At 44.1% G+C, this 144,179-nt stretch overlaps 7 protein-coding genes and 1 pseudogene across 8 annotated transcripts; 6 read left to right on the top strand and 2 right to left on the bottom strand.

Annotated features, from left to right (window-relative positions):
• Positions 1-824: 824 nt before the first annotated feature.
• On the bottom strand, positions 825-5,558 carry LOC308157538 (homeobox protein SIX6-like; annotated as a pseudogene). The gene is made up of 3 exons: positions 5,148-5,558; positions 1,598-1,761; positions 825-1,047 (listed from the first exon to the last, which is right to left on the bottom strand). The product of its transcript is annotated as a homeobox protein SIX6-like (transcript).
• Positions 5,559-18,454: 12,896 nt separating this feature from the next.
• Positions 18,455-34,968, top strand: LOC308157178 (condensin complex subunit 2-like). The gene is made up of 18 exons (XM_080530681.1): positions 18,455-18,579; positions 19,087-19,304; positions 19,419-19,509; positions 19,625-19,717; positions 20,031-20,148; positions 22,236-22,378; positions 23,221-23,410; positions 24,352-24,437; positions 24,830-25,038; positions 26,948-27,093; positions 27,266-27,372; positions 27,674-27,790; positions 28,823-28,927; positions 30,454-30,588; positions 33,485-33,595; positions 33,753-33,829; positions 34,165-34,240; positions 34,651-34,968. The coding sequence occupies exons 2-18, from the start codon at positions 19,096-19,098 to the stop codon at positions 34,708-34,710; spliced, it is 2,073 nt and encodes a 690-aa protein (XP_080386807.1). The 5' UTR covers positions 18,455-18,579; positions 19,087-19,095; the 3' UTR covers positions 34,711-34,968.
• A 20,043-nt stretch (positions 34,969-55,011) lies between these two features.
• Positions 55,012-68,142, top strand: LOC308157973 (condensin complex subunit 2-like; the record flags this gene model as incomplete). The annotated part of the gene is made up of 14 exons (XM_080531566.1): positions 55,012-55,223; positions 55,338-55,428; positions 56,706-56,798; positions 57,112-57,240; positions 58,994-59,134; positions 59,973-60,162; positions 61,041-61,126; positions 61,455-61,663; positions 63,367-63,512; positions 63,685-63,791; positions 65,309-65,428; positions 67,232-67,284; positions 67,600-67,675; positions 68,083-68,142. The coding sequence occupies 14 exons, from the start codon at positions 55,012-55,014 to the stop codon at positions 68,140-68,142; spliced, it is 1,713 nt and encodes a 570-aa protein (XP_080387692.1).
• A 1,361-nt stretch (positions 68,143-69,503) lies between these two features.
• On the top strand, positions 69,504-76,249 carry vamp8 (vesicle-associated membrane protein 8 (endobrevin)). The gene is made up of 3 exons (XM_080530619.1): positions 69,504-69,664; positions 72,041-72,202; positions 74,111-76,249. The coding sequence occupies exons 1-3, from the start codon at positions 69,650-69,652 to the stop codon at positions 74,303-74,305; spliced, it is 372 nt and encodes a 123-aa protein (XP_080386745.1). The 5' UTR covers positions 69,504-69,649; the 3' UTR covers positions 74,306-76,249.
• Positions 76,250-78,878: 2,629 nt separating this feature from the next.
• On the top strand, positions 78,879-83,592 carry vamp5 (vesicle-associated membrane protein 5). The gene is made up of 3 exons (XM_080533112.1): positions 78,879-79,046; positions 81,232-81,375; positions 82,607-83,592. The coding sequence occupies exons 1-3, from the start codon at positions 79,044-79,046 to the stop codon at positions 82,808-82,810; spliced, it is 351 nt and encodes a 116-aa protein (XP_080389238.1). The 5' UTR covers positions 78,879-79,043; the 3' UTR covers positions 82,811-83,592.
• An 8,748-nt stretch (positions 83,593-92,340) lies between these two features.
• On the top strand, positions 92,341-96,401 carry rnf181 (ring finger protein 181). The gene is made up of 6 exons (XM_080530836.1): positions 92,341-92,379; positions 92,928-93,055; positions 93,213-93,346; positions 93,665-93,780; positions 93,974-94,048; positions 95,771-96,401. Exons 2-6 carry the CDS (start codon positions 92,970-92,972, stop codon positions 95,828-95,830), a joined length of 471 nt encoding a protein of 156 aa, XP_080386962.1. The 5' UTR covers positions 92,341-92,379; positions 92,928-92,969; the 3' UTR covers positions 95,831-96,401.
• A 4,439-nt stretch (positions 96,402-100,840) lies between these two features.
• tmem150aa (transmembrane protein 150Aa) lies at positions 100,841-108,358 on the bottom strand (the record flags this gene model as incomplete). Its single annotated transcript, XM_080531149.1, has 7 exons — positions 108,221-108,358; positions 106,313-106,360; positions 106,007-106,093; positions 105,494-105,561; positions 104,251-104,378; positions 103,762-103,939; positions 100,841-101,148 (listed from the first exon to the last, which is right to left on the bottom strand). Exons 1-7 carry the CDS (start codon positions 108,283-108,285, stop codon positions 100,841-100,843), a joined length of 882 nt encoding a protein of 293 aa, XP_080387275.1. The 5' UTR covers positions 108,286-108,358.
• Positions 108,359-111,825: 3,467 nt separating this feature from the next.
• On the top strand, positions 111,826-124,689 carry LOC308157972 (prominin-2-like; the record flags this gene model as incomplete). The annotated part of the gene is made up of 20 exons (XM_080531565.1): positions 111,826-112,012; positions 112,296-112,342; positions 113,111-113,325; positions 113,437-113,557; positions 113,784-113,847; positions 114,339-114,428; positions 114,855-115,042; positions 115,383-115,451; positions 115,680-115,743; positions 116,137-116,164; positions 118,409-118,567; positions 118,977-119,100; positions 119,248-119,351; positions 119,540-119,624; positions 119,803-119,949; positions 120,540-120,629; positions 120,951-121,031; positions 121,369-121,437; positions 122,012-122,101; positions 124,576-124,689. 20 exons carry the CDS (start codon positions 111,826-111,828, stop codon positions 124,687-124,689), a joined length of 2,136 nt encoding a protein of 711 aa, XP_080387691.1.
• Between the last annotated feature and the right edge of the window lie 19,490 nt (positions 124,690-144,179).

Below are 144,179 nucleotides of genomic sequence, written 5' to 3'. Positions count from 1 at the left end.
GTGTGTGTGTGTGTGTGTAGGTGTGTGTGTGTGTGTGTGTGTGTGTGTGTGTGTGTAGGTGTGTGTGTGTAGGTGTGTGTGTGTGTGTGTGTGTGTGTGTGTGTGTAAGTGTGTAAGTGTGTAAGTGTGTAAGTGTGTAAGTGTGTAAGTGTGAGGGGGAATGCAGGCCTCATGATGGCTCCGATCACTGTTAGTAAGCACTTCTGCATTCGTGACGACTTATCATTTGAGAACTCGACAGTGAGTCTACAGAAGGCTCATTGTAAGGGGCTTTTCATTGTCGATAACAAATGAATACATGGCCGAAACATATAACATTAAAAAGTTCTGGATTCACCCTACGACCATGCTTGTGTGTGTGTGTGTGTGTGTGTGTGTGCGTGTAGTTCTGTAAATAATGTGCCTGAGAATAGAGAGATTTTTGCTGACTTGCTGCCCACCTTCTGGTCTGTACCTACAGGACCGTAGTAGTGGCTAGCTCTACAGGTCAGCATTGTCATACTGACTAAACAGTGTACTTCACAGTCATATGTCGTGGTACATTCTAAGTGCATGTGTTTTTTGTGGATGTCCAATCACACCCCCCCCCCCTCCTCCCCCTCCCCTCCTCCCCGATGTCCTCTAACAAACTACATCAAGTCTTCTCAGTTTCAGTCTCCACCTCCTCTCATTTAGAGCACTTCCGTCCGGAGTGTCCAAACCAACAGATAGTTCTAGAATGTCTATGTCTCCTTTTTGTCTCTATTATTATCTGTGGTTATGCCTCTGAACTCTGGGTGACCCCCGAGTTGAGGAGGTCAGCGATAGTCTCTCTCAGTCTCTCTTCAGGACTCAAACTCGCTGTCACTGCTGACGGAGATCTCAGGGGTGGAGGCGCCCGTCCCCTGGTGCTCGGTGCCCGTGCTGTAGTCGCTGGCCTCGGGGCTGCCTGGGTAGCGGGAGGGGGAGGCGGCTCCCAGCAGGTGGCCGTGGCCGTGGTGGCGTTCCTGGATGGAACCCTCGGGGGAGCTTCCGGAGGGCCGGTGGGAGGAGGAGTCCTGCTGAAGTCTGGGTAGAGCAAGAGAGAGACAAGACGTGAGCTTAGAATGATAAGGTTCTATCTCCGTTTAGAATGATAAGGTTCTATCTCCGTTTAGAATGATGAGGTTCTATCTCCGTTTAGAATGATAAGGTTCTATCTCCGTTTAGAATGATAAGGTTCTATCTCCGTTTAGAATTATAAGGTTCTATCTCCGTTTAGGGCAGTTCAGAGATATTGAGCGTCAAAGGTTTGACATTCCATTATGTTTGGTGAGATGGAACCATTGTATTTTATGAATTACTAACTCAAAAATGTCAACATTTGAAAAAATAACACCACACAGGCATTAATAAACACTTAATGGATCAGATTATGTAAAAAACTCAATTTTGACAAAAATGGAGATAGAACCTTATAATTCTAACGTCACGAAGAGTCTGTGTTTGTTAAACCTTCAACAATTATTAAGCTATGAACAACATAATTTTGCTGTTTGTTTTATCCGCCCCCAAGGAGACAGGCGCAAACATTTAGGCTAAGTAAGCCTTCCCCTCTTGACCCCTCTTGACCTCGTACCTGTTCTTAGCTGATGCTGCCCAGTCTCTCTGCCGCCGGTTCTTGAACCAGTTCCCGACCTGCGTAGGCGTCAGGCCCGTGGCCTGGGCCAGGTGGCGTTTTCGGGATGGGTTTGGGTACGGGTCCTAGAGGTACCACTCTCTGAGCAGACTGCGAGTTCTCTCCTGTGAAACGAATGCACACGACAACACTTAGTTAGTCCCTTGTTTCTAGTAATCAACAGCTCTTATACAGCTATCACCCCTAAAGGGTCACCCTAATCAAATGTCAGATCTATGTGGGTGATGATGTCTCTCATTGCTCCATTGATATCAGTTAGATACCTTATATCAGAGGTGGTAAGGCTCTTTTAAAAGTAAGCCTTGCTGAAAGTAATCTTATTAATCTGGATTTATAGATAGGTCTAATGATAATCTACCTTATAATCATACATTTTTTATACTGTATATTGGATCAGGATAAGGGGCTTATAGTATTGGAGTGGATGGATGCATTAAGATTAGAAGTGGTTTAAAAACAGCCGTTGATTATTTGTCCTGTGATACCTAACTGTGCCACAGGAGGGTGATGAGAGGGACATCGTCCCTAAACTCCACAGACAAGACAAGGCATAGGTCACTGTTGAGACCCTTCTCTTTAATGGTCTTGTACTGACTCACCCTTCAACCTTGTAAAACCAGATTATGGGCTATTGAGACATCTTACTTAGTTGTGCCTCTATGGACTTTGTCTGTATCAATGCCACTTGGTCTCTGGAGGTTAAATTGTGGCTACTTGTGTGAGTCATTAGTCTGAAAAGACCTATCCTTCTGACTCAAGAGTTCTTGTATGCATTCAATGGGATTTACACCCTAATTAGGCAATCCATCAATTCGTGATCTGAAATGGCTAGGTGTGTTGATGTGGAACGTTTAAAAATGCCCAACACAGGACGGTTCTGCACGGTTAAAGATAACGTAAAAAGATAAAGTGTATAATGTATTGTGCATGTTGTTTTCTTGCACAGTATCATTTAAGTGGTTCGTTACCATATCCAGCCAAAACCTCTGACTGTGCAGTTATGCCTAGGTAAACTTGCATATACAGTACTACATTAGAAAGGAAATAGACATTTTAAAGATGTCCTTTGTCAAATGAAATTTGATTAATTCTCTGAGCTGTGAGTCTTAGAAAGATAACCGACCGCTGATGTAAAAAGACCACTGCCTTTGCTCATCACCACCACACACCTCTGAGGAGGCTAGTGTGTGTAGTAGGTGACTGCAATGAGAGATAACAACTCAAGAGTAGAATGGCAGCTTAGGTACTACAGGTGGTCTTGACAGGAGAGGCTTATCTGGCTAGGTGTACGGCTGCATGCCCTGTGGCTGCATGGTCCGCATGAGGAGGCATTTGGGGCAGCTGGTAGGAGGCAGGAGGTAGAGCCGCCGTCTAATGATCGCAAGGTTGGCAGATCGGCGGTTCGAGCCCCGGCTGGCCACATATCGAAGTGTCCTTGGGAAAGACACTGAACCCCAAATTGCTCCCAGTGGGCGGGCCGGCATCTTGCATGGTAACTTGCCGCCATTGGTGTGTGAATGTGTGTGTGAATGGGTGAATGAGAGGCCGTTGTAAAGCACTTTGGATAAAGGCGCTATATAAGTGCAGTCCATTTACAGGAGGCTCATGTGAGGCTTACAACCATAACCCGTCTGGGTAGGGAGCAGAGGAATACCTCTGAGTTGCCTTTTGAGTTAGTAATTCATAAAATACAAAGGTTCCATCTCACAAAACATAATGGAATGTAAAAACGTTCACACTCAATATCTCTGAACTACCCTAAACGGAGATAGAACCTTATCATTCTAAGCTCACGACATCTTACATTTAAATAGAGCTACTGTAAGTGTGGTCACTCTGCAACTCTCTCTTGAAAAGAATATGTTATCTCAATGATAGAATAAAAACTTCAAGAATGACTCACAGGCTGGGTGGGACTAATAATTATACTATAATTATACTATACTAGGACTAGATGCAAACTATACTAGGACTAGATGCAAAAGTTGAAAATTGTTTGGATTAAATAAATATGTTGTTTTTAATCAACCTTAGGTTCAATTGAATGGCATGTATGTCATCAAGATTCCGTTTAAGTATGTCTATGTATGTCAGTCAATGCAAAGTAAAAAGTTGTTTATAGTAGGTTTGTGATAGGCTACCCCTTTCATAGCGTATTGACTCCCTGTTTTGCTTTAGATTCAGTGGCATTTATGTTTTAATTTGCTGGTCGCTATTGCACACATTTACTCCTCTGACACGAAGTTGCCTCTGACCTTGTTACAGGACATTAATTGACCCTAAAAGTTGCTTTAACAGTGCTAGAAAAAACGTTAATGGGGGCTTTATGTCATTATAGACTTAAGTGTTCATATAGGGCAGGGTCGATCGACCGGTCGATCGCGAAGGTAGTGTGGGTAGATCACACGGCATTGAAAAAAAAGAAGGAAAAAAAAGTGGGGAAAAAAAAGTTTTTTTTTTTTTTTTCCCTGTGTGGTCCAGACGGGACGCCTCCCGTCTGGACCACACAGGAGAGGGCATCACTCAGCCCCGCGCCGCCTCACAACACACACACACACACACACACACACACACAGACACACACACACACACACACACACACACACAGACAAGCACACACACACACACACACACACACACACACACACACAGACAGACAGACAGACACAAGCACACACACACACATGCACACACAGACAGACAGACAGACACACACACACACACACACACACACACACACAGACAGACAGACACACACAGACAGACAGACAGACAGACACACACACACACTCCGCCGCCCGGAGACGTCGATGGCACCTGGCTTGGCACTGGCCAGTCTGGTGTAAACCACTCAGAGCTCCTGAGTTAATGTTAATGTTAATGGACTACCAGTGTGAATATTTGTTATATAGTTTAATAAATCTCTTCTTTGATTTTGAAACAGTGTAGCGTGGCCTTAATTTGTTATTATTACAGTACATTTTTGTGTTCGCAGCAATGGCAATATGTTTTATTTGGTTGGTAGATCTTGTTGAGCTGGTAATTTGAAAAGTAGCTCACAAGCCTAAAAAGTGTGAGCACCCCTGATATAGGGTATGCCTTTATAGACCACAGAGCCCTGGCTGGGTTGCCCCCTTTCAGATATGTGAGTGTCACCCAAATATTAAAGTGTAATTATTAAGATAAAGTCATTGTCTGAAGTCCTCCCGCATCAATATTATTATATTAACAATGGCCCCGGGCCTGAGCTGGATTACTCTTCCTGCTACGAATGGTGGACTGATGATTTACATGCTTAGTATTCAAATGTATTGATTGTAAGTCGCTTTGGAATAAGGCGTCTGCTAAATGCCAAAAATGTAAATGTAAATGTCAATAGCCAATTCATGCGTAAAATGTGTTGGGTGGGTCATGATGATCTAAATCATCACTAATAATGTGCAGAGCTAAGAAAATGATAATTATTTCACTCACTTACTTGGTGTCTCACCTTAAAGCAGTGCGTCTTCTGCTCCCCGTCCCAGATGGTGCGGGGCAGGGGGAACTTCTTGCGGATGCGGTACTTCTCCACCGGCCCCAGGGGCCGTCCCCGGAGCCGCTCCGCCTCCCGGTAGTGCGCGTCCAGCCACAGGTCCTGCAGTTTGGCGTGGGACTCGCGCGTAAAGCGGTGGCTCTGGAGGATCTGGTACAGGGCCTCGAAGTTCCCCCCGTGGAAGGCCACCAGCGCCCGCGCGCGCATCACCGACTCGTGCCGGTTGAGGGTCTCCCCGGCCGAGCCAGGCACCGAGCCGGCTGGCAGGGACCACAGAAAGCGACCCAAACGTTCAATGTCCCCGGTCTCCTCCAGGTTCTCGCACACTCGAGCCACCTGCTCCGGGGTGAACATCGGTAGTGGGAACATGTATGATGATGTCTCCTTGACCTTTCGGTCTCAGATTGCAGATTGTCAACGAAGAAAGTAGAGTAATCGAATCGTCCTAAAGACGCGTTATCCGTGCGCTAAATGTACGCATTTTAATGGTGCGTAATTCTATAACGGCAGTCAAACGCGAGCAGTTAAAGTTAGGTTTGCCTGAATAATCTGAAACCCAATTCAGTTTACAGACATTTTTGTGAGACAAAACAACAATATCTGATATCTCAGATTGCAGTCAACGAAGAAAGTAGTAGAGTAATCGAATTGTCCTAAAGAAGCGTTATCCGTGCGCTAAATGGATAGAACATCACGGTGGTCATACCATTAGGTACATGGTGAGTAATTCTATAACGGTAGTCAAACGCGCAGAAAAGTTAGGTTTGTTTGCCTGAATAATCTGAAACCCGAGTTCAGTTTACAGACATTGTTTGTACAAAACAACAATAATCTGATATCTAGCGAATTCCCTATGTAATTTTCTTTCTGTCTTTTTCCAGGTTGCGACCGGGCCAGGTTCTCCGAGTTTGTGCTATAATAAAGATAGACCGCACTGTAAAAAATTGGCCGTAAATTTTACAGTAAAATGCAGGCAGCAGTGCGACCAGTTGAATACTGTACTTTTACGGTATTTCTTATTCTTACTGTAATATTGAAATACAGTAAAATACAAATTTAATAGATTTTACGGTGAAATACAGGCAGCAGTGCGACCAGTTGAATACTGTACTTTTACAGGATTTCAACATCTTACTGTAATATCAAAATACAGTAACATACTGGGCTTTATCATTTTAGAGTAACTTACTGTCAGCGTCATGACTGTTATTTTACGGTATTTTGCTGCCCATAAATTACAGTAATTTTGGAGTTACAGTAACAATAAAAGACAGCTAAATGCTGTATCCACTTAGTACATTTACAGTGCATTACTGGCAGTAGGCTTGAATGAAAAACTTGTACTGAACAGCAGAGAAGAGTCAAGAGAAGCACAACTACATTTTAACCTATTTATTTTACATGTAATCAAATGTACACAAATAATTTGAACTTGACTGACAAATAACATAAATGCCATCACTTGCCACACCATGTGGTATATGCAAAACAAATAAGAAATGCTGGAGAGAATAGGCTAGGTGCACCAGCTCCTCTACTTCTTGAAAGGAAGTGGGCATCTTTACTTCCTGTCTCATACTATTGGATTAAGTGATTAATCAGGTGTGTGGCACACCCAGCGCACACCTGATTAATCACTACCAATACCAATAGTATAGGACAGGAAGTAAAGATGCCCACTTCCTTTCAGGAAATAGAGGAGCTGGTGCACCTAGCCTATTTGAAGGACATACAGCATTTTTTTTTTTTTTTTGAAATAAAATTAGGATTAAACCGAAAAAAATGTGCAGAGAAAGAATAGAGTAAATTATAACAATCGTATAGAGTGTAGAAGGTCTAGTTGCCTTAGATGGAGCACACATGTTGGCATGCAAGACTCACAGGTCAAAAGTCTCTCAGCAGGAGGTTCATGGAGGGGGGGTCTGCAGCGATGGGGGAGGGGTCTTGGAGCGATGGGGGAAGGGTCTTGGAGGGGGGGCCTGCAGCGATGGGGGAGGGGTCTTGGAGCGATGGGGGAAGGGTCTTGGAGGGGGGGCCTGCAGCGATGGGGGAGGGTCTTGGAGCGATGGGGGAAGGGTCTTGGAGGGGGGGCCTGCAGCGATGGGGGAGGGTCTTGGAGCGATGGGGGAAGGGTCTTGGAGGGGGGGCCTGCAGCGATGGGGGAGGGTCTTGGAACCTCTGGACATACAGTGGCGCACATTGGCATACGGGTCGAAAGTCTTTCTCAGCAGGACCCTACAGAGTAGAAAAATAGCTGTTAAGGCAAAGTGACATTTTGGCACCTAGGCCATTTCCACCAATTGATAAGAAATGCAACAGCATTACAGGCATAAGGCACTGGTCGGGTGAATACATGGTGATGGCTACAATCTTACAGAAAGGGAAGAGTTCTGTAATTCCCATCCATTAGTATAGTGGTCTGACATTGGGTGGATTGTGATGTGCATTCAGGTACCTTTTAAAGTAATCTTGCTCTTCTCCAGACTCCTTGGCATCTGGGGATAAAAAATCATTAGTTGTGGCACTTTTACGTCCCCTTCTGGTGAAAATGAGAACTACAGAATGCAAATAATAAAATACTGAGTGCATACTGTTTTCAATAAAAATAACAGGACAATATAAATAAAATATGAAATTACCTGATTTAGTCACCATTGTTCCCCAGGTTGTACTGGAAGTCTGTAAACCTCCTGAGAAGAGTGGACACGTGTGGGTTGACCATTACTGGCTTCTTATGCACTACTCGTCCGGTCCTCTTTGAAGTCACTTTCCCCTTGCTGGCCTTCGTACCCCTGTCAGGATTTATGCCAATGAAGCGCCTGAAAGATTAAACAAAGATAACACATTGCTTAGGAGAGAGACGCTAGCGGATGTTTAAATAAATAAACATCAGGTTTTGTTTACATCAGTTCCATAAACGCGTTTGAAAGAACAACCTCCTTTAATTGAAAAATGCCCAGTCACTGAAAAATGACCAGGCGTAGACACACGGCAATGACCAAAGTCAATGGTACTGTCACTTTGAAAATCTCACCCCTATTGGAATTAAGAGGTCACCATAAAAGTAAAACATTTGAGTGATGTAGTGTATTTGTTTTCAAGTTAGTGTGACTGACCTCTGAATGAATTCAAGAGTGGCTGCAGCCTCTTCTTGATAGGCAAGGTTGAAGACATAGTATGTTGAGAAGAGCGCTGCGAGGCCAGATAACAGGGTTGGTTGTTGGCCTTCGCAAATCACCTGTCCTTCGATGCTCAACAGCCACGGCCCATCCAGAGTGTCATCTAAAGGCATATGAGGGAAGTGAGTGAGCGAGTGAGTATGATTATGTGAATGAGAGTGAGCGAGCAAGCATGACACATACCTCGAATGATCAGCCGAGGACTCCCAGAGAGCGGAAGAGTTGACTCGACATCCACAGCAGTAGTAGACCTCTGCAGGACACACAAATGAGTGACTGAATGATTGACTGAGTGAGCACATGTGAGTGTAACTACACTGGCTGTGTTATAGAAATACTTACGTCTGCATGGAGTAGCAGTCCCTCCTCCCCCTCTCGAAAGTGGGCCATCAGTAGCCTGAGGACCATGGACACCATCCCATCTCCGGTCTTCCTAAGCACTTCTTTCACTTGGTTGTTGGTTGGTGAATTTTTGAAAAAGTCAATTAAGACTTGCCCGCTTTCTTGCAGCGCCTGTGCAAGGACATTGCCAACATGGATGTCGGTCAGCATTTGAAAGTGATCAATGATGCCTTTTTGAGTGCAAAGTAAAGGCCACTTGGCTTTGATTGTTCCAAAGGAAGGGGCTGGTGAGGTGTTCAAGCAGCAGCGCTGCAGGTAGTAAGTCTCCTTCATTAACTTGGACACTTCTTGTCGATCGATGGCTGAAGCTCCTTCTTGGTGGTAAAACTCTTCTATTTTGATTCGCTTTGCTTCTTGTTGGACCTCTGTCTCACCAATTGGGATCTCCGGCTGCCACTTTGTGCACCCGTACATATCTGTGGGGCCCCTCTTCCGTCCACCCTCTGCAGAGTTTGGCTCCTTCCGCTTCTCTGAGCGGCGTCGCACTAAGGTGTTATTTCTGTTCAGGTTTTCGATTCGTGATTTCAACTGTAGGAGTAGTGACTGCTCACCGGCTGACTGATCACCGTTTCCACTAACGTGGAAATCTGCAAAGCTCTGCGGGTAGTCCTGCACTATTCTATGGGCAATACAAAGACACTGTGCTCTTGTAGGATTTTTTTCGACTTTCCTTATTTCATCAGCTAGTATCCTGATCATCTGCCTGCGGTCAGCTGCTGCGGGCCTCTTGCCATTAGTAATGGCTTCCCTTAGGTCCTGTGGCATTTGCTCCCAGGGAATTTGAAATCGTTCAAGCCAAGTAGAAGATGATGGCAGACTCCTTGACCTCTGGGCTGTAGAGGGCGATGGCAGACTTCTTGGGCTGTGGGCTGTAGATGACGAGGACAGACTTCTTGGGCTGTGGGCTGTAGATGACGAGGACGATGCCCAACTACTTTGGCTGTGGGCTGTAGAGGACGAGGACAGACTTCTTGGGCTGTAAGCATCTGATGAGGCTGATGAAGGACTTCCAGGAGGACCAGGCTCTTGAACAACTAATAAACAGACAATACATGATAAACAAAGTATAATATCACTGCAACACATCACTTACAGTTATGAGTATGGAACGGACAGTATGAACATTGTTGGGATACTATTCACCGTACTGAGCAGTTGTCCATGAACTTTCCATAAAAGTTGTAGATTCATTAGTGTGGCATAGCAGAATCATACTAAATATTATAATTTGGATCCAATGCTATACAAAGTAAAAAATAAATATATATATATATGTACACTGTAGAATATGCATATATATATACCTTTCTTAAATCTGTCAAAGAGTTTTCTTATTTGGATGGGTGGCAACAAGTCAGACAGTGACACCCCGGGTGCTGTCTCAACATACTGGAGGTCTTCTTTGCTCTCTACGCCGAGTCCAACAAGCCTCTCAGTCAGCTGCTCCACTTTATCAAGGGCCAGATTGGGCAGTGCTTGGGTGATACATTGTTTGATGTCTTCTGCTAAGTGAGACATTATTCTAGACATGGGAAAGAATGGTGAAGGAGAATTACTGACAAGCCACATATTTCATATTCAGGCAAAGGGTAATAATCAGCAAGACTCTCTTGGTCAATACAACACAGTTGTCTCTGCACAGGTGTGGTTGCAAGGCAATAAATGCCTTGATCGGTGAGCCTCACCGATTGGAAATTTTGTGTGACAAAAAATACAGACTCTCCCTGAATTATAATAATTCTTATTTTACCAAATATGAGCCCCACATCATTGCTGTTCATTACAAGACACATGTTCTTTCTATATTTAGTACCCTTCACAATGATGTCATGTGCTACAACAGTGTCAATAGGCTGAAAGTTATGGTGAGAAACTGCTTGTCTAATCTCCTCATTATAGTCTCCAGAGACAAAATCAGTTGTCTTCTCAGCTACAACACGTGGTGGGAATAAGTTGCCAGCACTTAAGAAAGCTTGAAGAAGCTGATGCCTCTCTGCAAGAGTAGAACACAAATTCTTAAAATTGTGTAACTTTCTCGCACACTGCTTAAAATATGTGTGCTTACTCTCAAATCTTAGGGTCCACAGACGAATGAGAGGGCCAAAGCGAACAATCAGGTCTGGGTAATGAGTGATGTAGTGGTGCTTGGGTTTCAGGGGATGATTGGGAAATGCCTCCAATCGAAAATGCAAATACTCATCAATCAGAATGCTTAAATAGGCTATCTGACCAGGGGTAATAGTAGGTGCACAAATGAACTCAACGATCTGCCTAAGTTGCAACACTAGTTGCCACACTTTATTGTCAGTTGGGCTTTCGATCTTATCTCCAACCAAGACTGGTAGCAATCGCAGGAAACACCAGTTCTGCACAGCATGACCCCCAAGCTTCTCACTCCCAGGATTAATCTCACAAGGTTTGTCATGAGCATCATTACCAAGATACTTAAGCTGATTTATTCTTCTGTTCAACTCAGTATAGGTGAAGTGTTTGTCTTTAGTGACAAGATGTTTGATATATAATGCCAGATCATACGACACAACACCTTCAAATAGATCATGACCAAGGCATGGAGGTAAGCCTGGCTGACAAACGTGATAGTACTGGAGTTCGTTAAAGAGAGAGTCAAACTTAATACCTGTAGTATTACCCTGTGCATCATCGCCCTGAGTTTGTACAGCATTTTTGTAGGACTCCACGGTCCTGTTCAAACCTTTTGCTAGAGGGTCAGACTCAAATGCAGTCCTGTCAATGTCACAGTATCTGCAAAAGTGTTTACTTTTGCTAAAGTTCTCCACAAAGCCTCCTATGTTGTGAGAACCAAGATTATCTCCTGCGATAGCACACAGAGTTCCTTTCACAATCCGCCCATCAGGAAATGCAATACCATTGACTTCAAGTTCTTTGAGGTCCTTGACCAACTGGCCCATCACTAATTGTTGACCAAAATACTTAAAGTCAACCTCCCTACAAAGAAGAACAAGTTGCATCTGATCAATGCTAGACCGATTGTGCGGCAAAATGTCTGCGAGCGTTAGGTATACTGCAAGTATTTTGTGCTTCTTTTTCCCAGAACCCAAAGGATTTACAACTTCAAACGAATCCTGGTATAGGACCAAGCCTAGAGTTGAGGCCTCCGTCTTAAAGAGCGGGTTTTCTGCAGCATTCCTACCATCCCAAATGTCCTGAATGACATTTTTGTTTTGAGCACGTGAATGTGTTTCCTGGTGCTGCTTCCTGACTGAATCACATTTCAAAAGAGATTCAATTGTTTCCTTGATGGGAACATACTGCACAAAGTGCTCTTTACCTGCTTCATCCTGACCTAAGCAGATGGGCATAGGCTCTACAAAATTGAAACTCTTTTTAAACACAGTCTTCCTTCTATGATCTGTTTTCAATGTGTATGTGTTGCAAGCGTGAAAGAGGTCTTCTGATTTCACCACATCTATCACATTCTTTATGTCATCCTCTGAAACCCCCAGAGTAACCAATTTCTCCTTTAACTTATAAAGTAGATGCGATTGACTGATGTCATGTACAGACTGAAAATCTTCAATTATAGTTTGAATAACGGATGAAGGAAGCAATAGCTTTGCCTGCAACTTCAAGTAAAACAGGGCCAAGTTTCTCATGAACAAGGCTTCGTCTGCATCTTCAGGGCAAACCTCTGACTGCTCGCCACCCTCAGGGCAAACATCTAATTCCTCACCACCCTCACTGGAGGTCATAGCTTCAAACTGCTCATTTAAATGCAGCTCCCCTGCACCGATCTCACTGCTAGTTTCTAGATTAACAGCAGGTGTCTCTAGAATTGATTTGACCAGACTTGCCTCCGAACAACTTCTATGTGCTCTGGACAGGTGCGATGTGAACGTGGATATAACACGGAATGTCTTATCACACTGTCTGAATGGACACATAACTGTTCCACCTTCTTTAATGTGGGTTTTTAAATGGGAAAAGAACCCAGTCAGATCCTTACATCGGACATTGCACATCTCAACACTGCATATCAAGCTAAGATTGCCACTGCACAATCTAGGCTCCACCACATACTGACGTTTCTTGTGGTTCCTGTACATGTGTAATTTGAAGGCTTGGAATTTTGTAAAGGTTCTCTTACAATCAGAAATGCAACACCTGAAAGAGGAATTAGGAATGTTCCTATGTATTTTCATATGTCTTATATAAGCCAATATGGAGATGGATTCATGCGTGCAAAATTGACAAGGGAACATTTTGGGTGATAATGTGTTATGTTAACTGAAGAAAAGAAAAAAACACAACTGACAGACTACAGACAGGTGGCTCACAGACACTAGACAGGTGACTCACGTGATAACTTGACAAATAAGCTCAGCTCACACCCCTGGAAGGACTGGACACTCACCTGTGGACAGAAAAAAAGGTGTCTGACCAAACATGGCATCCCACTTGATATTCTATGTTATTGTAGTATTATAATTAGGCTATATTACAAATTATAATATGAGTAGGACCTTATGCGAGCACATTTGCTATCAATAAAAGCAAGACAGTGTGATTGCTTTGCAGCTAACTTAGCTGGTAGCTACTACTTATGTGCAGACATTTTGACATCAGATCAAACACACTGACTTAAGGTTATTATACCATAATTAGACAGTTCTAATAACTTACTAGCAATGTAGTTACAGTATAATAATTATCAATTAAAGCAAGACAAGATATTGCAATGCCACGTGGTAACACGTGCTAATGAGATTGTAAAAGCTAGCTGCTAAGTTGGCTAGCTCACACGCGACAGTGGACACACCACGTGCTGACAGTTCGGTGTCAGGACAAAGACAGTCTAATCTAGCTAATGTGATTATGTCACTATATTGTAATGTGACTATAATTGTTCTCACTTACTATCTGTATGATCTCATGAAAGGGGTTTTGCTACCAATAAATACTAGACCAGATTTCGCAATGAAACACCTTTGCAGCCACTGCTGGTATTAGCTAGTTGGTCCACATGTGCTGACATTAAAGCATTAGAGAAAATCTACTTAGTTATACCATGAATACGTTGTACTAGCAATTCGTATAATAGCTAAGTGTAATAACGGCTACCAATGAAAGCAAGACAAGATATAACGTTAGCAATAAGACACCAAATGAGCTGCTACTGGCTAGCTGACGTTACCTTTGTTCACGCACAGTGGACATGTAACGTTAAGTTAACATTACACGTGCGGACAGTTTTGGTGTCAGAGCAAACGTGGTATCCCACTCTGCAGTCTATATTTCTAGTACCAACTTACGTTATACTGCAAATATTAGACACATTACAGTTCTAGCTTTGGTGCTGCCGGTCCTGCGAACGAGGGAGCGGGCTGGTGCATACACTGGCGCTCCTATAGCTAACTGCTACCTCTCTTCCAACCTGCAAAGTGCGTTGCTCGAACGTTCCAGCTCCCAACTAACGTTACCGCGCTCAGCTCACTGTTCCTTCGATATCACTGCTCGACTGCACACGCACTTCTGACTACAAGTATCACTCCGCTGTAATGTTACGTTCTATGACTGTTAAATGAAATGGTTATGAACTTCACACCGCAAAGACGAATATATTTCCACAAATAAAGCTAGACTAACTAGCCAGCTAACATTGCGATGCTATGAGGTTATTGCTATGCAATTGTTCCCAATTAAATCAAACTAAACTACACAATTAGATACATTCAGTAAACATACAGTAGTGTGCAAAATGACATACCTGTTGACTCTTTTGCTCCTCTGGGATGCTGAGTGCTGTCAAAATTATGAAAATCCCGCTGAATTTCAAACGGCTGTAGAGCATGAATACGACCTAAATACCCACAATGCATAGCTTTCCACTGTATTTTACTGTAAGGTGAAGAAACGGTTAATTACAGTGAGATTCCGCTGTAAATTTACAGCAATTTTTTACAGTGCGGCTGAAGTCAACCTGTATTTAAAGCTCAATACAATTAGCATATTTGTGGTTGTTTTGAGAGGGATTATACGCCCCGGTCATTAGCCACTTAGCGGGGGGTAGTGTGTATAGAGGTGAGGGGCTGATCAGCTTGTTTGGCTTATATACCCGAGGGAAACATTGACTGCCAGCCCAGGATGATTGCTATTACAACAAGGATATTTAATTGGTCTGATCTGTTCCCAAATCCATTTCAGGGAAGGAGAGTGTCAAGAAAATAATGAAGCACATCGTGAGTTTAGAATTATAAGGTTCTTGTGTGGTGGGTAATCTCCGTTTAGGGCAGTTCAGAGATATTGAGCGTCAAAGTTTTTGCATTCCATTATGTTTTATGATATGGAACCTTTGTATTTTATGAATTACTAACTCAAAAATGTCAACATTTTAAAAATAACACCACACAGGCATTAATAAACACCTAATGGATCAGATCATGTTAAAAACTCAATTTTGACAAAAATGGAGATAGAACCTTATAATTCTAACGTCACGACATGACACGTTCTTGAAAGAGTAGCAGTTGAAACACTTTATGTGACACTAGGTGATACTTTGGGTAGTTTGAAGATATGTAAAGTTGGCTTTTTTTAATGATTTAAAGTTAATCAATTTCGCCATTATTATTGGCTGCAGATTAGGCACTAGTATCTACCATCTATTTAAGACATGCATACATGGATTCTCTTTGATAAGCCTACAGATGACAGACAGATCACTGCGCTCCGTTTTTAATCACTGTCAAGGGCTCCTGTGCTTAGGCCATGAAAACCTGTATGCATGTTAGGTGTAGGCTCAACAACAAACTAATACCCTGTTAATTAAACTGGACAAGGGTTAGGCTATGCCATATCCACCTGGACTTATTAGGGCATAACTTCCTCTTAAGCATCTGTGTCACCACTCAACCTGGTCTCACACGGCTCGTTCGTATCCAAACGTCGAATTCCGACGCGAATTCCGACGTGACATTGGGGAAGCTCGTTCTGAAAGCGCAGGGGTGCGCCTAATACCACTAGACCCTTATTATTATTGTTATTATTATTATTATTAATAATAATACTAATAAGAATAATACCTTTTTTTATTATGCTTGCATAATTTTCCAAAACGGTTGCTGTTTTTTAGTGAGGAAATGTGAGTTGAGTCCAGTAGTAGGCTGCATAATGTTATATTTATTTTATACTGTATATAATTATATATTATAAATATACAGTGGGGTGCAAAAATGTGGGCACCCCTAGTCAAAATGCCTTTTTACAATTAATATCGAAGTGAAAAGAAGCAAACACAACCTCTAAATGGTACAAAGTTAAACATGACACATTTCATCACATTTTAAAGCAAGATTACTTACTTACAGTATACCTTTTACACTTTATTTTTTACTTTTTATTATTTCAAAATAATAAAACAAGGTAAAAGGCCTTGAGGTGAAAGGTCACCGCCGGAAATGGGATATTCAAAAAAAAAAAAACGCCAGGAAGTGACTCTCGAGCAGAAGGTTCTCGCGCACATTCTCCGCGAAGCTTCTCTGCCGCAAGCCTGACGTCTCGCGGTGACAGAATTAACAGAATTAATTGAAAGTAAGTTCATCACACTGATTTTGGCGACATTCCCACTAGATACAATACAATATTAACTATAGTACAATAGTTAACAACAGTTACAACAGCCTGTCGAATTGTTCCTGTATGTTATAGGCACTTTTTTTTTTTGCTTTTCAACATGCTAGTTAGCTAACTACGTTAGTTTCGCTAGCTAGCGTTAGCACACTTCCCTACCTAGCTAGCTATGTTGAATGCACTTGTAAGTCACTTTGGATACAAGCTTCTGATAAATGACTGTGAAGTAATGCTAGCTGTCCATATATTTTCTGTTTTATGTGCAATAGCTAATGTTATAACAATGTATAAGCTAGCTAATGTGTGACTGAGGCTGTGTTCGATATTGCATACTAGCATACTGCATACTGCATACTAGCATACTCAATTAGTATATACTGCATACTAGCATACTCAATTAGTATATACTGCATACTAGCATACTCAATTAGTATATACTGCATACTAGCATACTCAATTAGTATATACTGCATACTAGCATACTCAATTAGTATATACTGCATACTAGCATACTCAATTAGTATATACTGCATATTAGCATACTCAATTAGTATATACTGCATACTAGCATACTCAATTAGTATATACTGCATACTAGCATACTCAATTAGTATATACTGCATACTAGCATACTAAATGAGTATATACTGCATACTAAATTCATAATAAGTATGCCAATATCAGCCGACCGAAAATCTAGTATACATTTCTTGCTTACTCAAATTTCACATAATCGACAGTGTGAACCCACTGCATACTCAAAATCTACGTCATGCCAATCCGAACACAGCCCAAGTTACTTCAACCTAGCTAACTCAAAATCGTCATACCACTTGTAGCCAAGTTGACTATCACCTTTGTGGCTTTCTGGTTAGCTGAATTAAGTCCAAGAGGAAGGTATGTAACCTAACTGTACAATGTAAAGTACAATTTGGCCATTCAAACACTCTTGGGGACTAATATAAGTGAATTAGGAAGGAAGACTCGTTATTGTAATGAGCTATTACCACCTCCTCTTTTCTCTCTCCCTCTCCTAAAACTATATTTTTTTTAAAGGCGCAACAGCCAATCCACTGGCTAGTGCGCCCAATCAACCAAACCCAGGGCAGCTGTGCTCACAAGCATGCCCGCGAACTACCCACGGCTAGTCCCGCTTTCATTCTCGTGACACAACCTCAGCACATATGTTCAAGTCAAGACTAAAAACCCATCTTTTTAATATTGCATTTAAATGACTAAATAATTAAATTAAGATGAAATGAACATATTTGCTGAGGTTGCATCCCTAATGTAAACTGGCAGTGCATTCCACAATTTGGGTGCATAAAATGAGAATGCAGCCACACCAAATCTCAAGATAGATCTCTCTCTCTCTCTCTCTCTCTCTCTCGATCTCTCTCGATCTCTCTCGATCTCTCTCGATCTCTCTCGATCTCTCGATCTCTCTCGATCTCTCTCTCTCTCTCTCTCTCTCTCTCTCTCTCTCTCTCTCTCTCTCTCTCTCTCTCTCTCTCTCTCTCTCTCTCTCTCTCTCTCTCTCTCTCTCTCTCTCTCTCTCTCTCTCTCATCCCGATCCCGACTGTGTGTGTGTGTGTGTGTGTGTCATATTATGTATATATATATATTTTATATATATATATATTTAAATACATTTATTTATATATAAATGAATACATATATAATGTGGGTACATTATATTTAAATTGACAAAAACATTCAAAAAAGAAAGCTGACATGAGTACCTTAAGCGCAACGTGATGACGCATTTCCTGTCTATCTCTGGGCGCGCACGATTTGCATCACGGGAAACCCGGCCGTTGAGTATACAAACCTCCATACCATGTGGAGACACACAGAGCCGTAGCCACACACAGACTAGCCATTAGATAGAGAAAATACTTTGTTGCCATATAGTTGACATTTTTTGCCGTATCTGACTCCTGACAGACACATTTTATTTCTGTAAACATTTAGACACCATAGTAGTAGTAGTGCTTCTCCGCAGGTTCGGCGTACACTGGGCTTGCAAAACGAGCGCACCCACTCTCCGATTCGAATCGTCGTTCGGCGCATAATTTCAAATGGTGATGAGAAGGAAGAACAACATCGTGTCGCGCTTTACGTTCCTCTAAATTAATCAATTTACATTTGATACACATTAACTGCACTCTGAATCCCGGAGGCCTTGGATACAAGTTGAGGTAAGAAAGCTAGCTACGAATTCAAGATACACTTTATTTATCCAGCAGCGTCAACTCTGACAAGAATAGCGTTCGTTGTTATGGCGCTAGCACGAGTTGGCTATCTAGCTAGTTAGTTGTTCAGTAGTTCCTGGTCCCCCAAATGTATATTCATGAAATGTAGCTAATCTACTTAGAGGCTAATTCGTTTTTCATTAGCTCAGTATTTCGTGTGTGTGTGTGCGTCCGTCCGTCCAACAACGTCACTGTGATCTGTGTTCCCCTCATTCCTCCATTTCAGCATTTGTCATTGTTTTTTTTCTTCAATGTAGACATCTGTTAGTTATGAGAGCTGTGATAAGGGTTGTTTCAAGTTTGGTATCTAGCTGTTAATGCCTTGGCCTAATGATAACAACAACACAGTTTTAGTCAACAACAACAGCCTGGCTATCCTGGTAGGTAAACAACATGTAGGCTATAACGCTCTAGTCTGCTGGGGAAAGGTCAATTACAACTGTGCTTTTCCAGGCAGTCAAGATGAGCGCATTGTCAACGCCCGTCTCCCGGGTACGTCAGCGGGCCTCGCATGGCCCGCACATGGGCACCTCTCCGACCACCAGCACCCCGCTACTGGCGTCTTTTCCCGGCAACGACGATGAGCTGGAGCGGCGGCAGAGGCGTAAATCCAAAGTCATTGACCTACAAAGTGCGCCTGAATCGCCGTTTAAGGAGTCTGCCTCTCATAGGTAGGGGATATCTGTAGCCCACCCCTCAGCACAAGTAATCCCCTCTACTGCATCTTGACAGGTGTGATATTGATTCAGACCTTTTTATAAGACATTCCTTTTGTTTGTATTCAGCACCACAGGGACCCCCGCTGCTGTGCCCAAGCTGTCAAACGCACAGATCTCAGAGCATTACTCCACCTGCATCAAGCTGTCCACGGAAAATGTATGTAGTCATTCATGCGTATACCTTGTAACTAACTGACATTCTGAAGAATGGGAAAGACTGAAGTAAATGTCAAGACAAGACAAGCCTTATATTCCTTCCCCTGTTTTCTCAGAAAATTACAACCAAGAACGCCTTTGGTCTCCACCTGATTGATTACATGGCTGACATCCTCAAGCAGAAGGATTCTGAGGCCACAAACTTCAAGGTATGGTTTTATACATTAATTATTCCATCTGTGTGCCTCTCTTGAAATCTCCCCATCACACAATACTTCAAGACCGAGATGCCTTTGCTACTGAGAGCAGGATGAAAAATTAATGCAGAAAGGAATGACATTTTCCTAAAACTAAGACATGTTCACTACCGGGTTAAGTCACTGCTCGCTGTCTCAACTTGACGTCCACATGCGGAACTCCGACATCAATGGGAAATGTGATTTAATTAGCCCACGTGCGGAGGAGTGGATTCCACCCTCGGTGACCGTCTGTTTAAAGTGCCTCTTGTTTGTGGCTGCCCAGGTGGCTGCTGGGACGCTGGACGCCAGTACAAAGATTTACGCCGTCAGAGTGGATGCTGTCCACGCCGACGCCTACAGAGTGCTGGGAGGTCTGGGTGCTGAGACTAAGCCTGCTGAAGGTAGGAGTCCTACAGAGTGCTGGGAGGTCTGGGTGCTGGGCCTGCTGAAGGTAGGAGTCCTACAGAGTACTGGGAGGTCTGGGTGCTGAGACTAAGCCTGCTGAAGGTAGGAGGTGGGCCATGAATTGATGCTTTTATCAATTAATTCGAATTTGTGGTTTAGGACGATGTTTGAAAAGGAAAATGGATTTTCACTTGAACTGGGTAATTATGGTACAGAACCACTACCTCTTCCCTGAGCCCCCCCACCCACCCCGGCAATTAATATCCAGCACCACTCATTTCTTCCAGCATCTAAAACAGGCACGCAGCCGACAGATTTTCTTTTAGGCCACATCACCCCAGCCCTACTGCCATCAACACATTCAGTGTTTCCCCTAGGTTTGCTGCCTTTGGCATGGACCCCCCCAGGGGGTAAGACCCTGCGACATACCAGCGTCATGTCCAGGGGGTGTACTTGTACATTAAGTCACCTTACGCTACGGAAACAGGAGATAGGCTCCTGCCCTATGGGCCATTTGGCTCGAGAACCATCGGTTCTCAAGGCTACTTACTTATGTGGTCTTGACTACCTGTACACTTTCTCACCTGGTTCTTGTTGTCTCTCTCTGGTGTGCCGACACCAGGGCTGGGCTGGGACAAAAATTAGGCCCTGCCATGTGGCTCAGACCGGCCCAACACAATCGGTCCGGCACCGCCGGTCAACATGCTGGCAGTCTGTTGAATATACCATTTGTAAAAACCCCTAACATGTCACTGCACTTGGGTTGTCGGCCGAGGGATCAGAGTGGGGGAGGGGGCCGATGGACAGCAGGGCCTAAGCATGTGATTGGGCCAGCCCATGTGTTAGTATAAACGGGGGCCGCCGCTTGAGTCAGCGCTAGTTGATGCCGCGCTATTTTGGGCCGCGCTAGTTTGGGGTCGGCCGCGCTAGTTTTATATATATATATATATATATATAATATATACTGTATATAGATGTATTTATTTTTTTGTTATTCTTTTTTTTGGGGGGGGGGGGGCCCACCAGCGGGCAAGTAGATTGTATGGCCAGTCCAGCAGTGGCCGACACCATCCTGCTCTCTTTCCTTCTCTCCCTCTTTTGCTGTCAACCAAAAGGCAAACATAACAACCAGAGTATTTATAATCTAATAAGAGGTATACATTGATCCATATCAATTTATAACATAATTATCATTGAATATTGGATTGCTGTGGGCAATGCAGTCAGATAATATCATTTTGACTTTACTCTCTCACCTGAAAAAATGTATGTCCAACTATAAAAAACTGACAATTCCAATGCTTCAATCCACTGTCCATGTACTGTAAATATACCATTATGGTATTACCATAAAGCCCAATTCTACCAGAATAAGAAAGATTGTATATCTACTTTAAGTAAAATAATAAAGTGCATCCAGTTAGCTCTTTAGCTGGTAAGTGTGCAAGCAGACTAGCTCATCTCATCACCTCTGAGCTAGCTTGCTAGTTCTTTTACACTATTTACACCATAAAACTATAGTCAGACACTTTCTAGTCACAATAATAACGACCAATTTTAACCAACTTTCTCTGTCAGAACACTCAGCAATTATATTTGCTAACGTTTTAACTTGCTTATTTTCCATCTGCAGACATCTCACCCTGCAAAAACTCTCTCGTCGCGCGCACACACTCGCGCAAAACCTTGTATTATTCTCCAGCGATGGCACAGCGCGAAGCGAAGTGTGGAGATAGGTCTGGTTATGCGAAGTGTTTAGATAGGTCTGGCTATGCGAGACTACGGCGGACTAACGTTACCAACGAGCCCATGGGCTTGCCACTGTCGCCAGATTCGGGTTGGGTGCGTTTAAAAAAGCGGATATTTTAGCCTGCTTGTCAGATGTTTGGTATCTACGTCTGTAATAAATCCTCCTTCTTGGGGAGGCAGGAGGTTCCGTTGGGGGGGCAGCCCGCCCTCCCAAGGCAATTGTAGGGGAAACACTGACATTATTATTATTATTATGATTATGAATTTAAAAATAATCATCTTCTGATCCATCCTTCCCCTTTCCTTGTTGCGGTTTGTGTGGCTCATGGTCCAGGGGGTGACGGAGACGGGGACGAGGGGGGCTCAGAGGGAGAACTGTCAGCCAGGCAGGTGGTGAAGAAGAAAAGGCCCCCGAAGAAGACGGTGGAGCAGAACCTGAGCAACATCAACATCTCTGAGACAGAGAGGAAGTGTGAGGTGAGGTGGAGCAGGCTGCTCCTCAGAGAACAGAGGGAACTGTCTGCTTGATAGAGGGAAATAGCTACAATCAATAAACAATGCAATGAAATGCTTACTTCCAAGCTAACAGTGCAGTGACTCATTGAACACTTTATTAGGGACCTGTACACCTTCTCATTCATCCATGTGGTGTAATGGTGTGGGGAATGTTTTCTTGCCAGACTTTGGCCCGTTAATACAAATAAATCATGGCTTGAATGTTACAGCCTATTTCAGTATCGTTGCTGACCATGTGCATCCCTTAATGGCCACAATAATAATGGCTAATGGATAGTTCCAGCATAATGCACCATGTCACAAGGCAAAAGTCGTCACAAACTGGTTTCATGAACATGACAAAAGAGTTCAGTGTTCTTCAGTGGCCTTCCCAGTCACCAGATCTGAATCCAAGAGAACACCTTTGGGACGTGGTAGAACGGGACATTCACAGTGGATGTACCATGATGGAACATCATCAGCATGGATGTATATACCATAGATTGGATGTATATACCATAGATTGGATGTAGATTGATTGGTATTAACGGGCCCAACGTGTGCCAAGAAAACATTCCCCACACCATTACACCACCTCCACCAGCTTGGCAGGTGTCGAGGTGTTCCTAATAAAGTGTTCGGTGGGTGTGTGTGTGTGTGTGTGTGTGTGTGTGTATATATTAATCAACAATTCACAATAAGTGAATGAATGAAGTGAGTGGGGGGGGGGGCGTGCATTTGTGACTTATCCTCGTAAACTCGATGACGGCATAATATTCTGTTTGAGTAGGATGACTGACTTGTCCTCCCCCCCCACCCTCCAGGTGGACCCCATGTTCCAGCGCATGGCGTGCTCCTTCGACGAGAGCAGCACGGCGGGCGTCTTCCTGCCCGTGCTGTTCAGCGAGGACAGCCGCTGCCAGCTGCTCTTCCCCTCCCACATGACCCTGCTGCACTCCAGGCCCTCCTGGTCCCCGCCTCCCCCGCAGCGGACGCCTTCGCAGCCCTTCGCAGGTAAACAAGGAGCAGTGCCACACACACTCCACCACCGTGTCACTGCACTGTGGTGTCACTGCACTGTGGTGTCACTGCACTGGGGTGTCACTGCACTGTGGTGTCACTGCACTGTGGTGTCACTGCACTGTGGTGTCACTGCACTGTGGTGTCACTGCACTGTGGTGTTACTGCACTGTGGTGTCACTGCACTGTGGTGTTACTGCACTGTGGTGTCACTGCACTGTGGTGTCACTGCACTGTGGTGTCACTGCACTGGGGTGTCACTGCACTGTGGTGTCACTGCACTGTGGTGTCACTGCACTGTGGTGTCACTGCACTGTGCACTTCGCTGTGTGCTGCCCCCCCCCCCCCTGGTGGTTTGGGCCTAGTAACTGGATGTACCGATCTGTGGCTGAATCGCCCAAAAAGTCTTTCCCTTGATATCCCCCTGGCATCCCTTCTCAAAACCCATTAGAGGAGGAAGGTCAGTCTTCTCCAAACCCATTAGAGGAGGAAGGTCAGTCTTCTCCAAACCCATTAGAGGAGGAAGGTCAGTCTTCCACAAACCCATTAGAGGAGGAAGAGGGAGGAACCTCAGTGAGTTTTGAGAAGGAGGGGCGGCTGTGGCGCAGGAGGTAGAGCCGCCGTCTAATGATCGCAAGGTTGGCAGATCGGCGGTTTGAGCCCCGGCTGGCCACATGTCGAAGTGTCCTTGGGCAAGACACTGAACCCCAAATTGCTCCCAGTGAGCGGGCCGGCGCCTTGCATGGTAGCTTGCCGCCATTGGTGTGTGAATGTCTGTGTGAATGGGTGAATGAGAGGCCGTTGTAAAGCGCTTTGGAATAAGGCGCTATATAAGTCAGTCCATTTACCATTTAGAAGGGAGGTGAGGAGAGAGGGATGTGAAGGAAAGAACAAAAAAAGAACAAAATCAACCCCGTTGACTGTGTTGGATACAGGTGGTCTCCAGAGGGCCCTGAAGAAGAGTCTGTCCATCTGCCCTTCCCTGGAGGACTTCTCCTTCACCAGCTGGAACCCCGATCAGGTCAGAGCCACACAACAACCACAGACCACCCCAACATTTTTTTACGTAATTATAGTAGATAAGTCACATTGCTTAACTTAACACAGTAACTTTACACATATTTCACAATATATAGTTTTGCTGTGCTGTGTTAGAGAAGGCAAGAGACCATCTAGTGCTCACACATTCAAGCCTCTCTTTTTAATTGTTGTCTGTGAGCGGATAGTTCCTATTATATGAATTCTCATCTAGTTCTGTCTCAAACTATGCCGTGTTGGGTCCTTGAATTTGAGGGAATTGAGTCTTGAAAGTCCTTGAAAGGTGCTTGAATTTGATGTTTCAGAAGGTGTGGGAACCCTGTATTATATATCCGCTAACCACTGTGTCTCTCTCTCTCTCTCCCTGACCTGCAGACCATGAACCAGCTGCTGGAGAAGATGAAGCAGGGGGAGCACGTGTTTGACGTGAACGCCGAGGCGGAGTCGGACGAGGAAGAGGGCGGCGGCGGGGGCCAGGACTTCGGGGACGACGTTGACGCCGATTACGAGGAGGGGGGCCCAGGGGACTGTGGGGAGGGCTCCAAGGAACACAAGGACCGCTGCGAGGAGACCCAGAGAGGACCGTGAGGACACAGAGGCGCTTCACTACCTTTTATATTTACATTCTTGGTGTTTATTATAATAATAATAATAATAATAATAATACATTAGACTTATATAGCGCTTTTCTAGACACTCAAAGACGCTTACAAACTGAAAAGATTGAGTAGTAATAATAGAAAGAAACAAAAAATAAATAAAAGAAAGTATAGGGGTCTAATTAATTTTTAGATGACTAAATCTAAGTCTAGGTGTCTTTGTAGGACAATCTACTCTGTAATACTGCAATTACACAATTAGATTTCGGGCGGAGAAGCAGCGTACAAGCAACGCCAGCGTCCTCTGTCAACCGGCATTTTTAGCGGACGCCTTCATCCAAAGGCGACTTACAACAAATCCATTTGACTGAAATAAGTGAGTCATGTCTATCAGTCATAGATGGAGAAAGTCCTGCTATGGGCCATTGCCAGTTATCGTGCTAGAAGCTAAACAATAGCGACACTGATTAAATGGCACAACTACACAATAGCATGCGGTATAAAGCGAGATTAAATTCACTTACAAGTCTAGTGGGAGATTCTTCTCTTTGCTTAGTCCAGAATGTACTACTACTACTACTACTATTACAACAACAACACACAACGATACTTTGCTCCTCAACGGACCGACGATCGAAAGCCTTTCCTGGATTCGCTCACATCCTCTCTCCTAGACTCCTTCTCAGGAGTACCTCAGACTCTCTCTGTTCTCCTCAGACTCTCTGTTCTCCTCAGACTCTCTGTTCTCCTCAGACTCTCTGTTCTCCTCAGACTCTCTCTGTTCTCCTCAGACTCTCTGTTCTCCTCAGACTCTCTGTTCTCCTCAGACTCTCTGTTCTTCTCAGACTCTCTCTGTTCTCCTCAGACTCTCTCAGACTCTCTCTGTTCTCCTCAGACTCTCTCAGACTCTCTCTGTTCTCCTCAGACTCTCTCAGACTCTCTCTGTTCTCCTCAGACTCTCTCAGACTCTCTCTGTTCTCCTCAGACTCTCTCAGACTCTCTCTGTTCTCCTCAGACTCTCTCAGACTCTCTCTGTTCTCCTCAGACTCTCTCAGACTCTCTCTGTTCTCCTCAGACTCTCTCTGTTCTCCTCAGACTCTCTGTTCTCCTCAGACTCTCTCAGACTCTCTGTTCTCCTCAGACTCTCTGTTCTCCTCAGACTCTCTCAGACTCTCTCTGTTCTCCTCAGATTCTCTGTTCTCCTCAGACTCTCTCAGACTCTCTCTGTTCTCCTCAGACTCTCTCTGTTCTCCTCAGACTCTCTCAGACTCTCTCTGTTCTCCTCAGACTCTCTCAGACTCTCTCTGTTCTCCTCAGACTCTCAGGTGGGGTAATTTGACCCCTGTGAGTAAAGACATTTTTTATATCTTTGCACTCGATCAAATTTCAGGACCCTCCTTTCATGACTTTTCCTAGATATGTGCGTTCTACCACCCAGTATCCTTACATTTTCAAAATCACTTCAGGATAAGGTTTTTCTGTGTAGGAAGCAGGCTAGTTTACAAGCGGCCAACTAGTGGTCGTTGTGTGTAAATAGCAGCTTGAGCATTGTAAAGAGGCGGCTCTCTTAGTAGGTAAAGAAGGCACGGCTGTTCTAGTGTTAAACACCCGGTTCCGTCTCGAGATCAAAGCAGTGAAACCGTTCTGGCTCTGTTTGAAGACCACCAGCTCTCACCCCACAGGTAAAGCGCCACTTCTAAGTGCTGCTGTTGGAGTTGGGTTACTCATCGGAGCCAGAATAATTGGGATTCAGTCCGGACGCGTCAGTGGTTAATCTCTCGGAAAACATGCTGAAATCCAACTTTCCTCTGCGGTTTTTTTCTAGGGGAACTTCACTCTGTTTTTTTTCATTGGTTTGAATGAGATTGTGAGTGTGGTTGTGTGTGATTGACAGGGATGTGATTCCCATCGGAGAGGGGGACATCGCCACCATGTGCCTGCAGCTGTCCTCCCAGCCCAGGGAGTACTCCTACTTCAGCCCCAAGACCATGGACACGTGGGCCGGCCCCGACTACTGGCAGTTTAAGCCCAAGCATAAACGTGAGTGTTTGTTGTCATACGAAAGAAGCCGCTCTGTGTGTGTGTGTTGGGAGGGAGGGTGGATGGGGGGTGTATGTGTTGTTTTTAACACTGTGTCGTCTGTGACATTGCCTTAACTACATCATTGATCATTGACCCTCCCCCCCCTCTCTCTGTTTTTCTCTCTGCTCAGAGGACCACGCGCCTGACAAGGAGACTCGCAAGAGGAAGCCCAAGAAGGTGTTTGAGCTCGACTTCAACGACGACGTCAACTTTGAGACCCACTTCCGCTGTACCAGAGTAAGCCCCGCGGTCGGTCGCCCCTCGAGTTCACCGACCATTTTTTTCTGAGCTGTTGTCATAGTTACAAAGAAGTGCTGTGACACTTTTTCCCGATGCTATTTTGACGCTATTTCAAGTGACTGACAAGTCTGTGTGTGGTGTGTGGTGTATGTGTGTGTGTGTGTGTGTGTGTGTGTGTGTTTGTGTGTGTGCGCGAGTGTCTATGTCTGTGTCTGTGTGTGTGTGTGTGTGTGTGTGTGTGTGTGTGTGTGTGTGTGTGTGTGTGTGTGTGTGTGCGTGTGCGTGTGCGTGCCCCCAGGCTGCTACCACTAACACCAAGTCAGCCCTCAACACCGGCAAGAAGACCACTCGACCTGCAGACTTCAAGTTCCCCCCGGAGACCCTGTCCCAACTCAGCCTCAAGCCCTCCATCGTGGTAAGCCCCCCCCACCCATTAAAGGGTTAGTTCACCCCCCAAAATCATAATTTCTTAATGTCTCTAGGGAGCGCCTGTCAGTCCACTTTGGGGATGAACTATCCTGTTTAATGTTCAGTCTTAAGCCCAATTTATACTTCTGCGTAAAATCGACGGCGGAGCCTACGCCGTAGGTTGACGCGCACCTCTCCAAAGATGTAACTACGCAACACACCTACGCAGACCGTAAGCACTGTGATTGGTCCGCTTGGTAGCACATGATTCCGACTCTCTCATAGGCCAAAATGCGGAACCCATGACAGAAATGTAATTTAGTTTTTCTGTAATTACTTATTAAAGATTTGACAAATTATGATAGCCATCTTATTATCTTAGTTTAATGTCATTTCAATGCATTATAGACATTTTGTTTACAACAAGCATAACAAAAAAAATCGCTATTATGCCGCTATGAGTACACCGTTCCAAAGGAGCGCCCCATGGAAGCGTCAAGCACAGCCTTCCCATAAGGAGCGCGATTCACATTTACGAGATGTACAATCCTGTTTATTTAGAAATAAATTATTACCTGTGGCGTTTGACAGCGGATGATGATAGACATATTTAATTAAAGTTATCTATAAGAACTGTGATTGGTCCGCTTGGTAGCGTCACATTCTCGTAAATGCGGAAGCCATGACAGAAATGTCATTTACTTTTTCTGTTATTACTTATTAATAAAGATTTGAAAAATGATGATAACCATCTTATTATCTTAGTTTACTGTCATTTCAATGCATTATAGACATTTTCTTTACAACAAGCATAACAAAAAAATCTATTATGCCGCTATGAGTACACCGACCAATGCGACGCAGACCGACCAACGCAGAACTATAAATTGGGAGAGCCCTTGCGTAGGCTACGGCGTAGCCGCGCGTAAATTCGACGCAGACGTATAAATTGGGCTTTAAACTCGCTCCTCTGTGTTGGAGCCGACTCCAGGCTATGGAAGCTGTCTGATCTTGACACTGTTCCGTCCATCTACGGCAGCTGTGTAAAGACGAAAAGCGTCTGTCCGGGGAGCTGGGGGAAGGCATCGGAGACTACAACTACAACAACGCCAACGACACGGCCAACTTCTGCCCAGGCCTGCAGGTGTGGTACCCCCCAGGGACGACTCCTCTGAGTCTACACACACAACACTGACTGACACACACACACACACACAACACTGACTGACCCAACCACACACACACACACACACACACACACACACACACACACACACAACACTGACTGACCCAACCACACACACACACACACACACACACACACACACACACACACACACACACACACACACACACAACACTGGAACACTGACTGACCCAACCACACACACACACACAACACTGGCTGACCCAACCAAACACACACACACAACACTAGAACTAGGGCTGTTACGATTTGTCGACGTCGTCGACGTAATCGACTACGTCAATACGTCGACTTGCGTAATGTGCGTCGGTGCGTCGTAAATAAACCAAATGGCTGCGGCCAGTTTTTTTTTTTTTTTTTTTTACCTTGATTTTATCAGGCGAGACAATTAAGAACAAAATTCTTATTTACAATGCCGGCCTGTGCAAACATGGAGGCAGAGCCGGCAGCTAAAAGACTTCGCCCACGATCGTCCAAAGTATGGGAGTACTTTACAAAAAAAGAAAACAAACAATGTGGTGGTCTGTAAACTGTGCAAAAATGAAATGGCCTATCACAGCAGTACGTCTGCAATGAACGAGCACCTCAAGCGAAAGCATCCTGGAGCTCTTTGTGAAGACAGCCGCAAGATAGCACCACCGTAAGTCACCGTTGTATTTCTGTTCACTTTTCCGGCCGTGTATGAGTGAAAAATGGATAGCTACTAGCTAATGTTACACAAGCAATGTAGCTCACCACAGTTCGTATGTCTTGTCTTCTGGTGTTAGTAACGTTAGCTATGTAGCTGGCTAGCTACGGTATTGTGGTGCTCGCACCTACTGTACGTTATCTAGCTCGTAGCTCGCATGCTACGTTAGCATCAATTTAGCTAATCATAACATAGCAGCGAGAGTAATGTTAGCTAGCTATGTAGCTACTAGCTAGCTATGTGTTGTGGTGATGGACAGACTTCTAAATGGCCATGTTGGCATTCAAGTTGGCTAAACATAGCAGTGAGGTGGAGGGGGGCCTACAAACGCTAGGATTTTTTTTTTTCTTTTTTCGAACAGTAAAAAAAAATATCGTTAGACTTATCGATAAATTATAACCGACTAATCGGAAAAATAATCGCTAGATTAATCGTTAGAAAAATAGTCGTTTGGGACAGCCCTAACTGGAACCCAACCCAACCCCCCCCCCCACACACACACACACACACACACACAACACTGGAACACTGACTGACTCTCCGTACGGATCCCTCTGTCTCTCTAGTGTAGCGTTGTGGGAACCATACAGATGTCACAACAAACAACGACTGTTCCGTGTCATTACTGTTGTTTTACTCTGTCCTTTTCCCTACCTTCCCCTCCTCCCTCCCTCACTCTCTCTCTTTCATTCACTCACTTTCACTCTTTCTTTCTTTCACTCACTCTTTCCTTCACTCACTCTCTCTTTCTTTCACTCACTCTCTCTCTCTGCAGGGCGGGGACAGTGATGATGACGGTGAGGGACTGGGCGGTCCAGATGACGTGGAGTCGTCTGCAGACGGTGCGCACGCCTCCTCCCAGGACCGCTCCTGCTACGGGGAGGACGACCTGGTGCCTCAGCCACAGAGGGTGAGGAGGAGGAGACCCGTCTGGTCAAACAGTAGCGTTCCGTTAGAACGCCCTTAGATGGAGTGTTAACCCTATAACGCCTGAACCATTCAATCATTTCAGGAAAATTCTACATTTTAAAAAAGGCTTTCAATTTGGACTATATTGAACCTCTAGAAACAACGTTCTGGGCTTGTTTACAATTTTCCCCCCAAAAAAATTTGAATCATGAAAATGCGGAGCTGATCCTGGAAACCATGTTGTATGCAATTAGATGGTGGATTTTCGCGGTACTGCGTTCAACTGTTCACCCATTTTGAGGTCCAAAAATTGTATCACGTGTGATACGTGCAGCGTTATGAGGTTAAGGGCCAATCCCAATTCACCCCTACGGCTTAGTTTTCACCCCTATGGCTTCGTTTTGCGCGTTCACGTTTAGGGTAGGGGTGTCCCAATTCATATTTCACAGAGGGGAAGGGGTACCGTATTTTCCAGACTATAAGTCGCTCCGGAGTATAAGTCGCATCAGTCAAAAAATGCGACATTAAGAGGAAAAACCATATATAAGTCGCACTGGACTAGTGGGTAGTGGGTAGTGGTGGTCTAGTGGATAGTGAGTTGGACTTGTGATCGGAAGGTTGTGAGTTCAAATCCCGCCTGAAACCACACCACTACTAGTGTGCCCTTGAGTAAGGCACTTAGCCCTCAGTTACTCCAGGGGGAATGTCCCTGTAATTCGTAATTGTAAGTCGCTTTGGATAAAGGCGTCTGCTAAATGGCTAAATTAAATTAAATTAAAATTAAATTAAAATTAAAATTAACTATAAGTCGCATTTATTTAGAAATATATTTCACAAAATCCAAGACCAAGAACAGACATTTAATCTGGAAAGGCAAGTTTATTCAACTACACAATAGCACACAGAACAACAGGCTGAATAGAAGTCAGGTATGTTAACATAACACATTAACAGTTATTCAGCAACACAATAGCATAAAGAACATACCTGGGAGGCTGAATAGGCTAAATTAACATAACAAGCCAGCGAGTCCAACAAGCAAGTTACCAGTAAGCAAGTTCACTAAGCTACCGTTTGCTTAGCTTCAACAAGCTAATGTTTTAGATAACTTCTTCAGGGGAATAGGAGCAGCATATAGTTGTCACAAGCCCAGAGCGGCCCAGAGCGCCCTCTGTCGGCTGTAGACGGTAATGTTTACTCCTTGGTTCATGGCAGTCAGTATGAAATTATATATATATTGACATATAAGCCGCACCTGACTATAAGTCGCAGGACCAGCCAAACTATGAAAAAAAGCGCGACTTATAGTCCGGAAAATACGGTAAGTTGGAGGGCTAGCCATGACTTCGTTTCGAGCAATTTCAGGACCAGACTAGCTTCGAAGCCGTACCCCTTGATTCCAGCATGCATTGCGAATCATCTACAGAAATGTTATGGTGCTCTATTCAATGCGGAAATGTCATTTTACTTTCTCTGTAATTACTTATTAATAAAGTTTTGAAAAATTATGATAACCATCTTATTATCTTAGTTTAATGTCATTACAATGCATTATAGACCTTTTCTTTATAACAAGCATAACAAAAACATCGCTTTTATGTCGGTGCTGTGTGTAACGTTAGGCTGATTTGTGGACAGTCGCGCATATGACATATTTCCATGTCTGATGTACTAATGTCATTTCAATGCATTATAGACCTTTTCTTTCAAACAAGCATAACAAAAAAAATCGCTGTTATGCCGAGGTGCCTATGCCTATGCTTAACATAGAAAGTTCCACAGTCCAGTGCGCTCGGGTTTAGCAGTAGAGGACTGGTAGCCTACCTGATCACTTCCATTCGACTACCAAAGCAGGACACCGGAGCACTCATATCTGTGCGTTTGTCACAGGGTAACCCTGTTCCTCACCCTGTTCCTCTGCCCCGGCGTCAGTCCAATGGAATCGTCAAGCACAGCCATCCCCATATAAATACATCGGTGCGCGTTTAACATTTCAGAGATGTACAATCATGTTTATTTAGAAATAAATTGTGGTGTTTGACAGCGGATGATGGTAGACATATTTAATGTAAAGTTATCTATCTAAAGTTATCTATCCACAGGCTGATATGTGCATGATAGGCGCGAATTCCCCCCCCCCCCTTGGTGGTATATGACGCTATAGTTGTATTGCGGGAGTTATTATATCAAAACAACTCGCAATCTGATCCGAGCAGTTGTTATGTAATATTATCGATGGATGTGCCATTTTTGATGGAGGGCAGTGAGCGGGAGACTCATCAAAGACATGTAGTTAATTAATGCAGTGGACAGCGGCTGTTTCTCCAGCGTTCCTGTCACTTCGGATTTCGGAACATCATAAAATTAAATCTGTAAGTCATGCATTTATCCATGTTTCCCATTGATGGTATATGACGCCGTAAATTTTACTTAAGTTCAGCCGCGAAGTTGTTGCACTGTTGTCCTAAATCAGTGCAGACTGGCAGGGTAGGAGCACAGGTTTCTTACAGGTTAGAGCGCCGTTATTCTGTCATGGTCTGATAATGAAGCATTGTTATTTTTTATTTGATGACTTGTTTGATCGATTGATAGCGTAAAAGTGAAGTTGTGAATGAGTCGCGAGCGTCAATGCTTTTCTACGATACTACTGATGACGTATCAGTCTTGAAGGGTTGTCCCATTTCATAGGGGTAGATTTCAACCCCGACGGCTTGTGGCTCTGTTCGAAGGCCTTGGCTCGAAATCGAGTCACACTCGAAAACGAGCCATAGGGGTAGAAAAGGGAATCGGGATTGGGCCTAAAAGTAGCCTGGGAGACGAGGTCTCACCAGTCTTGTTCAATAGAGAGAGGAGGAGGAAAGAAGCTAACCCTGGCTTTTGCTTTTGCCTCCCCTCAGGTGAACAAGGTGGAGATCAACTATGTGAAGACAACCAAGAGTATGGACATGAAGAGACTGAAGAACTCCATGTGGAACATTCTGACCGACACGCCAGAGAAAAAAGCCACGGTCAATTTCTCTTCCCAAATCTCTTGTCATCCCCAAGTCTCTGTAGATTCTGCGGCTTTGGCAAATAACGGGTTTCTGTTTTGTTTTTTTCTTCTGTTTGTGCTTCCTTCCCCCCCCCCCCCCTTCCGTGCTGGTTGACGGTGTGTTGTGTTCTCAGCAGGAGGAGCCAGCAGAAACATCAGAGGTGTCAGGAGACAAAGTCTTTAGTGAGACCACAAAGATCCTGCTTCAAAGGTACCACAGGGCCTCGCCACTGAGCTCCCTCCATGTTATGTCTTGTTTTGTCTAGCAGACTGTGTGTGTGTGTGCGTGTGCGTGTGCGTGTGTGTGTGTGTGTGTGTGGAGGATGGGGCTTGGCTGTTCCTTGAAAGCTTGTAGACATGCATCATTTAAAAGGCGCTCTCAACAGAGAGGTTTTGGAGGGTTCCAAACGTTGATTCAGTGCTTACAGGGGTGTGAAAATGATGTGCGTGCAGATGAATTAATGCAGTGTCTAAACCATGTTCTCTCTCTCTCTCTCTCTCTGTCTCTCTCTCACCTGTCTCTCTCTCTCTCTCCTGTCTCTTCAGTCTGCCCTCCAACATGGCTCAGAACCTGTCGGTGCCCCTGGCGTTTGTGGCCCTGCTGCACCTGGCCAATGAGAAGGTGAGTTACTACTGTAGTCCTCATGCCATTCCTACACCAGGGACCAGACCACCTGCTGTTGATGATAGGTGGAGCATGTGGTGGATAGGCTGCTCGTACATGAACCCAAAAAGCATATTTAAAATGATCTGTGTTGTTGAAATGTTCTTTCTTTTTAACTTCCAATTAAAATGTTACGTTTTTAACAGTCATGAGTATCATCATGACAATCTCTATCAATTCAAATCAAACTTTATTTATACACACATTGTACACTGCACATTTCATATACAGTACAGCTTAACAGGGAAAAATGAGTCAAAACAGAGAGAAAATGAGAAGATAATAAGATAAACCTAGCAAGTGAGTGTGGTGGGGGGAAAAAAAGTTGCCGGGTCATTCATTCTAATGCATTTTTGCCCTTTCAACAGAATTTGGAGCTGGTCAAGGTGGATGACATGTCTGATGTCATCATCAAGCAAGGCCACTGAGAGGGGATGGATGACAGGACTGATACAAGGATCATCTCTTCAATTTCCTGTCCTCTCTTTTTAACTTTCATTCATTCGTTCATTCATTCATTAATTCAACTGATTTTTAGACGATATGTCAACAATTTAAGATTCCATACGTTAGTGTAAGTGGATTTGTGTGATTTACGTAAAACGGTAAATTATACTTGTTTTGGTTAAATATAAGTTAAACGGTAAATGATAAGTGGTTAGTGTGGTGTTATGTATTAACGACATTAAGACTTCAGTTCCCAGCATGCACCAGCAGAGTTAAGCATGCGCAGCCGTGTTGACCCGGCCAGTTGATATCGTTAATTAAACAGAAGACTTCAACCCTCGCCTGGTTTGTTATACAATAAAACTTCAAACATAACACGGTGTCAGGAGCGGTCATTGGCAATAGGAATGAATGAATGAATGAATGAATGGTCTTTATTGTCATTGATATAGTACAGGTACCAAACAACGAAATTTGGGAGGGGGGGCTCCCCTGGTGCTAGGAAAGAAAGAAAAAAAAGAAGGGAAAGGAGCTGGTTTACATAAATAAAGGCTATGTACACTATCCACTATACTATACTGTACAAATAAAACGGGAAGACAGGACAAAGTGAAAAACTACTCTGCAATTTGCCACGAAAGAGCCGCGAATCAAAACGGAAAAAAGCCGTTAGACACGAGAGCCTACACATCGCGTGAGTAGCGGGAAGCTAAAAGAAATGAAACGATATGCTAGCTAATTATAAAAGAAATGAAACGATATGCTTGCTAGCTAATTCAATGTAACGATATGCTAGCTAGTTCAATGTAACGATATGCTAGCTAATTCAATGTAACGATATGCTAGCTAGTTCAATGTAACGATATGCTAGCTAGTTCAATGTAACGATATGCTAGCTAATTCAATGTAACGATATGCTAGCTAATTCAATGTAACGATATGCTAGCTAGTTCAATGTAACGATATGCTAGCTAGTTCAATGTAACGATATGCTAGCTAGTTCAATGTAACGATATGCTAGCTAATTCAATGTAACGATATGCTAGCTAATTCAATGTAACGATATGCTAGCTAGTTCAATGTAACGATATGCCATCTAGTTCAATGTAACAATATGCTAGCTAGTTCAAGGGATGTCTGCCGATAGTGCCAGACAGTGATAGTGAAACAGAGGAACAGTTAACACAAGCAGATGATAATATTGTTCCTGGCGACAACCAAGTTATTGAAGTAGTAGAAATCCCTGTTTTTTATTTATTTATTTGTATTCAACCTTTATTTATACAGGTAAAACACATTGAGTCCCAAGGGCTCATTTTCAAGTGTGACCTGTTCACAGGCATACAACATCCATCACAAACAAATACAATACCTGGCCTACATAGTCTAAAACTAAACTAAAACTACATAGTCTGAAACTAAAACTAGTCTAAAACAGTCTAAGATCATCTAAAACTTTCCGTCAATATAGTCTAAAACTACTACCTCAACCTGTCGTCATGGATAAGCTTACTCCACCCACCTGTATGCAGTTGACTGGTAATCTTGCTGATAACTGGAAACGTTTCAAGCAGAGAATCAACATTATACTTAGCTGCAAGTGGAGCTGGGGGTAATGATGGAAAACTGAAAGCGTCCATTTTTCTACATGTTATTGCCCAGCAAGCACAAAGACGTTATAAAGACGTCTTTCAGAGACGTCCAGGACTAGGCCAGATCACATGGCGTTTAGGGGATTTTTTTTTTACGTCTTTTCAGGACGTCAGTTCAACGACTTTTTGGTGACCTAAAACAGCCGGTTGTATTCTGGTCACCAAAAAGTCGTTTAAATGACGTCATGGAAAGACGTAAAAAAAAATCCCCTAAACGACATGTGATCTGGCCTAGTTCTGGACGTCTCTGAAAGGCGTCAACACAACGTCTTTATAACGTCATTTTTGGCTTGTTAATGGGTTTAAAGGGGTCAAATTTAATACATACAGTATATTTCCCTCAAATAATATATTCAGCTATATGTGTATACATGGATTTTGTTTTGCATAGAAAGCAGTCATAGAGTCTGGACATAGAGTCAACAATTCTAGATGTTGGTTAATTTACTTAGCTCAAAGTTATTATTAACATAGGTGACTGCTTAGGACGCCTGTAAGCATTCTCTAGATAATGAGAGAGGCTATATTCAATGGTGTTGTGTATGTTAAATAAAATGCCAGAGGTGTGCCAAAATGAGTCATTAAATTGAACATTCCTCTATATTGCAGGGCTTAAAGTTCTCCGGCACGGTGCCGGATTTCCGGCGCGGGGGAATTTTGAGCAAAAAAACAACAAAACTGTCATTTCTAACTGCAATTGCGGCATTGCGCCGACGTGGTGGCGGGGGCGCTGTTTCGCAAATAAGTTAGCCTTCGTGTTTGCTAGCGAAACAGCTGATAGTTGATGTTGACTGCTCAATGAGAATACATATTTGAAAGTACAGAATGCCTGAGAGCCTTATATTGCATTATATTACATAATATTTTGAATGGTCATCTGGTGCCTGAATATTGTTTTTTCCTTTACATATAGTATAATGAAATTTCCACCATAAATTGATGGAGAAAGGGCACAAATTGGTGCATATCAATTCACCAGAATGCAAGAAATTAAGTGTTTGATGCTCGTTTAAGGACCCCCAGACAGCCCTGCTTCATGGGTCCCCCCCGATGTCAAACACCACTGGTACCACCTCCGCCTCATTTTGAGCCAGGAAAAACCCTGAGTAGTGGCGGGAAGCCTTATGGGACGTGGTGCCAAGAAGGAGAATATAACAGGGTTCCCACGGTCATGAAATTCCTGGAAAAGTTATGGAATTTGAAAAACTATTTTCCAGTCTGGAAATGTTATGGAATTAACTTAACTGTTTTGGAAAAGTTTTGGAAATATACATTGTGTTTAAAATATGTTCACCAAGCATGTCGCCGGCGACATGGAACGAACACTGTTGTATAATAACTTCGCTCTCGTTCCGCATAGGAACAATACATTGTATGGTGAAACCTACATTGTAGCTACAAGTAGAGCCCACCCCCGCGTCTAGACCAACCAGAAGTCTCTATTCATAGCTTTCATGTGACGTCACAGCATAGTGGAAACGCCCACCTGACGGGCAAAAGGCACTTTTTGCGGGCAAAACCCACTTTTTGCGGGTTAATAACTTTGATTTCCCGTGGGTTAGGAAAATAATTCCAACGTGTCCGGAAAGAGGAGAAGCCAGGGAATCCAAAAGTTTTTGAATGGAGTCGATCCTCCACTCCTATCACCGTGGACACAGCAAGGAGCGAATTCCCGGATATAAATATTCCCTCGCCCCGCTAACAGCGGGAGTTGGGAGTTTCGTCCAGCAGCGGTAGAACTCCCGGTTGATCGAGTTTCATATTAAAAGTATATCTTCTCGGGGTGTCAGCGAGGTGGTTAAGGGCTCAAAATGACCGTATAATGATGGTGAATTTAGCAATAATAGTCTTGTGGTTGTACCACCTCCATAACCGGTGTTATTCACGGACAAAGCCGGTCAAGGAAGCACCTTTTGCGGGTTAATAACTTTGATTCTCCGGGGGTTAGGAAAATAATTCCAACGTGTCCGGATAGAGGAGAAGCCAGGGAATTCAAAACCATTTGAATGGTGTCAATCCTACTCTCCTATCACTGTCGTGTATCTTGATAGTTCTTCATGGGTGAGGTGGTCTAAATAGTAGGCAGCCGGTAAATTGCGTCCACTCGCCATTTTGAGCGATGTTGCTATGATACTTTTTGCCCGTCAGGTTGGTGGTTGCTAGGGAAGAAACCACGTGACTGAAAGCTATGAATATCGACGAGCCAATCGGAGGTAATGTTTTCATGTAGTGCGATGCCACCTAACTTGCTTGTTCGCTAATGCTACATAATAATGATCGGCAGTAGGTAGATCTTTTTGTATATCACAGCCTATCCATGTGATTTGCAGATTCGTCCTACTTGCTGGCTATCGTATAGCCTATAATAATTAGTTTGTATAGTTCGCGATGCAGTGGTGAGGAGAGAAGACAAGAGATGAAAAACACTGCTGGGGGTCAGTATAGTAATGTGGCCTGGAGAAGGGAGGAGGTTCATTAGTTTTGATGTTCTTATATTCTTATTATTGCTTAGTCCCTTAGCAGGAAATAAATCTGGGCCAGTTGGCTTCAAAAGGACCATTGTTTAGTTTCTGTCCACAGTCTAGCTGCACCTGCAGACCAGAACGCACCATGTCCTCCACAGGGCTTTCAGACACATACAAAGAAATGAATAAGAAACTGCTTTGAAATGTGAATTCTGTCCAAAAACGTCTGTGAACTGAGCTAACAGTTTTGTCTATAGTTATATACTTGTGTGGAGTGTTTTATTTTAGTGTATTTATACCTAAGGCCTCATAGAACAATTTTCAACATCCAAAAGTCTTCTATCTCATTCTGTACAGTTTGTAATCAATACATATTGTAAAGTTTTAGAACAGTTTTTTGTTTTATTTTGTATGTTGCTTTTGTGGTCATTTTGAAATACACATAGTCTCCTAAAATTATATATGATAACATACCACAAAAGAGCATTTTGCGCTGAATACAATGATATGCAACACTTGATAGTTCCATTTGGGATTACATAAGCTTATTACAAATTAAAATTATTAAAATTGGGAAAATAGAACAATAGACCCCTGGGGGTTAAAATTACTAAAAGATGTTTGGTAAAAAGTGTTACCGCAATCCTGCACCAATAGACCGTTCAAACTAATATGACGTGATATAACATATGTAATCAGCTAGTTGGCGGGAAAGCTAGTTCGTGGCAGAATTTAGAAAGTGCATGGACATAGTTACAAGTAGCTATCTATTGCTGCTGAAAAATGCCTGGAAAATGTTCCTTCAATAATTTATGGCTTTTGGACAACAAATATAAAACATGGCTCAAGAGAGAGGCAGACCCTGGCCGTGCTGCATGTAGAGTGTGTGTGAAAACGTTTGATGTTAGTAACATGGGAGAAGCGTATGTTCATTTGGTCGGGACTGGAGGAAGAGCGGAGAGGCACAGAATCCAAGTCATTTTCCACGATATTCTAATTTATTGCACTGCACCTGTATGGGTGCCATAGACTCCAACGCCATTGCGCAATGCCCCAGGATAGGTGGTAATGTTGGATAGACACAACTTCCCTTACATTAACCATGCTACATTTTTGCTACACTGCTGAGGCTCATTATTGCGCTCTATAAACTAAGTCATGGAAATTAGGTAAAATATTATGGAAAAGTTATGGAAAAGTTTTGGAAAATCAAAAAGTGTGGGAACCCTGATATAAGTGATAGTGGCTTAATAAGTAATCAGTTTGTTCTTTTAAAGACATGTATATATTTTATTCTGTATTGTTATAGTGATAGTGGCTTAATAAGTGATGCAATCAGTTTGGCCTTTTAACACTAGAGGCGCGACGTTTTTTCACCTACTTTAAGCGTGACGAGGTGTCGAATTACACGACCACTCTTCACAATGGGGGAGTGTGTACTGACGCACAAAAATCGCTGGATGGCGATGTCGCACAAGAAGAGAAAATGACAAGATCACCTCTAAAAATGCATAAAGTTCCTATGCGCAGAGAAGCAGGGAAAAACAATAGTAATAAATATTGCAATATTGTGTTATCATAGTTATGAGCTTCACAGTGATAAAGTCTGTTTATTTGTCGTGAACTTCGCCGGTAACATCAGCCTGTCAGCCCCTGCAACTGCTCACAGGGGTTGTTACATGTGATTATATGGAATGGCTGAATATGTTCATTCTTTTTATTTTGATTACATTATATAATTGTATTTGGTATAATGACAAATAAACTTGAAAGTTGAATGATCTCACAGGAGCGCGTACCTGCATGTGCCGCAACCTGTTATAGTTAGTTTCACCTATATTAGTGAAAAGAGCTGAAAGAAAATACATGAAAGAAAGGAGAGAAAGAGTACAGAATGATAAATCATTCAGAATGTTATTGGTTTTAATATTTCACAATCTGCCAGAATAAGCACGCTCCCTCGCACGCCCAGCCCATCATTTTTGATGCCGCTAATGTGTGTAATGAAAAGTGTGACAATGTTGAAAGACATGATGTCATAATCAAAATATAAAACCTGGTTGGATAAAATAAGATTCTGTTGTGATTGTGTTGACATTGTTGTGATGTCAAAAGAGATCTTGGTTATTTAATGTGTAAAGTGGAGAGGAGATTGATCGGGACTGCGGGAGTTTTCATTACTAACGAATGATGGTTGATTATTATTATACAAAAATAATAGTAATAAATATTGCAATATTGTGTTATCATAGTTATGAGCTTCACAAAGTCTGTTTATTTGTCGTGAACTTCACGCCGGCCGTAACATCAGCAGACAATCGACTGCTGTAAGCTTGTAAGCTTTGAAACCTGCTTGGCAGCTTTGAAACCCGCTTGGCTCCCTCATGAATTGGCAGCTATTGTTTGCTGATGGGACTGCCCCACTCAGAAAAAAACATTATATACAATATTATAAATATCCGTTCGTTATATAATATTCGTTGATGAGTACAGGCATAATCAAATGTAGGTTACTCCAATTACTTTGCAGTAGCTATGCATGCACCACACAACTTGATAGGTACATACTGTGCAGTGTATCATTCATAACTGTACATAGGCTACACATATCATAATATCTTATCACTATTGCATGGAACTTGGGTAAACCCGCTGTGAAAAAAAAACCTCAGCTCCAACAAATCTGAAGGGATTGGGAGACATACTGTACAGTTTATCATTTTCATAACTGTCTGTACATATACATATCTTATGTATCACTATTGCTATATATAGCCTATATATAAACACATTATGTTACAAATATCAGTCTTATCCACTGTATCTAATTCAGCACTGAAGCCTGAAGGTTGAGCACAGTGTGTGCCCCCTTGCTACCTCTGCTGATATAAAGAGAATTGCAGCCTTGGAGAAAAAGATGGCAGCCGAATCCCAAGGCAAATACACAGGCACACACAGAAATACTGCAAAATCGCTTTATACTAACTCGATTTTGAAAATGTAAAGATGCTGGGTGGTAGAACGCACATATCTAGGAAAAGTCATGAAAGGAGGGTCCTGACATTTGATCGAGTGCAATGGTAGAATTTTTTTTGTACTCACTGGTGCCCGATGACACCTCACGGCTTTCCTAGTGTTAAAGACATCTAAATATATTATTTTATTTTGTATTGAGTATAAAACAGTATTATGAATGAATGGTCTTTATTGTCATTAATACAGTACAGGTACCATACAACGAAATTTAGGAGGGGGGGCTCCCCTGGTGCTTGGAAAAAGACTAAAAACACGAGGGCCAAGGGTAAAATAAAAAAGGGAAAAGAGCTGGTTTACATAAATAAAGGCTATGTACACTATCTACTATACTACTATACTATACAATAAAACACTGTGCTGTACTCTATGCTATGCTATAAATATCCTAACTTTTCCTATATCTGAACCTTATGTACACAAGGGTTGTCATATTGCACATAGTATTGTTGCACATTCATTTAAAGTATTAATGCATTTTAACATTGAGACATATATTTTGTATTGACTATAAAATAGTATTAATGTATTTAAACATTGAGACAAGAAGCTGTCTTCTGTACCCACTCTCCCAATATCTCAAACTGTGACCCCCTCCCCAAGAAAAAGTTTCAGGCACAGGATTTTTTCCCACTTTAAGCCCTGAGAATGTCATTGTGGACGTGCAGTAACGTCAGGGGTGTGAGTCGTCTCTGTGTCATGTTGTTCCTTAGCCATGTTTTGAGGCTGCGAAGGGTAGAGAAGGACCGCTCAGAAGAAGCCGCGGAAACAGGTAGACATAGACACAGCTCTATAAACTTCTCCACCTCTGTGAGTAGCTCTCTTGTTTGGGGATGCAGTCCTCCGATGAATCCAGCGACATCTTGAGCTGACTTGAGTCCTTTGGTTTTGGAGAGGTCACCAAGCATTGTGAGCTGCATATGTAGACGACATTTGTCAAGCTGATCGGGGACCTGTGCAGCCGTGATCTCAGTCAACCCTGAGTATACTCCATTTGCGGCATTGATAATGGTTTGCTCTCTCAGGGCAGCAACTTGCAGTCCTTCTTGGTCGAATCGGCGATCCAGCTCGGTTGTCACAAGATCCAAGGCCTCGTAGAACTCACGCCGCCACTGCTGCTCTCCTACATCAGTCACAACGGCCTCGGTCTTCTCTGTATCCCTTAAGCGGGCAGGGGTTCTGCTGGTTCGTGGAGGAAGGGGCATTTGCAGTTTTTTTTTCTTCTGCACAAGCGGTCACTTTGGAAGTGATCTCCTGGACAAATCCATCTTCTCTCAGTGCATGGATGCGCTGTCGTAACGCACTCACACACTCCAATGCCCCACTCGCACTTGCCTTCTCACTTTGGAGACTTCTGGCTACGGCCTCGCACGGTCCAAAAAGGGCCTCACAGCTCAAAAGTCCAAAGTATGTTCTGGCTTTTGTGGCTTGTTTGTATAGACCTGATATTTTTGCACGAGTATCTCCCCTGACTGTCTTATCTTGCTCTAACGTCTTCAGTGTCTCCAAAACGGCTGTATATGAGGAGACAACCCGTGAAATAGCCTTTGTGCGTACGGCCCATCAAGTCGGGCATAATGCCAACAAGTTGCAGACCACCTCATCATCACTACCAATTCCAAACATAGACTGGAACAGCGCCTTACGCTTTGACGACTCCCCTATCACCACTGAGACACCCCGTACACAGTTTAATGTGTCTGCAACAACACAAACTTCCCTCGCCACTTCCTGAAGTACCAGATCTAGTGCATGGTTACTACAGTGCACATATAATGCATTTGGACACTGCTCTTTCAGTTTCGCTTGCACGCCTGAGATGCGCCCCGACATATTAGCAGCGCCATCGAAGCAAAATCCCTTTAGACGCTCCAGTGGCAAATTCAAGAGCACAAAAACATCTTTGATACATGAAAAAAGTGTTTCTCCAGTTGAATCAGGCGCACTGTAAAACCAGTGGAAAACATTCACTGCCTCCAGTTTTGAATCCACATAGTGCAGACTAATGGAAAACTGCTCTGAAATACTCACATCAGTGGTCGCATCTGCAGTTAGACCATAGAAGTGACACTCTCTCGCTTCTGACATAATTTGTCTTTGAACAGCATGAGCAAATATTTCGAGTATTTCGTTTTGAATGGTGTCGGACATCCAGTTGTCTCTTCGCTGTAGCCACTCATGGGATTTTGGTAACGCATTCGTCCGCTCCATCATCAGTTTCCAAAGCACTCCATCTCGATTGTTATTGCCTCTTAACGGAAGCCCTTCGCTGCCTAAGAATCTGATGGATCTGAATATCAGTTCTAATACGTTTCTGGCCGTCTGTTGCTCTTTCTCAACAACGTCCGACAGTAGAGCATTAATGGGAGTGTTGTTAAGCGAAGCAAGCATTCTCACCGATTCTGAATGTATGTCAGACATCTCGTGTTGGCTAAACTTTGTCGTTGCTTTCCGCCAGTTACAAAAGCCTCCTACTGTAAATGCACTTGTCTTTCTGGTGCCTTCTCTATAGCTTTACTGCAAGAGAAGCAAAGAACAGTGTCTCTTTCAGTGACATAATGCAACCATTTCCACCTGGTAAACCAGCTTTTTTTAAATGACTGCTCAAATGTCTCTGTTCCAATTTTCATCCCAGGAAAACGTATGTCTGGTCGACACGGCTCGTCAAACGGGGGTGGGGGTGGGGGTGGGGTTGGCGGTGGCGGGACCACCTGGTGTCCTCCTGGTCTGTGTTGGCTAGGGCTAAAGTAAGCCTCAGACCTGCTAGGTGCTGCTGCAACACTGGATGGGGTAACAGCCTGGTGGTGGTCTGTGGGCAAAGTGGAAGAAGGCCCTGCCCCTGCATCAGCATCTTCTTCCAACTCCACTTCAATTGTCCTGGAAGAACAACACAGCAGCCACCATCAAGAAGGCACAACAGCGGCTCTACTTCCTGAGAGTCCTCAGGAAGGAACACAACAAGCAGGAGATACTGGTGGCCTTCTACCGCGGCGTAGTGGAGAGCATCCTCACCTACGGCATCTGCAACTGGTTCTCCAGCTGCACAACCAAGGAGAGAAATGCGCTACAGAGAGTCGTGAGAACAGCCCAGAAGATCACCGGCGCCCCTCTCTGGAAGAGCTGTACAACACACGCTGTCTCAGGAAGGCCTCCAAGATCTCCAGAGACCCAACCCACCCTGGGTACGAACACTTTGCCCGGCTGCCCTCGAAAAGGCGGTACAGGACCATGGCCGCAAGGACAAACAGACTGAAGCTCAGCTTCTACCCCAGGGCCATCCAGGCCCTGAACACTCTTTGTTCGAACACTCTTTGTCCTGTTGCGTTTGCCGTAGCTGTTTGCTGTTTCCGGGTTCAGAGCACGCTGGCGTCAAGCGCTGTGACTGCCGCTTCTGTCTCCCGGTCTTGTCTTTTTGTATCCTGTCTATCCTGTCTTTTTGTATCCCGTCTACCTTGTTTTGTGTGCCCGTCTTCCCCCGGAGGTCTCCGCTTTTTATTTTTCTTCTTTTCTTTTCCAAGTATTATTTTTTTTCACTTTGTTTTGTTTTACTTTTCGCCGACCTCCGCTGCTCTCCCCCCCGCCACCTCCCGCCTCTCACTGCCTCCACTACCGGACTACAGTATCCATCGCCTCCACTACCGGACTACAGTATCCATCGCCTCCACTACCGGACTACAGTATCCATCGCCTCCACTACCGGACTGCAGTGTTCACCGCCTCATCGTTCCTGTCCCCCGGCTTTGTGTTGCTGACCGACCCGCTGCGCGCCGCTCTCAGACATCGCTAGCCTGGCTGTGCTGCGCTACTACCCCCGTCCCGGGAGGTAGCCACCACTCCCTCCCCGGTTCGGGGGTTGCCATCTCCGCAGGTGAGTGTCAGTCCTTCCCGGCCTTCACTCACTACTGCAGGATTTGGTCGCTGGCATGGCACGGTTAGGCTGGCTGGCCGCGCGGGTTCAGTCCCAAGCTAGCAACACAAATAATAACAACAACAACAACACCACGCTGTCACTCTGGTTCACTGCCATGTTTACACAACTCACTGCCCACCAACTACTTGTCACTCCCAAGCTATCCACTGAACTACTCCCACCTGTACTCTGGTTTCATCTCCAACTTGGACTCACCCTCCTGCTGCTCCTATCGTTTTGCCCTGGACCCCCGCCCATCATACTCACCTATACTGCCACTGACCTTCACTCACTGAACCATAACCATCGCCTCACTGCTGCTGCTGCCACCGCCGCCACCAAGGCAGGCATTCTCCGCCGCCGCCGCTACATCCACCGAGGCTCCCAGCAACATCGACACCGGACTCTACACCACCCTGAAGGCACACACATCCCCTCATTCTGGACTAACTCTCGCTCACCTGTCATCACCCCACACCGCACCGCTGACCCCTCAAACCTCCGCTCTCTCCCTCCTGCTCCCCCATCCATCTCCCTTGCACTGTTGAACACTCGCTCTCTCTCCAACAAATCCCCTGTCATATCTGAACTGATACTGGACAACAACCTGGACATACTTCTCCTCACTGAAACCTGGCAACAACCCTCGGACTACTACTCACTCAACCAGGCCACCCCCCCTAATTACACCTACATCGCTAAACCCCGCCTCTCCAAGCGAGGGGGTGGTCTCGCTGCTCTCCACAAACTCACCCTAACTGTCACTGTACTGGACCTCAACCTCCCACCCATGTCATCCTTCGAATACCTCGCCTTTTCACTCCCCAACTCCATAACTGCACTCCTACTCTACCGCCCACCGAAGCCACATCCCTCTTTTCTGTCTGATCTCTCTGAACTCCTCACCATTGCCTCTTCCCTTTCTTCCCGTCTCTTACTCACCGGTGACTTCAATATCCATGTCGACCAACCCAACTCGAACCTCACCTCTGATTTCCTCTCTCTCCTTGATTGTTTCCACCTCACCCAGCACATCAACTTCCCCACCCATGTAAAAGGCCACACACTCGACCTTGTCTGCTCTGCCTCCCTACCCATATCCAACCCCCACCCTTTTCCTTTCCCACTCTCTGACCACCACTGCATCCTCTTCTCTGCCCCCCTGCCTCTACCGCGCCACCCCATCAAACGCACCATCTCTTTCCGTAACATAAAATCTGTCAACCCACTCACTCTATCCCAGTCCATATCTTCTGCCCTCCCCACTGACTCCACTCCCACCAACCCCGAAGACTATGCCACCTTACTCAACTCCATTCTCTCTGACTCCCTTGACTCACTGGCCCCCTTGAAAACCATCACTGTCTCCTTCACCACCTCCTCCCCCTGGTACACTCCTGAACTACGCACCATGAAACAGACCGGCCGCCAACTTGAACGACTATACAATAGAACCCACCTCACTGTCCATGCTGAAGTCTACAAGCAACATATCTCCTCCTACCGTGACGCACTCCAAGCTGCCAAATCTGCCTACTACTCCACCCTCATCAACACCTCCAATCGAAACCCCCGCACCCTCTTCTCCACTGTCAAGACACTACTCCAACCCCCGGACAACAACACAACTTCCTCCCCTGACCTCTGCAACTCCTTTCTCCACGCCTTCAACAGCAAGATCTCCCACATCAATAGCTCACTGACTGCCTCCATCTCCAACTCCACCACCCCCGCCCCCCCTGCTGTCATCTTCCCCCCTCCTGACTACCCTCCCCCTATTCCTCTCACTACTTTCTCCCCTGTTGACTCCTCCCTCATCACTACCATCATCACCGCCTCCAAAACAACCACCTGCTCCCTCGACCCCCTCCCTACCACCCTGACCAAGGCCTGCCTCCCTGCCCTCATCCCCCACCTCACTGCCCTCTTCAATCAGTCACTATCCCAAGGCCACGTTCCCTCAAGCTACAAACTTGCCGCTGTCACCCCCATTCTCAAAAAGCCCACTCTTGACCCAGCCAATCTCTCCAACTACCGCCCCATCTCCAACCTACCATTCCTTTCCAAAACCCTAGAGCGCGTTGTCGCTGCCCAACTTCACTCCCACCTCCAATCCAACAAACTGTATGAACCCCTTCAATCTGGCTTCCGCCCACATCACAGCACTGAAACAGCCCTGGTCAAAGTAATCAACGATCTCCTCATCTCTGCAGACTCAGGTGCCCTCAACATCCTAGTTCTACTAGACCTGAGCGCAGCCTTCGACACAGTGTCCCACTCCATCCTCCTTCAAAGGCTGCGCCAACTGGGTGTTGAGGGCACCGCCCTGGACTGGCTCACCTCCTACCTCACCAACAGACACCAGTTCATCTCCCTCTCCGGTCACACCTCCTCCTCCTCCTCTGTCACACAGGGGGTCCCACAAGGCTCAGTCCTCGGCTCCCTGCTCTTCCTCTGCTACACACTCCCCCTCGGTCAAATCATCCGCCAATTCAACCTGGACTTCCACTGCTACGCCGATGACACACAGATTTACATCACCACAAACTCCACCCAGAACCCACCCCTCACTCACATCGAAACCTGCATCTCCACAATAAAAACCTGGCTCACACACAACTTCCTCAAACTGAACAGTGAAAAGACCGAAGTCATCCTCATCGGCACCAAATCCACCCTCAATAAAACCGGACCCATCACACTCACCATTGACGACACTACCATCACCCCCTCCCCCCTGGCTCGCAACCTCGGCTTCATTCTGGACCCCACCCTCTCATTCGATCCCCACGTCAGTTCCATTGTCAAGACATCCTACTTCCACCTCCGAAACATTGCAAAAATCAGACACTGCCTCTCCCCCCCCGCTGCTGAATCCCTCATCCACGCCTTCATCTCCTCCCGCCTCGACTACTGCAACTCCCTACTCACCGGCATCACCTCCCGCTCCCTCCATAGACTCCAGATGGTCCAAAACTCTGCTGCACGCCTCCTCTCAAACACCCGCTCCCGTGACCACATCACTCCTGTCCTCCATTCTCTCCACTGGCTCCCCATTAAAGAACGTATACACTTCAAAGTCCTCATCCTCACATACAAAGCCCTCCATAGCCTGGCCCCCCCTTACCTGACTGACCTCCTTCTCCCCCACCGCCCTACCCGTACCCTCCGATCCTCATCCATTGTTCCCCTCACTGTCCCACCCTCAAAACTCAAAGGCTTCGGTCACCGTGCCTTTTCACGAGCCGCACCCCGCCTCTGGAACTCTCTCCCTCAACCACTCAGAGACTCACCCTCACTCCTCACTTTTAAATCCCACCTCAAAACCTACCTGTTCTCCCATGCCTACAGCCTCCCCTACCCCTAGCCATCTCCCCCATCCCTGCCACCCCCGCCCCCCCTGGACATGCATACAACCTCCCCTACCCCTAACCATCTCCCCTAACCCTGCCACCCCCCTCCCCCCATGGACATGCATACAACCTCCCCTTCCCCGTTCGTTAACTCTGTGTTCTATGTGCTCATGTTATCTGTTGCTTGTTGTTTCTGTGTTTTCCGTTTTTCCCATATTGTCAGCGTCTTTGAGCCTCGGAAAAGCGCTATATAAATCTAATAAATTATTATTATTATAACACAGCAAAGACCTAGGTTCTGGGCCCTGGACAGTCTGGACGGATTGATGGCAGCTGCTGGATTGAAAAAATCAGGTGTAGTGCTGAGGCACAAATGTGTACATTTCAAGCCTGCAAACTGCGACACTTTAAATGAATGTGCAATAACACTATGTGCAATATGACAACCCTAGTCGTCTTATCTGTACAGTATAGTATAGTGGATAGTGTACATAGCCTTTATTTATTTATGTAAACCAGCTCCTTTCCCTTCTTGTTTTTTTTCTTGTTTTTTTCTTCTTTCCTAGCACCAGGGGAGCCACCCCTCCCAAATGTCGTTGTTTGGTACCTGTACTATAGCAATGACAATAAAGACCATTCATTCATTCAATTGTTCTGGCTGATTTAGCATTTTTTGCTAAAGAACTCAGAGATTCGTTTTTGCGCCATGTTGCACCTGCACCTGATAGCTAACTCGGATGTCAAGTCCCTAGCAAGATATGACCATGTGATCACTAAAATTAAAACTAACAAACACATTTTTACATTTATTACAAAAAACACATTTATTTTTATTCCCAAAAGCAACAATATTTATTATATTGTTTTAAATTATTGTTTGAATAATATATATATATTTTTTAATTCAGGCAGGAGGAGCTCCTTCTGCCTGCCGCTAGGGGGTGCTGCAGCACCCTCAGCACCCCCCTTCCCGCGTCCCTGGAAGGAAGAACAATATCGTGTCGCGCTTTACGTTCCTCTAAATTAGTGGTCACCAACCCGTCGATCGCGATCGACTGGTAGATCTTTGAGATCTAAAAAAACGAGTTTTTATTTTATTTTTATAAATACACAAAGAGCCTATGTTTTGCACGCACCTCTCTCTCTCTCTCTCTCTCTCTCTCTCTCTCTCTCTCTCTCTCTCTCTCAACAAACTGTTGTGTCGCAAATGCTGCATGAAAGTGACCAATCAGATAAGAGAATAGTACTGCTACGTGACTCGCAAAAAAAACGTTTGTCAAAATGGTTTTCCTGGATTCTACAACAAAGGAGGATTTCTTCACTCTTTTGCACTTAAAGGAGAAAACGAGGGGTGTGGATATTTACAATGAGTTAAAAAAAATATGTCGGTGAAAATGACATACCCATTCATAAACTAGTGGCGATTACTACTGACGGGGCCCCAGCAATGGGCGGTGCGCGCAATGGATTTATCGGACTGTGTCGTAATGACCCTGATTTTCCCTCCTTCGTCAATTATCACTGTGTGATCCATCAGCAGGCTTTGGCTGATAAGGTGTTGGACTTTTCCCATGTAATGACACTGGTGGTGAAACTAGTCAACTCGATTCGAGCGAAAGCGCTTCAGCACCGCTTATTCAAAGCGTTATTGGACGAGCTCGACGCTGCGAGACCTGCTTCTCCATGCTGATGTGCGGTGGTTGAGTCGCGGCAAAGTGCTGCAGCGATTTGTCGACTTGCTGCCCGATATCAAGACGTTCCTGTCGACAAGGCAAGTGGTAGTAAATATTTTCATAGGCAAAGGACTTAAATTGGTGTGGAAAGTCAGATCTTTACCTTTTCTTTTTACTGTTTCCCCCTGCTTTTATATTCATTCTATGCTTGTATATGTTTTTATATATGTTTTTATTCACTTTATGTTCTTATTCCTGTTGTAAAGCACTTTGAGCTGCATTTCTTGTATGAAAGGTGCTATATAAATAAAGCTTTACTTACTTAGGCCTACTTACTTACAAGGAACGAGGAGCACAAGGAACTGTCAGACGATGCGTGGCTACTGGACCTGGGGTTCCTGACAGACATAACCGCAAAACTGAACGCACTCAACTACGAGCTGCAGGGAAAAGACCAGGGGAGGCTGGTTCATTAGGGGCAATTGGGCAATGCCCCACCAAAGGGAGAAGAGAGAGATTTTTTTTCTATGACTTCTAGACAGTGTTGCTTCTGAATATCATAGTCCAATCAGCTAGTGTTCTGTGGCGTATATCATAGTCCAATCAGCTAGTGTTCTGTGGAGTATGTTCCAATCAGCTTCAAGTCCCGCCCCTTTCGGGGCAACTTTCACACTACGCGAAATTGCACTAGGCTGTTCTCGTAGACTTGCATGTAAAATCTATTTTGGTAACTTCAGGCCATTCGGTCATTTGTCTATGGGGTTTTGGGACATGCACCGAAAGGGGCGGGACTTGAAGCTGATTGGAACATACTCCACAGAACACTAGCTGATTGGACTATGATATACGCCACAGAACACTAGCTGATTGGACTATGATATTCAGAAGCAACACTGTCTAGAAGTCATAGAAAAAAAATCTCTCTCTTCTCCCTTTGGTGGGGCATTGTCCAATTGCCCCTAATGAACCAGCCTCCCCTGCTTGAGGATATTACAACTGGACCTATTACCGAAGTCAAACTTCGTTTGTGGTCGCAATCTCCGCGGCTGTTAGGCTGCTACTGTTGGTGTTTTGCGAAGCCAGAATACACAAACTCGACCTGAAGGTAAGAGAGTCAGCTAAGATAAAAGCTACTTCAAACATTTAGTAATATCGTCAGCATGGTACGTTTTCTATTGTCGTCTTTTAGCTTGTTTGTTTATGTATTCAGCACACGCACACACACACACACACACACACACGCACACACGCACACACGCACACACGCACACACGCACACACACACACACACACACACACACACACACACACTCACACTCACACACTCACTAGACGGGATGAAGAGGTCTGTACAGGGGGGTAGGGGGGATGAAGAGGTCTGTACAGGGGGGTAGAGGGGATAAAGAGGTCTGTACAGGGGGGTAGAGGGGATGAAGAGGTCTGTACAGGGGGGTAGAGGGGATGGAGAGGTCTGTACAGGGGGGGTAGAGGGGATGGAGAGGTCTGTACAGGGGGGTAGGGGGGATGAGGAGGTATGTAGAGGTGGGTAGGGGGGATGAAGAGGTCTGTAGAGGTGGGTAGGGGGGATGAAGAGGTCTGTAGAGGTGGGTAGGGGGGATGAAGAGGTCTGTACAGGGGGGTAGAGGGGATGAAGAGGTCTGTACAGGGGGGTAGAGGGGATGAAGAGGTCTGTACAGGGGGGTAGAGGGGATGGAGAGGTCTGTACAGGGGGGTAGGGGGGATGAGGAGGTATGTACAGGGGGGTAGAGGGGATGAAGAGGTCTGTACAGGGGGGTAGAGGGGATGAAGAGGTCTGTACAGGGGGGGTAGAGGGGATGGAGAGGTCTGTACAGGGGGGTAGGGGGGATGAGGAGGTATGTACAGGGGGGTAGAGGGGATGAAGAGGTCTGTACAGGGGGGTAGGGGGGATGAGGAGGTATGTACAGGGGGGTAGAGGGGATGAAGAGGTCTGTAGAGGAGGGTAGAGGGGATGGAGAGGTCTGTACAGGGGGTAGAGGGGATGGAGAGGTCTGTAGAGGTGGGTAGAGGAGATGTAGAGGTGGGTAGAGGTGATGAAGAGGTCTGTAGAGGTGGGTAGAGGGGATGAAGAGGTCTGTACAGGGGGTAGAGGGGATGAAGAGGTCTGTAGAGGTGGGTAGAGGGGATGAAGAGGTCTGTACAGGGGGGTAGAGGGGATGGCGAGGTCTGTACAGGGGGGTAGAGCTATTCTCATGCTAAAATCGACTGTAAATCCAGATTTTAAAGTTGATATTCTTCTCCGTGGAGCATGCCCCCATAACCTGTGCCCCACCCAAAATGTTTAGCACCAGCCGCGCGCAGTAAATGGGTTCACGGCCAAGCTCGGTGTTTGGACCACACACACCTAAAGAATGGGAGGCTGACACACTTTCCCAACCTGGAGAAAATGGCACAAGCCTTGGAAGACAATGATGCTTTTCACCCTGAGCAGTACTGTGCTCCCCTGGACAAACTGGCAACAGAGTTCAATCGGCGTTTTGGTGTGTTAGATGTCATGGGAGATATTGCTGCATTTGTCTCAAACCCAGTTGTGCCCATTGATATAGAGCAGGTAGCAGCCAAATTCCAGCAAGTATTTACTTTGCCAAGTGGAGTTGACATGGAGATGGTTGATTTACAAAATGACAGAGCTGAAAGCCAGGTCAAGGGACAGTGACTTTTGGGGACTTGTCAGCAGAGAGAAGTTTCCTCTTCTCACTGCATGTGCACTAAGAGTGAGTGCCTACTTTGGATCCACGTATCTCTGTGAAATGTCATTTTCACAGATGAAAATAATCAAATCAAAGTACAGGAGCCGCCTTACTGACAGACACCTCACAGACTGTCTCAGACTGGCAGTCAGTAGCTATGAGCCAAACTACAAAGCACTTGTAGACAGTATCCAGTCACAACCATCACACTGACTTGAGTGAGTAACATGACTGTTTCGATGTGAAAAGTAATGCTGCATAAGATGACTGCACTTAGCACTGACTGAGACACAAGTACACATTACAGTTCTACTTTATAAAATGCTATACTTGTAAATATGTTTGTCAATGTTAATAACATGAGAAAGTACACATTAGTTTTACTTTTGTTTTGATGTGAAAAGTGATGCTGCATAAGATGACTGCACTTAGCACTGACTGAGAAAGTACACATTACAGTTCTACTTTATAAAATAGTAATTGTAAATATGTTTGTCAATGTTAATAAGTAAGAATAATAATTAAGTCAGTCAAGTGTCAAAATGTCAAGAATGTCAGCTAACGTTACTATGAACAAAATGATTTTATCATACATTCCTCCATTCCATCATTCCATGCCTTTATTTTTTTGTGTTGTAATGAAATGACATAATCAAACTTTGAATTGAATTTCAGTTATGTACAATTCTTAAAGCAAGACAGCTGCCTGATATGCTTGATACAGTCTTTTTTTTGTTGTTGCATCAATTTTAATGTTGGACCAATGCATTGCATCTAATTAAAATACAGGCAAATAAACGTCATTAAGTTTAAAGTACTATCTTGGCTGTCTTTTTCTCTCAACGCTTCAATAGGTAGATCTTGCCTTCACCAAGGCCGAGGTCAGGGATCTTGGGCTTAAAAAGGTTGGTGACCACTGCTCTAAATTAATCAATTTACATTTGATACATATTAACTGCACTCTGAATCCCGGAGGCTTTGGATAAAAGTTGAGGTAAGAAAGCTAGCTACGAATTCAAGATACACTTTATTTATCCAGCAGCGTCAACTCTGACAAGAATAGCGTTCGTTGTTATCGCGCTAGCACGAGTTGGCTAGCTAGCTAGTTAGTTGTTCAGTAGTTCCTGGCCCCCCAAATGTATATTCATGAAATGTAGCTAATCTACTTGGAGGCTAATTCGTTTTTCATTAGCTCAGTATTTCGTGTGTGTGTGTGTGTCCGTCCGTCCGTCCGTCCAATAACGTCACTGTGATCAATGTAGACATCTGTCAGTTATGAGAGCTGTGATAAGGGTTGTTTCAAGTTTGGTATCTAGCTGTTAATGCCTTGGCCTAATGATAACAACAACACAGTTTTAGTCAACAACAACAGCCTGGCTATCCTGGTAGGTAAACAACATGTAGGCTATAACGTTCTAGTCTGCTGGGGAAAGGTCAATTACAACTGTGCTTTTCCAGGCAGTCAAGATGAGCGCATTGTCAACGCCCGTCTCCCGGGTACGTCAGTGGGCCTCGCCGTCCCTGAAGCACATGGGCGCCTCTCCGACCACCAGCACCCCGCTACTGGCGTCTTTTCCCGGCATCGACGATGAGCTGGAGCGGCGGCAGAGGCGTCAATCCGCGGTCATTGACCTACATAGTGCGCCTGAATCGCCGTTTAATGAGTCTGCCTCTCATAGGTAGGGGATATCTGTAGCCCACCCCTCAGCACAAGTAATCCCCTCTACTGCATCTTGACAGGTGTGATATTGATTCAGACCTTTTTATAAGACATTCCTTTTGTTTGTATTCAGCACCACAGGGACCCCCGCTGCTGTGCCCAAGCTGTCAAACGCACAGATCTCAGAGCATTACTCCACCTGCATCAAGCTGTCCACGGAAAATGTATGTAGTCATTCATGCGTATACCTTGTAACCATGGCTGGACTGGCCATCTGGCATACCGGGCATTTGCCCGGTGGGCCGCGGTAGTTTTGGGCCGAGCCGACCGACCCCCCCCCAAAAAAAGTAATTATTTTAATTATTTTTTTTACCAGCCGGCCCGGCCGAAAGCTACCATCGAACGGCCCATAAATCGAAAGCTACCATTGAACGGCCCATAAATCAGGGACAGCGGCCCATTGGTCAATTTTCTATACAGACACTGGGCTGGCCCAATCAACAGAGAGAAGGGGAGGGGGGGTCAGGGGTCACGCACGCACGCAGCACCAGACCTCCGTCTCAGTTTCGCGGTAGTTTTGGGCCGAGCCGGCCGGCAAAATAAATTTTGTTAGCCTGGATAGTTACTAGATAGATACTGAGAGAGATGGAGCGCAAAAGCACACTAAAACGGAAGGGAGGCTGGGAAAAACTTAGGGAGAAAAACAAGAAGAAACTCGAGGCAGATGCTGCCAAATGTGTAAACATTAGGGACATGTTTGCTGCACCCTCAAGTTTACCACAGCAGCAACAGCAACAGGTTGAAGAGGAGGCTGGCAGGGAGGAGCGGGAGCAGGGTACAGATACAGAGGATAGAGAGGATACAGAAGAAGCGGGGCCGAGTCAGCCTGTAACCGTTGACCCGGTAAGGAAAATATAGGTAGCTGTGTAGGGGTGTAACGGATCCCCCCCCACGGTTCGGCACGCATGTGTACCGCGGATCAATTGCAAAATGTAACCAAGTAATAATATTACTTAATATTAGTTAATATCCCTTGTAAATCACAATGTAGAGTTGCCATGAAAAGATAGACGCGACAGTTGCGTGCTTTGTTTTACTCTAAAGCGCAATGATAGGTTGATAATGGAAAAAAAAATCTAGAACAACAAGGCTGCGTTCGTAAATTCGCTCTGGAATCTGATCACTGAGTACACTGGTCTACTTGCACTGGTACCATTGCTTACTGTATGTAGTCGTCTTTGTAGTGGTTTGGGGGAATACTACAGTTTGTCATATGACTGTACAGCACAGTATATAAGACGAGTATATAAGGCAAGTATTTTTGTGCTGGTGGGTGTGGTCCGACCGATTGGGGTGGGCCTGTCTGGGCCAAAAATGCCAGGGCCTAATTTTTGTCCCAGTCCAGCCCTGCTTGTAACTAACTGACATTCTGAAGAATGGGAAAGACTGAAGTAAATGTCAAGACAAGACAAGCCTTATATTCCTTCCCCTGTTTTCTCAGAAAATTACAACCAAGAACGCCTTTGGTCTCCACCTGATTGATTACATGGCTGACATCCTCAAGCAGAAGGATTCTGAGGCCACAAACTTCAAGGTATGGTTTTATACATTAATTATTCCATCTGTGTGCCTCTCTTGAAATCTCCCCATCACACAATACTTCAAGACCGAGATGCCTTTGCTACTGAGAGCAGGATGAAAAATTAATGCAGAAAGGAATGACATTTTCCTAAAACTAAGACATGTTCACTACCGGGTTACGTCACTGCTCGCTGTCTCAACTTGACGTCCACATGCGGAACTCCGACATCAATGGGAAATGTGATTTAATTAGCCCACGTGCGGAGGAGTGGATTCCACCCTCGGTGACCGTCTGTTTAAAGTGCCTCTTGTTTGTGGCTGCCCAGGTGGCTGCTGGGACGCTGGACGCCAGTACAAAGAGTTACGCCGCCAGAGTGGATGCTGTCCACGCCGACGCCTACAGAGTGCTGGGAGGTCTGGGTGCTGAGACTAAGCCTGCTGAAGGTAGGAGTCCTGTAGCAATGACAAATAAAGTCCATTCCATTCCATTCCTACAGAGTGCTGGGAAGTCTGGGTGCTGAGACTAAGCCTGCTGAAGGTAGGAGTCCTACAGAGTACTGGGAGGTCTGGGTGCTGAGACTAAGCCTGCTGAAGGTAGGAGGTGGGCCATGAATTGATGCTTTTATCAATTAATTAGAATTTGTGGTTTAGGACGATGTTTGAAAAGGAAAATGGATTTTCACTTGAACTGGGTAATTATGGTACAGAACCACTACCTCTTCCCTGAGCCCCCCCACCCACCCCGGCAATTAATATCCAGCACCACTCATTTCTTCCAGCATCTAAAACAGGCACGCAGCCGAGTAGGAGACGTGTGTGGCACTGCCAGTTGCACAACACAGCAAAGAAAATCGCAGAAAATCTTCTTTTACAGATTTTCTTTTAGGCCACATCACCCCAGCCCTACTGCCATCAACACATTCAGTGTTTCCCCTAGGTTTGCTGCCTTTGGCATGGACCCCCCCAGGGGGTAAGACCCTGCGACATACCAGCGTCATGTCCAGGGGGTGTACTTGTACATTAAGTCACCTTACGCTACGGAAACAGGAGATAGGCTCCTGCCCTATGGGCCATTTGGCTCGAGAACCATCGGTTCTCAAGGCTACTTACTTATGTGGTCTTGACTACCTGTACACTTTCTCACCTGGTTCTTGTTGTCTCTCTCTGGTGTGCCGACACCATCCTGCTCTCTTTCCTTCTCTCCCCTCCTCTCTCCCTCTTTTGCTGTCAACCAAAAGGCAAACATAACAACCAGAGTATTTATAATCTAATAAGAGGTATAAATTGATCCATATCAATTTATAACATAATTATCATTGAATATTGGATTGCTGTGGGCAATGCAGTCAGATAATATCATTTTGACTTTACTCTCTCACCTGAAAAAATGTATGTCCAACTATAAAAAACAGACAATTCCAATGCTTCAATCCACTGTCCATGTACTGTAAATATACCATTATGGTATTGCCATAAAGCCCAATTCTACCAGAATAAGAAAGATTGTATATCTACTTTAAGTAAAATAATAAAGTGCATCCAGTTAGCTCTTTAGCTGGCAAGTGTGCAAGCAGACTAGCTCATCTCATCACCTCTGAGCTAGCTTGCTAGTTCTTTTACACTATTTACACCATAAAACTATAGTCAGACACTTTCTAGTCACAATAATAACGACCAATTTTAACCAACTTTCTCTGTCAGAACACTCAGCAATTATATTTGCTAACGTTTTAACTTGCTTATTTTCCATCTGCAGACATCTCACCCTGCAAAAACTCTCTCGTCGCGCGCACACACTCGCGCAAAACCTTGTATTATTCTCCAGCGATGGCACAGCGCGAAGCGAAGTGTGGAGATAGGTCTGGTTATGCGAAGTGTTTAGATAGGTCTGGCTATGCGAGACTACGGCGGACTAACGTTACCAACGAGCCCATGGGCTTGCCACTGTCGCCAGATTCGGGTTGGGTGCGTTTAAAAAAGCTGATATTTTAGCCTGCTTGTCAGATGTTTGGTATCTACGTCTGTAATAAATCCTCTTACTTGGGGAGGCAGGAGGTTCCGTTGGGGGGGCAGCCCGCCCTCCCAAGGCAATTGTAGGGGAAACACTGACATTATTATTATTATTATGATTATGAATTTAAAAATAATCATCTTCTGATCCATCCTTCCCCTTTCCTTGTTGCGGTTTGTGTGGCTCATGGTCCAGGGGGTGACGGAGACGGGGACGAGGGGGGCTCAGAGGGAGAACTGGCAGCCAGGCAGGTGGTGAAGAAGAAAAGGCCCCCGAAGAAGACGGTGGAGCAGAACCTGAGCAACATCAACATCTCTGAGACAGAGAGGAAGTGTGAGGTGAGGTGGAGCAGGCTGCTCCTCAGAGAACAGAGGGAACTGTCTGCTTGATAGAGGGAAATAGCTACAATCAGTAAACAATGCAATGAAATGCTTACTTCCAAGCTAACAGTGCAGTGACTCATTGAACACTTTATTAGGGACCTGTACACCTTCTCATTCATCCATGTGGTGTAATGGTGTGGGGAATGTTTTCTTGCCAGACTTTGGCCCGTTAATACAAATAAATCATGGCTTGAATGTTACAGCCTATTTCAGTATCGTTGCTGACCATGTGCATCCCTTAATGGCCACAATAATAATGGCTAATGGATAGTTCCAGCATAATGCACCATGTCACAAGGCAAAAGTCGTCACAAACTGGTTTCATGAACATGACAAAAGAGTTCAGTGTTCTTCAGTGGCCTTCCCAGTCACCAGATCTGAATCCAAGAGAACACCTTTGGGACGTGGTAGAACGGGACATTCACAGTGGATGTACCATGATGGAACATCATCAGCATGGATGTATATACCATAGACTGGATGTATATACCATAGATTGGATGTAGATTGATTGGTATTAACGGGCCCAACGTGTGCCAAGAAAACATTCCCCACACCATTACACCACCTCCACCAGCTTGGCAGGTGTCGAGGTGTTCCTAATAAAGTGTTCGGTGAGTGTGTGTGTGTGTGTGTGTGTGTGTATATATTAATCAACAATTCACAATAAGTGAATGAATGAAGTGAGTGGGGGGGGGGGCGTGCATTTGTGACTTATCCTCGTAAACTCGATGACGGCATAATATTCTGTTTGAGTAGGATGACTGACTTGTCCTCCCCCCCCACCCTCCAGGTGGACCCCATGTTCCAGCGCATGGCGTGCTCCTTCGACGAGAGCAGCACGGCGGGCGTCTTCCTGCCCGTGCTGTTCAGCGAGGACAGCCGCTGCCAGCTGCTCTTCCCCTCCCACATGACCCTGCTGCACTCCAGGCCCTCCTGGTCCCCGCCTCCCCCGCAGCGGACGCCTTCGCAGCCCTTCGCAGGTAAACAAGGAGCAGTGCCACACACACTCCACCACCGTGTCACTGCACTGTGGTGTCACTGCACTGTGGTGTCACTGCACTGTGGTGTCACTGCACTGTGGTGTCACTGCACTGTGGTGTCACTGCACTGTGGTGTCACTGCACTGTGGTGTCACTGCACTGTGCACTTCGCTGTGTGCTGCCCCCCCCCCCTGGTGGTTTGGGCCTAGTAACTGGATGTACCTATCCGTGGCTGAATCGCCCAAAAAGTCTTTCCCTTGATATCCCCCTGGCATCCCTTCTCAAAACCAATTAGAGGAGGAAGGTCAGTCTTCTCCAAACCCATTAGAGGAGGACGGTCAGTCTTCTCCAAACCCATTAGAGGAGGAAGGTCAGTCTTCTCCAAACCCATTAGAGGAGGAAGGTCAGTCTTCTCCAAACCCATTAGAGGAGGAAGGTCAGTCTTCTCCAAACCCATTAGAGGAGGAAGGTCAGTCTTCCACAAACCCATTAGAGGAGGAAGAGGGAGGAACCTCAGTGAGTTTTGAGAAGGAGGGGCGGCTGTGGCGCAGGAGGTAGAGCCGCCGTCTAATGATCGCAAGGTTGGCAGATCGGCGGTTTGAGCCCCGGCTGGCCACATGTCGAAGTGTCCTTGGGCAAGACACTGAACCCCAAATTGCTCCCAGTGAGCGGGCCGGCGCCTTGCATGGTAGCTTGCCGCCATTGGTGTGTGAATGTCTGTGTGAATGGGTGAATGAGAGGCCGTTGTAAAGCGCTTTGGAATAAGGCGCTATATAAGTCAGTCCATTTACCATTTAGAAGGGAGGTGAGGAGAGAGGGATGTGAAGGAAAGAACAAAAAAAGAACAAAATCAACCCCGTTGACTGTGTTGGATACAGGTGGTCTCCAGAGGGCCCTGAAGAAGAGTCTGTCCATCTGCCCTTCCCTGGAGGACTTCTCCTTCACCAGCTGGAACCCCGATCAGGTCAGAGCCACACAACAACCACAGACCACCCCAACATTTTTTAAACGTAATTATAGTAGAGAAGGCAAGAGACCATCTAGTGCTCACTGCTCACACATTCAAGCCTCTCTTTTTAATTGTTGTCTGTGAGCAGATAGTTCCTATTATATGAATTCTCATCTAGTTCTGTCTCAAACTATGCCGTGTTGGGTCCTTGAATTTGAGGGAATTGAGTCTTGAAAGTCCTTGAAAGGTGCTTGAATTTGATGTTTCAGAAGGTGTGGGAACCCTGTATTATATATCCGCTAACCACTGTGTGTCTCTCTCTCTCTCTCTCCCTGACCTGCAGACCATGAACCAGCTGCTGGAGAAGATGAAGCAGGGGGAGCACGTGTTTGACGTGAACGCCAAGGCGGAGTCGGACGAGGAAGAGGGCGGCGGCGGGGGCCAGGACTTCGGGGACGACTTTGACGCCGATTACGAGGAGGGGGGCCCAGGGGACTGTGGGGAGGGCTCCAAGGAACACAAGGACCGCTGCGAGGGGACCCAGAGAGGACGGTGAGGACACAGAGGCGCTTCACTACCTTTTATATTTACATTCTTGGTGTTTATAATAATAATAATAATACATTAGACTTATATAGCGCTTTTCTAGACACTCAAAGACGCTTTACAAACTGAAAAGATCGAGTAGTAATAATAGAAAGAAACAAAAAATAAATAAAAGAAAGTATAGGGGTCTAATTAATTTTTAGATGACTAAAGTCTAGGTGTCTTTGTAGGACAATCTACTCTGTAATACTGCAATTACACAATTAGATTTCGGGCGGAGAAGCGGCGTACAAGCAACGCCAGCATCCTCTGTCAACCGGCATTTTTAGCGGACGCCTTCATCCAAAGGCGACTTACAACAAATCCATTTGACTGAAATAAGTGAGTCATGTCTATCAGTCATAGCAGGAGAAAGTCCTGCTATGGGCCATTGCCAGTTATCGTGCTAGAAGCTAAACAATAGCGACACTGATTAAACGGCACAACTACACAATAGCATGCGGTATAAAGCAAGATTAAATTCACTTACAAGTCTAGTGGGAGATTCTTCTCTTTGCTTAGTCCAGAATGTACTACTACTACTACTACTACTATTACAACAACAACACACAACGATACTTTGCTCCTCAACGGACCGACGATCGAAAGCCTTTCCTGGATTCGCTCACATCCTCTCTCCTAGACTCCTTCTCAGGAGTACCTCAGACTCTCTCTGTTCTCCTCAGACTCTCTGTTCTCCTCAGACTCTCTCTGTTCTCCTCAGACTCTCTCTGTTCTCCTCAGACTCTCTGTTCTCCTCAGACTCTCTCAGACTCTCTCTGTTCTCCTCAGACTCTCTCTGTTCTCCTCAGACTCTCTCAGACTCTCTGTTCTCCTCAGACTCTTTCTGTTCTCCTCAGACTCTCTCAGACTCTCTCTGTTCTCCTCAGACTCTCTGTTCTCCTCAGACTCTCTCAGACTCTCTCTGTTCTCCTCAGACTCTCTCAGACTCTCTCAGACTCTTTCTGTTCTCCTCAGACTCTCTCTGACTCTCTCTGTTCTCCTCAGACTCTCTCAGACTCTCTGTTCTCCTCAGACTCTCTCTGTTCTCCTCAGACTCTCTCAGACTCTCTCTGTTCTCCTCAGACTCTCAGGTGGGGTAATTTGACCCCTGTGAGTAAAGACATTTTTTATATCTTTGCACTCGATCAAATTTCAGGACCCTCCTTTCATGACTTTTCCTAGATATGTGCGTTCTACCACCCAGTATCCTTACATTTTCAAAATCACTTCAGGATAAGGTTTTTCCGTGTAGGAAGCAGGCTAGTTTACAAGCGGCCAACTAGTGGTCGTTCTGTGTAAATAGCAGCTTGAGCATTGTAAAGAGGCGGCTCTCTTAGTAGGTAAAGAAGGCACGGCTGTTCTAGTGTTAAACACCCAGTTCCGTCTCGGGATCAAAGCAGTGAAACCGTTCTGGCTCTGTTTGAAGACCACCAGCTCTCACCCCACAGGTAAAGCGCCACTTCTAAGTGCTGCTGTTGGAGTTGGGTTACTCATCGGAGCCAGAATAATTGGGATTCAGTCCGGACGCGTCAGCGGTTAATCTCTCGGAAAACATGCTGAAATCCAACTTTCCTCTGCGGGTTTTTTCCGTAATAAGGGAACTTCACTCTCTGTTTTTTTCCGTTGGTTTGAATGAGATTGTGAGTGTGGTTGTGTGTGATTGACAGGGATATGATTCCCATCGGAGAGGGGGACATCGCCACCATGTGCCTGCAGCTGTCCTCCCAGCCCAGGGAGTACTCCTACTTCAGCCCCAAGACCATGGCCACGTGGGCCGGCCCCGGCTACTGGCAGTTTAAGCCCAAGCATAAACGTGAGTGTTTGTTGTCATACGAAAGAAGCCGCTCTGTGTGTGTGTGTGTTGGGAGGGAGGGTGGATGGGGGGTGTATGTGTTGTTTTTAACACTGTGTTGTCTGTGACATTCCCTTAACTACATCATTGATCATTGACCCTCCCCCCTCTCTCTGTTTTTCTCTCTGCTCAGAGGACCACGCGCCTGACAAGGAGACTCGCAAGAGGAAGCCCAAGAAGGTGTTTGAGATCGACTTCAACGACGACGTCAACTTTGAGACCCACTTCCGCTGTACCAGAGTAAGCCTCGCGGTCGGTCGCCCCTCGAGTTCACCGACCAGTTTTTTCTGAGCTGTTGTCATAGTTACAAAGAAGTGCTGTGATTGCTACTTTTTCCCGATGCTATTTTGACGCTATTTCAAGTGACTGACAACCCTGTGTCTGTGTGTGTGTGTGTGTGGTGTGTGGTGTGTGGTGTGTGGTGTGTGGTGTGTGGTGTGTGTGTGTGTGTGTGTGTGTGTGTGTGTGTGTGTGTTTGCAGTGGTGGGCGTCAGGGCCAGCAAGGCCTTCTCTGCTGGCCTAAACATCATCAGAATATACATTTAATTTGTATATATTTTTTCTACAAATATGTATTAAATTATTCCCGTAGTCTATTCTCTTCATTTCATAGCTTTCCTCTTGGTTGCGCTGCTTCCAGACATTTGGAGGGCTGGCCTTTAGCTTTTATCCAATCAATTTCAGCCATAATGTGTTGCCAGGGTACCAAGAAATCTGCCCGCCTGCAGATTCAACAGTGGCGCGAGTACAGATTGTAATTTAAAGTGAGCGAGAAAAGAGCTGTGGCGTACCGTGGTCAGATCTCGAGTTGGCGAGCAAATCCAAGCAAATCCGACGAAGGGGCCTTCTGGATGGCGGAGCACCTGATCAGCACCTGCACGTCTTGATTGGATACAAACTATTGGGAGGCGGAGCTAGCACACTGAACTTGATCTCGCTAATTTGTGTAGATTGCTGTTGTTCTACAAGCAGCCACAATGGCTGAAGGAGGAGAAGAGGTAGATTTGGTGGCAGATATTATAACAACAAAGAAGAACCTTCTAAGAAAAGCTAGACATAATCAGAAGAGAACGGCCAACCCCGACGTTAGCGACGCTATCCATGTAAAAGGACTTATTGGTGGAACTGATCAACTGTACAACAGAGTCATTGAAGTCTTCTTGAGGAAAGAAAGGAGGATGGATTTTGTGTTCAAATAATCAGTTGTTTTGGTGAGTACAAAGCATTTAATGTTTTCTGCAAGAGATGTACTGAGCGACCCTGGGGTCCGTAGATACAGATAGTGTGTTGTGTTGCCTGGCTCAGCTGTGTGAGTAAGTGGGGCTTCAATGCGATCTTTTAACCACTTCCCGGGCTGCTACTATGGAAAACGACACACCCCCGTGACCGTATGAACACGAGGAAGATAACCGGCCTTAAATGGAACCTCGATACGGTTCTCCTATCGAGATCGACAGACCGCAAAGCTCGGGAAATAACTGACGCTTTCGTTTTCATGCAATGAATTGAATACACCCAGACAAGGTGCCGCTATAATAACAATGGCAACGCCCGGTTATACTGCGTTTCTGTCTAAATGTATAGTTTCTAGAGCCATGGCGTGTCATAATGATGGTATTAAGAGGTGGAATAATTCAGGTAGGACATCACTGAAGGCCTAGGTGTGAAATGCACCGCCCGCCACTGTGTGTTTGTGTGTGTGCGCGAGTGTCTGTTTGTTTGTGTGTGTGTGTGCGTGTGCGTGTGCGTGCCCCCAGGCTGCTACCACTAACACCAAGTCAGCCCTCAACACTGGCAACAAGAAGACCACTCTACCTGCAGACTTCAAGTTCCCCCCGGAGACCCTGTCCCAACACAGCCTCAAGCCCTCCAGCGTGGTAAGCCCCCCCCCACCCATTAAAGGGTTAGTTCACCCCCCAAAATCATAATTTCTTAATGTCTCTAGGGAGCGCCTGTCAGTCCACTTTGGGGATGAACTATCCTGTTTAATGTTCAGTCTTAAGCCCAATTTATACTTCTGCGTAAAATCGACGGCGTAACCTACGCCGTAGCCTGCGTAGGCCTGGAGCCTACGCCGTAGGTTGACGCGCACCTCTCCAAAAATGTAACTACGCAACACACCTACGCAGACCGTAAGCACTGTGATTGGTCCGCTTGGTAGCACATGATTCCGACTCTCTCATAGGCCAACATGCGGAACCCATGACAGAAATGTAATTTACTTTTTCTGTAATTACTTATTAAAGATTTGAAAAATTATGATAGCCATCTTATTATCTTAGTTTAATGTCATTTCAATGCATTATAGACATTTTGTTTACAACAAGCATAACAAAAAAATCGCTTTTATGTCGGTGCTGTGTGTAACGTTAGGCTGATTTGTGGACAGTCGCGCATATGACATATTTCCATGTCTGATGTCTAATGTCTGATGTACTAATGTCATTTCAAGGCATTATAGACCTTTTCTTTCAAACAAGCATAACAAAAAAATCACTGTTATGCCAAGGTGTGCCAAGGTGTGTGCCTATGCGTGTGCCTATGCTTAACATAGAAAGTTCCACAGTCCAGCGCGCTCGGGTTTAGCAGTAGAGGACTGGTAGCTTACCTGATCACTTCCATTCGACTACCAAAGCAGGACACCGGAGCACTCATATCTGCGCGTTTGTCACAGGGTAACAGACAGTCACCCTGTTCCTCTGCCCCGGCGTCAGTCCAATGGAATCGTCAAGCACAGCCTTCCCCATATAAATACATCGGTGCGCGATTAACATTTCAGAGATGTACAATCATGTTTATTTAGAAATAAATTGTGGTGTTTGACAGCGGATGATGGTAGACATATTTAATGTAAAGTTATCTATCTAAAGTTATCTATCCACAGGCTGATATGTGCATGATAGGCGCGAATTCCCCCCCCCCCCCTTGGTGGTATATGACGCTATAGTTGTATTGCGGGAGTTATTATATCAAAACAACTCGCAATCTGATCCGAGCAGTTGTTATGTAATATTATCGATGGATGTGCCATTTTTGATGGAGGGCAGTGAGCGGGAGACTCATCAAAGACATGTAGTTAATTAATGCAGTGGACAGCGGCTGTTTCTCCAGCGTTCCTGTCACTTCGGATTTCGGAACATCATAAAATTAAATCTGTAAGTCATGCATTTATCCATGTTTCCCATTGATGGTATATGACGCCGTAAATTTTACTTAAGTTCAGCCGCGAAGTTGTTGCACTGTTGTCCTAAATCAGTGCAGACTGGCAGGGTAGGAGCACAGGTTTCTTACAGGTTAGAGCGCCGTTATTCTGTCATGGTCTGATAATGAAGCATTGTTCTTTTTTATTTGATGACTTGTTTGATCGATTGATAGCGTAAAAGTGAAGTTGTGAATGAGTCGCGAGCGTCAATGCTTTTCTACGATACTACTGATGACGTATCAGTCTTGAAGGGTTGTCCCATTTCATAGGGGTAGATTTTAACCCCGACGGCTTGTGGCTCTGTTCGAAGGCCTTGGCTCGAAATCGAGTCACACTCGAAAACGAGCCATAGGGGTAGAAAAGGGAATCGGGATTGGGCCTAAAAGTAGCCTGGGAGACGAGGTCTCACCAGTCTTGTTCAATAGAGAGAGGAGGAGGAAAGAAGCTAACCCTGGCTTTTGCTTTTGCCTCCCCTCAGGTGAACAAGGTGGAGATCAACTACGTGAAGACAGCCAAGAGTATGGACATGAGGTGTGTGTGTGTGTGTGTGTGTGTGTGTGTGTGTGTGTGTGTGTGTGTGTGTGTGTGTGTGTGTGGAGGATGGGGCTTGGCTGTTCCTCAAAGCTTGTAGACATGCATCATTTAAACGGCGCTCTCAACAGAGAGGTTTTGGAGGGTTCCAAACGTTGATTCAGTGCTTACAGGGGTGTGAACATGACGTGCGTGCAGATGAATTAATGCAGTGTCTAAACCATGTTCTCTCTCTCTCTCTCTCTCTCTCTCTCTCTCTCTCTCTCTCTCTGTCTCTCTCTCACCTGTCTCTCTCTCTCTCTCCTGTCTCTTCAGTCTGCCCTCCAACATGGCTCAGAACCTGTCGGTGCCCCTGGCGTTTGTGGCCCTGCTGCACCTGGCCAATGAGAAGGTGAGTTACTACTGTAGTCCTCATGCCATTCCTACACCAGGGACCAGACCACCTGCTGTTGATGATAGGTGGAGCATGTGGTGGATAGGCTGCTCGTACATGAACCCAAAAAGCATATTTAAAATGATCTGTGTTGTTGAAATGTTCTTTCTTTTTAACTTCCAATTAAAATGTTACGTTTTTAACAGTCATGAGTATCATCATGACAATCTCTATCAATTCAAATCAACTTTATTTATACACATTGTACACTGCACATTTCATATACAGTACAGCTTAACAGGGAAAAATGAGTCAAAACAGAGAGAAAATGAGAAGATAATAAGATAAACCTAGCAAGTGAGTGTGGTGGGGGGAAAAAAAGTTGCCGGGTCATTCATTCTAATGCATTTTTGCCCTTTCAACAGAATTTGGAGCTTGTCAAGGTGGATGACATGTCTGATATCGTCATCAAGCAAGGCCACTGAGAGGGGATGGATGACAGGACTGATACAAGGATCATCTCTCTTCAATTTCCTGTCCTCTCTTTTTAACTGTCTTTGAACTCTGAGCCTTTCATGTCAAAGGCACCAACGCATTTATTTTTCATGTTCGAGGAAGATATTTTTATCTTGAAAATTGATAGTGTCAATTTGTTTCACCCGCTGTCTTTTCTATTTAACCTGTATGTTGGCTGCTCCACATGTGCAGTTCATCTAAATGCACAATGTACACAGTTGAATGTGTAAATAACAAATAAACGATTTTTTCCACATGACCTGAAAACAAACATATCAATGTTACTTTTAGTTCGTTTTTTTCTGTTTGTTTGTTTGTTTTAACCGTAGCTTACCCTGGTGTAGTGTTCTGACGTGGTTGAAGTGCATTGAGTTCCTTCCAACCCTGTGAGGGTAAAACCGGTTGGTCAGGGTTAGGTAAGCAGGCTGGGTGATACTGCATAAGCATGACCGCTACAGCACCAGCTGCTGGGCAGGGAGCAGTGAGTCAAGGAACTGTTAGCTTTTTTTCAACACTGTTTGTACACTGACTTGACAGAACATCTTTATTAGCTATGAACTAGTTTATTAGCTATGAGCTGCAACATTTGCAGGAAAAGCGATATACAAATAAAAAGTTATTATTATTATTATTATTATTAAGGTATTACACAGCGTTCCCTATCTCCACAACATGATTCCATATAGAGTACACGTCACTCACCTTTGCCACGCTACATTTTGAATGGGAATGTATCTATCAGTACGGCAGTAGGCCTTCATAACCACGTGACGGTAAGAATTTAGGCATTTTTGTTCAGAAATGAATTACTGGCTGAGAATGTTGACAAACTTTTGTGAGTCATTATCAGATGTCTGCCAGCAGTGATGCCGTCACCTGATAAGAGATGATGTTTATGAGACAGAAGGCCATGTCATGAGCCAAACAGAGGAGAGGCTTATGCAATAGAATCCAGATGCGCAAAAAAATCCTTTGAGACAAAGTTAGGATATCATTGCTTAGGCAAGTTGTACTGCTTTCACTTTATGCAGGTGAGAAGGCTGTGTTCATGAGTCCACCGCCCTCCCGGGGAGGCAGGTGGAGGCAGACGGAGGAGGGCCAAAGGTGGAGGCAGACGGAGAAGGGCCAAAGCAGGTGGAAGCAGGCGGAGGAGAGCTAAAGGAGGAGGCAGGCGGAGAAGGGCCAAAGCTGACGGAAGGAGGGCCAAAACCGACAGGAGGAGGAGGGCCAAAGGAGGATGCAGGTGGAAGCCAACGGAGGAGGGCCAAAGCGAAGGAATTAAACTTTGAAGAGTAAAAAAAACGAACCAGGAAGTCAGCAGCAACAGGCGGTCACGCAAGCCGCTGTAGAGATCATCATCATACTCCCATTAGTCGATAGACAAACAAGTGCGAAAGATTGCATGAATTACGACTAAAGAAGCTGAATCACTCCGGTGGCTTTAATCAACAACAACATCAAGTTTCCGAAAAAACCATGGATAATGATCCGGTAGGTGGTAATCTTGAATGTGCTTTAGCGGATTAGTTTTGTTGCAACATCTACACACACACAAACACTTCTCACTTTTACTTTAGAACAGAAACGGAACAGTTTGATACATCGATACACCGAGTGGTTATGTCCAGTGTTGATGTTGTAAGGTTTATGTAGGCTATTGTGTGACAAGCGTAAGATTTAAGGCTGTACATGGTGTTTTCTTGTCCCTACTGGGCATTTTGAAGCTGCGTTGAGGAAGTATACAGTTGTATAACTGCTCTAGGCGCTGGGCCGGAGCCCAAAATGTCACTTTTTGCTACCACTCAGGGTGGCAAAACTTAACTATATTTTGTGAAAAGATACATGTCTGTAGATGATATTTTGGTTTGATAACCATTCCTAAGTGGCAGCTTTATCACACTTATCAGCTCATGAAGTTGATCACCCCCTAAAGAAAATAGCATTTTAGACGCTGGTGTATAGCTGCTTTCGGCTCATGGTCAGGACATTTTTCTATGTTTTATAATATAATGTTTGGTATCATTTTAAAGGGGACCTTCTTAGCTTTCATTCAAGCCCAGTTGTTTGAGTGGGTTTAGGCTTCAGGTCAGCTCCCCCTAAGGAGACAATGACTAGACCAACACACCAACTACAGATATGTTTACCTCTTTAGCCTGCAGCGTTCTTGTTGACATAACCCCATCTGTAAATGTTTGGAGTAATGAGACGAGAGTGGTTCAGTGAAATATATCTTTAATGCTTCACTCATGTTCAAATCTGAATATACCTCACATAACACATAAGATTGATACATTATTGGTTATTCAGGCAGCAGCTTAGATCACCTCAGTCATGCGGTGTGATATTAGATATGTCATTTGCTTTCAAACATCCTATGATCTTGTGACCTGCTGACCCCCCTGTTCGATTTATCTGTCGGTTTGGTCAGCCAAATAATTAGGCGGCTATATCTGTTAAATATGCAATATTATTGTCTGTGAGGAGGGGCAGAAGTAGCCTACTTGTATGAATGAATGAATGGTCTTTATTGTCATTGATATAGTACAGGTACCAAACAACGAAATTTGGGAGGGGGGGCTCCCCTGGTGCTAGGAAAGAAAAAAAACAAAAAACAAAAAGAAGGGAAAGGAGCTGGTTTACATAAATAAAGGCTATGTACACTATCCACTATACTATATATATGTATGGCAAGGTGTTATCCTCGTAGCTGAAAAAACTTCAAGACCTCAAAAAAGGCTTCTGTTTGAATAAGAAAAGATTCTGTAATGCTTGTCTCCAACTGGCTAAGTGAACTTATTGTGTTCGTCAGTAATGTTTCTCTCTCAGTGGGAATTGTCATTTGATAGCAGTCTGCCATTCAGAGGGCCTCACGCAGGGAGAGAGGGAGGAGACACACTGAGAACAGAAGAGAAAAGAAAGAAAGAAAGGGAGGGAGGAGGGGAGTTAGGTGGTGACGCATAATAGCTTGCCATTTCCTGGAGACGCCTGTGTTTGCATGCCAGTGGGCCTGCTCTTGGGGTTTGGAAGAGAAGTAGGCCTAACACACACACACACACACACACACACACACTACCCTACACAAATACATACTGTATACAATTGCCGTAACAACTCTTGCAGCATTGTGTAATAGCCTGACTGTTGCACAGTTAAGATCACACCTAAACATGTCAGATGTGGTATTTCTAGGGTGTGTTTAACATGAATGCCAAACACATGACTATAATATGGACCACAACCTTTCAGCTTCAAACACATGACTATAATATGGACCACAACCTTTCAGCTTCAAACACAGACATTCCACCATGAGGAGTAATTCACACAAAACCGTGCTGCCAAAACTGGAAATGTGCTCCTGGTTCATTCGATACCGGTCCTTTTAGAGTTGGTGGCATTTAGACATGCACAAGTCTCTGTCTGCTATGCTAACACCTACAGATCAGACATGAAGATATCCTGGATGCAGGTTTAAAACTGCACTGCTCTTTGCTGATGGCTAATTTGCTTTTGGTTTATATATAAAGCCGGGATTGCTGAGAAGGATGAAACGGATAAAACCTGACTAGTCGGCCCGTCTTGGTAACATCCAGCAGCACCTGATAATCTTCACATTTATGTTGTTTTGTTGTTTATCGTCCCCATTTTGTGTAGGAGTATTTTTCCATCCTTAATGATCTCTGTCTCTGTCTCTGTCTCTCTCTCTCTCTCTCTCTCTCTCTCTCTCTCTCTCTCTCTCTGTCTCTGTCTCTCTCTGTCTCTCTCTCTGTCTCTCTCTCTGTCTCTCTGTCTCTGTCTCTCTCTCTGTCTCTCTCTCTGTCTCTCTGTCTCTCTCTGTCTGTCTGTCTGTCTGTTTCTGTCTCCCAGGAGCGGGGAGAGGAGGAGGTGGTGCACAAGGATAAGGTCCAGAGCCTGCAGTCTCAGGTGGATGGGGTGAAGGACATCATGACCCAGAATGTGGACCGGATCCTGGCCCGGGGAGAGAGACTGGACGACCTGATGGGAAAGTCTGAAGACCTGCAGGCTGGGGTCAGTCCACCTTCTGTTCTCTCTCTCTCTCTCTCTCTCCCCCCTCTCTCTCTCTCTCTCTCTCTCTCTCTCTCTCTCTCTCTCTCTCTCTCTCTCTCTCTCTCTCTCTCTCTCTCTCTCTCTCTCTCTCTCTCTCTTTCTCTCTCTCTTTCTCTCTCTTCCCCCCTCTCTCCCTCCCTCTCTTTCTCTTTCTCTTCATTATGCACCCTCAGATATGTGTCACACACAGTTTTTACCCCAACAGTTTTTCATCTGGGAGGCATACCGTTCTCTTTAGTAACCCGGTGTTTCTTTGCTTTAACCACCTGGTGTGTGTTAGAGACGGGCTGTTATTGTAGACTGGGGTTTATACTGTTTAACCCCTACCGCTGTTACTGCTCAAACCCGCAATATGACAGCTGAACATATACCATAACCTACTGAAACAAATATCCACCAACATGTTATCGACATTGTTAGCCTATAATTAATCAAAACAAATCAGTCAAAACCTTAATCTTTTGATGGATATTGGTAATCGTATTATCGGTTCTAGGGATGTCCCGAACCGATATTGATATTGGATATCTGTGCGATATTGGTCCTGAATGCTGGATCGCAGATCGGACGGGGAAAAAAATAGGCACCAATCTGGGACTCGCGATCTGGTGTGTCACTCACGTGATGACAACAGTAGTAGTCTGTGGTCACGTGCATGAGAGTTGGCTAGTAGCTACCTGTGTGTAATGAGTCTGACATGATGCCAGCTGGTGAAATCGTAAACCATTTGCTTAAGTAATTTTTTGGTTGTTTACATAGTCTGAAACTACAGATGGTAAGCTTTCAAATGATGCGTCATACATTGAAATCGGAAAAAAATCAAGATGACAAGTATTTTAATGTTGGTGCACCTCAAGAATGAGAATGCGACAGGAGAAAAGTGACTGATCAAACCACAACAACAAACGCTGCTAACAGCTAGCGGCTAACAGGGGTACATAGCTACAAACGGCTAACTGCGTTTTTATAACATCACAACATGCTGAGAGAACATGGACATGCTAAAAACACATAACTACGCATAATTAGATGAACACACAGTCCTTGCTTTTGAACACGTCCTAAAACAAAAGTATGTTTACAAGTCATTATCACTTACCGGTAGCCTACGGCAAACGAGACCAGTGAATCCAATCCACAGATTATAAGTATTTAGTGATCGTTAAACTGTTGTATATTATATCGAGTGGGTACTTTAAAACTTCAAGTTGCCTGTTATGAAAAAAACGAAAACCAGATGTTGTTGACACAATAAGTTTAACTTTTTGACCACTTCGATTCTGCAACTGGTTTATGGTCTCACCAGCGGGTGTCACCAGGCTACACACAAAAAAGGGTGCTATAATTGATTTGCCATTTGTAAGAGAAGATAAATAGAATAAAAACCTGAAGGCACGAAAACTAGAAATCAGACAGTAACTCTTTTTTTCTACAATGCTGAATGCTGCTGTTCAAAGTGTTTTAACTTTAAACCAGTTGGTCACTGTACTGCAGAGTACTGTTTTTGTTGCTTGAATAAAGGCTGGCAGTCTTTTAATAGCCAACTGTTGTTGTGGACTATATACTGGGGAAGTATTTGTTATTATTCAGGAGTAAAACAATAAATACAAATATCGGATTGATATCGGTATCGCAGATACCTGAAGCCCAGGTATCGGTAGTGAAAAAATGGGGTCGGGACATCCCTAATCGGTTCCATACAAAGCTGCCGTTGTAATAGTGGTAAATGTCGCTCATTGGAAGTTTTACCGTAGTTCACCCAGAATACAAGTTATTAAACCTTATCTTGTTGATTAAAATATACCTCTTCTAATGAGGTTAGTTTGGTGAACTGTTCTTTAACCCCTTCAATTCCCCCCCCCCCCCCAGGCTCAGAACTTTAAGCACACGTCCCAGAAGGTGGCCCGCACGTACTGGTGGAAGAACGTGAAGATGGTGGTGGTGATCGTGGTGATTGTGCTGGTCATCGTCCTCATCATCGTGCTGCTGGCCACCGGAGTTATCCCCACGGGCAGCAGCACCGCCCCTCTGCCTCCTGTACCCACCCAGAAACCAAGCCAGTGATACACACACACACACACACACACACACACACACACACACACACACACACACACACACAAGGGTTATTTATTCATAATCACTTCAGTAGTGTTGATAGTGTCTTATTGACTAGCGTATCTCTGTGATTCTGCGATTCAGCATCAGTTTGAAATGATGAATGTGGGCTCTTTCAGACTCTCCTCAAATGTTTTTGGTTTTCTGAATAACCCCAAATGTTTTGCACATTCACTCTCTCTTGAATGTAGAACAGTCTCAACTCTTGTACAATTGAAAATGATTCATACATAGTGTGGGGCTCATTCTTGGTGACACATGAGGCCTATAACCAATATCAATATGGTCATTGCTGGCAGGTCATGCTGTCTTCATGTCAGTGAACATGGGGGAAGCAAATCATTGAATTCTATATTTCTGCTATTAGCAGTTCAATCTGTTCAATAGTCAAAGTGAAGCTGTTTGTTTCTGTATTCGTTTCAAAAGGTCACGTGGTATTTTTTCGGGCTTGCGTGTGATGAGAGGCCATTTACCCATGATCCTCTGTGATCCACACACAGCCACAGGGAAAGCCTCCGAAGTTACATGCTGTGTGAAACCTGTTTGTCATTCATCACGACCACTGTCTTCAGTCTGGTTTTTGTTAAGTCACTTTCCCCCCCCCCCACTGTGTTTAAATGTGTTTTAGCTGAAATGGTTACTGGTGGGCTAGTGTTTGTGTTTTGAAACATGGGTGAATACCCAGAAGATGTGGTACAGAGGCATTGAGAGTGGAATACAAAGTAGGGGGAGAAATGCTGTTTGTCTGGTCCCTGTACTCAGTGTTGGAAACCCTAGCTCCTCCAGCCAACCTGCTGTGAGAGGGCAGGTGAACAGCAAACAGCGCCCCCTGCTGGCCAAATAGAATAGGTGCAATTGCTGTTAGGTCACAACTGTTTGTTGTAATTGTTGTACTGTATCTTCCTCATAGAATAGCGTAGTAGCTCTTACATGAACATACATGAATCATAGTAACGACTTAACACTTTCTTTCCACTTGTACAGTGAAGCATTTATCCTAAAGATTATGTTTTACTTAATCCAGATGCTGAAGTGTTCTCCAGTAAGTTCAAGGGGAGCATTTGGCACCTGTCTCCACGGTTACAAGTCCGTTTGGCACCTGTCTCCATGGTTACAAGTCAGTTTGGGTTTGGAATGGTCAAGGAGTCCTCTCCCACGCTTGTATATAGGTCAAGTTATCTCACCTGTTTGTATATTTGTAAACTGTAAAGGCCCCCCCAACTATCCTATTAATGTAAGGTTGTATTCTAGGCTATTTATTTATCTTTTATCTTTTTCTGCCTTACTAAACATCTGTGTTTTGCATGTTATTAATGTTATTTTTAATACCAATGAAGGAGTATGATATTGAACAGAACATTCATTCACAAATATCCTTAATTATTCAAACCAACTGCCTGAAACATGAATGCAATATTTATGTAATGGGAACATAATAAAGTATAACATCATATTTTCTTTTGCTGTTTTATAATCCTATGTGCCTTGCTGGAGTCAAATCGTGAAGCTGTGTTACTTTTCATTTTTGCCTCTGCGGCTTCAGATGCCCTTCATCGAACAGTGTCTGTCCTTTGGGTTGTAATGATCCCAGTGTGACACACACCTCCATTTGAATCCCCTCCGGTGGTCCAGTTGGAGATGCTAAATGGGATCCTTGGGACGATCCCACCCTAAACCCTTACCTTACCCCTACCCTAAACCCTTACTGTACCCCTACCCTTAACAGTTTCAATGAATCAACTTCAATGGGGTGAGTCGGCCGCCCCAAGCGTCCCATTTAGCATTTGCTGCGGTAAATGTAGTTTATGTGGAGAAACACAAGTCTCCTCACTCAGACGTGTGGTTTAGATCAGTCAGATGCTTTGGGATTGGGAATATGGGCCAGTTACAACGGCTATAGAACTGTGTTGGTTGGTCATTGACGGAGTTCAACGGTGTTATGTCTGATTACAATAAATAGTATTTACTTACACAATGGCTCTGTTATTTCCTCTGTTGTGGTAAATGATTGTCATTCTGCACGGAGGTCACAAGAGGGAGTTAGCACACAGACACATGACTGGAGAGAGCTGCTGTGAGGGTGGAGGACATTTACCTGAAGCTGCTTCCAGTGTTGAACTAGTACTAGGGATGTAGTTAGTGAACTAGTACTAGGGATGTAGTGGAGGGTAGTGTCAGTTTATCTGTATTTTTATTTTGGTGAATAGGGTCCCCCACCCCCCACCCTTTTTGCTAGGTCAATGTTATTTGCAGTAGGGTTGACAACATTTATTCAATCCATAACAGTGTACCCACTGTTCTATTTTTCTTTTCGTTTGTACAGTGTCCTTGAGTCTGAGAAAGGCGCTTTTAAATTCAATTTATTATTATTTTGTTGCTGTTATTACCACTAATCATGTTTCAACTTGTTGTGCTAAGAAGGACATTGTAGTTTTGATTTTTGTGGTTGGCACATTTTGTCATGAGTGTGAAAGCAGTAACATAACAGCTATTCACAGAAGAATCCATTGGACCTTAAATGATGTACATGATTTACAATGTCCTTAACTACAGAACATCTCATACTGTACCTGTGTAAATCTTACTGCATCGATCAGAGGAGCGCTTTAGCTTATGTGTGATCAACAATGTCACCAGTGAGAAAACCCATCCACCAACTCAAAATGGCTGAAACCCCCACGACACATCTCTAACAACAGCACTTCAACCACTCCAATTATCTCCAAAAATCCAATTGGTGGATTTCAACCAAGCATGACTATGAAACTTTCATGCTATGAAATTCAGTTCACTCTCTCTTCCCCTCTCTCTCCTTTTCTCTCTCACATGACCGATGCTGAGTTGTCTTCCTGACACAACAATATTCCTCTGCACGACACTGATAGTCCATTTATACCAGGCAGGAAATGGAAGCATTCATAGTCAGCACGGAGTTGGATTGTTGGATTGTAAGACTGGATGTGAGTATACCATGGTCCATATGACGCAGTGGCTGAGAGGGAGGGCCAGCTAGTGAATATGGCCTTTGTGTGGTGCGGCCCAGAAGCAGCCCATTGTTAGCCAGGCCTGAGCGCCTGTCCTCCCAGCACCACGGCGGTGACGGGCCTCACACGCTGCTGCTTCATCTGCCAGACTGCTGCACACAACAAGATGAAAGAGGTGCCTATTGTTACACTTGAATTTACAAGAGGAAACGACATTGTCAAAAATTGTTTAGGGAACTAAACTACACTTGAATTGATGACTTACCTGGGGGAGTGGGGGGGGGGTACATGATTAATTGTACAAAGTACAAAGAAATTGTTAAGCAGTTACTATATGATTCAATGATGTTTACCTGAGAGCTTCCTTATTCTATGAAAGGAAGCTGGGTTAGGCAATCTGTTCTGTTTCTTGAGGCAAGAATCAAAGTTACCTACGGTATTATTTATGTTTATTACCAACCAGAGCTCTATTCATGCTTATCATTAAGAAGATGTTGACTGATGGTCCTGGTACCTCCTGGTAAAGTCCTGCTTCCCTAAGCTACCTCTGTTCTTTGAAAGGCTGCTGTTTGGATTTATCAGTTAGAGGAAAGTTAGGGGGAACGTATGAACGTATGAAAAGTATGAAAACTAGCTGAACTAGTTTGACCTCATTGGTAAGATAGAGCAACACGATAGTCACATTATAAACAGGACGTGCACACCATGCTGGGTGAAGAAGTGTGAAGATGTGGTTTCCGTTCACATAGATATGCTGTATTATTCTCTGTGGTTTCATATCACTAAATCCAAATAAAGGTAGATAAATGTAATGCTGCTTGGTGTTTTTCTTGCTGTGTTGTTCTTGTTTTATGGTTGACCCCTCCACAAGGCCCTATGCCCCAGAGTAAACTGGGTTAGGATTTGGCTATATAGTTCTGTAACTGTGAAAACCCCTATTAAGAGATATTCTTTCACTTTCACTTTCTATCTCACCGTTTGTGTGCTTTCTGCGGTTTCAGTTCCTGTTTTATGGTATTTTCCACAGATGTCACAAGCAGTTATGACAGTTGTTATTAGTGAAAAGATGGATGCCATGAATGTGTAACTGCAAGCATTACTGCAGTATGACTGACATATCATGTTACAATGTTACACCAAGCCTCCGTGTAAAACTTTAGGTGGGTTGGAATAAAAGACAATAGAATCGAATAGAATAGAATCCACTCAGCTAGACACTTGTCAGTTGAATTCGTTCGAAAACATCTAGTTAGAGAATCAACTATAATAAACAACTGCTAATGCAATTAATAATAAAAAGTAGACTGCATGAACGTGACTTTTGAAGGTAGTGTACACTTGTCCACTCGCCTACATTGATTCAAAAGCATGATTGTTTTCACCCATATCATGATTTGCATGGGCCTGGGTTAGGGTTTAACGTCACTGGGTCTGTTGACTCCCAGATAAGGAGTGGGTGTCACCCGATCCGGGCAGCAGAGTTTAGAGAAAGTGTGAGGGGAGAGCCCGAGAAAGACAGAACAGGAGGATCGACACAAAGAAGCACACAGTCAGACTGTACTCTTCCACCAGAAGTAAGGTGTTGGTTTACCTACCGTACCTTGGTTAAACGTTGGTTCCGAAAGTTTACGCAGACACGCTTCAAATGTATTGGATTCGTTGACGGTCGGGTACAGGAATAGATACATAACGTCAGAGAAATGGTAAGTTCATATCGTTTATCATAAATCAATACAAATTGTTTACAGAATCAATCAGTTTCTGCAGCACTCTCCCTTTGTATAGGCATGAGGGGCGGTCTGTATAAGACTTAGGTCTGTTGTGAACGTCTTGCTGTTAAGTAAAAGTTATTTTTATTTTATTTTTTACTTTGATTTAGGCTTAGGTTTTTTGGAATTCATATTGACTACTGAACTTGAACTTTATTTTATTTTAGTATTTGGTAAAGATCATAGCCTACATCTTGCCTAAACAAATTCATGCAAATAGAGTCATTCATTACATCACATTACATTACAAAGATTGTGTGAGCTTTCATGTGAATTGTGAGATTCTCAGAGTGATCAGATCAGAGTGAGTACGAGTTAAAGCTCTTGATCAATCAATAAATCAATGAATCAAGTAGCCTTAAAAGAGTAGATGTGGTCAATTAGGTTGTTACCTGTAATTCTAATACTTCCACATATTGGAAAATGACAGCAGTACAACAGTTCAGTACACAAGCAGTTCAGTATATTAAACTTTCCTACAACCTATTAGGTCTTTTAACCTGCTATTACTTTTGCTCTTTAATTATGTTTTTATAGCCTATGTAAAGCACTTTGTGACCGCTGGTCTGTGATAGGTGCTATATAAATAAACACTAAAATACACTTTAATAAACACTATAAATACACTTTACTTAGGTACTAATCATTTAATCACTATCATTTTTTAATCACAAATGTAAAATAAAAAAAAGAACACAGAGAACAGTCTAGATGTATACAAATAATATAAATATATTTCTGGATATTGCTAGAAACTTCCTCTCATTAACATGATGGAGTAGATGTATTAAAATACGTCATGTCAGCATGTGAGAGGGGCTTTCCTACCAAAATACCAGGTACACCCATAAAGGCTGGAGTAAGGGAGGGAGGGAGGGAAGGAAGGAAGGAAAGAGGGGAACTGGAAAGGGCAGCAGTTCCTGTCTTAAGATGTTTGTCGCCGGTTGATTCTTTAAACACAGACTATTGTTCACATTCTAGAACTTAATCAGTCATACAAACTACAACACTGTCATGAAACATCAGCATAGGTGTGGCAATCCAATTCCACTGAAGTAATGGAGATTAAGGCGTATTCACTTGAAAGTGACACTAACAAATCAAATAGTAAGAAACCCAGTTTTCATTCAATTCACTGTAAAATAATGCAGTTTTCATTCAATTGACAAATATATGAACTGGAGACATTCGTATCACAAATACCTGACAAGTAAAACTCTAGCTTTCTAACCTCACTATCACATTGTTTTGAGCCTTCAAGGGTGTGTAGACAAATTACTGAAATATGAAGCCATCAGCGATGCTGAGTTCATACTTGTTTTGTTCTGCCCCTTGGTTTCCTGTAAGTGTCAATGCCCTCAGAATCTCAGCCTTGACTCCTCAGCCTTGACTCACTTCCTTCTGGTGTCGAGGGCAAAGGGTCACGGAGAGTCCTGTCAGGACACAAATCATGTCCTGCTGAACCTATTATTATTATTATTATTATTATTAACACATCCTCTCAAGAGAGCTTACTAACCTGGGGTTTTATCAGTGATGTGTGGCGTGTGTAAGTGTCACAATGGGTTGGAAACTCTTTTGTACTCATTTTGTTTTGAGAGCTGTTGGGAGCTAGAATGTTCCAGAGACAGAGAAGAGGGTTACAGTAAACAGTCGTCTGAAACTTGAGTTTTCCTAATGTCTGGGGGAAACCTGCCCCACTTAATTTATTGGTAATTGTGGTCTGCTCCTGTTCGATATTGTCTGCCATTGAACTCATGCTTACTCTCTCAGACGAATTAACTCAGGTTTTATTAACAGTATATCATTGCATTATAGTGGTGGAAAATAGTGAGAGTCACCTGTAAACTTGGTGACACAGAGTGAATTATAGTCACAAAGCATGAGGGGTATGTCCTGTAGCGCAGGGATGTCAAGAACGTGGCACAAGACGTCTTCAAATAGTTGTTGTGTTACGTTTTCGCCAAAAACAAAAAGCGACAGAGTGACTAAAACCACTTAAAACCCACTAAAACCACATTTTTTTGTGTCACGTGGACCTTGGAAAAGACCTTTGGCCTCTATGCCAAGATGATTTGGACACCCCTGCGCTAACCTAACCATGTTCCTCCTCCTCCAGGAGAACGGGAGGAGTCGTCTGCAGCAGGCCCAGGAGGACGTGCAGGACGTCACGGTCATCATGCTGGACAACATCAACAAGGCTGACGAGAGGTCGGGAAAACTGGGAGAGCTGGAGAACAGGGCCGACCAGCTACTGGAGAAGGTGAGCCACAAACGTTTTGTAATTCTGTGTTATGACATAGGATGGGTCCTATTCAATTGCAGTCATTTGCAGACCATCGATTGACTCAGAAGCCCATCCATCTGCCCTCAGAAGCTCATATACGTTGATATGTCTGAGGAGCTGCAGTCTAAGAGACACCAACCAGGTCCTCCTTTGGTCTCTCTCATGAAAGCTGTGTCCAATGTTCCACGGTCCCAACATGGGAGTTCGGGGAATAACCAGGAAATGTCATATTGGTGTCTATAAATACACTTTTAGGTGGAGTTGGAGGGGGAAAAGAATGTACAATTTACATCCTGATTGAGGTTTACGGTGGTATTTTTAGAAAGGTATTTCCTCTTGTTTACAAGATGAATGAGACCAACTGGTCTCCCTGGGTATGAGGGAGTATGTCCAGGACATGCCACGGGGCGCGTGTCCGTCCTGGGGTCAGTCAGCGAGGTCACCCCGTTCCCACATCGCTCCCCCCTGGTTACATCACACGCAGTCACACAAACACTTAAGTAGGTCACTGGGATAAACAAAATGGTGGTGGCTAGGAAAACACACAATAATAATAATAATAAAAATAATAATAATAATGATAATAATAATGGTGATGATAATAATAATAATAATGATGATAATAATAATAATAATAATAATAATAATACATTAGACTTATATAGCGCTTTTCTAGACACTCAAAGACGCTTTACAAACGGAAAAGATTGAGTAGTAATAATAAAAAGAAACAAAAGGTAAATAGAAGAAAGTATAGGAGCCTAATGAAGGTAGTGCTAGGGACACATGGGGAGGGGAGGGGGAGAGGGTTAACTGGTGAAGGCGAGCTTGAAGAGGTGGGTTTTGAGGGCCTGTGTAAATGTTGGGAGGGTGTTGGCCTGTCTGATGTGGTTGGGGAGGGCGTTCCAGAGGGACGGGGCTGCGGCTGAAAAGGCCCTATCACCCCAGGTCCGGAGCTTGGTCCTGGTGGTCTTGAGGGTGGTTTGGTCGTCAGACCTGAGGCAACGGGAGGGGGTGTGGAGGGGGACGAGGTCGGCAAGGTAGCGGGGGGGGGGGCCAGATTGTTGATGGCTTTGTAAGTGGTGAGTACACAAGTATTGAGTGAACTGTATCGTTATACATGATTCCATCCTTAATTGTCGTCCTTTGTCTGAAAGATAGAAAAAGAGGGTGTTGGTGTTAACATCCTGTATCCGTGTGTTTTCAGAGTAAGGCCTTCTCAAAGACCACGGGCAAAGTGAAGCAGCAGAAGCGGTGGGCCCATGTGAAGGTGAAGGTGTTGCTGGGCTGCGTCGGGGCTGTGGTGGTACTGATCGTCCTTGGGATTATTATATGGCAAGTTACTGGCAATGGCTCACCTACTGGCAGTGACAGAGCTAAAGAACAACAACAAGCTACCCCAGAGCCTTAAGATCTTGGCCCGAAAGGACTCGGTCGAAAATGTAGATAGAGACGGAGATGGAGACAGAGGCAGAATAGAGTGCCCCTGAAGAAGGAGTAGAAGAAGAAGAAGGAGTAGAAGAAGAAGAAGAAGAAGAGGAAGAAGAAGAGTCAATCAGATGATAACAGTGGACGACATGATATAGGATTTCAAGCGCAGCATTGGTTTACTTTAGTGGGTTGACTTTTTCCAGAACTTCAATCTGTGATGTGTGTTTGTTTAGAGGCATTTCAGCCTCCATGCTCAGTGTGTAGGTCATTGAAATGGTACCGTCATTAGCTCTGCTGCTTTAACGTTGCTTACATTTTTTTGTTTTCAAAAGTAACGTCTGCAACTGACCCTGGTTGGTCAGGATCACCAGTCTCACAGTCTTATTCAGAAATACTTCACATCATGAGATTTGGCTTGGACTTGAATTCTGTCCTCTGTGGTATATTGTATTGTTGAATCATATATTAATATATATATATATTCAGCCTGATATGTTAATACATAGCTTGAGAGCACCAATGTAATACCACAATAATCCTGTACTCATACTTTAGAAAGTATGTTTCTAAATACACATACTGTATTCTAGACAGGGACAGGGACTTTTTGTAAAAGAGGTTTTAATCTCAATGTGACTTCCTGGTAAAATAAAGGTAAAAAAATAAAATAAAAAATGTAAGTTGTCCTAAAATACGTATTTTGTCCATTGAGTGTCCTTTCTATCATTGCTTTGTGTTATCATTGCTCTATCATTCTTTAGCTACCCCATTTTTGTACTTTTATAGTTATGTATGTAAAACTCCACTGCACAATTTTTAAAACAAGAATTAAATATTTCTACATTGTTTTGATGATGAGCAATTGTGTAAATAAACTTCAGCTGCCACTAACATTTTTAGCCCCATGTTTAGTCCTTTCACTTGTATTTTCTCAGACTGCTGATCAGTTTCAACTTGGTGAAGTGATATAGTGGCTTCTTAGAGATTTATGTTGATTTCTCAAAATATTCTCACATTATTGGGAATATTATTTGTAAGGCACCCTATTATGTCATGTTTAATAATGAATCAGCGTCACATCGAATCTCCGATTTTTGTCTCAGTGGTGTCAGCGAAAAAGCTCGAACCGTAGTCCTATCTCCGACTCCATCGGTGGGGAACAATAAAACTGACTCTGGACCAGTGCTTCGACATTGCTTACCTTGCACAACCTAGTGATGTTACGCTCGACGCAGTAGTCACGACACGGCGTCGATCTTCCGACGCAATGTGCGTCGATACAATGTATCGATTCTTGTGTCAATTTGGCAAAAAACCACGTGATTACTCGAACGAAGCTTCGTACGTCACACACGCACCTCTGACCGATGTGTCAATCATTCCGCAAACGAGGCAGTGTTCCAAGTTTCGTACTGCATAAAATGACGTGTTATCATACAATATTTCCTTGAACATGTAAACTCTATAATCATACAGTTGTCTTTCTATTAGTTGTCTCTGTCATACTGAACTGTTTGTTATCATCCTGAACTATCTCTGTTGCTCACCTCAGTTCTGTCTCTATTGCCCTCCTCTCCTGTTGTCTGTCTCTCTGTTGCTGTCCTGTTGTCTGTCTCTCTGTTGCTGTCCTGTTGTCTGTCTCTCTGTTGCTGTCCTGTTGTCTGGCTCTCTGAGCTGTCCTGTTGTCTGTCTCTCTGTTGCTGTCCTGTTGTCTGTCTCTCTGTTGCTGTCCTCTCCTGTTGTCTGTCTCTCTGTTGCTCTCCTCTCCTGTTGTCTGTCTCTCTGTTGCGCTCCTCTCCTGTTGTCTGTCTCTCTGTTGCTGTCCCCTAGGGATGTTACGCTCGACGCAGTAGTCACGACACTATCTTCCGACGCAATGTGCGTCGATACAAATGTATCGATGCTTGTGTCAAATGGCAAAAACCACGTGACTACTCGAAGAAAGATTCGTACGTCACACACGCACATCTGACGCGTGTGTCAATCGTTCCGCAAACGGGGCAGTGTTCCAAGTTTGGTACTGCATAAAATGACGTTGAACTCTCATATTCACTCATATTCACTCATATTCACTCATATTCGAGGGTTGTAGTCAGAGTGGAGACATACGGACGCTAGACAGAATACATTTATTGACAGAGACAGAGATAGAGATAGAAATAGACATGAGATTGGTAGATATTGATAGATAGATATAGAACATACAGAGATAGTCATAGATTCATAATTGCAACACATAGGCTAGCCAGATAGATACACATAAAAAAACGTTGCCTGTTCATGTACACAAGCAATACATATTTGATTGTTCACATAAGCACAAGTCTGTCCAGTTTCCACAATGTAGCCTTGTTTTGCACTCTTTCCCTGTTCCACGAGCACGTCCCAACACTGTTGACCCTGTTATGACATGTTGACCATTTATATCTGCTCCAATTGTCAAACAGCCATGTCCCACACATGCCGAAATGTCATTCCGATTTGTATCCTTACATGTCAAGGGGATAGTGGAGTGAATTGGACTGGTGATCGGGAGGTTGTGAGTTCAAATCCTGCCTGAAACACCACCACTAGTGTGCCCTTGAGTACTACAATTACTCCAGGGGGAATGTCCCTGTAAGTAGCTTTTGGATTAAAAGCGTTTGCTAAATGGCAAATTCTATTCTATTCATATCAGAAATGGACACAACAGTTGCATTTATTTATTTATTCATATATGTATTTATTATAGTCTACTAGACACACCAACATTTAAGACCACATATATGGCCACATACACATCGACACAGTTTGTCACAGCACCTTTATTGAACAAGACATCGCAGATGACGGTGGGCTTATTGTATTTTGCCTCAAATTCCTGACTTGTGAATCAGTCGATACAGCCGCCATACCACGACCTGACCAGCAGATGTCATTGTGGAGCTGCTGTACCACGACCTGACCAGCAGATGGCAGTATAGGCAGTACCACGACCTGACCAGCAGATGTCACTGTGGGGAGCTGCTGTATCGACTGCATCGATAGATCGACACTTTTTCCGACACAATTGTGTCGATCTGTCAATTGCATCGAAAGCTTCGTTTCCCCCATCACTACAGTGTCCCCCATGTTTGCCCCAGTGCTGCTATCGACACCCGACCCAGTGCTAACTGCTCTCACTCTCAACAACATTGGTCGTCGCAGCTGCATTATTTTTAAATTTGTTTTAACTTAGCTATTCGGTTGTTAAGTCGCGACGTGTTTCCAGGTCCAAAGTTGGCTGAGGCGCTGTCTTCGAAATGCCGCAATAATAATAATTATAAATTATATTTATATAGCGCTTTTCCGAGGCTCAAATACCCTGACAATATGGGGAAAACGGGAAAGTGCTGTGTCCAGTGGCGTAGGGGACGGGCCCGCAAGCGACGCACCGCGGGGGGGACCCCAGCCTCTAGGGGGCCCCCTAACATTGGATACTGTGGTGGGTTGACATAATTCACCCACGGTGGGTTGGGAGTATTGTTCCGCACGGACAGTTAAGTGCGTGGTACCCGAGTTGTTTATTCAGTTACTGCTTGAGTGTGTTGTTGACAATCGTTCATGTTCTTCATTAAACGTTTAGCTTTGTAATTTGATACGCCGCCTCCGACTCCCGTCTCTCGGCACTAAGATACAAACTTTTTTTTGGGCAGCGAGACACAAGACCCTGCAGAAAAATGAGCAAGCGAAAGTACCTCAGTGGTGCGCAAAAACGGCAAGAGCAATATAAAATGTAACAAAATGCAGCGAAACTTCCCAAAATGTCATATTTTCTCACAAACCGACCCAAAGCAGCTTCTGCGCCTGACGCGGGTATAGGGATGCAATTAGCACTGAGTCAGGGACGAACGTCGTGGATGCACCTGTGGCACCGCGGTGGAGGTCAGTGTTACTGCAGCTGCATGGCGCAGGCTGACCCGCCCGAGAGATCGTTTTCAAAACTCAAAATTATCAAAAGCTATCTGAGAAGCACCATGTCCCAGGACAGACTCTCCAGACTAGCGATTCTCAGCATTGAAAGCCAGCGCGCACGTCAAATGGATTTAACAAGCAACTATGTTACATAGTGAAGGACATCACACAGACTAATGCCAGGAGGAGAGGACGTTTTGGTCATTGTTAAAGGTAAGAATAGCCTATTATTTTATATTATTCGAGATATTTATTAATCTATGAATCAAATTAACTCGGGGTGGTGGGTAGCCTGTCGGTCTGTTCTTGTTGCCGTTTGTTTATGGACATGTCACACACAGTCACACACACAGTCACACATACGGTGTCAGAATGATTCTGAGCAAACGGCCAGCGCGCTGTAGCTGATAGCTGTCCAGGCCAACCATACTGTCTATGCTGTAGGCTTTATGCAGCCTTAAAATAAATGTACCGCTACATCTGTTTGAGTTAACCTCCGTTGCGAAAGGGCCCCCGCCGCCAACTTGCGGGTGGGCCTCGGGATTTTGCGGTACGCCACTGGCTGTGTCCCTTGTTGTATGAATAGATCCGAGTCTAAAAAACGATTAAACTGTCATTCTACCGCTGTAGTACACTGGTATTCTGGTGCGGAGAATTTCTGGTTTGGACCCGGAAATTGCAAAACGTCACGATTGACGTCAGACTTAACAACCGGATATTCAGGGCTCTCAAGTCTCACGCATTTTTTAAATTTTACTACCCCTAGTGGTAGTGGCCCTAGGCTGCAGCCTAGGTAAGCCTATAATCTGCACATGCTCGGGGCGCATTTTTTGTGCCCCGACCGAGAAATAGGAGACAGCCAATTGGAGCGCTGCTACAGCTCACGTGTAAGCCAAAAGTATTTGGACTGCCATAGACTGCCATTCGGCCGGCGTCCCGGACTCCTCCCCTATGTATTTTCACAGTGAATTTTACACACACACAGATAAAATGTTTATTGTATTGGAGGATTTTTAATGAATGCTGATAGGCGCCGACAGAATATCAGCCGCATTTTATGAATAAACAATGTTTATTTTAAAAAATATTTTACAAGTAGCAACTAGGAAGTGGGGCTGCGTTGGAAGGTGGGGGCGGCGCCCTAGCGCCCTCTATTGGCCAGCCGCCACTGCTGATCAGCATTCATGGAACGCCTCTTGTCCAATCAAATTACTTGGTCCCTTTATGACGTTGGACCCAGTGTGCTCTCCGGCGCTCTCAGAGCAAATTTACGAACGCAGCCCAAGTGTATCATGGCGAGTAGAGTAGTGCTGTTAATGTTGGTGACAGAGAAGAACTCGAAATGCCTCCCTCGTCATTTAAATCCCATGTATGGGAGCACTTTGGCTTCTCTGTCAATTATAACAATGACGGACAAAGTGTGGTCGATAACAAAGTTACGGTGTTTAAGCGTTGTGCAAAGAGAAAGTCGTACAAGCATGGCCACACATTTGCCGTGACATCACCCTGGTGTGTTGACGGGAGGCACGAAAAAGGCAGCTTGACAACTTCTGATAATGTAGCCAATTTTTTCAAACCATGTTTAAAGTAAGGTTTCACTTTATTATTTAGTTAAAAGTGGCATAAAACATGTTTATTTGTCTGCTTTAAAGAGCCCAGTGATTCACTGCTGCAACCAGGTGCCTCCTCCCTCTCTCCTACTGCATCATTTAAGTTGAATGTGTGTTTCTGTTTAATATGTAGCCTAATGTTTGAGCCATGGCCACCACCGCCAGTCAAGAGTGAGTGAGTACACTGGTCTACTTGCACTGGTACCATTGCTTACTGTATGTAGTCGTCTTTGTAGTGGTTTGGGGGAATACTACAGTTTGTCATATGACTGTACAGCACAGTATATAAGACGAGTATATAAGGCAAGTATTTTTGTGCTGGTGGGTGTGGTCCGACCGATTGGGGTGGGCCTGTCTGGGCCAAAAATGCCAGGGCCTAATTTTTGTCCCAGTCCAGCCCTGGTTTGTCCCAGTCCAGCCCTGGTTTGAAACTAGCTAGTAACAACTAGGGGTTTAGTAACTACTAAATGCCTGCATTTAGTAATGACTTACGCCAAATTGGTGCAAGGCTACCAGATACGATGTTGTAATGTATGCACATATTTTGCTACCACGGTTGCCAGATGGAATTGACAATGTCCAGCCCAACCGGTCTAAAAGCTGCCGAATCCACCGGTCCAGTGTGACCAAAAGTAGCCCAATCTGGCAACACTGCTTGCTACGTTCTTGCAGCTCGCGTGAACACAGGTTCTTCCATCAGCGCTCGCCTGCCGCTTCGATTGCAGACTCAAGTTAACGCGCGTGCAGAAAGATGCCACGAAACTCATGTTCGGTAGCTTTCTTTCAAGGAATTTAAAACAATTGTTATTTCTCGCCGTGAGAAATAGAGGTGCGGCGTGAGAGCGTGAGAACTCGTTGAAATGCGTGAGTCTCACGGCGATTGCGTGAGACTTGGCAGCTCTGCAGTTAAGTTGCCAAACCACACAATTATTCCATATCTGATTACACTTTCAACAATGGACTGATATAAAAAAAAAATCTCATGATCGGCTTTCTCACCCCATAAAGTCTGAGTCGCCTCAGGTGATAAAGCCTCTGCTGTAGTTTGTTACATAAGCTGTCTATGTGTATTCCAGCAGAGATGGTTGTCTAATTGCATACCTATCTAATTGCACCATCAAGAGGGCACAACAGCGGCTATACACCCTGAGATGCCTCAGGAAAGAACACAACAAGCAGGAGATACTGGTGGCCTTCTACCGCGGCGCAGTGGAGAGCATCCTCACCTACGGCATCTGCAACTGGTTCTACAGCTGCACAACAGCGGAGAGAAACGCGCTACAGAGAGTCGTGAGAACAGCACAGAAGATCACCGGCGCCCCCCTCCCCTCTCTGGAAGAGCTGTACAACACACGCTGTCTCAGGAAGGCCTCCAAGATCTCCAGGGACCCGACCCACCCTGGGCACGTACACTTTATCAGGCTGCCCTCGAAAAGGAGGTACAGGACCCCGGCCGCTAAGACAAACAGACTGAAGAACTGCTTCTACCACAGGGCCGTCAAGGCCCTGAACACAGCAAAGGCCTAAGTTCTGGGCCCAGGACAGTCTGGACGGATTGTATGGCAGCTAGTGCTGAGGCACAAACATGTAAATTTCAAGCCTGCAAACTGTGACACTTTAAATAACGTGAAAAAATACTTTTGTGCAATATGACAACCCTAGTTGACTATCTGTGCAGTATAGTACAGTGGATTGTGTACATAGCCTTTATTTATGTAAACCAGCTCCTTACCTTCTTGTGATTTTATTCTTTTTCTAAAAGTGTTTTTTGTTTTTCCCTTTCCTAACACCAGGGGAGCCACCCCTCCTAAATTTCGTTGTTTGGTACCTGTACTGTAGCAATGACAATAAAGTCCATTCATTCATTCTAAGTACTTATAAGAGGGCACCTGGATGATTATTTCGTCTTTGACGACCACAGGCTCATGGTCAGTTACCTGCCTTGGGTCTAACACAACCTCCTGAGTTTTGCTGAGGTTTAAGATGAGATGGTTGCTGTCGCACCATTTAATGAATATGTTAATCTCACCATGGAGCACCGAGGGGTCTGTATCTTTAGCAAGGAGACTTAGAATTGCAGTGTCGTCAGCATATTTTATAATATGGTTGCTTGGGTGGTTACTTTTACAGTCGTTGGTGTATACTGTGAAGGGGGACAGAGATGGGGACAGAACGCAACCTTGGGGGACACCTGTACTGCAGTGTTTAGTCACTGACAGTGTTCCATTGACTTTCACTTGCTGTTCTCTTTCTAACATGAAGGAATGGATCCATTTGATTAAAGTACTATTGACACCCATGTCTTTGAGCTTTCCTAAGAGCACGGGGGGTTGTACCGTATGTACCGTATTAAAGGCGGAACTAAAATCAACAAACATAATTCGGGCATAGGCCTTTTTGTTCTCAAGGTGCTTGGATACAGAATGTGTGATATAGAGAATAGCGGTTACCCCCACATAACCCCCATTCTACACTCACTACATTGGCTCCCTTATTCAAAAAGGCCGTTGACTGTTGAACTGTGTTCATTCTTGTGATTTATTTATTTATTTATTTGTTAAAGTTAAATGTTTTTAACTGATTATGTTTTAGGCTGTTTTTTTGTTTTTACTCTGTAGCACTCTGTAGCCTGCTGTGTACCCAGGCTTGAGACAGGGTTTTATATTGTAGTAATATTAATGTAACTTCATTTACGTTAAATTTACAGAAGATTCCTTGTTTGTAGCGCCTCTAAGTTGTAATGAGATCTGCCCCAATTACTGCACCCTGACAATATTTTAGTTTAGAATAAGGTTGGTAATTTAATGTCAAACTAGATGTATTCCTCTATTTCAGAGACCCGCACTAGTTAAGGCACTAGGTGGGCCAAATGCTACACCTGTTTAGTCTTCTACAAATAATTTACAATTCGAACTGCAGTTTTACATTTGTTAACTTAATGTTTTCCTTTTGAACCATTTATCTAGGAATCAAGGTAAGGCAAATAGATTACAAAAAAGAAACAATACAAGAAAAAAGAAACAATATTACAGGGGGGTAGGTGCGGAAACGTGACCATAGCTCAGCCTAAGAAGGTCTGATCGACTAGGGGTCGATATCTACTGTTCAGGAGACTCAGGTGCGTAAAAAACCCTCTGGTCTCATGTCTCTATCACAACCACAGCCCGACCTACGAGCGAATCATACGAAGGGGAGCAAGATATCGCAGGGGACTTTTTCTGGCAAAACTCTTTTTTGAAGAAAAGCAGTCCATACCTTTAAGAGGTGATAACCACTAATAAGCTGCCAAACCAAAAGGTCTATCATATCAAAACATAATCTAGGGATGTAAAGGAATAAAAAAAATCACATCTAGAATTTGCCCACCCAGATGGTAATGAAAAATGGTTTGGCCCAAGGACGATCTCGACTTTGTCGCTTTTACCACGTCACGCGCGGTATCAACCAATGAAAATGCGTGGGGCATCAACCAATGAAAATGCGTGGGCATCAACCAATGAAAATGCGAGACACGCCCCCATATTTGCATACAGATCTGATAATCGGGGAAAGAATGAAATAATGAATGTGGAAAAGAAAGAATTAATGTGGAAAAGAAAGAATGAATGTGGAAAACAATGTGGAAAACAATGTGGAAAAGAAAGAATGAATGTGGAAAACAATGTGGAAAACAAAGAATGAATGTGGAAAAGAAAAAATGAATGTGGAAAAGAATAAATAAATATAGAAATGTATTTCGTTATACTGTGTGTATTCATTCATTTATTTGTTCATACATTCATGTATGTGTCTATATATTTATTGTTAATTTTGACAGACTTGGTTCTCCATAGCAGATAGCATTATGGAGCTGCTGTATCAACTATCGGTTGTGCCACAACCCGGTCTGGATCTAATTGGCTCTTGGACTGCAGCACTGATCTGTGATAGGACAAACATGTCACGTGGGGGTGCATCGTCATACCCGGTAGAATGACAGGCAGTTCGACGTTATGTCAAAACACAGGTATGTGTCAACTTAAACTATTTTACTTCTGTCTTTTTAGACATATTAATTGCTATCCCAGTATACTATAATATGTCTACAGGCGTTCCCTTAATTTGCGACTTCTTAAAATACCTGAGCAGAATTCTCTTGAAATGACAAGCTTGCGGCGGTGAGGGTGATTAGTTAGTTAGCTAGCTAGCTACATAGCTAGCAGGTCTGCTCCATGAAGCTAGTTTACCAGCAGAGACACATTTGTTAATCAAATGGGAATAGCTAACCGTGTTATTAAAAATGATGACTGAATTCACCCTGTCTCTTTATGTTTCTTAGATCAAAACGTAAGTGGAATGAGCTTTACAAATCCCATTAGCTGGTAATAGCTAACTTACTTTGCGAAGACAACAATGAATGGGGTCTGACTAATCTCTGAAATGAAAACGTTTTCGTGTTGGCCCCTACATTCTTCATCAGAAGCGCATACATGGAAAAGCACAATTATTGATTAACTTCCCATTCCAGTCCCCCAGTTAGACAATGTATGATATGTGATTGTTGCTTCCTGCCAGATAGCTGCATGTCCTGGAGGAACACGAGCTGGCCCAGCGAGCATGGCGTCCTACTTCGATGAGCACGACTGTGAACCCACGAACCCTGAAGAACAGTACCGCCAGAACGCGCTACTGGAACTGGCCAGGTGAGATCAGCAATGCTCTCAGCTCTGTTATATGGATACCCAAAGAGTCAAACATATACTCTGGCGCCTGCTTTGCCATCTAAAGCCTATCATCTATTCTAAAGCTAATCCTATTATCGTAAAACCCATCACTGAATCAGTGTTGATCTCTGCGTAGGTCTTTGATGCAGGGCCTGGACATTGACTCGGGCTCATTTGACCTATCAGACTGGGACCAGCGGCTTCCTCCCCCAGCTGCTAAAACAGCAGTCCAAACCTTACCTGTGGTCATCATCTCCATAGAGCAAGCAGGTGAGCCTGGTGTGTCTGTGTTCTGACTGGCTGGGCTTCTGTGTGTTCATAAGACAACTTTATGGTCCATTTTAATTTTCATAAAAGAGACGGTTTGAGTCGACGTGACACTAAAATACGGAGGGGACTGTGTACAGTAGAGCACGAGTACGCTAGCGACACTTTAGATCGTAGGTTTGACTCCCGCTGGGACTATGTATACACAAGATGTATGCACTCATTGTACTGGAAGTCATTTGGATGAAAGTGTCTCCTAAATGGTACCTTCCCCCTGATAAACAGCCAGAGTTTTTAACCCCTCTTTCCCCCCTCGCGCAGACAAAGGACTGAAGTGCCCTGTGTGTCTGCTGGAGTTTGAGGAGCAGGAGTCAGTACGGGAGATGCCCTGCAAACACCTCTTCCACTCAGGCTGCATCCTGCCCTGGTTAGGGAAGGTAAGGGGCACGAGTCATCACACCCACTGACATGGTACTCCCTGTAGGCTGGATATGTTTTATTTAGGTTGCTGTCCTGTACCTCTTTGGGGTTGATGGTTATGAATGAATTATGCTATGCCGACCTGGGTACAGTGTGATGTCTGAAAGCTGTAGGTGAATCCCTGAAACTCTGCTTTCTGTCTTTCCACAGACCAATTCTTGTCCACTATGCCGCCTAGAGCTACCAACTGACAATCCAGAATATGAGGAATTTAAGAAGGACAAGGTGAGTGTTCAGGTGTCCAAAGATAAATTATGTTGTGAAACGGTCAAATTATTCGCAGTGGTATTTATACTTGGAAGAGATGAGGCCTGCCCTGGTCGTCGATGACTAAAATGTTCTGGAGTGTTTGTAGATTAAAACGACACTAAAAGTTTTCGTCAACTAAAACTAAGAAGGATCAAAACGACTAAATCAAGAAATCAAGGCCCAAACCCTTAAAATATTTAAATCTAAGCTAAAAAAAAACTTCATGTTTTGCAGCAGTTATGATTAAACACAAACACTTCTATCAATGTGTGGTGGCCTGGGAAAACCCGTCGGATGTCGCTGGCGTTCGTTTGTGGCAAAGAGCAAATATAGATGGAAATTGCGATTTTGGCGATTTTGATATTATGTGGTATTCTAGTACTTTGAACTCCATACTACATTATGGTGAATAAACATTTTAAGAAAACAAAAGAGAAAGTACTTATTTTTATGTTTTTGTGGTGGGTAGTTTGCTAGCAAAACAACGTCACGTTGAACGTGTCTCATTCTCAGTTAAGCAACGCACGCACACATGAGCGAAAGGAGAGACGATACTTCCACCTGTGTTATTGCCAGTTTACTGATGCTCACAATAAGCATAAAGTAATAAAATCTTAACTAGAAGACACACAAATGGATCTGTCCCTCGCATACCGACGAGGCGAGCAGACTAACACCGCATCACAAGCAGACAAACGAGACCGGCCGATCTGCATAGGCTCCTCCCCCGACCCGGAGGAGAAAGGGGTAGTAATGACCTTTCACTTTTTTTTACATGATACATTAAAATGCTCATAACTTTTAAAAATAAAGGGCTATCTCAGTCATTCAACCAGTTATGAATAGCTGAGAACTTCTAATTTATGGAAATATAAAAAAATGAAAATGTCAAAATGCCACCATGTGAAGGGTTTTCCCAGGCCACCACACATGTCTTTTTTCCATAAACTATTGTCTTATTAAATGTTTTATCTATTTACTTCTTATATTTGCTTTTATTCATTGTAATTTTTATTTTCTTACTATGCTCCTCTTGCTGTATTTTTTATTTAATTTATTTTTTTCATGTAAAGCACTTTGCATTGCCCCTGTTGTATGAAATGTGCTATACAAATAAACTTGCCTTGCCTAAATGTGACTAAAAACTAATGTGCATCTTTGTATGAAGACTACGACTAAATGCAGGGGTGCAAACTTGTCACCTTTCTGCTAAATTAGCCGTTTTTATCTCAAAATAGGTCATCCATGTGAATTTTGCAGATCTGCAAAAAAAAAAAATGTTTTGGGTGTGGTGGGGGGGGGGGGGGTCTAAGTCTCATCCATGTCACATGATGCACAAGCTAGCTAATCTCCCTGTCTGCTAAACTCTGCTGCAGTTGAAATAACGTTTAGCTTCAGGGAGCTAGGTACAGTTCCAGACAGCATAGAGAACACAGTCACGGTAAACTGTTTTAGAAGTAATTCTGCAGGTGTTGAGGTCAGGGCTGCTGCTACTTACACACGCATCATTGTTAGACCACCGTTAGTGCTAGCGATATCTATTTAACACCATTAGTGCTAGCGCTATCCCCCCCCCCCCCCCTAAGGTTAGCCACAAAAAATGTGTCACCTTTTTGGGCCATCACCTGTTTGCACCCCTGAAATGTAAAATAGCCTGCCAAAATGAAGACTAAACTGAGTGCTCATATCTCTCTATAGGAGCGGAGGAAACAGAGAGAACACAGGCTAGAGGACCTACATGGAGCCATGTACACATGACTGAGAGGACCCCAGAAGACAGAGCTTATTTCACGTCTTGCATCGGGTGGTTATTCAGTTAGAGAGACTGAGAATGACTGCAATCATTTTGTGTGGCTTCTATGTTTTAACGTATGTAAATATGTCCTTTTTAGATACAGTAATTTGTACAGAGACCTGTTTGTCATAAGGATTTAAATGATGGATGATGAATATACAGTGAAAGGAATTCTGAGTCAGTTCTCAACGAATGAGTACGTTTAGACTCTTTATATTCCCTGCCTTAACATGCATAACGCTCTATTTTTTTCCCCAAGATGCAATACCATATGACCAAAACCAATGTATTCAATGACATTTGATTTTCTGGCCTCCCATATTTATATCAGACTAGTCATTTTATGATGAGGTTTTATTGTTGATTGCTTTGTCATCATCCACACCCACTCCAGACAGGTTATTGGCATTGAAGCCAGGTCACTCTGTACACCAACATGTGAATGTAGAGGGAGGACCAAAGTGTATCACCATAACTCTGTGCTAGAACAACAACCATACTTTTTTTCTCAGGTTCTCGTATGCGATGGACAACAACATCGCTTATCTCCTCAAACATTAAAAAGAAAAGGTTGTTGATATTGAGTCGTGTGTCATCTGTACGAAAGATTATGAAATTCGTAAGAAACAAGACAGATGCTATGAATTATGTATTGGCATTGCAGTAGGTGTACAGTATGTAGAAATAACCCCCTGCCTTCTATTTCAAGACAGTGATTGATTTGCTGTCTACTGAGAAGAGTGCAGTCTTGTAGAATGAGGTCAAGGGTCAGGTCATTCATGTCCATCAGAATCTTATTCTTTATGATCAAAAAGGCAACATTTTATCGTAGATCACCACTTTAACTCTAGTGCTGTAATGCAATAATAGAGTTAGGTGATCTTAATGCATTATTGATGCAATCGTTTAAGAGGGTATCACCTCACCTGTCACTCTCTTCTCTATGAAGATGCTGTTAGCTGTAGCCCTGCTCATCCCAGTTATTCTCTATGAAGATGCTGCTAGCTGTAGCCCTGGTCATCCCAGTCATTCGCTATGAAGATGCTGCTAGCTGTAGCACTGGTCATCCCAGTCATTCTCTATGAAGATGCTGTTAGCTGTAGCCCTGGTCATCCCAGTCATTCTCTATGAAGATGCTGTTAGCTGTAGCCCTGGTCATCCCAGTCATTCTCTATGAAGATGCTGCTAGCTGTAGCACTGGTCATCCCAGTCATTCTCTATGAAGATGCTGTTAGCTGTAGCCCTGGTCATCCCAGTCATTCTCTATGAAGATGCTGTTAGCTGTAGCCCTGGTCATCCCAGTCATTCTCTATGAAGATGCTGCTAGCTGTAGCCCTGGTCACCCCAGTCATTCTCTATGAAGATGTTGTTAGCTGTAGCCCTGGTCACCCCAGTCATTCGGGGACGGAGCCTTCAGTGTGGCAGCACCCACCCTGTGGAACTCTCTCCCAACAGTGATTCGCAACACCCCTACCCTGGACACCTTCAAATCAGCCCTCAAACCCATCTGTTCACCAAGGCCTTTGGCCCCTAGTTTAGCTTTGTCGCTGTCTGTTTTTTCTGTTTTGTCTGTCTGACTTTCTTTCTGTAAAATCTGTGGGGTTTGTGAAAGGTGCTATATAAAACTAAGATATTATTATGCTTATGATTATGCCTCTGGACCTGGAGCAGACTAACACTAAGCTACCCATTCGTGTGTATACTCACTGTGTGATCATTAATGTATGTTAGATATGTACGTGTTTACTTACGTGTAACTTATTATTGTGCCAGTGGCCAAAGATAATTTTCCAACTTTGGTTAGATAAAGTTCTAGTCTAAAGAAAGAGATATTGTACCAAAAGAACAAAGAATATGCTTATAATTTATCAATTTTATTTCATATTTCAATATAAATCTCTGACAAAAGAAGATAGCTAAATGATAGATAAATCATACATATATACAGAATGAATATATAAAAAGAAAACAAAATATTCTCTGCAACGCTTTGTTAAATTTTGGGGATTAATTCAGCGTTCCTCCCATACTGTCCATAATAGAGGATATTGAGTAAAATACATGTTTTACATATTTTTCAAAGGTTAAAAAAAAGATCACTACTTACACCTTTCAAGACATTATATCTGCACTGCTGTTTTCCAGAATTCAAGACATCTTTAGACTTACAGGTTGCCATCTGTGACTGGTACTCTCTCACACACTCACAGAAACACACAGCTACAAGATTCAACAGAAGTGCAGGATTTTAAACAAATACAAATAAAAAATAAAAAACAATCCGAAGTATTGAAATGTCATTTTATCATGTTTTGGCCTGTCGACTGTAAGAGTACAATTTTCATCAAAGCTGCCGGTTGAAGTCTGACTTTACCAAGTTACAGTAACTAATATAAATCACCAGGTGATTGGTGAAATACATCAGAAAAATAAGGTTCTTTGAAATCATATTGAACATAGTTTTTGGCTGGTACAGAATGAGGAAAAGGCCAAACAGAGCAAGCATACAAATGGAGCTACAGAGTTTTCACATCAAACACTACCAAAATGTTGCACCAAACAAGTTCTCTTGTTGCGGCCAGTCATACAGAAGCAGAACCAAATTCCAATGACTCCAATCTTTTTTGGCAAGACTCAAGGGAAATACCATCTCCACATCTGCTCTGCAGCGACCCTGGTTGGAACAAGTTCAAAACAAGTTCCCTCGCTCTAACAGAGGTAGCCGACATGACAAAGACTCGACGTTTCGATGGCTTAAAAACAAACAAAAAAACATCTGGTGATTGTACATGAGTTGAAACACACCAATACAATGACCCAAAAGAGAATACTGTGTTTGTGATATAGTCATAAGTTACCCCTGAAGCAGACCACAGATGTTTGATAAGGGTCCAGTAAAGGAGGAGCCAGAGGGAGAAGAGCGTGCCATCCCAGCTGACTTTGCATTCCACTGGTCACTGTGTGGAGATCTGCATTGGCCTCTGGGTGGCGCTAGTGTGTCACAGACTGAGAGGGTCTCACCTGGGCCTTATTTGGTCATCACATTGTAGTAAAAAAGCTTTTCTCTGAACCGTTCACCGTTGATTACTATTGTCTAGAATGTTTGGCAATGATTAAGACGCTTTTGATTTGTCATTCATCGGTTTAGGTCGACGTGTATTGAAATGCCCCCCAGCAACATGCACCCGGGTTACACTTCTCACAACAAACATCCTCAGGCGTTTCAACATCAGAGGTATGACGGAAAGGAATTCAACAGTACTCCAAACATACTGACATGGGGTCGAGGGTCACAAGGTCTACAGGCATCCACCCCCCCCCCCCCCCCGGTACTGGTCTCGACACGTACAGTATCTCACCGTGTACATGAACAGGCTTTGATGTCGTGTCCAGAGTGTACTTCCCATAACAACCAAACACGACTTCCAAGGAACCAGCCTGGAATCTGTCAGCACACAGAGAAGACAAGACACTGGATGGGGAAATGAGTCATAGTTGCGCCTTTCAAAATTGGATTTCATCAGTTGACCTTTTTCCGAACCGTACTTTTGACCACGTGAAGTACTTAAGTAGCTACTTAAGTAGCTCCCCCCTCCGTTTCAGAATGTAGCTTTAAAAAGAAGAAGCCACAGAACCCTCGCTAAAAAAGGCATCACTCCATTGCTCTGGAGTGTAAATTGCCAGATAAAAAGGCCATTATTGCACCAGAACTGGAGATGGTCATGGGCCTAAAAAAAACAAGGTGACACTAAATAAACACTTCCCCATACATAAGCCAGGTAACCAATGGGAAACCAGGAAGTGGAAATGTGGCTGAAAACACAATTGGTAACAAAAGAATGAAGCAAGAGTGATTGAGATGCAGAGGTTTGCCCCAGTGTAAAAGGAGCTGGTTGAACAGACTAGCAGGCTTAAGCATTCTACACTTGACTTGTCAACTAGATGAATATAGTATGTCATCTACTCTAGAGAATAATGCATTTAATGACCTAACACACAGAGATATCATTTTTAAACAATAAGAAACCATAAGTCATTAACATATCACTTCTCCACGTGAGGCAGTTATTCAAGATATTGGGAGGATATTGTACACAAAGTGTGTAAATTGTTTTTTGTCAAATTACATCAACGACTTCCACAAAATCATTCCACAGTTCATTTGTACTTGATTGATAAACAAAAGGCGTGTGCACACAAACCTGTCAGTTACATAACAGTATACTATCTATAGTTCCACTTCTCAAACATTCAATATTTTTGTACTACGATGCTTTTTAACATTGGCAGACTACACACACACACACACCGAGTCAGATCAAACGTGCATACTCTATTCTCTCATTCAAAATTGTGGCCGATTGTGTCAGAGCGGTATGGCAGGGTTGGCCACCGGGGGGCACCAGCACCTCCCAGGTAGAGGAAGTCTGTGTAGAAATGTGGCGGAAAAGAAACTAACAAAAAACTGTTTTTTGGCATAAAAAAATATCTTCTACCCATCTGCCCATCCTGACACAATAAGGACGACCACAGGCAACACAAGCCCCGCTGACTAGCAGTCAAACACTGAAGAGCGTACTGTATCAGTGCAGGCCTTTGTGCCGACCGACAGCCATCTTGAAAAACATTCACAGCATCCCACCCAAACCCACCCACCCCGACCGCACACATTGAGCCTTCCTCCGAGTGTTTCCTCCTGAAGATGTCAAGGAAATTCGACTGTAGTGGGGAAAAAACGGACGGCTTTACAAAAAACCCAACACACACACACACACACACAAAAAGAAATACAGCAAATATACCGCCACGGTAACCTGACGTGTCCATCGTCACATCTTCGTCATGTCATGTCTCGCCTTCCCTCTTCATCCAGTCCTGTCATCAGACTGTGTTGTGTTGAGTGTTAAACCCCCCCCCCTGCAGCACATTTTGAGGGGGGGGTGGTTGGGGGTTATCTCTCTCTCTCTCTCTCTCTACAACATGGCTATGCTCTCCGGGGTGCAGTTGAGGTGGGTGGAGGTGCTGCTACCGCCAGGGGACTTGAGGCCCTTGGTGCCCCCGCCCAGCGCCCCGCCGCCCCCCCGGGCCCCGGCCCCCAGCATGATGCCCGAGCCGTGGTGGTGGAGCTGCTGGAGGCCCGCCATCATGGTCTCGTGGGTGACCGTGCCGAACTCGTAGGTGAAAGTCCCGTAGAACACCAGGATGTCCACGGTGAACACCCACTCACAGATGGCAGCCGCGTGCTGCAGGACGAAGCTCTCGTGGATGAAGAAGATGCCGCCTGGGGAGTTAGGAGTCAAGGAACATGACGGAACGTGACGGAACCACGCGGATACAACCCGGGTGGTGATGGTCCGGTGACCTCGGGCTGGGGTTAGATCTAGCGACGGGAGCAACCCCCCCCCCCCCACAGGTCTGGTCAATACCGAGTGCACACCCGAATAGGTGGCCTGAAATAACACGCTGGTACCTCCCCCCCCATATGTTGGACTAGGGCTCAGCCAGTGAGGCAGACATGAGAACATCTGTTTCTGGTCTCCCTGTGGCTTCCAACAGCAGCAGGAGGCGGAGGAGGAGGAGGAGGAGGAGGAGGAGAAGGAGGACCGGGGCGAATCTCCGAGGGCCTTCACACGACTCAGGGAACTCATGTTTTATTAATGACCCGAGCAGAAACTCCTAGCGACCCATCCACGCCTGGTCACGACCCTCCCCAGCGATGCTAATGACCAGATACTGGTCTACTGGTGGCGTGGTGGTTTCAACACAGAGGCCATAGAAGAGGGTTTTGATTACAGTAAGACTGATGACTAGGGATGGAAATGATAAGATGTTATTAACTAACTGGATGAGCCCGTGCAGCTGGCTGTAGCTTCAGAGCTATCTGTAGCAACAGTATGTCTGTCATCATCTAAAATGGATGAAATGGGAGAATATTTGTACAGCATTCCTTTTCATTTAGGGTTTCTTAGTCAAAGAGCTAAGCCTGCCTGGCGCTAATATTATTAGCATAGGATATTTCCCCTCAGTAACGGTGCATGGTCAAATGTTCTGGCCGCAATACCATCCCTATGGGAATGAGTTCAAAGTTCAAAGCCAGGCAAAATAGAGGCATCGGGACTTTTTAAACCGTTCAAAATATCCCAAATAATGCGAAATAGTGTACATTTACCTGTTAATTCATTTTATCATTACACCTACTGCTGAAAACTGTAATAAGAAATAGCGTATATGCAGTTAGTTATCTGTTGACAAGCATAAACTGTTGTGCTTTAAGCAGCAAGCACATCAAAAGATGAAGCTTAATAATAAACATATTCGTAAATACGTTCGTAAATACACTGTGGAAATTTGCTCAGGGTTTTTAGTACCCGTACTGATTTTAGCTACCCTTCCAGACTCAGAGCGAAAGGTACTATCCGTGCTACGATGTGACGCTGCAGACCGTTGATTGGTTTGATCGATAAGTGACGCGTCATACTGCTGTTGTTTACAATGGTCCGAGAGCCTGGAGACCGAAAGCTCCCAATAAACATCGTTTTTTGCACAGATTTGATACTCTTCAGCTGCAGCACCCCAGCTAAGTCTGATCATGGATGAGCGGTGGTATTTTCACTATAATGGGAATTTACATGGTGAAATGCATTCTTAGACATGACTACGTCATCATGATTACAAAGATGCCACTTGAAATGCATGAAATCCAAGTTTATTCGTGTCCTACACACACATTCGCCTAGTATTTAACTGCCTGTAGCCCAATCACGACTCACGTCACGAATGGTCCCAGTATTGTCGCTTCAGACGGAACAATTTGGTTGTTATTGTGCTTGCTGTAGCATATATGGTTACTTTCTCGCCTGAAAACATATTAAAACTAAGCCAAAATACAGCTTTTAGCGAATGGAGGTTTAAAAATCCCCGCTGCCAGCCGGTGCGAAATGGATTCTGGGAGGCAGGTCTGTTGTGTATAATGGAGAAGCGTTTCTGAAAATACGGTACGGGTAAGATACAAATGCGTGCCGTCCTGTACCATCCCGGTCTGGTCAATGGAGAAGCGCCAATAGAGTGCTCTGAAATCAGTTAATTTATAAACGGTAAAAGTCTTTACACACCAACTGTAAACCTGGCGGACACCAACGATAACACTACCATTATTTCGCTGGCGGCCAACAATTTTACGTTATCGTGTTAACATTAACGTTAGCTAGCTATTTGTTGCTAACTTTAGTGATGTTGACAGTAGATACTCATTAACTAACATTGCCATTTTCATCTTTTAAAATTCATTCAAATGAACGTTAATTCATCCCATAAACATAATTATTACCTGTTTTGTTACACGTAGATGCGTGTATATAATACTCTCTAGAATACCAATCAAGCTACAACCATAACATTTTTCTCCGACTTGCTCCAACATTTTTTGATTGGAATGTTCAGACCAGACGCTCGGACAACTGTCAGCACGCGCGCAAAACATTCCGGCATCGATAAGAGGAGTGGATAACCTCGGAGGTGTACGATTCAGATGCATCAAACTATTTGTTACCAGTTCTCAACTGGAACCACTTCGCGATTCCCTAGTTATGACACATTTACATCCCACGTTTGTGGATTGCTTGATGTGATAATGTTCACATCAGACCCCTGTTTACACATGCAAACTGAGCTTGGACCAGCTGAGCTGAGCTGAGCAGCGATGGAACCGACAAGGTGAAATCTCTGGTTAAAGCCTCCTACTGCAGCAACAGCCTTTCAATCCCCTGTTGTTGAAACCACAGGAACCCATCTTGACACCAATGATAAGACCTCTAAAATAGACCTGATACCCTCCCCCATCCCCCCCCCGCTCCCCCCCCAACCAACCAGGCAGGCAGGCAGGCAGGAAGGATACTGAGGACGAGTGACACCAGGGCCCCGGCGGCCAGCCCCACGCGGACGTGCGCCATCCAGTAGTCCAGCGCCGTGACCGCCACCCGGTAGGTGAGCACGCACTGCAGGCACACGAACAGCAGCCCCGCGGGGAATGCCACGCCTGCGCCCACATAGTGGAGAGACTTGGCATGGTCCACCTAGAGGGGGGGGGGGGGGGTGGAAGCTGGTTAGACCAAGGGGGAAAAAAAACATCGGAAAAAAAAGACGTCGGGAAAAAAAAGTCAGCGCTTGAGAGTCTAATCAAGTAGAGGGGAGAGACATGAATAACACGACTACGTCGTGTAACCATGACTACGTCGGCCACAAGTAAACAACTTAGCAATACTGTATGCCTTACCCCCGGGTCAGTTTACACAGACAAAAGTAGCTGTGAGCTGTGAGCAGGGGACACACCTCTCTGTCAGCGGGGGTTCTAGACCGGGACGTAGAGGACATACAGGAGATATACCTGGAAGTTGCCCACCATCACCAGGCCCACCGCGTTGGTGCAGCCAGACACCAGGCCGCTGGTGTTGATCCAGCATCCATGGCTGTGCTCAATCACCTGGGCGTAGCGCAGGAAGCACACCATCACCACTGGGGGGGAGAGAGAGAAGGGGGGGAGAGAGAGAGAGGAGGGGGGGAGAGAGAGAGAGAGGAGGGAGGGAGAGTGGGGGAGGAAGAGAAGAGGGAGGGGGAGAGAGAAGGAGAAAGAGAAGAGGGAGGAAGAGAGAGAGACAAGGAGAAAGTGGAGGGAGAGAGAGAGACAAGGAGAAAGAGGAGGGGGAGAGAGAAGGAGAAAGAGAAGAGGGAGAAAGAGAGAGAGAGACAAGGAGAAAGAGGAGGGAGAGAGAGAGACAAGGAGAAAGAGGAGGGAGAGAGAGAGAGGAGGAGGAAGAGAAGAGGGATTGAGAGAGCGAGGGGGAGAGACAAGGAGAAAGTGGAGGGAGAGAGAGAGACAAGGAGAAAGAGGATGGGGAGAGAGAAGGAGAAAGAGAAGAGGGAGAAAGAGAGAGAGAGAGACAAGGAGAAAGAGGAGGGAGAGAAAGAGAGAGAGACAAGGAGAAAGAGGAGGGAGAGAAGAGGGATTGAGAGAGCGAGGGGGAGAGACAAGGAGAAATAGGAGGGAGAGAGAGAGAGAGAGATGGGGGATAAATTTCTATTTCCCTAAATTTCGTTGTTTGGTACCTGTACTGTAGCAATGACAAATAAAGTCCATTCCATTCCAAATAACACAGAAAAATAAGTAATGGAGGAAGGTGGTGGAGGCTGAGGAGGGGAAGCGGGGGAAAGGCCACATCCATTATTGATTACAGAGCCCAGCCTATTTAAAGACACCCTGAGCAGACCTCTGTGCTGCTGCCTAGTGGCTACAATAGCCTAGCCTCTGCATTCAATCCAAACAAGAATCAAGTGTATAATGCAGAAAATGTAATCATTTTCGGTTTTAATGGTAATTTGATGGTAACTCATATGCGTCTATGCATCTATTGTGCACCTGTTGACTACAAGTGCCGAAAAAGAGAGGCCGAGATATGTTTATTATATGTGGCCGGTACGTAGGTGTATAAGGTGTTTCAGGTATGTGAACCACACCCCTTTAAGTCACCATCACTGTGACTCATCAAAAATGTATGTGGTCGTTGAACGTGTGATCCTTTCAGATGTTGTCATGGCGCGTGGGATGCACGGAGGCACGGTGGAAGTCTTACCCATGAAGGCTCCGACATTCCCGATCAGACTGAACAGGCAGCTCTCTGGAGGGAACGAGCCACACTTACTACAGAGAGAGAGACACAATGTCACACAATGGGGGGAAAAAGGGGAAATCCGCTGGCCTTCACCATCAAATCATATGAACATCGCATAACCAGGATTTTGAGTGTTCTAGACAGTCACACACGTCACTGACAAATAAGCTTAACCTTTAACCTCCCTCCCTGACTTAACCTTTAACCTCCCTCCCTGACTTCACATGTCTTTGTTCCCACGATGACACGCTTGGCCTTCACTGACAACTCAGCTTTTTTATGAATCATCAGTCGGTTTCACAGGATGATGCACAGTGACGGACACAAAGACGTTCTGTGCCCTCATTCCCCAGTCAGACTAATAATACAGACGTAACAGAGTCTGTTTATTCAGCGACTGGGGATTTTTCACTGAGAGAGACGAACAAAGTCCCTGTGTGGCAGACGTGCAGAGAGCGGCTGGGGAGCAGAGACCTGATGAGGGGGATGTCCTGGATGGTGCAGCAGGTCTTGGGGAAGCCTGGCCGGGCGATCTCCTCTATACACGTGACGTTGTAAGACCTGCACACAGGAGACCCACCCAGCGGTTAAAACCCCCCAAAAAGTATCAGCTCCGTGTTCAATCCACCTGAAGATATCTGAGGACAAAACACTGGACATGTATGAAAGGCTCAATATCAGAAGAATTGAACATGTTGAACAACATGATCAAACGTCCAACATGAAGCCTTCCACCACGACGACCCCCTTTTTTCTTTTCTTTTTTTCAACATCGCTCACCAGTTCTCCACAGGGCAAACATGATGGTTCATCACAGCCATGGCATAGCTGTGTGGGAGAAGAAAAAAAAGACGAAACAAAGTCAACAACTATAAGTTGTTACGACAGGCAGGGGGGCCACCCAATTAGCAATCTCTTTTTAAGATCACCCCTACTTTGACTTGAGGCAGTCAAATGGTTACAAGGTATAAAATGCTAATTCCTTTGTGGTCCACTTTAGATAGTAGCTATTAGGGCTGGGTTAAAAAAATCGATTTCCCGATTCCGAATCGATCTTCATTGAATGAGCGATTATCGATTCATAAATCCCGAGATCGATCTTTCATTTTTTATTTTATTTTTGCTTGTGCAGCTTCAACCCGCAACGAGATCTCGTGGCCAGATCTCGCACTACAAGAATTTATCATATCTCACGCAACGACCAGGCTTAAAGGCAGATGTCTGGGTGCATTTTGGATGTACAAATTATGACGATAGAGATGAGCAGGACAAAAGCAAAGCCATATGCAAGCTGTGCGCAGTGGAGGTTACATTTTGTGGAAACACCACAAATCTACGGAACCACTTATTGAGGCGCATCACCCTGACGTGAAACATGGAAAAGCGGATCCGAAACAAGCCTCGCTGATAAAGACGTTTGGTTGCAAATTACAATCAAATTCTCCGCGTGCCCAACAAATTACTACAGCGTCGTCAGTGTCGTCAGTGTACTAGAACCACGCTACGTGTTACTGACACGCAAACAGTTGAGTGAAGTGATAGTCCCAGACATGTCCGCGCAGGTGAAACGTGACATCGCAACTTCACTTCAGCCAGCAGAGAGTTGCCATAACGTGTGACAGCTGGACATCCAGAGCAATGGACTCGTACCTGCCAATCACTTGCCAATTTATCAGCGAGGCTTGTTTCGGATCCGCTTTTCCATGTTTCACGTCAGGGTGATGCCTCAATAAGTGGTTCCGTAGATTTGTGGTGTTTCCACTAACTTATTGTTACTGTATACTACAGTATTTTAATAATCATTGATTTTCCAATTATGTTTATTCCTGAATAAAATCTTCCAATCTCCAAAAAGTGAGAAAGCAGTAATGAAGGGCTTTAGTTTCATGGACATTATGGTTTACAATGTGTTTTTTTGTTCCCCAAAATACCCTCATCTATTGCACTATTTTCGTTTGAGTTTTGCACATTTTTATTTTGTGTATATATATATATGCAAATAAGCTATTTGAGACAGTCCTGAGGGATATGTGATGTCTTGTTTACCGATAGGCTATGTTTGTAGCCCCTTTATTTACACTGGCTGCAGTAAAGCACGTTAAAAAGCACTTTTTGTAGTGTCTGATTTAGCAAAATGTTTGTCAATGATGTTCATTTATGTTCCAATAAGAAGTACATTCATGTAACTGCTTTGGAGTCAATTCTTAATGTAAACATTGATATGTTTAACAATGCTACATGTTATATATATATATATATATATATATATATATATATATATATATATATATATAATAAAGACCATTCATTCATTCATTCATTCATTCATTCATATAGGGTTCCTTGAACCATTTATAGCATTAGTTCTGAGAATCTCTTCATATTCAAGGAAAATTGATATTGTAACTAAATCGAATCGGAATTGAATCGAATCGAATCGAATCGAAAGCTGTGAATCGGAATCGAATCGTTTTGGGAAATCAGTGGCGATACCCAGCCCTAGTAGCTATGACACTGACAGCAAGCAAAAACTCTGGTACTTCCAGGTAACATTCACATATCTGTCACAACTACGAGCTAGTAGTATGTCTGATACATGTACACTGTAGTCAGCATATATTGCTCGTATTACAGGGGTACATGACTCTATAAACCACGTTCTAACCCCTGTGATGGTGAACCACTCACACTATCCATATCCCTGTGATGGAGAAGGCAGAGAGACTGACGGGCAGGACGATCCAGGCAGTCATTGGGCTGGCAGGGTGCTGGCTTTGTCCAAAGCATGAGGGAGAGGAGGGCTTTCGGGCCTGGAGCAGCGAGACAATGGGGGGGGGGGGCAGGTGGGGGGGTGGGGGGGACACTAACAAGCAGGGACACACATGAGGGGGGACATGAGAGGAGGACAGGGGGGGGGGGGGGGAGATGGCACACTGCACTCTGCTACCTCACTCACTGCAACCAGCAGATATCTAATAACAGGAGAAAGGGGGGAGAAGAAGAGAAGAGGGGGGAGAGAGAGAGAGAGAGAGAGAGAGAGAGAGAGAGAGAGAGAGAGAGAGAGAGAGAGAGAGAGAGAGAGAGAGAGAGAGAGAGAGAGAGAGAAACAAACGGGTAAATGTGAGGTATAGGAGCAGGGGGAGGGGAAAGGAGATAAGGGGGGGGGTAGTGTTATGTTTTAACTTTGATTGACTTGATTACTCGAAAATCTCTATAACACAGGCCTTATATATATATATATATATATATATATATATATATATATATATATATATATATATATATATATATATATATATATACAGGCCTTTGACAGCAGCAAAGTACTTGCAAAAAGTGGACAGGCCATGGTAAATTATTCTGTGTTGATTGGAGTCATTTCAAAAGCATTAGAGGCCATTGTGAGCAGTGTCATTTTTGCAAAGTGCAGTTCTGTGTCTGACCTTTGCTCAAACGGATTGGAATGAACCGAGAATGACCTGTTCCAAGCAATCACATTGTAAAGGTCTGAATAAAAAGGAGCTATTCTTTTCCAGCCTAATCATGTAGGCTAACTGTACTTCACAACTCAATTTTGACTTGGGATAGAATTGTAGCCACCCAATTAGCGATCTCTTTTTAAGATCACCCCTACTTTGACTTGAGGCAGTCAAATGGTTACAAGGTATAACATGCTAATTCCTTTGTGGTCCACTTTAGATAGTAGCTATGACACTGACAGCAAGCAAAAACTCTGGTAGTTGCAGGTAACATTCACATATCTGTCACAACTACGAGCTAGTAGTATGTCTGATACATGTGCACTGTAGTCAGCATATATTGCTCGTATTACAAATAATTAACACTTCTTTTTCCAGACCATGATGTACCTTTCCTGGCTAGTCTAGTTGACAAATGAGCTAGCTTGCTAACATTACAAGCTGTTAGCCTAATAGTCCACTCAGCTCATCACCATAACAACACAGCAGCTAGCTGGCAGAGCCAGGAGACCCCCCTGTCTGGGGCGACAGTGCAGTCAGTACCTTGGTGGATTTGTAAGTTAACTTGTAGCTGATTGACAGACAGGTTGTTTACACTGGCGAGCTAACCCTTCCCCAGATATAGCTACTGTTCCACCTCAGATAGCATAGTTAGCATAGTTAGCATAGCATAGTTAGCTACCTAGCCTCAGATAGCATAGTTAGCATAGCATAGTTAGCATAGTTAGCATAGCATAGTTCGCTACCTAGCTGACATCGAACAAAAGAGAGGAGCTAGGCGTGCTAGCTAGCTTTGACCCCCAAGCTATGTTTTTGCATGTTAGCATGCGGACAAGAGAGACCTTTTACACATGTCAGGTAAAGGTCCGCAGCAGTGTATGTCTAACAAATATCAGGAAAATAATTTGTACACATACCCCAGATCCTGCTGTTCCCAACACGGACCTCAACAACCTTGATTTCCCTTTAAAACTATCCTCTCTGTCGGGCCCCCCACACGAATTTGCGTGGCACTCGAGCACCGACACTGTAACTGTAGTCTTTTCGTCCTGAATGTCCATCACAAACCCGCCTTTAGACATCGTAGTAAGACTACATTACCCAGTAACATGGTGACAGAGGCAGGGCAACAACGACCCAGCCTACCGACGACCAATGAAAAGTTTATGTTCCCAGGCTTCACGTAATAAATAAATAAATAACGAAATAAATAAAATACGCTAATGCCACAGATGAAATAAAATAGCTCTAATACAACATCCCCTCCGTCAAATGTATCAACGGGTGAACTTGCTACTGGATATGTGTCAGTTATGTGTTATTCAACGAATTAAATAAATAGATATATAATAAATTAGAGAAGCAAGAGACAGAAGAGATACGCCCGCCCGCCTGCCAAACACCTGCCTTTGCCAAGACAAGTCTACAGAACAGTGGTTCCAAACCAATGCAAAACAAAAAAGGCTTGCAGGACGTTTGCTAAAAGAATAGGACTACAGCATTTTTCACAGATGTTAAATGTATTCCCATCATATATATGCCTAAATTGATCTATTGTCCCTCATACTGGGTGAATCATGTTGACTCGGGACAGAATCCAGTTTAACGGGTTCATAGGTCTCCTCCTAGATGTCAACTATGTCAACTATGTTCGTACGATACAACCTGTACCTGTATAGAGTACAATAAAACACAATGGTGCACGCAAGCTTGAAGGACGGACGTCTATGGAGGAAAGTCTCTCTCCCTTCAATGAAAGGTAACATTATGGCTTAAATGATGTCTTACATGTGTGGTTATCATGAATATGTTGTACGTCTAGTCCAATTAATTGGCCATGTTAAGTAGAGTCAAACGTAGGATCTAATTGTATATTGTGTCATGGGAGTATTGCTCTGAAAACCTCCTGGACATATAAACCCCTCAAAAAAAGTTCGGAAACGTTATTTTGGTTGATTATTCCTCCCCTTTAATAATACCAATTGGTATTGTATTTTATATCGTTGGAAAGCCTGATTAGTCACCTTTACAACGAGGAACAACTTGTAAGGATCATGCAAAAACCAATTGGTATTATTAAAGGGGAGGAAGAATCGACTGAAATAACGTTTCCAAACTTTTTTTTGAGGAGTTTATATCATATTCATTTATATAGAATGATAATATTTCATTTAGAAAAAATGCTGGAAAGTACATGAAAGTTGAAAATGATAACATGATAACAACAGTAGATTAATTAATCAAGTTTCAAGTTTTTTATTGAATATTCTTTTTGCAGTTTGTGAAACTGAAATACAAGAATATTTACAGTCACGTCAACATCAATGAAATGAAATACCACATAAAAATATAAAACACAATTTTGGATAAAAACAGTGATAATAACTTAGTGATAATGATATATATATATATATATATATATGGGATATAATATTTTCCTCTTACTGCCAGAATCACAGTGAATATTCCCATCACTGATGTTATTATCATCATCATCATCATCATCATCATCATCAGTATCATCATCAGTATCGGTATATATGTTACGGTACATGTGGGAATACGGTACATCATGTGGGAAAACTAGGGTTAGGGTTAGGTGCTAGGGTTAGGGTTAGGGTTAGGGTTAGACATGCCAGCATGGACCAAGTCGACGTAGCACCTATCCCTAACCCTAGTTTTCCCACATGTACCGTATTCCCACATGTACCGTAACATATACATTTTAATAATCATATTTGTGGTTATCTCAGCAGGGTGTGGAGGACCTGATGAATGATGGGTCTGTTACTCTGCAGTTCTCTCTGGGCTGTCATGTTGGTCCTGAGTGATGCAGCCTCCCCCCAGCGCTGCCTCGACAGAGACAACCACACACAGTCTTTCCTCTCCTTGAGCCAGACTCCCCCCCGCCGGGTGGAACGTTCCACCAGTGGCCTGGAACCCCTTTATAACTTTGCCCGTGTTTTTCTCGAGTCAGTACAGCCGAATCCTTTCCCAGAGGGTAGGGAACATTGACACCCCTCTTGTTGATTTATGATGCATTATGACTTGTTGATTTAGGATGTATTCCTTCCAATCATATCTGTTGCACAGGGGAGTTTTTCATTATGGACAACAAATAAATTTTTAATCTGTGGTTTTTTAATGAAGCCTTTTATGTCTCATAATCACAAGCAATTCCATTTCCACATAAAAGTGACTTCATTTTCTTTATGCCAATAGTGTAGCTTCTAAATCCTGTTGCTCCCAAAACAAACAATGACGTTGCAAATGCTTCATTTCAGATATCATCTCTAGGGTGGTTCATAATCAACCACAGGACATTCCTCAGGTAAGAGACAGTGATCGTAGCCAACCCTCGACCTCTGCGTCTTTACTCCAATACCATGGGAACCTTGCTTTCAAACGGCACACATGAAAGCTAAGAATCTAGGTGTGATTATAGATTCTGACTTAAACATTCTAATTTTATGCACCCAGATTGTGGAATGCACTGCCAGTTTACATTAGGGATGCAATCTCAGCAAATATGTTCAAGTCAAGACTAAAAACCCATCTTTTTAATATTGCCTTTAAATTACAAAATCATTTAATTATGATTATATAATTATTGGAGCACTTTGAGCTGCAACGTTTGCAGGAAAAGCACTATACAAATAAAAAGTTATTATTATTATTATTATTACTACGTCTTCATATTTCAGATCCTATTTCTGTTCTCTTAATAACAACGGTAAGGCGTGGAGGCAGAAATCGTCTTAGACGGGCTCAGATTTCTACCTCCGCTGTTTTGAATGATACTTCTTCATGTATCAATGTCAAAGGGGCATGGAGAAGATTAGTCTTGTCACAACAATGATTCTGAGCCCTTCAGATCAGTTCAACCTCAGTTCCTAGATGTGTTTCCCACAACTGATTTCAGGCAGTAAGGCTCCCACCTGCCATAACCGTATGAGGATTTGCTCTCTCATAAGAACAGCTTGTGATACCAATCCTAATCATTATGAATGTCCTGTATTTTAAATGCTGATTTTGCTTATTCTTTGTCGTTTTGATTGTTTTGATCTGTATGTCACGGGTGTTTCCTCCCTCTCAACAGCTGCTGCGATATGAGGCAGGGTACCTGGTGTGTTTGATTCTGGCTGTGCTCTACCTGTTACTCATGCCCATCGCTGGTGGAGTTCTGGCCTGGAAGCATTCCTGCACTCATGCCATGAAGGCAGAGATTAGCCCCCAGTCACCAACACCGTCATCATGCCACCATCAAGACATTGGCGTGGCAGCTTGCTTAATTCTCATCACCTTTTTACTCCTGTAAGAAAGTCTCTGGTTTCTCCCTCTCTCTAGTTGTATTGTTATGTTCATATATTATATATCTGGTGTCTTTTTGACTGTGCAGATATTAATGGATGTGTTTGTGTGCAGGATAGGGGTGATTCTAGGCATAAGGACAAATGGTACAGTCCGTGAGAGCATGCACCCGAACCTGAATCATTTGGAAACCAATGCAGGGATCATTGAAGACCGTCTGAATTCTATTCCTCAGGTTTGGCTGACACCATAACACTCCACCCACAAGATATTTCCGCTCTCTTAGATAGTTGGTATATTATTCTTGACTTTTGTTCTAATAGTTACTCATATAAACTGCTAACACCCAAGAGAATACCAACTTTCCAAGTGATTAGAAGGATTCTTTGTCTTTTGTTCCACTTGACATTTGTTTTGTACTTGACATTTACATAAGATACAGCATTTATTTTCCTTTCCAGAATGTGGAAACCATCATGGAACAGTACTCCATTCCCAAGGCAGAAGTTTTAAAGGCTATAAATGGTAATACAATTGATGTGGTTGGGTTGGTTATGTTGACCTGAGTTTGATGTTGTTGGGGTGGTTATGTTTGAAAAAGAAGAGAACACACCGCAGAAAACTAGGGAGAGGTGCTGGAGACGGAGCAGAATATTAAAGGATAAAGTAGAAGCCGCACACTCTCGTTCCAGATGCAAAAAGTCTTTGTCAAGTCTTACAAACAAACTGGTGCATGTCAGCCATTACATAGACAGGTGTTAAATAAACAGGTGTAGGCTGGACTGAATGAGCAGCACCTGTGAGGACACACCAACATTAGATGACACATTACGTCATACATACATTAACAACACAGTTGGTGTTACATATAAGTTATCAAAAGGGTTAGTTATGTTTACCTGAGTTTTGTTCTTCAAGTTGAATGTCCTCTCTGTTAAAGATGTTCATAAATATACTGACATATGCAATCCTCTATACTATACTATACAATACAATACTCTACACTATACTTCCAGATGCTGATGACACCATTGGTGCAACGTTGATCTCATCCTTCAACAGTGACGTCAACAAAGCTCTGGCTGACTTGTCGGCTTCTGTTGAAGGTGTGTTTCCTGTTATATAATTATAATATCATATTTTTGCTCCTTCACATTCCATTGATAACATGTCCCAGGTTTTGTAATAATAATAATAATAATAATAATAATAATAATAATAATAATAATACAATTCTTACTGAGATACAGGGAGTGTGCCTTTCTCTCTGGGCATACCTTACCTCCTATGATCACAAGTTCACAACCCACAGAGTTTTCATTGTCCCTGTTTTCTTTGTATACATTCATAAGGATGTACAGTAAGATTACACCCAGTCTTCAACAAGTCTTCTTGAAGGTTCTTGACAAGTCTACTTGATCTACTTGATGGCTGTCTTAATGTCGTTTCTGATCTTTTTTTATTCAGGTACTGGATGTGAATAAATGTTTGTGGCATACAGTACATGTACCTTTCTCACTGCATATCCTCAGATGCCAATGGTACCATTGAGAACCTGCAGATGGTTCAGAGGAAGAGGACGGCCCTGCAGACCAGACAGACAGCCCTCCAAAGCCAGCTCCTGAAACTGCAGAATCGACTGAAGGTCCTTGAAGATTCCTGCCAAGTCTGTGACGTCCCTGACCCTAGCAATCTGGAAACAGTTGCTGACTATAGTCTGGTATGCTATACCCTATGTCTACCCCTAATCCAGGTTGGCCTCTAATCCAGGTTGCATGTCTGGTGGCAGCAAAGGATTCAGCTTCCGATCAATGAAAACAAAATGTACCCTTTAGATTGTGGATGTTACGTCTGGTATTAGTTGATATTACAGTCTGGTATTAGTTGATGTTACAGTCTGGTATGAGTTGATATTACAGTCTGGTATTAGTTGATGTTACAGTCTGGTATTAGTTGATGTTACAGTCTGGTATTAGTTGATATTACAGTCTGGTATTAGTTGATGTTACAGTCTGGTATTAGTTGATGTTACAGGAATTGCAATTGTGTTTTTACGGCAGATCCCCAGTGTGGATGACAAGTTGGAGGGAATGCCACCTGCCTCCGACCTTGAAGGCCTTGTTGAACAAGTGAGCATGAACAGGATTGGGTTAATCAATCAAATGTCCAAGTTAAAGGTTCAATGCAATGGTTACGGGAATTACATTTTGGTTGTATGCATTTTACAATTAGAAAATGTACATTTTCTTATAACATAGATAGAGAATTGAAATTATATATGATATATCTTACCGCATTGAACAGGATATCATCAAACTGAAATCATCTGTTTATCTGACGGAATACATCTTTACTAGGGTAACTTATCCTTCCATGCCATCCCTCAACTTTGTTCAGACCAAGTAGCACCCACAGTAGAAGGTGAGAGTAATCCTACAGGAATAAAACAATTTCTTCTCTAGAAATAACTCATGTGCTGTCATTGACAATCTTCTCAAAGCAATTCCCAGTTAAATAGCTATGGGTCAAACCTGCAATTTGATACAGTTACATTACCGATACATTATTATGAACATATGAAATGCTGCATGACCTCTCTCTCTCTCCAAGTCGTCTTACACTTTGGATATTATCTTAACTAATGTGCACTCTTTCCTCTTTTTGTTGTTGTTTTTTTTTTTTTCATAATAGCTCTCATGTTAGAACTGAATGTGACGCAAGAGCGGTTAACGAACTCCAGCTCGAATTTCCCGTCTCTCCAGTCTCTCACTGACGCTGTGTCTAAGATCAGAGTGTCTGTGAGGCGTTTCACAGGTCCACTACTGCTCTTTGACTATGTCAGGTAATATTTATATATAATATAACTGTCATAATGATGTTTATCAATCATAGAACTGTATTATTACAGCAGCACCTGATCAGTAAAGTATCTCTGTATTCTAGACACATAAAGTGGCAATCTGGAATTCAAACAATATTCAACAAAGCGGTTACCCCACCACTACTGTTTTGGTGAACAGTTGAGGGATGGGGCAGGAAAAAAATTAACCACTCTTGAATTCATAGATGGAGCTATGGATGCACGGACTAACCATCAATGAGATCAAAATGATAGTTTTAACAAAATGTTGGAGGTATACAGTGAAAACCGGGAATGCCGACATGTGTGAAAGGGAGCAACACGGCAATTGTCGGGCAATTAGCTCATGTGTGAACGGCGAAAATCACTGGCGGGCCCAGGTTGGGATTCCATGTAATATACAGGGAATTATGTGTGAAAGGGGCTTTCGTTGACTAGCGATGTGTCATTGATTTTTCAACAACGCGGAAATGTATCACATTTTCCGAAAGATCTATTGGCATGGTTCCAAAGGAAGTTATGTACTTCAGGGTGGTTTGCGCCCGCATGCCTGACCATGTGACAACGGTATTTAGATTTCCTCTCACGTAGCCATGTAACCAGTGGCGGCTGGTGATAAAAATGTTGGGTGGGGCACAGGTTATGGGGGCATGCTCCACGGGGAAGAATATCAACTTTAAAATCTGGATTTACAGTCGATTTTAGCATGAGAATATATATATAACTTATTAAAGGGCAAACTGCAAACACAACAAAAATATAATGCACAACAACTGACAAATCAACTGGAATAGTCTTTGTTAGCAGAGTAGACCTAATGTTAACAGAATGGACTTATACCCTTTGTCTATCTGTGCAGCGGTAAGGTGAATAATTCTAGCAGTACTGTCCAGACAGTTGTCTTGTTTAGCCATTCAACTAGGCATTCAACTAGGCATTCAACTAGGCATTCAACTAGGCATTCAATTAGGCATTCAACTAGGCATTCAATGGAGAAAGACATGGAACACAATGCAATTGTGATAATAAATGTGTTCTTTGTTACTTCTTTAATTACATTAAAGTGTACCTTTCTATTATCATACAATATTTCCTTGAACATGTAAACTCTATAATCATACAGTTGTCTTTCTATTAGTTGTCATACTGAACTGTTTGTTATCATCCTGAACTATCTCTGTTGCTCACCTCACCTCAGTTCTGTCTCTATTGCCCTCCTCTCCTGTTGTCTGTCTCTCTGTTGCTCTCCTCTCCTGTTGTCTGTCTCTCTGTTGCTCTCCTCTCCTGTTGTCTGTCCGAATATCGGTTGTTAAGTCGCGACGTGTTTCCGGGTCCAAAGTTGGCTGAGGCGCTGTCTTCGAAATGCCGCAATAATAATAATAATGAATTATATTTATATAGCGCTTTTCCGAGGCTCAAATACCCTGACAATATGGGGAAAACAGGAAAGTGCTGTGTCCCTTGTTGTATGAATAGATCCGAGTCTAAAAAACGATTAAACTGTCATTCTACCGCTGTAGTACACTGGTATTCTGGTGCGGAGAATTTCTGGTTTGGACCCGGAAATTGCAAAACGTCATGTTTGACGTCAGACTTAACAACCGGATATTCAGGGCTCTCAAGTCTCACGCATTTTTTTTATTTTACTACCCCTAGTGGTAGTGGCCCTAGGCTGCAGCCTAGGTAAGCCTATAATCTGCGCATGCTCGGGGCCCATTTTTTGCGCCCCGACCGAGAAATAGGAGACAGCCAATTGGAGCGCTGCTACAGCTCACGTGTAAGCCAAAAGTATTTGGACTGCCATAGACTGCCATTCGTCCGGTGTCCCCGACTCCCTATCCTATGTATTTTCACAGTGAATTTTACACACACACAGATACAATGTTTATTGTATTGGAGGATTTTTAATTAATGCTGATAGGCGCCGACAGAATATCAGCCGCATTTTATGAATAAACTATTTTTATTAAAAAAAAACTTTTACAAGTAGCAACTAGGAAGTGGGGGCGCTTTGGAAGGTGGGGGCGGCGCCCTAGCGCCCTCTATTGGCCAGCCGCCACTGCTTGTAACTATTCTGATACCATCTTCACCAGACATTGGTAGACAGCTGTCTTGTCACCTACATGTGTCCCATAGTCCAGTTCAGTACCACATTTGTGTCAACATCATGTGTTTCTGATCAGATGATTCTTGTTTTCGCTGTGTTCTCTTTGGCGCCCCCTGCAGGTGGGCAGTGGCAGCTGCGCTCTGCACTGTGATGCTGGTCGTGGTCATTCTGCTGGTGGCTGCTCTCTGTCTTGGCTTGCCTGTGCTGTTCAACCCCACCGTCTACTCCACATACCCACAGGCCCGCCTAGAACACACAGCGGTCAGCCTGTTCAAGGCGTAAGTACCTCACTGAGCTATGAACTGACATGTGATCAGATATATCGTGACGTTAGAATTATAAGGTTCTATCTCCATTTTTGTCAAAATTGAGTTTTTTACATAATCTGATCCATTAGGTGTTTATGAATGCCTGTGTGGTGTTATTTTTTAAATGTTGACATTAATAAAATACAAAGGTTCCATCTCACAAAACATAATGGAATGTAAAAACGTTGACGCTCAATATCTCTGAACTACCCTAAACGGAGATAGAACCTTATAATTCTAAGCTCACGATATTCTGCCTTGCATCTGCTCCTCACAGCTTCGAGGTCCTTTTGAGACATGATGGTTTTGTTGTAAGGACCTTTCTAGCCGTGCTGGCTGTGTCGGTCTACATTAGCTTGTTGTGATTATGGTTCCACAGCGCCGTGGTGCTGAGCCTCCTGTTCTCCTGGCTGTTCATCATCATGGTCTTCGTCACCTTGTTCATCGGGGGGAATGTCCACACCTTGGGCTGCAGGAGTTGGGCTCGTGGCCAGATCTTCCATGTAAGGGTTCCCAAACATGCTTGTATGTCAAGTCAGGTCATGCTGCTTACTGTACATAAATAGGGTTCAACAGCCTGTTGAATAAATCCCCCCCAAAATGTGAAAGGACAAAACTGTGTATTCAACTGTATCGTTCCGTTCACACAGTTTGTAGACCAGCGTATGGATCTGTTTATCAGTGTCAACGTCGCTAACGGCTCGGAGACCAACCAGACTCTCAGACTGAACTCCAGCTCCTCTGCCATCTACCGGTAAAAACTCTAACATCTAACAATAGCCAGGCCTGTTCTGTCATGGCACCACGCATTCCACAATGACTCCTGATTTTCACTACTACATTGTTTTCTCTGGCCAGTCAAACTGCATTCTTCTAACTGTTGGAACACTCTGTTTCTGGGTTAACACAATATCTGCCCTGTCACTCTGCTCTTTGTTCTAGTGGGTGCGCGAGGGGCCGCTCTCTGTTCCAGAGCATGGAGATGAACCAGCTGTTTGACCTGGAGGACTTTCTGAATGCCAGCAAGGTTTTTTTGTCATCAAATGTGGCATATTCATATTTCACTGTGTGCTAATTCTGACTGATTGCACATGTGTCATGTTTTGGAACGGTGGCCAATGATTCTGTACATCTTTGACTTAGATTTTTTAATGAAAAACCTGTACCTGTACCTTCCCAAAAAAACGTCTTCTCCTTCCATTTAGTACATGGAGGGATTCCAGCAGACAGCTGAGAATCTGTCAGTCAACGTGGGTGACTTGAAGCTGCTGCCTGACCAAGGGAGACAGGGTCTGCTGGAGTTTAGAGACAGTGGGATAGACAGTATCGACTATGAGATGTTCTTACTGCTGGTATGAAGGAGTGTGTGTGTGTGTGTGTGTGTGTGTGTGTGTGTGTGTGTGTGTGTGTGTGTGTGTGCGTAGGTGTTCAATCTGTACTTTGCATAGACAGCTACTGTCCATCACAGTTCTATGTGTATTGCCACTACAGCTCAGCCAGCCAGTTATGAAGAGAGACCTCGCGGCTTTTGCAGATGAACTGGACGAGAAGGCGGAACTTCCAGTGAGTTTTCATGAGATAAGATATACATCTACATAAAAAAAATAAAAATAATAACAGACACCTTTATCCAAAGCGACTTACAACAAGTACAGTGGGGGAAATAAGTATTCAACGCATCAACAATTTTGAATTCAACATATTTCCCTTGCAGCTCTTCACATGAAATGTAGACCAGACATCGGTATTAACTCAATAAAACTACACAGCTAAAGAAATTGTAACACTACAATACATAAAAAACGTTATGTGCAGTAAAGGAAGTATAGCCAGTGGATATTCTGTTCAGCCCCAATCTTCTTAAGTTTAAAAACAAAAGGACAGTAGCAGTGAACGGTGTATATTGTAATCTAGAGCATTATGCACTATTGTATATCCCTAGGCAAATGAGAAAATCAAAGAAAATTTGACAGCAGAGGCTGCAAACACCAGACAACTGGATGACATGGCCAAGCAGCAGACGTCGGATGCAGTGAGTTCTATTCTCAAATAAGTTGATGTGGGAAAAAAAAAACGTTTACATCATCATGTGATCTATAATCAGTTTGACTCATGCCAGCTATCAGTGAATGCCCTTGTCTTCGCCGGTCCATTATTTCATTTTGTCATCACTCAGGGAATAATGAACACAAGCGTGACAGCCTTGAGGGAGATCAGCAAAACCTACAAGGTACGGGTTAATGACTGAAAAGGATCGCTTGAAATCGGGTGTGTCTAAATCGCAGGTGGACTATCCGGTTTGTGGGTGATTGAAGCAGCATTCCCTTACCAGATAATTTCTCTCATCCTATAGGCCAATGTGAAAACCACCCTGGACAGCTTCAGCCGAACTGAAGTTGCTCTCCGCACGCAGGTCCCTCTCATCACAGGGAACGTAAGAGACCTTTTTTTCCTCCACGTTCTTCACCGTGGCTGACAAATCAAAAAGTGGAAGTCAAAAAGGTGTATGATGGGGGGCCGAGTATAACAAGAGAAAGATATGGAGTGGCCAAAAATAGAATGCAATGTTGTTGTTGTTTTTTTAACAGGGCTAGGCCCTTTTCCTATGCGTGTATATAGACTCACTTGCTATGCAGTTTTAATGAGGAGCTTTTCACTATAGCTGCAATAAATGAAGACTCTTGTTTACTCCAGGGGTTTTTACTAGCTACAGTATGGTGGTTCCATGGCACAGTTCCATATCACACTGAGCGTGTTTTATTCTCTGACAGGTGACTCTGTGTATTTTGGAGAAAGGACAGCAATCCCTGGTCCGGTACCTAGATTGGGTCCGTCATACGGTAGGTATACTAACATACCGCAAGATTACAGAAAGGATTTAGTCTTGTCACTTTGCTCAGTGATTCAGAACATTATGCCGACACGCTGACATACCGTGACGTTTTTTTTTTTTTTACATAATCTGATCCATTAAGTGTTTATTAATGCCTGTGTGGTGTTGTTTTTATAGTTAGTAATTAATAAAATACAAAGGTTCCATCTCACAAAACATAATGGAATGTAAAAACTTTGACACTCAATATCTCTGAACTGCCCTAAACGGAGATAGAACCTTATAATTCTAAGCTCATGATACTGTAGCGTAGCCTACTAGAAACCGACAAACCTAAAATGGTAGAGAGGTAAGTACTCATTCTGACTGTAAATTAACTGTAAATCATTGTCGTCGTTTGTTTTCACCCTTTGGTGTTTGGTGAGTTAAGGATATTGTGTAAGTGGCGAGTAATGATTCAGTTCCTCATACTTGATTTTCAGTATAATAGTTGTAAAAGTTACCAAAGCAGTTCTGGTGAGGACACAAACTTACGAGTGTTTGGATGTTCTGTGAGTGACAACTTGCCTTCGTGTTAACAGATCTTGAATGATGTCCTGGGTTGCCATTGGCTGGCTGTGTCTTTAGACAACGTGTACACAGCAGTCTGTCTGAATGTGATTGGTCCATGGGTGAGTAACATCTGTGTCACAATGTTCCATCCATACAGTACATGCACTTGTGACTGGATTAAATCATCCATTGCCTCTCGAAAAAGACATTTGTGTTGCGTCGAACATGCTTTAAAAACAAAGGGGTTACATCAGTACAAATACAACAAATAATAATAATAATAACAATAATACATTAGACTTATATAGCGCTTTTCTAGACACTCAAAGACGCTTTACAAATTGAAAAGATTGAGTAGTAACATAAAAAGAAACAAAAAATAAATAAAAGAAAGTATAGAGGTCTAATTCATTTTTTTATTACTAAATCAAAATCTACGTGTCTTTGTAGGACAATCTACTCTGTATACTGCAATTACACCTAGATTTCGGTCTGAGAAGCGGCGAACAAGCAACGCCAGCGTCCTCTCTCGACCGGCATTTTTTTAAAAAAAGTGGTCATATCATATCTATCATATCTATCATATCTATACATCATATCTATCATATCATGTCTATCATATCTACATCATATCATATTATAATTTTTTGATTACTAAATCTAAATCTAAGTGTCTTTGTAGGATCTACTCTGTATACTGCAAGTATATCTAGATTTCAGGCGGAGAAGCGGCGAACAAACAACGCCTGCGTCCTCTCTCGATTGGCATCTTTTGAAAAGACGAATACGAAATATGCATATAATAGATGACATTAACAATGTTAGGAACAGGTTACGCTACAGTAAGGTGCAGGTGGCGGCACAATATACGACACCTAATGGGTGGTGGCGGTAGCCTCCAGGCTAGCAATCGGAAGGTCGCTGGTTTGGTCCCTGCCTCAGGAAGATGTGCCCTTGAGCAAGGCACTTAACCCCAATTGCTCCAGGGGCGCCGAATATGGCTGACCCTGTGCCTAGAGCAAAACTACCAAAAAACTACCAAATTCCAACAATGAACTGACAAGTTGTTTGCATGGCCATAAATCAGTCATCCTGGCAACGTGAAGGAAAGTGTCTGTTGCCCGGACATCGAACTCTGGAGACCGTTGGACCAGTTCTTCAACAAGTTTGGCTCGGGGGCTCATTATCCCCCTCCCCCCAGCTCCACCAATGACTCTCCACTCTGTCCTCCTCCCTCCAGCTCCCCCCAGCTCCTCCCGGCTCCCCCCAGGACCCAGCTCCCCCAGCTCCTCCCCCCAGCTCCTCCCCCTGGCTCCCCCCAGCTCCTCCCAGCTCCTCCCCCTGGCTTCCCCGGCTCCTCCCCCTGGCTTCCCCAGCTCCTCCCAGCTCCTCCCAGCTCCCCCCAGCTCCTCCCCCTGGCTCCATTCCCCTCCTTCTTCAGCCCCACCATTTCCTCACTTTACAACTCTTCCGCGCCCCCCATCATTCTGCCCACCCACACATAGCCGATGGTCCCCCCACCACCAATGACCTCCCCGCTCCAGTGTGTTCATCAGTACGGCTCAGGTGAAGAGAGACCTGGGGGAACTCTGCACCAGGAAGGCTGCGGGCCCTGACAGTGTGAGCCCGAGGGTGCTCAAAGTCTGCACGGACCAGCTGTGTGGAGGACTCCAGTAGCTCTTTAACCTCAGCCTCAGTCTGGAAAAGGTTCCATCAATGTGGAAAACATCTTGCCTGGTACCTGTACCAAAGACAAGGAACCCCAGTGTTCTGAATGACTATAGACTGGTAGCCTTGACATCCCACATCTAGAAGACCATGGAAAGACTGGTGCTAGCAAGACATCCTTGGAGTTTTCTTACCAGGCAGACATTGGTGTGGATGATGCCATCATCTACCTGATACACAGAGCTCACTCCGATTTAAACCCCTTTCACACATACAGTATGAGCCTTCCCAGTAGATTCGATGGAATTTCCTGTGTTGGCTTATACGTGAACGTGACTGACCAGGGAAATTCGACCAGGCAATGGACCTATCACTAAGCCACGCCCCCTTTGACAACTCGGACAAACAAACAACGCTTCACTGACAGTGACTGACTGACCGACCGTGCCTGAATGACATTCAATGACTTACAATAGCGGGAGTTGGCAAATTTCTGATTTCTGATTTACTACATGTTTTTTAATAATTAATTAAATAATTTTGCCATTTAGCAGACGCCTTTATCCAAAGCAACTTACAATTACGAATTACAGGGACATTCCCCCTGGAGTAACTGAGGGCTAAGTGCCTTACTCAAGGGCACACTAGTAGTGGTGTGGTTTTCAGGCGGGATTTGAACTCACAACCTTCCGATCACAAGTCCAACTCACTCACAAATCCCAATTGACACTGCAAGTGTTTCCATTACGTTCTGCTGACTGAGCATGTGCTTTAGTCTCAGTCATCTCATTGTCTCATTGTCTCATTGTCTCTCTCTCTCTCTCTCTCTCTCTCTCTCTCTCTTTCTCTGTCTCTGTCTCTCTCTCTCTCTCTCTCTCTCTCTCTCTCTCTCTCTCTCTCTCTCTCTCTCTCTCTCTCTCTGAAGAATGCATTCTGGCTGTGTTTGGGATGGTGTTGTGCATTCCTGGTCCCTGGAGTGATCTTCAGCATCTATACAGCAAGACGCTTGAAGCCCATGCCTACCTCTATTTTTGGGTAAGACGACACATAAACCCAGAACAAGATAGTGTTTTGCCTTGGACCAGAGGTGTTCCCTGAACCTGGTTTGTGGTGTGGGACAGAGAAACCCCTGCTCCTGCGTCAATTCTGACGTTTTATTGCATTGAATTCATTGGCTGCTAAAGAGCTTATTACTTAAGCTCCGCTGCAAATGATCTAAATGATTTTGCTCCCATGGTCCATATTTGAATTGTGTCTTCTTCTTAATTCTTTTTTTTATTTTTATTTTTTTAGACAGACACATTAGACAATACACATTACAATATACATGGGGTGTTCGGGTGAGCTGGCTCAGGTTAGGCATGTATAACAGCATGTAGGCAGCGTTACATAAAAAAGTAAATGAGTATATATGTATATATATATAAACAGTAGCAAAGACTTAGAAAGTGGAGAGCCAAAACATGACTCCATCAGCTCCTATACAGCTTCCCCTAGGTGTTTCCCACCCACAGTTCGACATTGATAACAAAAAATAATACGTAATGGTAATGTCCCTGAGAGAAAAGTAATGCAATTAAACGAAATTTAATTAACACAAACTAAAAGCATAACCCCAAACAGGGGGAGGGGGGGGTGGCATCTAATCATCATCTGGTTGAATGGTGGTCTTACTCAGGTGGTCGGCGAAAGGCTTCCAAGTCATATCAAAGGTTGTGTTGTAATTTCTAAATGAAAATAAAACATTTTCTAATTTGATATGGTTCGGGATCTCTTTGAGCCAGCTGTTATGTGAGGGGGGGAGGGTATGCTTCAATTTGAATAGGATAAGTCACCTTGCAAGTAGAGTTGTGGGTGTTGTAGGCGGTGGGATACCGATTCCAAATAGGGCTGTGAGAGGTTCAGGTTCGAGGTTCCTGCCAAAAACCGTCCCTAGTGTATCAAAGACCTGACGCCAGAAGTCTGTCAATTTCGGACAAGACCAGAACATGTGGGTATGGTTAGCAGGTGATTGTTTGCATCTGTTACAAGTGTCGCTGGTGTCTGGATATATTTTTGCCAGTCGAGCATTCGTGTAGTGTACTCTGAAGAGGACCTTGCATTGTAATAAGCCGTGTCTAGCACACATTGAAGTTGAATGGACTAGATCAAGGATTTGCTCCCACTGATCGTCAAGTATCGGCACCCCAATTTCCTGTTCCCAGGTCTGTTTCAGGTAGGCTGCTGGAGCCGGGTTGAGGGAGTCAATGGAGTCATAAATTATGGAGATAGAGCGTCTCTGAGCAGGCTTTGGACTGAGTAGAGAGTCAAACTGAGACCCGGGTGGATGATTGGGGAAGTGGGGATATTTAGTTTTAATAAAATGTTTGACCTGGAGGAAACGAAAAAAGTGAGATTGGGGCAGTTCAAACCTGGATGAGAGCTCTGCAAAGTCTGTAAAAAGTCCGTCCTTGTAGAGATCTTTGACACTAACTAAGCCTTTGTCACGCCAGGTACGAAAGGTGGGGTCGAAAGAAGAGGGTGGGAATAAATTATTTTCATAGATTGGGGCCAGGGTAGAGGGTTTATCAAGTCCAAAATGTTTACGAAATTGTAGCCAGATCTTAATCGAATTGGTGACAACTGGGTTTTGGGAGATATTGTGATTTTTTAGAGGGAGTTGTGCAGTGAGGAGAGACTGAAGGGAGACCTTTGATGACTGTAGCTCTATCTGGGCCCATGAGGGAGGTGTTTCGGCCCTGTCTTTGAACCAATGACGGAGTTTATCAATATTACACGCCCAGTAATATTGAATGAAGTTGGGTAAGGCTAAACCGCCTGATTTTTTGGGAAGTTGTAGGATAGCTTTCTTAATACGTGGGGGTTTATTAGCCCATAAGAACGAGGATATCAGCTGATCTAGTTGACGGAAAAAGGACTTGCTCATAAAGATTGGGACGTGCTGGAACAAGTAAAGAAGTTTAGGGAGAACCACCATTTTAACCAGGTTAACTCTGCCCGTCAGGGACAGGAAGAGAGAGGACCACCGAGTCATGTCGAGTTTAACCTTATCGATGAGAGGGCGGACGTTTTTTGCGAAGAGGTCGTCAAATGAGGTGGTAACGAAAACTCCCAGGTATTTAAAACCATCCAGGACAACTCTAAATGGGAGGGAGGACCGGGGTAATTTCTTAGCTAATTTATTAATGGGGAGGAGCTCGCTTTTGTTGAAATTTCGCTTGTAACCGGAATATCTGCCGAATTGTATTAAGATGTCTTTGACGACTGGGAGGGATGAGACAGGCTTGGAAACATATAATAGCAAGTAATCCGCGTATAGTGACAGCTTGTGAGTAGTGCCCATCCTGGTGATGCCTTCAACTCTCTCCTCCCCCCGGAGCCAAATGGCCAAGGTTTCGATGGCTAGAGCAAATAGGAGAGGGGAGAGGGGGCATCCCTGTCTGGTGCCACGGTGGAGAGCAAAGGGAAGCGACCTCACACCATTGGTGAGAACCCAAGCCATGGGGGATTTGTAGAGCAGCCTGATCCAAGCAATAAAGTCTGAGCTAAAGCCAAACCTATCCATAACATAGAACAGGTATTCCCATTCTACCCTGTCAAATGCTTTTTCAGCATCTAGGGATATTATTACCTCAGGGGCGATAGGGCTGGGGGAGCTAATTATGTTGAGCAGCCATCTGTTGTTAGAAGAGGAATTCCTCCCAACCATGAAGCCAGTCTGGTCTAATGAAATTAAGGTTGGTAGGGCTTGTTGTAGTCGCGAGGCTAAGACCTTAGCCAGGACCTTTTGGTCCACATTGAGGAGGGAGATAGGCCTAAAATTGCCACAGTCAAGAGGGTCTTTGTCTTTCTTCAATATGAGACATATAGTGGCTTTAGATAGAGTTGGGGGCAGTCGACCATTAACAAAGGATTTGTTGTAAACTTTAGCCAAGAGCGGGGAGATTAGATGTGAATATGATTTGTAAAATTCTATAATGTAACCATCCGGGCCAGGGGATTTGCCGTTCTGTAGCTGTTTAATTGCCTCTTGTACCTCAGCAGTCGAAATTGATGTTCCTAGTTCATTAGCCAAATTAGCGCTAACCTTGGGAAATGTGATCCGCTCCAGAGGGTTATGGTCTCTCCAGGCCTCAGGTGAGTATTCAGAGGAATAAAGGTCAGAATAAAAGTTTAGGAAGACTTTGTTCACTGCATTTGGGTCAGAGACAATAGTCCCCTCTGGTGACTTTATCCTGGGGATCACTAGAGAGAGCTGCAGATCTGGCCCGATGGGCGAGGAGTTTGCCAGCCTTCTCACCCATTTCAAAATAACGTTGTTTTGATTTCAGCAATTGTCTTTCGATTTTAGCTGTTGATAAAAGGTCAAACTCAGCCTGGAGCTTAAGGCGTTGGCTATAAAGTATAGGGGTGGGGGAGGCCGCGTACTGCGTGTCGACCCTTTGGAGTTCATCTGAAATCCCTACCATGCTGGCTGTATCCGCCTTTGGAGTTCATCTATAATCCCTACCATGCTGGCTGTATCATCTGTGACGCAAAATAAATAGCCTGTCCCCTCAGATAGGCCTTACACGCCTCCCACAAGGTGCCTTTCGTAATGCCGGGGGTATCATTTATCTGAACAAAAGTTGGTGATCTCTTCCGAAAAGAATATTCTGAAACGTGTATTGGTTAATAAAAGAGGAGAGAGTCTCTGTCTGGATGGGAGGTTGTGGTTAGGGAAGTGTATATCGATTGAAGTGGGGGCATGGTCTGAGATCACAATGCTGTGGTACATACTGGAGTCAGTCCAATGCAAAAGTCTATTGTCGACGAGAAAGAAATCGATTCTCGAGTATGAACGATGTACGTGGGAGAAAAATGAAAAGGCTTTGGTGGATGGGTGAGAGGACCTCCAGGGGTCAGTTAGGCCAAGCCTATCTGTAAATAATTCCAGCGCCATGGCAGATTTACACAGAGCGGAGGGCTTAGATGACTTGTCAAGATGGGGATCTCGGATAAGATTAAAATCGCCTCCCAAAATTGGATGATGGCTATCTATATCGGGGAGAGAAGAAAAAAGGTGAGCGATAAATCTGTCATCGTCCCAGACGGGGGCGTACAGGCTTACTAAAATCACTGGGATATCGAAAAGTCTACCTGATATGGCCACAAATCTTCCATTAGGATCTTCTATAGTTTTCAAGGGTTCAAATGACACGTTTTTGCCAATTATGATGGCCGTCCCTCTTAATAATTAATAATTAATAATAAATAATTTTGCCATTTAGCAGACGCTTTTATCCAAAGCGACTTACAATTACGAATTACAGGGACATTCCCCCTGGAGTAACTGAGGGCTAAGTGCCTTACCCAAGGGCACACTTGTAGTGGTGTGGCTTCAGGCGGGATTTGAACTCACAACCTTCCGATGACAAGTCCAACTCACTATCCACTAGACCACCACTATTCCCTCTTGCCCTAGCGGAGAATTTAGAATGAAATACATGACTCATCCAGGGTCTTTTAATACGTGAGACTCCGAGGATGTGAGATGGGTTTCCTGGAGAAAATAAACATCCCCTCTGAGCTGTTGTAGATGTGCTAACACCTTACCCCTTTTAGTGACTCCATTGACTCCCCTTACATTCCATGAGACAAACCTGCAGCCCTGACTGAGGTGTTGTAGCGCTACACATTACTCACCCACTGTTGTAATGGTGTGTACCTGATGATGATGTGTCGATGCCAAGGACGGGAGGGGGAGGGGGGATGCTAGCATAACTAGCAGGGGAGAAAAGAAAAACACAAAGCAAGTTATACAGAAACATAAATAAAAACAAAAACCCACCCAAAACCCTTATCAAGCTTCTTGTTCTTTTCCATACTCACGACTCCCTTTCGGCCGCGGTTCCCATGATGAGCAATGTAACCCTTGAACACGCAGACAGTATGGATTCTTAATAGGACTAGATGTTAAAATCCCTAAATAATTAGCACAACAATTGACTGAGTGGAGTTGGAGATGTCCTCTTGGGTGGAGTGGAATTTGGCAATGATCACGTGGTGCCACCAGTACGACACATCTTCAGTTGTGGTCCCCGACCTCATTGGGTGTTTCGGCCATTTATCACAAGACACCCTCTGCCGAGGTTGGCCCACCACAGGCTGATCAGGCCTGGGTGTGTGTCGCACGGTGGCACCACGTGGTCATTTGGGAGCCCATGTTGGGTCCCTACGTTTCAGCCACAGCCAGTGACTGCTCCGTTCTGCTGCAGTGGACAGTTCTTTAATTGCCTTCCGTTGGGCCTGTCCTCTGATCCCTACTGCCCTCAGGAGCCTTGTGGTGGAGCTGGCTACAAAGCCTCTGCAGCCCACCTCCACTGGCCACACCTTCACGTTCCAGCCCCGCCCCTCTGCTTCGACTGCTAAGTTGGCATACCGCAGCCTCTTCCGTTCGAATGCCTCATCGATGGCCTCCTCCCATGGGACCGTCAGTTCTACGATGAAGACACGCCGGCAGGACTTGGACCAGAGGACTAGGTCTGGGCGCAGGTTGGTCGCTGCAATTTCGGGTGGGAAGGTGAGCCTCTGGCTGAGGTCTACCCGCATTTCCCAATCCCGGGCTGCGTTCAGTGGGCCTGAGTCTGGAGGTGATGGCTTGGTCCGCTGTTTCTCCCCTTCCCGGATGAAGATTGTTTTCCGTGGAAAGGTAGTCTGGGCATTTAGAGGCATGGCGTTGGTGGTTACCCTCTTGTGCTCAAGTTCGGCAGCCAAGCACTTTAGCACTTGGTTGTGGCGCCAGGTGTATCTTCCTTGAGTTAGACTGGTCTTGCAACCCACCAAGATGTGTTTGAGGCTTGCTGGGGCTGCACACTGGAGACAGGCTGGGTCCTCTCCATACCAGAGATGTAGGTTGGTAGGAGAGGGCAGGACATCATATGTGGCTCTGATGATGAAACTTAGCCTATTAGACTCCATGCTCCACAGCTCGTTCCATGTGATTTTCCTCCTCTCCACGCTCTCCCACTTCATCCAGCGGCCTTGCTGGGCTTGGGAGACTGCCTTGGCGCACCTGGCTGCTTCCTCCTGGTGGCGCACCTCCTCAACCACCATCTTCCGCCGTTCGGTTGGAGTAGCCTTTTGCCATGTGGGTGTTGTTGTTTCCAAACCAAGGCCCCCTCTGCCATGTTGGACATGCCCCACTATATCCCGGTGTCTGAGGGCGGTCTTTGCCACCGCAACTGCTGCAGATGGCTTCCATTTCCTCCCCGTTGCTAGGATCGGAGCAGCACCTCTGACGAATGGATCCCGGGATTCTGTGAGAGTCATTTCCAGCCTTGATTTGGCACATTTGTACTCCTCCACCAGGCTTGAGATTGGTAGGGAGAGGGCTCCGTTGCCATACAGGCCTATGCTGCTAAGGCCTCTCGGCAGTCCAAGCCACTTCCTTACTTGTGCATTCACCAGTCTCTCCAGCCGGTTGGCATGGGATAGTGTGACCTCGTAGATGGAAATTGGCCACATGAGACGGGGCAGCAGCCCAAACTGAAAGCACCACAGCTTCAGCTTCCCAGGGAGAGCAGTGTTGTTGATCTGCTTGAGGCCACTGATTGTATCCTGCCTGAGTTGTTCCACCTGCTTCGAGTCTTTGAGTTCTGCGCTATACCAGCGGCCAAGGCTTTTGATAGGCTTCTCCAGAACTGTTGGTATTGGCTCGTTGTTGACGTGGAACCTCTCATTGGCGAGCTTGCCTTTGACAATGGAGATACTGCGGGACTTGCTGGGTTTAATCTCCATTCGTGCCCATTTGATGTTTCCCTGGAGTTTATCCAGCAGGCGTTTGGTGCATGCGTTTGTTGTTGTTATTGTCGTCATGTCATCCATGTACGCCCTGATTGGAGGAAGACGCAGCCCGCTCTTCAACCGTTCCCCTCCAACGACCCATCGGGATGCTCGAATAATGAGCTCCATTGCCATGGTAAACGCCAGTGGAGAGATGGTGCAGCCCGCCATTATGCCTATCTCGAGGTGCTGCCATGCAGTTGTACTGGCTTGTGCTGTAACACAAAACTGGAGGTCCTGGAAGTAGGCTTTGACCAGCCTTGTGATGCCCTCTGGGACTTGGAAGAAGTTGAACGCTGTCCACAAAATCTCATGAGGCACTGACCCGAAGGCATTGGCAAGATCTAAGAAAACCACATGCAGGTCTTTTTTCTCCTTCTTGGCCGTTTGTACCTGGTGCCAGATAACATTTGTGTGTTCCAGGCATCCTGAGAATCCACTTATCCCTGCCTTCTGCACTGAGGTGTCGACAAAGTTGTTCTTCTGCAAGAATACTGAGAGCCTCTGGGCCACAACACTGAAGAAAATCTTTCCTTCCACATTCAGTAGACTGATCTGGCGGAACTGGTCGATGGCTGAGGAATTCTTCTCTTTGGGAATCAGGATCCCTCCTGCCCTTCGCCATGCCTTTGGTATGATTCCCTTTTCCCATGCCACTTTCATTAGCTTCCAGAGGTATTTCAAGACGCCTGGACTGTTCTTATATAGCCTGTATGGAACGCCGTTGGGCCCAGGGGCTGAGGCTGTTCTTGCCCGTTTTACTGTGCTCTCAACTTCGCTCCATGTAGGGGGCCTTGTTTCCATCTGGTGCTCAGGTGGTTGGATTGGTGGCATGTCATCCGGAATGCTGGCTGGCACATGCCTCTGGTTGTCGGAGTAGGTCTTCCTCAGGTGCTCCTCTAGTTCCCTTATGGGTACTTTGAGGGTACCCGTTTTCTCCTTGACAAACAGGTCTTTGACGAACTTGTAGGGATCTCTGTAGAAGGCAGTCCTCGTTCGCTCTTTCTTCTTGTGTTGCTTTCTCAAGCATTCTGCTCTTCGCAGTGTTGCAAGACGCTGCTTGATGTCGGCCTGTAGTGCCTCAAGTCCTTTCCTTTCCACTTCTGTGGCCTTCTTCCACTGTTTTCTCAGGCACCTTCTTTCTTTCACAAGTCTTTCAATCTCTTGTTGTCTCCTGGACTTGAGATGGGCTGATGGTTCCTTCTGTGTCCCATGGTTCTTACTTTTCACCCCAAATCTCTCTGCTCCATAGCTGTAAATGATCTCTCCAATCTTGTCCAGCTTTCTTTCCACGCCCCCTTTCAGACCTTCTAGAAGATGGACAAGGTCTGTGTCAGTGTTTTCCCACTCCTTTTTCTGGCAGGCTTTAGGCCACAAGATTTGAGGCTTCCGTCCATTCATCTTCCTCTCTACTGCTGTCTGTGGCTGGATAGGCTCTGGACTCATGTCCGTTGATGGATCTGTGCTTGGTTGAGCTTCGTCTGGGGTTCTGATACCCTGTGGACTGTGGTGAATATCCTGCCACTGGGCTTCACTCGACTGATTTGCCCTACCTCTGAGGAAGTAGTGGTCAATGCGAGGCACCTCGCTAAGCTCTCTTAGGCACTTTTTCCTGCCCTGGTGGATCTTGAGACCCTTCTCTGATGTTATCTTTTTCCAGCCACAGATGCAGCTTTGTAGCTTGTGTCCTGCCAGTGTTGTTACTCCGTCAACTACCGTGCTGATCATTTGATTCGTTGTCATTTCCGTTCCAGGGTCTGTTACCGTGTGATCCGCCGTTGAGTCATCTTCCGCCCCCGCTCTCGCAGACTCTAGGGGTGTTTTTCCTTTTGAACCTTTTGTAGCCATAGTTGGGTGGAACCAAGTCACTGTGTAGTGAAAGGCTCCTGCCAACACGGGTAGCTAACCCATGCCAGCCCCGTTGGGGTCTGTTCCCTCCTGTCAGCTGTCTCTTCAAGCCGTCACCAGGTCTTTCCCAGGTTGTCAGCTGCCCTTTCGCAGCGGTCACTGGTTTTGACACCAGACATCAGGATTCTTAATAGGACTAGATGTTAAAATCCCTAAATAATTAGCACAACAATTGACTGAGTGGAGTTGGAGATGTCCTCTTGAGTGGAGTGGAATTTGGCAATGATCACGTGGTGCCACCAGTACGTAATAAATAAATGAAATAAAAACGAAGAAAAAAATAAAGTAAATTAAATTAAATTAAATTCAATTAAATTTCTCCATAAATTATCTGTCTGAAAGTATAGCTTGGGCAGAAAACTTCTGATGAACTCAGACAAGCCATGACAAATAATGGTAATAACTAAAATAGACAAATTGTATTATATATTATACATCTTTCAGGAGAGTATACTTTTTGGTTAAAAAATAAAAGAATAATAATAATAATAATAATGAAAGTAAGATTATATACTGTATATATATGCAATCAGGTTCAGTGCAACAATATTTTATGACGCTTTGCTTCGATCCATCGGAAAAGTAGACGATAAAACTGCGTAAATAAAGAGTTAGTGCGGCAGGGCAGTGTTCAGAGACAATCCTGTTGCCTGTGAGGCGTTTATCGGAGATGAGGGTAGGAATAATCAAGTCCTTCCCCCGCCACCGGGGCACAAGGGGTGCTGTGGTCTCCGTAAACATACAAAATGGCGGCGCCCTGAGTAAAGTCTGTCGCTAACCAAGTTGCATAACTAAACACTGTTGCCTTGCGTCAAGTACTTTCAATCCGATTATTACACAATGTTAACAAAAAGTATAAACGCATGAAAAATATAAACCAGGACAATAGGCCCATTTAAGGACCAGGAGGTTCGCTGGCTGTTAGACTATAATATCAGTCAGGCCCGTGGTACGGTTAGGCTAGTCGACCTAAACAGTAACAAAACGAATAAACAGCCCTATTAAGTCCAGATAAAGTGATAGAAAAACAATTAAGGGAGACCCCAGTGAACAAACAAACGTATTATAACTGAGGTATCGGGTCTAGAAAACTGGACATTGTCCCAATAACAACACAATTATCGGCTATTCAGGGCATTGTGAGGCCTACCGTGTTTTTAGCATTAGCCGCTACACACGTAGCGTTAGCATTGTGGCCATCCTCTGGCTCAAGTTAAAATGTCCTTAGAATTAGCTGCGAGGCAGGCCAGGAACTAGGAGCTAAGGTGGCTTCCTTCTTTATCGGTGATTTGGAGCCTCGCCGGGTATAGGAGAGCTGGTCGTAGGCCCAGGTTGTAGAGCTTGGCCATGACATCGCGGTAGACCGCCCTCTGCTCCAGGACATCGGGACAGTAATCCTCGTAGATGCGTATCGGTGTGTCCTGCTACTTCAGGTCATTCCTCCGCTTGCGGGCCTCGCGAACAACCCGCTCCTTGGTTTGGTGTCGGTGAAAGCACACGATTACGGGTCTGGGTCTGTCCCCCGGTCGTGGCTTGGCGGTGTAAGGCGATCAACTTCACCAGAATCGATTTAATTGAGTCGTCACTTACAAGCGAGTTCGTTTAATCTCAACGAGACGTCCTTGATATCACTTCTTAAGATGATATGATCCAATCAAATATTAGGCACCACTACTGAACTGTTCATTAAGATAATATTTATTCAAGCACATCAGCAAGCAATAATAGTTCATTTCCATGGAAAAGTGTCTCATCTAGTTTCACCTCTGCAGGCCCGTCTCAGCTAGCCATCCACAAGTTAACTGCAGGGGCTCCACCAAACAAGAGTCCCCTTTAGCCTTCGTACACAGTCTTTATACATTTGATTTAACATTTGGGGCTGGGTGGTGCCTCCCCCCCTATCTGGTAGTTTTCCAATTGTCAGCACAAAATCCGTTGCAGCTGCAGCAAGTGTTCTCGTTAGCATTGGCCTTCAACTTCTCCCTGTGTGGGTGCGCGAGAGTGTACTGTGTGTTATCAGCAGTGTGTCCTGCTGGCCTCCCGTTCTCATGGTGATATCCGTACTTGTATGAGCAGAGCAGTGTGTCAGTGTCCTTATCAGAATGTCTTGTTATCAGAATGTCTTGTGAAAACACAACTATTGAAGTTACACAGTAATATTAGGATTCGATTTACAAGTTAAAATATAGTGTTAGAAGAATAGACTTATCATTAATCATTAGTTATGAAAGTATAAAATCAGTACAGAAAAATAGAATATCATAACAGCAGGTGTAAAATGGTTGTTAGCACATAGGTAAAAATAAGTAATTTACAGGCAGTTTGAATCATAAAACGTTCTTTTAGTCAGGAGCTTGTATTCTTCTTGTCGCTCAAAAACAGAACCTCTCTTTTGGCTTTGCGTGACCTTCCTATTGTTCTCAACTGACCTCAGTCACATATTATTTAAATGAGCACATAGTACATGATTTATCACTTCTAGTTATTTTAATACAAATTCCCAACAGCGGCTAGCGTACGATGGGCACGGTCCAACTCCGGGGCAGTTTGCAGGACTTGGCTGCCGAGTATTTCCACCAGGGCCTCAGAGAAAAAGGTTGTGGATCGAGGGCCCTCAATAGACTCCGGTAGGCCAACAATTCTTATGTTGTTTCGACGGCTTCGCCCCTCCAAGTCTGAGTTTTTGGCTTTGAGCTTAGTGCAAGCCTCAGTTAGAGTGGAGCACGAATTCTCAAGGGCCTGAATGCGGTCCTCGGTCGAGTTGGCATTAGCCTCTAGGCTTTCAATTCTCTCACCAAAGTCAGTCACTGTGGCCTGTACGGCATCTAATTTGGTTTCGAGAGAGGCGAACGAGGACTTAAATTGAGTGGAGAGGGCTGAAGCTATGGACTGGCGGTGTTCTTCCAGTAACCTCGTCAGAGCTAGCATGTTAATCGGGGTGGCCTCGGTGGGTGTCTCGTCGACATCTTCCTTATGAAGTTTATGCCTAGTTCCAGAAGCCATGGTGCTGGCAAAAAAATAAAATAATTAGCGACTGCCTTCGCTAAAGGACAGAGATGTATTTAGGGTTGCAAAAGGTTGTAAACGATAAGGTAATGGGAGAGTCCGAAATATGCGACTACTCCATTCCTCTCTCCACCGGAATTGTGTCTTTTGATAAATAATCTGCCTTTTACTAATTATTCTGCAGTTAATTCATTCTTTTTTAAGTTTTTTTTTTCTGAGTGGGGCAGTCCCACTCATATTTTTCATTTTTATTGACAGATACAGTGAAGTTTAGACAGGAAGGATGGGTGAGAGAGGAGGGATGACATGCAGGATATGTCCCCGGCCGGAATCGAACCGGGGACACCGAGGTTACATGGTCAGCGCTTAACCCGCTACGCCACCTAAGCGCCCCAGTTAATTTATTCTTAAAACAACCTTTCATGTTCTATTCCTGCAGTAAGGACACCTTCAACCTGCCTGAGAAGAACCCTGAGAAAACTAAATCCAACCTCTACATGACCTTCGAGGAAATCCATGACAGGAGAATCAAGTCTGAACAACAGCAAGAAACATGACAACTAAAAAAACGTCACATTGATGCAAAGGAGACATTATCTTCATGATGAGGGGTGATCAGGGTTTCGGGGCTTAGTGAGGTCAATTTCAGGGGGGATTTTTTAGTGAGGTCAATTTCAAGAGGACCAGGACTGAAAGATGAACCTTTTTCAATTTCTCAAACACCTTAAACGGCTTTTTCTTGCGCCAATCTAGACCCATAATCCTTCTGTCATTTTATATCTAGAACATGCACTTTTTTGCATGCGCACTTTTCATTAACTCATATGCTTTAAAATGTTACGTTCTAATAGACCTTAAAACTGGACAGATAATGTATAAAGCAAATAATAATTCACTTCGTTTTTTTTTTTTTTTTTTAAAGATGTATATCTATTAAAGGGGTAAATATGTGGAATAGCTATGACAATGGATTGACAATGTGTTACTCAATCTGCAAATAAAAAATAAAAAATATGATAATGAATAAATATAAAGAGAGAATGATCACTATTGCATATGTAACTTTTGGAACTTGTTTATGTTTTTCTTTTTACTTCTGTTTTATGTAAGAGTAGGCACTACATGTATAAGCCCTCATCTTTTCGGTCATTTTCTGTTTTTAATATCTATTTCATTTAATGCCTCACTGATATGTCTTTTTTCTATGACTGAAATAAACTACTACTACTACTACTACTACTACTACTACTACTACTACATAGGTTATCTAAGCATACATCCTTGACTAAATCACATGCTCATTGGAGTAGCTTGTAGTCTAGGACCAGAGCCCATAATCTATCAGTGACCAGGAGTTACTCTGATTCAGAGCTCCATTATGCTGAAGACCAGGGAACACAGTTGTTTGAGTATCATGTTCTTACTAAAGACAGGACATTATGCATTTTCATTTACTTTTTAGAAATTACGCTCAAATTCAAATTAGTTTTATTTAATTCAACCTGTCGCTTCAATGTTTGTAATTATCCTGCCTATCCTTAGCTGCCGTGCTTAGCTCCACTTCCAGCGAGCAGGATCGACTAATCTTCATGTGAATGTAATAGTTAATTAACCTTCAAAATATCTAATTAGGAAAAAATACTGAGGCCTCAATTGTACTACAGGCCTAGTACAGTATTCAATGATAGTACAGGCCTAGTACAGTATTCATTGATAGTACAGGCCTAGTACAGTATTCAATGGCAGTACAGGCCTAGTACAGTCCTCAATGGTAGTACAGGCCTAGTACAGTCCTCAATGGTAGTACAGGCCTAGTACAGTATTCAATGGCAGTACTGTCGTGTTATTCTCCTAAACATACACGTGAGTCCTTCTGTATTTAAATGTAAGTGTCTTTATTTTAACTCGCTCCGTAGCTCTACAATACCGGTCTGTATTTATCTCGTCATAACCTAGGCAACCTGGGGCCCATTCCACGAAGGTGGATTATCTTCTAATCCTCGATAAAGTTCTAATCGGCGATAATGTTAGCTTGCGTTCGGTGCCATCAATGTGGCTCAAATAATTCGCTGTTTGGTTGCTATGCAACATATCCTTCTGAGTCAGATATAATTAGCCTGGTCCCGAGCAGACTTACAGGCTGGCTAAGGTAATGCGTGCGTCAAAAAAGGCTCACAGGTGGAAACTACATCCCGAACGACAGTTCCTCAAGTGTCTTTTAGGAAATATTAGTTCCCACTTCACACGAGATAGATAGATAGATAGTTTGACTGTGTGATAGATAGATAATTTGATATTTTGAAAGTGTGATCGATCGATAGATAGTTTGATTGTGTGTTAGATAACTTGATATTTTGAAAGTGTGATAGATAAATAAATTAAAAAGTGTAAAAAATAAAATAAAATAAATAGGTATCTTTATTAACTTGCATTGCTTTTGTCACAGCGGTCTGGCTGGCGCAGTGGTTAAGGCAACCAGCTAGAGTTCCGAAGGTTGCAAGTTTGAGATTTTTTTTTTTTTTTTTTTTTACATTTAACCGAAACCTTCATGCAAAGGCTTCAAACACCATTGTAATCGTGTCAGTTCTTGTAAATTAGCCTGCACCATAATTTTATAGCCTACATACTTTTTTAGATGAGATTTTAGATTAGATTCAGACAACGAAATGCAGTAAAAAGTGCGTCTGAAGAGGGATTTGAACCATCGATTTGAAATGACGATTAAATACTATGGCAGCGGTCGATACCACTAGGCCATTGTGACGATATGACGGCTTGTACATGCTGCTGATATCACCACAGTAGTAAATATTAATTTATTAAAATATGAACATATAACAATAACTGGGGCTAGTATGACCTACGCATTTAATCGGTCAGCAATTTCTTGCCAAACCATTTCCCTCGCCTTGTTAATTGCGGCAGTATTGCACTATTTTACATCTTATTTTTCCGTCTTCATAAAGATCAATAATTCGGAATGCTGCGCAAATGTAGGACCCCTGCAGAGTGGAGTATCTTCATTTCGACAGATCGACTCTTCGGGGCTCTTTATGTCTGCGTGCACGCGCCCATATCGAGGATTTGTAAGCCGGTGTTCTGTGAACACTGATGACACAAGCCTGATCCTCGTTCGAGGAATCACCTGAGGCTTGAATTCCAATCCCGAGTTGCCTGATCGCCTGATTTATTTCAATCGCCGATATACTAATCCAGTGTTTCTCAACCCTCTCCTCGGGGCACCCCAGCCGCACCACATATTTGATCTGTTCCACCACCAGCTCACCTGATTCAACTAATCAAGTACAAAGCAATTATGGTTTGTACTTGATTAGTTGAATCAGGTGTGCTGGTGGTGGAACAGATCAAATATGTGGAGCGGCAGGGGCGCCCCGAGGAGAGGGTTGAGAAACACTCCACTTTAGTGGAACGACCCCCTGACCTAATGTCACTACGGTGGCCTGTACACAATAACAATAACACCACATCTCTCTTTCTAGAATCAATGGGTAGACTGCCATTGATTCATCAGACCTTAGAGGATTATTCTGCCTCTATAACTAAAAGGTCTGATCTGAACCTGATCAAATAAACAATTCTACTAACAACCCTATATATATATATATATACAAACATAAAAAGAGCATGAACACATCTCTTCTCCTAAACATAACCTTTTTTTTCAACATCTCCATTCTCTTTCAGAAATGTCTCTCTTTTTTCTTTTTTCTTTTTTTTTGACAAGTCCAACCTAGTTGGTTTCACCACAACTCTCCCAGACCTGGTTCTGGGAGTAGCTGGTGGTTCTGGGACATTCTGGTCCGTTGGTTCTGCCGAACTCTGCTTTGGGACACATCCCAGAGGTTGCTCAGTAGCACCATGAGATGGCGCCGGTTTCGCCATACTGTCCCATGAGGTCCATCCAGGATGTGTTTCAAAGTGTTTCAAAGACTCCATCATAATCCCTGTACCAAAATCAACCAAGATCTCCGGCCTCAACGACTACAGGCCAATCGCTCTGACATCTGTGGCCATGAAGGCGTATGAGCGCATCGTCCTCTCCTACCTAAAAACCCACACCACCCCCCTGATGGACTGTTACGACCCCCTAGATGGTCTAGGGATTAGGGGGGGTAACAACTAAATAAAACCGGGGGGACAAGAATGAGAGGAGAAACGGCAATGTAGAATAAACAAGATTTATTGTAGAATTAACAAAAACTGGTTTCCGTGAAACTCCTGAACTCAAAACTACTCTATCAAAAACAAAGAGCGAATTAATATATAATATTAATGGTAATAAAGAATAAATGAAGAAACTTAATAGGCCTAGTGGCAATCTACTCGAACTGATCAAACTACAAATAACACTAAACACTGAACCTAAGACTAATAAACACAAACTACAAAACTAAGGGATACAAAATTACAGCTGCATTTAACAATAACCAAAACAAGAACAACTCTCAAGTTGTTGTCTGGCCCACTGGCACCGTCACTGTGTCTCTCCCAGGCTTTTATCCTCCCTCCACCCTTAATTGAGGATTGAGCAATCAGGCCGTCGCCATGGCCGCAGGCAGGAGGAAGGACAATCACCTGGGAGAAACAACACAAGAAACAACAACACACACACTACGGCGACAACTGTCATGCCAAAACCTGCTGCTGCCAAAAGCTGCAGGGCCATCAGCGGCCTAACGCGTCACGACCAGCTGACACGCGTCACGACCAGCTGGCGACTGTGACGTCAGTCTAGTGTTTTTGAATCCTCCGTTTTGGCCGCCATTCGCGAAAAGCTGTAATTTGGCTCTACAAGTGTTAATATGTCATTTTATGAAGTTTTAATATGTTTTCAGGCGAGAAAGTAACCATATATATTCACAAAATGTATCCGGTTTATCAAAATAACCCGTTTATATATCTGATCTGACGGTTTTTTCCCCACTTCTGAGAGCAGACGACACATTTGGGTTGTGTCAGCAGATTAACGTGTGTATGTTAAACTGCGAAGACAATGTCATCTTCTTGCACTTGAATAGCATTAAGGTTGATGCAGGCTCACTAGTCAGCTATATAATATATAACATTTTATCTGAAAACACCTGCTAATTTCACACGTAACTCGCTCCGCTAACGTAGTACGGAGTTGGCTAGTTAAACCACATCAGAGCACAGAGCACCTCGGGTTGGGAGAGCCCTATAAGACCCCGACTATCAAATAAAAGCAGAACGGAATAAACGTTATTAAATACAACGTTATAAAATGCAAGTATGCATAGTGCACACACACACACACACAGAGGAAATCTCTGTTTAAACTGACGGCTGATTTCCGAGAGGACGCCCACGGACAGAAGGTGAACTTGGGAGTCGGAGGTAAGAGAGGCTTTGCTATCCTAGCGGGGAGCTAGCTCGCGGTGTTCGGGTGACAGCCAGGGCGCGTTCGTAAATACGCTCTGGAAATCTGATCAGCACTCACGGAATGCCTCTTGTCCAATCAAATGACTTGGTCTCTTTATGACGTTGAACCCAGTGTGCGCTCCGGGGCTCTCAGAGTGAATTTACGAACGCAGCCTCAAGTTCAATACTCGCGACACACACGGACTGGTCCAGTTTCACTAACCACTGTGTAGAGTAGTAGACACACTGTGTAGAGTAGTAGACACACTGTGTAGAGTAGTAGACAGACTGTGTAGAGTAGTAGACACACTGTGTAGAGTAGTAGACACACTGACACTGTGTAGAGTAGTAGAGACACTGTGTAGAGTAGTAGACACACTGTGTAGAGTAGTAGAGACACTGTGTAGAGTAGTAAAGACACTGTGTAGAGTACAGTAGTAGAGACACTGTGTAGAGTAGTAGACACACTGTGTAGAGTAGTAGAGACACTGTGTAGAGTAGTAGACAGACACTGTGTAGAGTAGTAGAGACACTGTGTAGAGTAGTAGACAGACACTGTGTAGAGTAGTAGAGACACTGTGTAGAGTAGTAGAGACACTGTGTAGAGTAGTAGACACACTGTGTAGAGTCAAGGCGGAAGATGACCAGTGACTGGACCAAGAGTTGAGCTTCTTCTCTTCCATAACCTCCACGATGTGTCTCTTCCACTAACTCCATGATGATGATGCCTTACCACTACCCCATGATGATGCCTTACCACTACCCTATGATGATGATGCACTTCTACTACGATGATGATGATGATGATGCACTTCCACTACCCCATGATGATGATGATGATTATTATGATGATGCCCTACCTCTACCCCAAGATGATGATGCTTTTCCTCTACAGTGTGTCTACTACTCTACACAGTGTCTCTACTACTCTACACAGTGTCTCTACTACTCTACACAGTGTGTCTACTACTCTACACAGTGTCTCTCTACTACTCTACACAGTGTCTCTACTACTCTACACAGTGTGTCTACTACTCTACACAGTGTGTCTACTACTCTACACAGTGTCTCTACTACTCTACACAGTGTGTCTACTACTCTACACAGTGTGTCTACTACTCTACACAGTGTGTCTACTACTCTACACAGTGTCTCTACTACTCTACACAGTGTGTCTACTACTCTACACAGTGTCTCTACTACTCTACACAGTGTGTCTACTACTCTACACAGTGTCTCTACTACTCTACACAGTGTGTCTACTACTCTACACAGTGTCTCTACTACTCTACACAGTGTGTCTACTACTCTACACAGTGTGTCTATCTACTGTACACAGTGTGTCTACTACTCTACACAGTGTGTCTACTACTCTACACAGTGTCTCTACTACTCTACACAGTGTGTCTACTACTCTACACAGTGTGTCTACTACTCTACACAGTGTGTCTACTACTCTACACAGTGTGTCTATCTACTGTACACAGTGTGTCTACTACTCTACACAGTGTGTCTACTACTCTACACAGTGTGTCTACTACTCTACACAGTGTGTCTACTACTCTACACAGTGTCTCTACTACTCTACACAGTGTCTCTACTACTCTACAGTCTGTCTACTACTCTACACAGTGTGTCTACTACTCTACACAGTGTCTGTCTACTACTCTACACAGTGTGTCTACTACTCTACACAGTGTCTGTCTACTACTCTACACAGTGTGTCTACTACTCTACACAGTCTGTCTACTACTCTACACAGTGTGTCTACTACTCTACACAGTGTGTCTACTACTCTACACAGTGTGTCTACTACTCTACACAGTGTGTCTACTACTCTACACAGTGTCTCTACTACTCTACACAGTGTGTCTACTACTCTACACAGTGTGTCTACTACTCTACACAGTGTCTCTACTACTCTACACAGTCTGTCTACTACTCTACACAGTGTGTCTACTACTCTACACAGTGTCTGTCTACTACTCTACACAGTGTCTCTACTACTCTACACAGTGTGTCTACTACTCTACACAGTGTGTCTACTACTCTACACAGTGTCTCTACTACTCTACACAGTGTCTCTACTACTCTACACAGTGTCTCTACTACTCTACACAGTGTCTGTCTACTACTCTACACAGTGTCTCTACTACTCTACACAGTGTGTCTACTACTCTACACAGTGTCTGTCTACTACTCTACACAGTGTCTCTACTACTCTACACAGTGTCTCTACTACTCTACACAGTGTCTCTACTACTCTACACAGTGTGTCTACTACTCTACACAGTGTCTCTACTACTCTACACAGTGTCTCTACTACTCTACACAGTGTCTGTCTACTACTCTACACAGTGTGTCTACTACTCTACACAGTGTGTCTACTAC

This window comes from Nansenia antarctica, assembly GCF_963989245.1.
Source record: "Nansenia antarctica genome assembly, chromosome: 5".
Classification (NCBI taxonomy): Eukaryota; Metazoa; Chordata; class Actinopteri; order Argentiniformes; family Microstomatidae; genus Nansenia; species Nansenia antarctica.
The sequence above is the reverse complement of the archived record's forward strand: the minus strand, read 5'-3'. Positions and strand labels throughout refer to the sequence as shown.

Excerpts from the sequence above, each read along its gene's own strand:
- vamp5 (XM_080533112.1), top strand. Across the intron at positions 81,376-82,606 it reads CCGACCAGCTACTGGAGAAG|AGTAAGGCCTTCTCAAAGAC; the intron begins GTGAGCCACAAA and ends GTGTGTTTTCAG.
- rnf181 (XM_080530836.1), top strand. The coding sequence starts at position 92,970 with ATGGCGTCCTACTTCGATGAGCACGACTGTGAACCCACGAACCCTGAA. Across the intron at positions 93,056-93,212 it reads GCGCTACTGGAACTGGCCAG|GTCTTTGATGCAGGGCCTGG; the intron begins GTGAGATCAGCA and ends ATCTCTGCGTAG. Across the intron at positions 93,781-93,973 it reads TCCTGCCCTGGTTAGGGAAG|ACCAATTCTTGTCCACTATG; the intron begins GTAAGGGGCACG and ends GTCTTTCCACAG.
- LOC308157178 (XM_080530681.1), top strand. The coding sequence starts at position 19,096 with ATGAGCGCATTGTCAACGCCCGTCTCCCGGGTACGTCAGCGGGCCTCG. Across the intron at positions 24,438-24,829 it reads CCAGCTGGAACCCCGATCAG|ACCATGAACCAGCTGCTGGA; the intron begins GTCAGAGCCACA and ends CCTGACCTGCAG. Across the intron at positions 34,241-34,650 it reads TGCACCTGGCCAATGAGAAG|AATTTGGAGCTGGTCAAGGT; the intron begins GTGAGTTACTAC and ends CCCTTTCAACAG.
- vamp8 (XM_080530619.1), top strand. Across the intron at positions 72,203-74,110 it reads CTGAAGACCTGCAGGCTGGG|GCTCAGAACTTTAAGCACAC; the intron begins GTCAGTCCACCT and ends CCCCCCCCCCAG.